Below are 144,179 nucleotides of genomic sequence, written 5' to 3'. Positions count from 1 at the left end.
GAGCAACAATAGTTCCATCAATATAATGACTTTGTCCTTTTTCCATAAGTTTATTCCATGCATCAATTCTCCAAGTAGTATAACTATGAGGAGTTAAGAGAGGAAACTTAGAAGAGCCCATAGCAGAAAAAAGGAAAGAACACAAGAGCACAAAAGCACAAGAGACACCCCCCCAAATTCAATCAATCAAAGAACCCCCCAAAAAATGATGATTTTGGCAATTTATAAATAGTGCGTGTACAATAGGCCACTTGCAAACAATGGAAAGGTGGACTTCTAATTTTGTTTTACAACTGCCCCAATAGGCTAAGAACTACAATGCAAAAGACCAGCAAGATAGATCTATGGAAGACAAGTACCAAATTGGCCAAAAAGGACCATATGCTTAAAGTAAAATTTCTACACAAAATCACTACAAATTGATAGCATATTATGAGATTAGACAAGAAATCATGCACTTTAAAAAAAAACAGCACCTGAAAAGGAGTTCGTATGAGCCCAAATGGAGTCCCGAAAGTTGCAGAAATGAGGATTGGACAGGTATAGTCACCAAAAACTAAGACTTTTGAAAAATATGTCCATCGAAATCAGAAAATAATTCCACCACGAGAAAGTACACAAAATTCTAGCCCATTTCAAAAAATATTGAACCAAAAAAGGAGCAAAAATGAGCAAGATATGGTCATTTGAAGTTGAACTGCAAAATCAAAAAGCTTAATGGAGGGGGCCTACAAAATTTTCAAAAAATTGACGACGTCAACAAGTCACGAGCCTAAATTTGACGATCATCTAGCCATCGCAAAAACTTTGCCTCCCCTACTAATTGGGCGTCTGTATCATACGAACTACTAACGTGGCACAATCAAAAAAATGCCAAGTGTCATTTGGCGATGATGTGGCAAGTACAATCAGGCTGATATGGTGTAATGACTATGCATACAAAATTGCAAATCTCTTGACACGTGGTAGTTGATGCGGAGGTCCACATGGTGCCTGAGGTCCGCGTGGCTGCTCGGGGTCCGCATGGCAGGTAGAGAAGTCGCATGGGGCCGGGAGGAAACTGAGTGGCGGGCAGAGCCGGGTGGGGTCAGTTGCACGACAGGCACGGGTGGAAGGGTCGGCACACGCCATCGCTGGGCTGGAAGTTGTCGGTGTTGAGCGGAAGGGTCGACACACGTTGTCGGGAAGACAGACGGAGGCGATGAGGAGGTTGGTTGGGCAGTGAGGAGGGTCGCCGGTGTCGGGAGCGAGGTCGGCCAGGGAATTGAGGTTGTCGCTAGTGGAACCGAAGGTGGTGACGGTGGTGGGGACCACGATGGTCGGCCCTGCAAGATTTTCTCCAAGCCCAAAATTTGACTTTCACCAAAATAGGCTGAATTTATACTCAAAATTCATGGAAACGGCCACCTGGACGCATTGGCGAGGTCGGATCTGGTCTAGGACGCCTCCAAAATATGCTTCTCCTCAGATCTGCCTCTTGACATCGCAATAATGCTTCTCAAGGATGAATCAATGACGCTCTAATAGCTCTGATACCATGTGAGATTTTGCCAAGATCAAGAGCTCAATAAAATGTACAAAATAGAGAGACAAAATATAGGAAAAGAATAAACTGTATTCTCATCAATAGATAGATAATCAAAAGATCAATAGTTGTTTGTACAATGAATATGAGCCTACATATGTAGGCAAGGCTATATGGATATGTGAGCACACAAACATGACATGTGGCTCAATAAGCAACAAGGGTAGGTAGGAAATAGGTGTGGTAGGTAGGAGAAACAATAAAATATTCCACATGAGGTGGATCACTCACCGAAGGTAGAATTATCACTCCACAATAAGTGGATATGATAGAGTAGTAACAAGATCAGCACCATAAAAGGTGGAAATTCTCCTACACACACTATCCCAATGTGGCACAAACACCCAAGTGTCTCATACCCAAACTACTATGAAATACATTATCCTAAGCAAACTTAAGTAATAAAATAATATCCAACATGAATAATTAATTACACCAATAATATGCATGTGCTAACTTCTTTATGAATGCTAAATTACAGATCAAATTTGTACAATTTGATAAGAAGCATGATACCACATCAGAGTAGTAGATTGTGCTAGAACTATTCTTAAGAAATTCTTCACCTAATATGAATTTAAAGGATTATTCAGCATATGAAGAATCAATAGATAAAATATGTGCTAGTGTGGTAGAACCAATTGGCCCTAGAATGGGACAATCACATATTGGTGGTGGAATGTAGATATGTTTATTTGTTGCCATCTTGCACATTCTGACTTGACATTGAGATTAAAATGTGATAAACAAGAAACACAACAAGTAATTAAGTAAAAGAATAGATATGAAATTAATAACAAGCATGCAAGAAAATGAATTGAAGACCTAATTATCAAATTCTATAGATTTGTTTCATCCATATATTTGTAAATAGCCTCCCGCCAGTAGGTCATCTTAAACTCAACTTTGATGGAGCATCCAGAGGTAATCTTGGACTGTCGGGTGTCAAATTTGTGATTAGAAATGATAGAGGAGAATTAGTGTGGGGAGGCTCATTCAAACTCTTGAACAACACTAATAACGATGCTGAGTATGCGGCTCTTCTTGGCAACCTAAAGCTATGTGCAAAACAATGTCATCCGAGTGGTCATCTCGAATTCCATTCCCAGTTGGAAATCAGAAATGTGGTTTGGGGGAATTCGTGAGTTGCTAATTAATATGGATTTTTCTATAAGGCATGTATATCGGGAGGCCAATAGAGATGTAGATCTCTTTTCAAATTATTCCATTGAACAGGAGGATTCGGTGATCATTTCAAATATTGATAAGAGATGGGCGGGCTTGTCCTTGATAGCAATCGATTCAAGGTCACGTGAGTTCTCCATTCAACAAGTATGAGATTATAGGGACAGATGACAAGAAAAGGGCATGTTGCAGTTTGGATTTCCTGCAATGGAGGATTTGGTAATCTTTTCGATGGGATAGATATCTAGATTTCCTAGATTCGGTGAGCCCGTGATCATCCTCTCCATGGCTATTTATGCATACCCGATAAACCAATAAGTAGAAATGGAAGACAATGGTGGGATTATTGGGTTCGACGTAATTCATCTCTATCCCTTAGTGTGGGTGTGACTGTGATTCAGGATCTAAAGCAGAGCAGTTGAGAGGAATCTTTGTGCTAAGTGGGGACGTTGAAGAGGAGGTAGTTAGCAAGATCATTGGGATGAAGATGTTGTCTGGGGATCACACTCACAATGGAGCCATTTTGGAACAATTTGTTTATGTTGTAGTATGAACCACCAAGAGTTTTGATGTCGTGGAGAAAGCAATAAGGAGAATGGTGGTTTGTGGCCTCCAAGATTGCAATAGAAGCTTTGAAGGATTTGGATGCTACAATAAACACTGGTTTGATTGCAAATGCCTTCCTTGTGGTAGACTTATTGGATGATGAAAATAAGGTTGATTCTATCAAAGTCCTTAGAGAAGGCATTTGCAGCAATACTCTTGAGGTTTATATGAATACATGATATTTGTAAATGGGAGCCTATTCCCATCTGAACAGATTGAGAGAGCACAAGAGGTGGTGCAGGCCATCCAAACTCTATTGTTATCTCTCTATGGTTGAATTGTAACCTTTTCTTTGGAATGAATAGAATGGTAGCTACCCCTAGGTAGAATGTATATATTAAAAATTGTTGCAAAAAAAAATCTTTTTACATATAACTAAGGTAAAGATTGAAATGAGTAACTATAAAGATAAAAACAATACAATATTGTAGAATGGCATTTTGGTTGATGTAATTTATACTGCTTAGTGAAGAAAACAAATAATGTTATTTCAAGTAATTGAAATTCTTGAAACAAAATATCAATTAGTTTTGCAATTGTTTCTAAATGGTATTGCACAATAAATTTGACAAGAATTGTGAACTGCTTCAAATGCATCCATTACTAATGATCAAAATTCATAGATTTGTCAATTATCTAGATTGAACATACTTAGATCATCAATGTCTAAATCAAAAGTAACAACATTAGCAACATATTTGAAAGTAGTACTGGGCACATGTGGAATAGAAAAGTCATAATTGATGTCATTCACGTTGTTTATGCCCATATTTTGAAGCTCAATGACATGACTATTGGAATGTGTGGGGATCCTGGGTCTGAAAGTTATTTGCATATTCTTGTTTAGTAGACTCCATAATGGAAATTCTATCAATGTTGGTATTGTTAACAAGAACAAGTTTATCAATTGAGCTAAGGGAGGACTCAAAGAATGCAGATGTGGGTGAGGTAATGAGATTGATGTAAGGAGGTTAAGTAGAAGAACAACTTCCTACACTAACCTTGAGAGGAGGGTAATGCAAAAAAATTTTACAGATCATCACAATAGTTACAAAAAATAGAAATAGATATAATAACATTCAAACCATAACACAATGATTTACGTGGGGAAAACCCTTTCGGGAAAAAAAACCTCACACTCCAAAAGCCACCCAGTATATTATTCAGCAATAAAAAATAGATTACAATATACTTGCAGAGAAAGATCTTGGTAGGAGTACCACTAATCAAATATTTAGAGGTAACTCAATAGCCATAAGAATTTTACACACAACCTCAATCTCATGCACCTCATAAATAGGAAATAGAATACAAGATACCGTCAAACGGTATTACAAAACCATGGGCTAAAACCACCCAATAAGGTGTAGCCAACCTTATCTCCCTTCTAGATGCCCTATGACATGTCCCTCCCTTTTTACAACTCATTTATGTGTCTAATGTATTTTATATTTCCTAATTCAGGAGTACAAACTTCCAGACACCATAACTTGAGAAACGTGTGTCCTATTGACGAACCGTTTGAAGTGACAGAAAGCTCGCGAAGTGCTCTATTACCTCGTAAGCTGCTACACCATTTCTGCCCACTTTTCAGGTTACTTTGGGGCCTCTAAAGTCCTCAAAATCAAATGTAAACCTTTCATTAGACCCCTCCAAAATGGAAAATTTATTATCTTCAAAACTAGTTGTGATCTTGCGACGTAACTTTACCAGAATGCTTATTTAGCCAACCAGAAGCTTCAAGGAGAATTTTGTACCATCTAATGCTCAAACTCAAATGAAAACTTACTATAAATAGCAACCTCATGTAAATGCAAGGTTTAGACACCATTTTCCCAACAAATCACCCACTTTTCAAACACCTTGCAAGAGAAAAGGGAGTATCAACACAATGAGTCAATTGCTAGGGGCCATGAGGCCCATAGACTTTGAGCACCATCTGAACTTCTCTGTGCTCACAGCCTTAGTTAAAGAATCTGCAACATTCATCAAAGTTTCTACCTTAACCAGCTTCACCCTACCATCTTCGACCATATCTCTGACAAAATGATATTGAACATCAATGTGCTTGGTTTGGGCATGAAATGTTGAGTTCTTAGCTAGACAGATCACACTCTGAATATCACAATAAATTATCATGGCTCCTTTTTTTATTCCAATGTCTGAATATAGTCTCTTAAGCCAAATGGCCTCTTTACAAGCATGAGTAGCTGCCATATACTCTGCTTCAGTAATAGACAAAGAAACCACATCCTGTCGCTTACTCATCCAACTAATTGCACCACCAAATAAAGTAACACATAAGCACTGGTGGGTCTTCTACTATCAATATAACCTACCCAGTCTAAATCCACATAACCATAAATATCAAGGGAAATCATGTCTCCAAGTAAATTACCATGATAACACAAAGAATACTCTGAGGTACCCTTCAAATATTTAAAGACTCTTTTGATTGCATCCCAATGAACTCTACCAGGATTAGACATATATCTGGATAGAACTCCCACTGCTTGGGCAATGTCTAGTCTAGTATAGACCATATCATACATCAAACTTCCAACTGCACTTTGGTAAGGCACTCTGCTCATGTCTTCAATCTCTGATGGGGATGTAGGACAATCTGCAGCAGATAATTTCATTCCAACTATAAAAGAAACACACAATGGTCTACAATCCTGCATGTTGAACCTCTGTAACACTGAATTCACATACTTTGGCCTAGCCATAGCTTTCTATTCACTCTATCTCTTCTAATTTCCATCCCAAGAATGTGTTTTTCTACACGAAGATCTTTCATTTCAAATCTAGTAGCGAGTTGAGACTTTAGTTCTGAAATCATACCTTTCCCTTTACCAATGAATAACATATCATCAACATACAATGCAATGTATAGGAAATGATCATCATCAGCTTAATAATAAACACAATGATCTGATTTAGAATGCTCAAATCCCAAACTCAACACATATGTATCAAATTTCTGGTACCACATCCTAGGAATCTGTTTGAGGTCATACAAAGATTTCTTTAATTTACAGACCAAATTACTTTTACCTTTCACCACATAGTTCTTCGGCTGTGTCATATAAATATCCTCCTCCAAATCACCATGAAGGAAAGCAACTTTCACATCCATTTGCTCAACCTCTAAATCATAAGCATCAACAATAGAAAGCAAAAATCTAATGGATGTCATTTTGGCAACAAGAGAAAATATCTCACCATAATCAACACCCTCAACCTGAGAGTAGCCTTTTGTAAATAATCTTTCATTATACTTCTCAATGCTTCCATCTAAACCAATCTTTTCCTTGAACACCCATTTGCAACCAACAAGCTTTCATTCTTTAGGCAATGGTACAAGATCCCATGTATCATTCTTTTTCAAAGCTGCCATTTCTTCTTCCATAACAATCTTCTAGGAATTTGCATCATTCATACCTAATGCCTCTTCTACAGATTTCGGTTCATCCACATTAGTATTCAAAGAAAAAATACCTCCAATCATCAGGTGAATACCTTTTAGGTGGTTGTCTATGTCTTGTAGATCTTCGAACAAGCTGAGTTGGAGGTTCTTCCTCCTCTTTTGAAGATTTAGAGCTAGACGAGCTCTCCTCAACTTCTTGCCTATCTAGGGATCTCAATTCAACTCTTTTAGGTGTAGAAGGGAATTAAATCACATCTTCATTTTTATTATGTTCTAGCTGCAATGTAACAAAAGGAGACTTAATTTCTCTAAAAATAACATTTCTACTATGAATTACCTTTTGTGCAACAGGATCCCAAAGCTTGTATCCTTTCACACCATAACTATACTCGATGAAGAAACATTTCACAACCTTGTTCTCCAACTTTGTTTGCTTCTCCTTTGGCACATGTGCATATGCCTCACAACCAAAAACTCTAAGATATCTCAATGAAGACTTGTGACCCGACCATGCTTCCATAGGCATTTTATCAACAAGGGCTGATGTAGGAGACCTGTTAATCAGGTAGCAAGTAGTGGTGACAACTTCAGCCCAAAACTTTTGTTCTAGACCAACACCTCTCAGCATACTCCTAGCCTTCTCCATCAGTGTCCTGTTCATTCTTTCTACAACTCCATTCTGTTGTGGAGAATACAGAGTTGTCTTTTGTCTGTTAATGCCACAGTCTTTACAGAATCTATCAAAATCATTAGAGTAAAATTCACCACCATTATTAGTCCTCAAACTTTTAATTTTCTTTCTAGTCTGCAACTCAACCATTGCTTTAAATTCTCTAAATCGACTGAAAACTTCAGATTTACTCTTTAGAAAATATACCCATATCCTTCTACTAAAAACATTAATAAATGAAACATAATATGTGGATTTTCCAATCGAAGGAACATCTACAGGACCAAACACATCAGAATGAATAAGATACAAAACACCACAAGTTTTATGTAAACTAGAGTAAAACTGAATAGGGTTTTGTTTTCCATAAATGCAATGCTCACAGAAGTCAAGTCAATATTACAATCATTCAAACCTTCAACAAGGTTTTTTATTTTTCAAGGTCCTTAGACCCTTTTCTTCAATGTAGCCAAGCCTCTAGTGCCATAACATAGTCCTCTCTGCAGGTAACTTTGCTTCAGAAGAAAGACCACCCTTAGGTACCCAAAATCCATTTCCATTTGTTGAAGGTGAAACCCTCAAATCTTCCACAGATTAGTTTTTACATAAGTGCTATTACACTCAATAGTGTATGCGTCTAGCTTATATAAAGTGTCGAACCTGACACCTCTAGCAATTACCATAGCACCCTTAATCATCTTACATCCTGCTTAAGAAAAGACTACTTGCACACCCGCATCTATCAGTTTGCTCATAGATAACAAATTTCATTTTAATACAAGGATATGCAACACACCATTAATCCTTTTTATTCTACCATCAGAAAACTTGATTCTAACTTTACCTTGACCAACAATGTCTAATGTGAATCATCACCCAAGTACACCTTACCTCCATTAAATTCTTCATATTCAGAAAACCAATCTCTATTGGTAGTCATATGAAAAGATGCACCTGAGTCAATTAACCAAGCATCATTACCTACATGAGTCGCCAAAGCTGAAATAAATGCATCACCATCTTCCTTCTTGGACTCAAAATCAGAATCAATCTTCTTCTTTTTCTTCTTCTTTGCAGTCCTTACGGATGTGACCTGGTTTACTACAATTCTAGCAAATGACTTTGGACTTTCCAGAAGATTGCAATCTCCCTCTCGATTTGGACTTATTGCGCTTTTCATTCTTCTTGTCTTTCTCCTTAGGTCTTCCATGAACAGGTAGAGCTTCCTTCAAATTGTGGGATACCTTCCTGCGCATCTCTTCACCAAGTAAGGCACCCACCACATCTTTAGACTTAAAAACAACATAAGTACTACCGATAGCCATAACAAAAGAATCCCACGAATCAGACAAAGAACAAAGCAAGATCTGACATTTCTTCTCTTCGTTCATCTTAACACCAACATATACTAATTGAGACACCAACATATTGAATGCTTCCAGGTGGTCTGCAACTCATCCACCCTCATCCATCTTCAAGGAGTACAATTTCTTCCTCAAGAAAATTTGATTTATTAAAGATTTCACTTGATACATTTCACCAAGTTTTCTTCATGGACATTGACCAAAATAGATTCTACCAAGCACAGTCTGATTAGACCCTTGGCTTTTTGGTCTATAACTTCATACTAAGCCACCACAACTGAGGGCCTTTGGACATTTGCATCAACAGCATCCCATAAATCTCGATCTATTAGCAGATCTTCCATATTTAGCTTCCACATCTCAAAATTTGTTCCATTAAATTTTTCCACCTCTATTTTCCCTGACGAACTTGCCATCTGAAAATTCCTACAACAAGATTAAAAAGTGTCTTTTGCAAAAGATCCCACTCAAATCTGGATTAGTTCAAAAATTCCAACAACCCACAACTGAAACCAAAAGTAATCAAGCTTTGACACCACTTGTATGTAAAGTAGCCGAACAACTTCCTACACTAACCTTGAGAGGAGGGTAATGCAAAAAACTTTTACAGATCATCACAACAGTTACAGAAAACATAAATAGATATAATAACATTCAAACCATAACACAGTGATTTACGTGGGGAAAACCCTTTCGGGAAAAAAAACCCAAACTCCAAAAGCCGCCCAATATATATTTCAACAATCAAAAACATATTAAAATATACTTGCAGAGCAAGCTCTTCACAGGAGTACCACTAATAAGAGATTCAGAGGTAACTCAATAGCCGTAAGACTCTTACACACAACCTCTATCTCACTCACCTCATATATAGGAGATACAATACAAGAAACCGTCAAACGGTATTACAAAACCATGGGCTAAAACCACCCAATAAGGTGTAGCTGACCTTATCTCCCTTCCCTTTTTACAACTCATTTATGTGTTTGATGTATTTTATATTTCCTATTTCAGGAGTACAAACTTCCGAAGGCCATAACTTGAGAACTATGTGTCCTATTGCCGAACCATTTGAAGCGTCGAAAATATCGCAAAGTGCTTTATTGTCTCGTGCTACGCTGTTTACACCCACTTTTCAAGGAATTTTGGGGCCTATAAAGTCCTCAAAATCAAATTTAAACCTTTCATTGGACCCCTCCAAAACTAAAAATTTAATATCTTCAAAACTAGCGGTGATCTTGTGATGTAACTTTACCAGAATGCTTATCTAGCCAACCAAAAGCTTCGGGGAGAATTTCACACTATTTCATGCTCAAATGAAAACTTACTATAAATAGTAACCTCATGTAAATGCAAGGTTGAGACACCATTTTCTCAACAATTGATAGGATTCATAGTTTGAGAAATGGTTTCAAAATTGAACAATTTGTATTTAGTTGGATGGTGCATATCATCTATTCTAGTATCACATGGCCCATCATTGTGTAAGGACTTTGTAGTGTGGATATTGTTACTAGAGGTTATATTGCTATGTTTATGAATAATGGAAGGTTCTCCTAGATTGGTCAATTCACCTCCAAGTAACTGTAGACTTTTGTCCATCATATTTGACAAAGATTGCCTCTCATCAGTCATGAGTATGTAAAGAAAGTTGATATCACTTGTAGTGATTGAAACAAAACCTTCCTTTTTTTATAAGTTGTACTATTATCAGGTACAAAACCTTGCAATATGTTTCTTGATTCAAGGCATATTTTGTTTACTTGAGAAATACATTCTAAGTTAGACAATCGATTTGTAGATTTCTTGTTGGAATATTTGTGCGACTTTGAATTGGTGTGCATGAAATTTGTAATTTCCTTGCTCCCATTGATTGATATTGTATCCATATTAGAGGCAACAACAATTTCCTTTGATGTGTCAAAACTTCCCTGCAGTGCCCTCTTTTTTGGCTTGTCAGACTTTGCGGTTTTGAGTTTTGTGTGGCTTCGAACCTTTTGGTATTGGTCAATTTTGATTTGGTTATGATGTCTAACTATGCCTTTTGGATTCATATGTGATATCCATACTCTTCTCTCTATGGTTCGTTGCAATAATGATGAATTTCATGACGATGTTATGATTGTAAATGATGATTTATATGCTGATGTCTATGATGGAATTATATGATGATGTTTAGGATGTGCTTATAAGATGTTACTCATATTTAGTTAGTTAGATTATTGTGATAGATTATTTATGAGCTTCATTGCTTTTAATGCATATTGACTTGATGTACTTTGTTTTTATCCTTGATGTGCTTGGGTGAAAGGGAAAAGCGCCACACTACTCTTTGCGAGCAAGCTTTGTCACTTCCATTCTCTTTTCACGGTATGATATTATGTGTCTTATATGTACATGCTCGAAAATTTGTTTATGCAATTGCAGGTACTGAGCATCGACTCCACCTGAATCTTCAGGTCTGAGCGTGCTCTATGACCCAATGGTAATGTAGAAAATGCAGTTATCAGTCAAACCCCTTGTCATACCATCATTCATACGAGAACAAGTCCCCAATCAGGTATCCTTGTATCTTGTTTGTCTGGTCATGTTAGTCGTTAGCTCTATTGGTTCTCCGTGTTTTGGTTTGTCGCAATTCGTAACTCCTTCTCTTTTCTTTTCTTTTTAAATAGATATCCTCTCTCTCGAATGTCACTCCCCTTGCATGATACATGCAAAATATTTTTCCATTAATTAAATTCGTAACCCCTTTTCTTTCTTTCTTTTTTTAAACAAATTTAAATTTCAAGGCCCAAAATATTAATTATATTTAAATGAATTTCCCATAATCATAATAAGATGCCAAAATAAATATCTTACTCCCCCCTTAAAATGATCATTTTCTAATTAGTTAAATAATTTGGATTATTTAGCTCTACAAATTAAATAACTATAGAATTGCAACTAATTCAATTTTATTAACTAATTAATTAATCACATTCAAATACCATTAAAACATAGTATTAATCTCTTTCACAAAATAATAGATAATTATTAAACTATACACAGGAGCAACGAATTGTGACAAACCAAAACACAGAGGACCAACAGAGCTAACAACTGACATGACTGGACAAATAAAATACAAGGATACCTGACTAGGGACTTGTTCTCGTAGGAATAATGGTATGACAAGGGGTTTGGCTGATAACTCCATTTTCCACATTACCATTGGGTCATAGAGAACACTCAGACCTGAAGATTCAGGTGGAGTCAATGCTCGGTACCTACAGCTGCATAAACATATTGTCGTACATGTACATATAAGCCACATAATATCATACCGTTAAAAGAGAATGGAAGCGACACAACTTGCTCATAGAGAGAAGTGTGGTGCTTTTCCCTTTCACCCAAGCATATCAAGGATAAAATAAAATTACATCAAGTCAGTATACATTAAAAGCAATGAAGCTCATAAATTATTTATCACGAAATAATAGATAATTATTAAACTATATGTAGAAGCAATGAATTGCGACAAACCAAAACACAAAGGACCAACAGAGCTAACGACTGACATGACCAAACAAACAAGATACAAGGATAACTTACTGTGGAATCATTCTCGTAGGAAAGATGGTACGACAAGGGGTTTGACTAATAACGCCATTTTCCATATTACCATTGGGTCATAGAGCACACTTAGACCTGAAGATTCAGGTGGAGTCGATGTTCGGTATGTGCAGCTGCATAAACAAATTGTCAAACATGTACATATAAGACACATAATATCATACCGTGAAAAGAGAATGGAAGCAACGTTGCTTACTTGTAGAGAGCAATGTGACACTTTTCCCTTTCACCCAAGCACATCAAGGATAAAAGCAAAGTACATCAAGTCAGTATGAGACCCCACAAACATTTCCTAACACCTTTGTATGACCTATCTTTTGTAGAATGTTTAAACTTATCGGAAGTAAATGGTGATTCCTTGTTTACTTCATTATTTTTTGTGGATTGTTGAAATGTAGATTGCTTTAGCAATTTATCCTTTTTTTTTCAACATACTTTCAAAGAACATAATGAAATATAAGGCATCTTGCACAATTAATTATGTGATTTAGAGTTGACATACACAAAGTTTGTGTATGCATTATTGTCTCTAATTGATATAGCAGCCATGTGATAGGCATAGGTTGCTTCTTCTGTTATATCGAACGTTTTAAGCCACTTGTATTTCTTCAACTTTGGGTCCGTGATCTCGGCACCATAACTACTTGATTCACGTTTTCAAACACCTATATATCTCTTCTCAATTGCTTATCTTACTCTTCTAAAGCACAATTGCAAATTTTTTAAAACATTTTGCACTTGGTACTACTAAATATTAGATTCTCTATGAATGGTCATCACAAATTTCAAATTCATTTTTATAAAAAAGGAAGTAGAGATACAAATCAATGTAAATGAATGAGATAGAATAAAACTATAAGTAAGAATAAATAATACAATAGATTATAGTATGTTAGGTTTTTTATAAATTTGTTTTACAATTGTCATTGTTGAAAGTATCATCTTCATAGTACTTATATCATTGTCATGTTTACATAGAAAATAGTCAAACGAACAAATATAAAATTACTATTATGCTAGTTATGACTAGTATTATAAAATGGGAGGTCTTCTTGACCAGTATGAGCAATGTAATAATTATAATCATTTCAAGTATGACTATTGCAAATCCCATGTGGTCATACACACTAGGAAAATTTGACACTTATACAATTGCATAATTTGCTCATCTTGATGTATTGATCTGCTCCAAAACATATGCTAGATAAGTCATCAATATAAGAATACATCTAAAAATACTTCACTTACTAAGAACTTAGTAATTGTCAAGTGCTATATTATGTGGACTTTCTAATTAATGACTATTGACCACTAAAATGCATTGATTTGATAATGGTTAAAATTTCCTTGAACAAGAAGATAAGAGTTTGTAGAAGCTAAATATTGGATCATTGAACAAAGGAATCAAATTAAATATGTACGCAAGAAACTTGAAATAGAAGTAAATATTGAAAAATATTTTGGCCTTCTCAATGTAGCTATGCAAACTTGATGCAAACTATAGAGTGCTTAATGACAAACTTATACATATTCTCAAAATTTCCTAGATTACTAATGCTTTTCACATATCTCTTTATCTTAACACCTTAGAGAATCAACAGGATGGTCTGAAACTTCTGCATAACTTGGGATTGCGCTTCATTGCAAGCTCTATACTTTGTGCTATTTTATGCAGTCTAGTCTTCAATTTTTGTACCTTAATAGCTAGAATCTAGGAACAAATTTTATAGTGTGGTTCTATGATAGCCCCACTAGGTGCTTTCTGGTAAAAATATTATGGCGACTAGAGTTGTTTTCAGTGGAATCTTTAGTATCTAGATGGTGACTAGTAGATATGTGGTTTATCTTTGAATTAAAAACAAGTGTGTTCATCATGTTGAAGAATATGTCATCTTTAGAGCACACAAGAGGAGGTAGAACAAAAATGTCAACATGTTTTGCATTCTCTACAATACATTGTCAAAGGAAGTTATTAGTAAATTAGTTATTTTTGTAACAATGCCAATGAAAGCTAAATATTTAGTTTCATAATCTATTGGTTTGTCCTCTTAATATGGTTGATCGCTATATATAAAGATGCAAACATGAGATGGCTTTTAAGTTCATATCAATGATTTGTTCATGGATACATAATCAGAGTGTGTGTCTACCAAGTTCTATATAATTGCATTTGAAAGTTTAGATGCAACAAAATTAGCATTGTTTGAAGAAGTAGTTGCATTGAGCATACATTGAGAGATAATATGAGTTGCATTGTTCTTTACAATTTCTTCATCAGGATAACTGAGTTGTGAAATTGGAAAGTATTGTTGGACTATTTGATCCAATAAATTTGTACCTTGATAAGTAACCTTTGTAGAAACTTCTTTGATTTTGGGTATAAATTCATCTGATACAAGTGGATCATAAGTAGCAGTTGGCATTGCACAAGTAGGATTGTCAAATAATTGAGTAGGACAATCACTTTCAATGTGATTAGGCAAAGTGCCTTGGAAAGATGGAAATTAGGATTTATGTCATTATTGTCGGTGAACATAGAAGATGTTTGATGATTAAATTACATGAGGGATGCCAACATGAAATAGAGCCTACATTAATGTAGTTGTTGAAACTAGTGTTTGCAAAAAGAGTCTTGAGAATGAATATACTTGGAAGCAAGTGAAGGTGTAAAATAACTCTCCAACTTAGAATTTTCCAAGTACTAGTTTTGCTAGGTACTTGTAGTTTCAACACCACTTCTGTTTTTGTTGTTGGATGTTGCCTAAAAAATGACATCTTGTAAATATTTGCAATTACCTTCGACATAATGGTTATTCTCCTCTAATACACATCTTGAATTTGTCAATATATAATTAGAGGATGGATCTTCCATTATCTTGCTAGCTTGAACTAGGAATGGGTCTACTTTGGAACTAGATTCATGTTTGCAAGGTGACAAATATTTCATTTAAATAGAGTGCATGACAATGAATAACTATCATCAACATTTGTGATTGCTCTAACTTTTTTCATTGATCTAACAACTATGTCATAAGCATTAGTTGCTTCTTTAGTTGTATCAAATGTGCCAAGTCACCAGCATTGCTTAGATTCAAGGTCTCTAATTTCTACAACATATCGACCCCATTGACGTTTCTTGACACCTCTATATCTATTTTGCTTTCCACAATATTTGTATTTCTTTGAATTCAATTGTAGAAGCTCATTTAGTTGATTTTCTTCTGCAAACTCTTTAGAACTTGACTGCATTAGCAATTTGTCCATTTTCTTTTTGGATTCCCTAGTTTAGATAGACATTTTTATCAGGATGTGTATTGAGGTTACTATGGCTTTGTTTATTAAATTTGAGTTGTCAACTAGTAAAATTTCAACTCCTATGCTAAGTTATTTTTTTGAAATAAAATTGTAGCTACAATTTGATTTTATGGTACATCCTGATATGTAGCTATGAAAATGTATTGTAATGTTATGTATTTCAATAAGTTAATCAAATTTATTAAGCATGTTTAAGAAAATGAGAGCAAAAAATTGGATGTGCTACATACTTGAATTATACTTCTTAGTACATTGTTGGCAGATACGAGTCCACTTTCAACACCTTTTTGAGTAGAAGCAATGCAAGTTCAGTATTTCAGATATGTATACCAATAAATAACATGTTAGACCATCATTTGTATGCACAAAGAGATTGATTTTGTATAAATAATTGATTTCAAGGTAGTCAACCTACATTGGAATAAGCTATATATTAGATAAATTTAAGAGCTTAGAGACTAAGTAAATAGTTCAAAAAAATTTAAAAGCATTGTTAATAGAAATAGGGAAAAACGATTATAAATTAGGGAATAGTCAATTCAAAACATTTGTTCTCATGAAATTCTACATGATAATCCTGTCTCAAAAAAGAAAAATGTCATTCATGAAACCCTAAGCATAATAATTTCTAGTATACGCTTATATTGTTTAATTTATTTTGATTTTACCAAGAACATATTACTAAAAGAGCATAGTAGATGTAGAAAAAAGTAAGAAAATGTTACTAAAAGAGCACAATACATCTATAACATATTAGTGAGAGAGCACAATAGCTCTAGCTTACATAAACAATATCTAGCACGATATCTAGCTTTTTCATGTTATTGTTCATTTTATGGGTTTAGTTTGCATGCAAAAACTTTTTGATACCAAAATGCATGACATAAGTATGGCATAACTCAGTGAAGAAGCTCTTTATGGGAATATGGCTTACATCCACATGGAAATAAGTTGTCACACAGAGGGACTCTTCTGAAATAATTAATCTCACAACTTGGAAAGGTATTAGTCATTGTAAACATGATTCTCATCACAACCAACATGAGAATTATCCGTAGTAGATATTGAAATAATGGACGTTGATGGGAGAGATAGATCCCTAGGTTTAGAGTTGACGATATCAAACCAGTAAAGCCTTTGAAAGATTCACTACTACAAGTGCCAAGTGTTTGTATCTTGGTGCCATCATGGATGGAATTCACAAATATTTTGTGTCCAAGTCAGAATTTGTTCCCGGGCAATTTTGGGTATTCTCTCATGAAAGGGCAGAGTGAGGAAAACCCTTTGTGGTCCCCAATGGTCTACAATTTGTCTATTCCATTTAGTGTTTGATTAAGAAGCAAATTTAATTCTGAACAACTATCCATGGTAGTGGAGTTGTGGTAAATTTTCTTTTCCTGACTATGGCCCTTTGAACATAGTGCTTAGCTAGAGTTGTCCATTTTGTTTCAAAAGGGTTACATGTAATCTATAAAAGAGGGAATTGAGGCTGGTGGCATCCAAAATTTGATAGGCACATGATACCATTTCTGATTATTGGAAAGGGTGTATCCAATTAATTCAATGGTCTTTGGATCCCTATAGAGATTATTTAAATTTCTAAGACTTGATGGCCTAAAGGTTCGAATACCTCTTTCTTGCACAAGCCTTTTGCAAGAGAGGTATGTTGTTCAACCATCCTCATAAAATTTTTCAACATTGTTATGCTCAATCTTGTGGTCAACAACAATTGTCTTTGATATGATCATATTGCTTGTGCTGGTTTTTCTATAGAGGCAGTCTACAAATAAATTCTTTCATCCTTTGAGATTGTCTACTTCAAAACAAAAGGGAGTGAGAGATTATGCCCACTGGTGAATATAATTCTTTATATCACCTTGTGTGTAGCTTGTAGTTTGAGAAATCCTTGAGCATTCCGCAACTCACACCTACCAAGAAAACATTTATAGTAAATAGAAAAAATTGAAACATTTTATGTTCAACGTAAGATGTGCAATGACACTTGGACTTGTTGTTGTTCTAACAAGATTTCGTGTAAGAAGAGATTTTCTTCCTTGGAGACCATAACCTTGTGTTGGTTCAGGACTAGGCCATTTTCAGAACATGACTTATGTAAGAAATTAAAATTCTTGTTACATATTTGAAGTAAAGGTTTATGAGCAGCTAGAATGTGTAAGTGTTTCTAGTGAATAGGAGATGTGTTGCCACTATGTACTAAAAATTTGAAAATGTTAACTGAAATGGTGTAAATAGAAATAACCTTGGTTATACTCTTAAAGGTACTGAGAATTATAAACTAATATAAAAAAAAATAGCGAGGTCAAAGCTTTACTCAAAGGTCTTATTTTCTATGGCATAATATCTATAGAGTAAAAACATTCTTTTGGTTGGACTATCTTTGAAATATTATAACATGGGGTTAGATTTAAAAAAAAGGTTTTACCGGATTAGGTAGATGCTCTTTGTTTAATAATCTAGGAATCAAAATATTCATCTTCTTTTGTTATGTGATTAGGTTACATTAACTTGGAATCTTTTCCTTGAGTTTCTTCTAATTCTCTATTGTACAATATGATAAACTAGGATTTTCTTATGAATATTAATTATTATTTTATTCTAATAGATGAATATCAGTATCATAGTTTTAAGTTGTATGAGAAGGGAAGTTGAATATTCAAGGAAATTCCCATTAGTTTTCTTGGCAATCTGAGAAGTACAAAAATAAGTTCTAGTTTGATACATTGAGTAGAAGATAATCATTTCAAGTATGACTATTGAAAATCCCATTTGGATCACATGGTCATACATCACTTGGATTTAGGGTTGCTAATTTATGCAACATATTGACCCCGTGGATGTTTCTTGACACCTTTGTATCTGTTTCCCTTTGTACAATATTTTAATTTCTTCAAGTTCAATTTTAGAAGATGACTTAGTTCATTTCCCCTCACAAAATATTCAAAACTTGATTGCTTTAGCAATTTGTCCATTTCCTTTTTGGATTGCCTAGTTTAGGTAGACATTTTCATTACAATAGGTGTTGAGGTTACTGTTGTCACATGGATTTGCACCTGATGCAAGCTTGAAATTCCTGCAATCCAGTGACACATTGGACTACTCTCAAGCTGTGGGTATCCTATTATGAGAGAAGACCTCTGGATTATAGGTTGACTTCCTATTTGATCACCTAAAGAACTTACTTGAAATTCTAAGAAAAGGGAAGAGGGATATGCATAGAACTGAAAAATAACTACTGCTAGGTGATCCACCAATGATAAAAGACCTGCAAACTGCTTACAAATCCACAAGATAACCAACAAATGAAACTGCTTAAACTCACAACTCAAACATACATGTTTGCATAAACGATTCTCTTGAAAGGATAGCTTACTGATGTTCACAAAAAGGAGAATAATAATGTTCTCACAATTTTGATGCAACAGAATGACATACACAATCAAAGACCTGCACTATAACATGTACCTTAGCCCTAAGCATCTGAAGAAACTAAGATAAAATGAAGGATTCTACAAAAGAATCACAAAATTTTAATCAAAATGCTTACAATCATAACACTTAGACCAAATAATTTAAGGAGGAACTCAGCTTCTTTATTGAAAACAAGGAATTTTCTGCATTACAAATCTGGAAAAAAAATCCTAAAAAATGAGGTACAGGAGCCTGAATATCTGATGCCACACAAGTACAAAAACTCCCCCCCCTCTCCAATTTCATAACCTCTTTTTAGAGTGAAAATAAATCACTTATAAAAAAGTTTTCGAAATTAAAATTTTGAATCTTTTTGGCTCCAAGATGGATCAACTGTCATTAATTCTAGGCTTCCCCTCAAAATCAGGGGCTTAGCTGAGAGAGAAACTCTTTCAAAACTGCAACCTACTACCTGATGACTTCTCCTTTCTTCCTCGTTGATTCCACCTGGACGATACCGGACTTGGCTCGCTTTTAAGTCATTTGTCCACAGAGAGTTTACAACTGGCGCACCTTCTTATCGGGTTGTCAGGCATAGCTTCTAAACATGTTGTACTGATAGTCGATGGTACGCTCCAAAACAACATGCTTTCCTATCAGGTCATCGGGTTGGCATCGAAATACTTACCCCTATGCTCGATGATATTTTTGCATTTCACCTGTTTTTCTATTGGGTCACCGGAATAGCACTGAAACACCTATTCCGATGGCCGATGTCTTTTTCCAAACTGTGTACTCCCTCAATGGTTTCCATCGGGTCATCGGGTTGGCATTAAAATACTTATTCTGATGGTTGATGGCGCGCTCCACATCCTTAGTTGCTGGGTCACGATGGAAATCCTAATGAGCACCTTTCCACTGTGACTTAGCGACCACCATCGGATCTTCTCTGATTACCGTTGATCTGCTCAAATTGAACGACCCTTATCTCACCTGGGTCACTCTCTCCTCTATTGGATCTACCACATGGCACCCCCTAACTAGCTTGCAGATCCATCAGGATGACACCTCATTAGCCACTGGGCTGCCACCTTATCAGTCGCCAAGTCGCAAGGAATACAGGTCGAGCACTTCTGTATTGTGGCATAGTGACCGCCGTTAGATCTTCTCTTATCACCATTGATATTCCCAAACCTGCATGCCCATTAACCTCTCCCCGAGCGGCTCTCTCTTATGCCACAGTGTCGCCACGTGTCAGCCACTGGTTCGTTCATGAGATCTGCTTGTCTCGCCACTTGGACCTGCCACCTATCGTGAGGGTATTCATTCCAGGCACTTCACAACCATGGTAGAACGACAATCATGGATAGCCCCAAAATATCACTCCATCATCCGATCTTTCCTTGACCTGTCGTTGGATCTTAGGGATCTGCTCAATCTTTACCTTGTCCATTTTCTGCACGTGCTTTGTCGCCAAGTTGCAGAAATAACTTGGTGATCATCTTTACATCATGACATAGAGACAATCGTCGGATTATCTTGATCACCATTGATATTCCCAAACCTATATGCTCGTTAACCTCTCCCCGAGCGGCTTTCTCTTATGACACGGTGTCACCATGTGTCAGCCTCTGTTTTGCTACACGATCCACCCGGGTGCCACTTCACCAGTCACTAAGTCGCGGAGATTAACAGTCAAGCACTTTCACATAGCGGTATAGTGATGGCCATCGGATCCTTTGCAACTTGCTCACCTGTTAATTTGCCCTTTCACTGCAAAAATTGGCCGCTTTGAGATGCGCGTGCATGCGGGAGGCCACCAACACTGAACTGCTCCTTGTCAAAAGCTCGTAAGATTTGACACTAAGGATATATGCAACCTTGCATATAAATGCGATAAATTTCCTCCGCGTGGCCAATGTGGGATAAATGGTCCTTCTTGGGCCTTTCCTCTATCACATGACCCCTGCAGTTTGCTTTTACCTGAAGGTTTCTGAGCTTCTCCAAATTAAAAAAAAAATGAATTTCGCAATGGAGCATGAACATTTATGTGATCTATTTATCCTTGTAACATTCATCTCCCTCAACATGTTGGGCTCAACCCTCGTGGGAGCCACATTTTAACCCACATGCTATATTTTTCCATGAACAAAAAGATACTTACCATGTGTCTACACGTGAAGCAAACAAGTTAGACAAAAAATGTGTATTCTTTTCATACTTAGCACTTGTTTCTCCTTCTAAGGCATATTGAGCTTGTAGCGAAAAATAGGTAACAGTTACTATGCCTTCCATTTCTTGAATTTCCAATTACAGGTTGATTATTCATATTCTAGGATAGTGGATACAGTTAAAATGACCTATTGAAAGAAGTAGAAGAACATCACTACATGTAGGAGCTAAGGAGTATCTTTCAGTAACATGAATAATAAATTAAGGATGCACATTTCAATGAATACAATGATAGACCCAAATACTATCATATCATCATAAAAAGGAGTAGCCATTGTTTGATAAAAATCCATTCTATTATTATGCATTTGAGAAAGGTAATCAAATTTAGTGAGCATAGTTAATTAAATAAATAAGAGTGGAAAAGTAGATGTAGCACATACTTTAATGATGCTACTTAGTACTCTTGTTTGTTGATGAAAGTCAACTTTGAACACTTGTTCAAATAGGAGCAATGGAACCTTAGTGTTATATATATATATATATATATAACACGACTCTCGCAATTCCAATAACAGTAATAAACAATGACCTATACAAAGAAGTAGAAGAACATAAGTACATTACATACCAATAATGAAGGAATTGAGGAGCCTCTATCACTAAGATAATATCTCGTATGCTAATTTAACTTTAAAAATAAAAGTGTAGGCAAATTTAATTCTATAGTACATCCTAGTATGTAGTTATAAAAATCTAATCTGCTATTATGTATTTGATTAGGTTATAAAATTTAGTAAACATAGTTAATTAGATAAATGAGAGAAGGAAAGAAGATGTGCTACATACATTAATTATGATGCTTAGTAGTCATGTTCATTGATGCAAGTCAACTTTCAAAACATGTTAACAAGAACAACAATATTCAAACTATCTCAAGTGGAAGACGAACCCTTAGAAGATATCTAAGGCATGGATGTTAAATTATTTTAGGGTAAATAATAATTGTTACAAGTTATAATGAAATTTTTAATATTTCAATTGAAATTTGCTTTAAGAATAATTAAAAAATAATATTTTATACAAGATATTAAAATTTTATTATGCAATGTTTGATTTGAAACACATAATATAAATGAAAAATAGATTAAATAAATTATATAATAATGTAAACAAGTAGTTAACTATTAATGATATACTAAAAAATAAACTAAACTATATTTTATAATTTGAATTAATGGATGAACTATAGAATAATAAAATAATATTAACAATAAGGAAATTTAATTCTACATCCGTTGTTTCATATTGGTGGGACATATTTTCCATTCAATGCCATTATTTTACTATCACAACCACTTACATCTAATTTAAATCTATCTTTAGATTTTAGATTTTGCAGTCAATTAAATTTGAAGTGCTTTGTATGACTATATGCAATGTAGTTTGAAGTGTTTAAAACAATCAATAGTTATGTTTCGATTAGTTGCAAAAAATAATTCAACTATATCAATCAAGGATAAAGGAGCTTCATATGTAATTTTTTTTAGAAAAGTGAACTTTGGTGTTGTTTTTTGTACATCAATTTATAATTTGTTTATTTAGAATTTGCCTATGTTGGCTTGATGACGATTTTTGTAATAAATGACTTCATGTATTGTCATTGATGGCACATGTATACACACACATATGTTCACATTGTCATAGTCATCTTAGTTATGACAAACTAGTTCTACTCCTAAGTCTTTGTATTGCAAAACCGATATTATATGTATAGTGAAGTTCAATCAATTTTGAGGGTGTCTAACCGATATATGTAGACAACTGGTATATGCAGGAATGGCCTGAAACCAACTTGGAGATTCAGCGGAGATCAACAAGGAAGAAAATGGAGGACAATTGATCTATGAGTTGGAAGAGGTTAACTCTTAACCGGTATCGATGTTCCAATCAGTTTCACTGATTTTGTGATGAGTTATCCCTAATCGACAAATTTGGCTGCAATTTGTGATGTGTTATGTTAGATTGTCGAGATACACTGCACCTAGGAAGTTGCGATGAAGTTCCTAAGCCAACATGAAATCTAATGTCTATATAATGACATTATGATGAACTATTTTTATGATGCAAGATAGAAGTGTTAAGTTGTTGCGATTTACTGAAGGCGTTGCAGAGTATGTCAGTGATGCAGTTTTGAGTGAGTAGAAGAGGATCTATTCAAGAAAGATGTGCTACTTCTATATCACACCACCTGTTGTTTTCTAATCACTACAACAGTCAAATCCCCTAACCGGGTAATCTCTAACAAGCTTCATTGTATAAATCCTTTAACCAGGTGATCCATTAGTTTGGGTTTGAAATCCTCTACCGAGGTTACTCCTAATAGGGTACTACCTTTAATAGGGTATAGCTCCTAACAGGGCTTTGGGATATTTAATAGGATTCGCTCCTAACAGAGCACTTTTGTAGACCTTAACCGATCAGTTACCTATTACTATAGATAGTTAACTTGTGAGTCCCATCTCACCGTGGTTTTTCCCAGTTGGGTTTTCCACATATAAACACGTGTTGTGGTAGATGTTTTACTTGTTGTGGATGCTTTAATATCATTTTGGTAAGTTCTGAAAATTTGAGGCAGAATGGAGCGCAGACGGTTCCAGAATTCAAATTTGAGCAGGAATTTTGGATCGGCGTCGAGGCAGCATGAGGCAAATGACTCAGAGATTCCTGCAGATGGAGGGGGTTCAGATACTAAGGATCCCGATGATCCCTTGGATTTGGGGGACCCAAGGGGAGGACCAACACCACGTGAAGAGCGACTAGCAGATGAGAGCGGGAAAGGGCAGGTTCAAACTTCAAAAATAGAAGACGACAACTCGGAAGGAGCCCAAGGACAGCAAGCGACTAATGGTTCAGAGAAGACGGTGGAAGGAAAAGATCATCCGGAAAAGGCTATTTCATCAATGGATCTTAAGGGGAACCCATTTTGAATGGCCAGACACGTAAGTGGACCTCTCTGTTTGGGGTTAAACCCAAAGGTAAGTCCTCATCGCCTCCTGTTAAAAACACCTCAAATATGTCTCGGGGCAAGTTTGCTATTGTTGTTCCAGATAAAGTCATAGACCAAAACATTGCTAGAATGGAAAATACAGTGATCGGTAATTTTTTTGGGTCTAGACCTAATATAGAAATAGTTCGTGGATTTGTCAAAAGAAAGTGGTACCTGAAAGGTCAGGTTGAGGTGGTAGCAATGAACAAGGGTTGTCTATCCTTTTCTTTTTCTTGCGATGAGGATAGAAGAAACATTCTCTGTAGTGGGTCTTGGGCAATAGGCAAATACATCATGTACATCCAGAAGTGGCACCCTTATGTGGCAAAAGGGGAGAATTTTTTGGTCCAAGTCCTGGTGTGGGTCAAGCTCCCTGGGCTTCCAATAGAATTCTAGGAGGAAGATGTTTTTGCAGGAATAGCCAATACCTTTGGGGAGCTTATCGCTATTGAACAGATCACCGCATCTAGAAGAAGGCTTATTTATGCTAGGATTTGTGTTGGAGTTGGACCTGACACAAATATGCCAGAAGAAATGGAGATAGAATCTAAACTAGGGAAGTGGAAGCAGAATATTGTTTTTGAAACTATCCCCTTTGCTTGTTTTCATTGTAAAAAAGTTGGACATTGGGCTAAAAAAATGTCCAAGTATCGAGGGTAAACCCTACCTCCAAACTAAGGTTTGGAAAAAAGTGGATAAGCCTCTAAAAGCCTTGGAGTCCAATGACCCAGATCAGGAGAAATAGTCTCAAATTGGACGGGTGGAGGAAGAACTCACCAGTGAAGTGGGGAATGAACTAAAGATTCAGATGTTGGAACCAAGTGATAAGGACTCGGAGCATAAAGAAAGAGACAACATTCAACAAGAGGATCTGGAAGAGGATAAGACAAAGTTAGTCTTAGATAAAAGTGAGAGTAAAGTAGATCAAAAGCCCTGAGATAACAAAGAGGAAGGAGATAACTTTAACCTTGTTACAAAATCTCATGATCCAGATAAAGAATTAGACTGGCTCCAGGAGGCTCAACCTGATAACATCCTAGGCCAAGGACTATCGAAAATCTCATTAGCCACCCCGACAAAAGTAAAGCTGGCCTTTTCAGAGGAACAAGATCCAAAATGGGAAGATGAGGAAGACATCAAAAAGGCACTAGGGAAGAATGAAACAAAGCAGGAGGATGAAGAAGCAGTAGAGGACAAAAGAAAGAATAAGCAAAAAAAAAGAATAACAATAACCTAATCAATAGTACGCTGACTAGAAACACCAAGAGTAGGCTTGGGGATATGGGAGCGCAACACACTTCTTTAGGAAGACATTCAAATGCCAAGAAAAGATCAATGGAAACAAGCAGGAATATAGCAGATGGAACCCAAAGAACCATCTTTGAGGCAGGTATTTCCAAAAACCCATGAAAATCATCTCCTGGAATATTTGGGGACTGAACAACCCTCACAAATATGATTTAGTTAAAAGTATGATTAGAGATAAAAATCCTGATATTTTTTTGATTCAAGAAACTAAGATGGCAAAAGATAAAGTTGAAAGTCTGAATATGTTCAAAAATGGAGGAGTCAGTGGAGGTAGTTTAGAGGTGCATCGGGAGGAATTGTTACCTTCTAGAACAAAAACAATGTAGAAGGTGAGGTGTTGATTCAGGACAACAACCTGACTTGCATAAGATATAAGCACCTCAAGAATTGCACTACTTGGGTCCTAACTAATTTATACGTGCCTAACACTAAGACTGGTAGAAGTGAGATGTGGAGAAATCTTACTGGGTTGAGAAGTAGGTTTGCTGAGGACAACTCGTTAATCATGGGAGATTTCAATACACCCTTGAAGGAAAATGAGAAAAAGGGAGGGAGTCAAGCTAATCTGGACAATAGATTAAACTTGATGGATTTCATAAACAATAATGTCATTCATGATCTGGAGCTACAAGGAGTCAAATACACTTGGACTAATAGAAGAAGTGGTGAGAATTTGATTCAGGTTAGACTTGATAGAGCTCTCCTTTCCTTAGATTGGTTTAACCTTCATGACTGCTCTTTATCTTCTCATATAAGGGCAAGATCAGATCGTTACCCTATAACCTTCACGGCTAAAGTAAAGAATAGAAGGAGACATTTCCCTTATAGATTTGAAAAAATGTGGACTAGACACTCGGATCTGGAAAGTAAGATTAAGGACTAGTGGCAGGTTAGTATTGAAGGAAACACCATGTACAAAGTGGTCAAAAAGATGAAGATTGTTAAAGATAATGTTAAGAAGTGGAATAAGGAATGCTTTGGGAATATCTTTACCTCAAAAGCTACAATCCTCTTAGAGCTCAAGGAAATCCAGGATGAGATACAGAACAATGGTTATACTAATACGTCTAGAGACATTGAAGATGCTATTCTTATGAGATATCATGATATTATAGCTAAAGAGGAAACCTACTGGAAACAAAGATCAAGAAATGTCTGGTTGAAGGAGGGGGATAGGAATACTAAATACTTCCATATGTCCACCTTGAGACATAAGGCCATTAATAGAATTGTTCAGATTAAAGTGAATGGCAAATGTGTAGTAGATGATGATTCCATGAGCAAGGCTGCTATGGATTTTTTCTCCAATTTACTTGCTAAGGATCAGAATTTGGATAAACAAGCCCAAAGGGACCTCCTGGACAGTATACCTACCATTTAGGGGATGATCAAAATTATCACTTGACTGCCATCCCTTCCCATGATGAAATTTAGATGGCTGTAAACTCCTTTGAGGGTAACAAGGTCCCGGGTCCAGACGACTTTCCCATTTTCTTCTTCCAAATGTACTGCATATTATTGGAGATGATGTTACCAGAGCAGTGAAAGAATTTTTTGGTGCTAGAATTTTTTTGAAAGAAGTTAATGGTACTTTTATTGCTTTTAAACCCAAAAAGATGGGGGCTGACTCAGTGGATCTTTTTAGACCTATTAGTCTATGCAACTCTCTTTATAAGATTATCTCCAAGGTTCTAACCTCTAGAATTCTTAAGTTGCTCCCCTCCATCATTTCACCTCAACAAAGCAACTTTGTCTCGGGTAGACAAATTTTGGATTCAATCATTGTTGTCCATGAAAATATCCACTCTTTGTCTTTTTCTAAAAGAGAAGGTTTTTTTCTGAAGCTTGATCTCTCTAAAGCTTATGATAGAGTGGATTGGTATTTTATGATGGATGTTCTCTCTGCTTTTGGCTTTAGCTTTAGAAGTGTTAGCCTTATCAGGAAACTTGTCTCTTCAGCTTCTTTCTCTGTTTTAATGAATGAATCTCCCTCTCCTTTCTTTAAAGCTTCTAGAGGTCTCAAACAGGGGGACCCTCTATCCCAGTTATCTTTATCATTATGGCCGAATGTCTGGGGAGAGGTATTGGAAAGCTGGTTGAGAAAAGGGAGTTTTGTGGTTTGAATCCTTCTTTGGTGGATCAAATATGTTCCTATCAGTAGTTTGTTGATGATTCTATAATAATGGGGAAAGCTACAGTGAAGGATTCTAGAAGATTAAAAAAGGCTTTGGATAACTATGGAAATGCCACTGGTCAACTTATAAACTGGTCTAAAAGCTTTGTTTATTTTATCAATACCCCGGAGAGAAGGAAGATTAAAATTAGTAATATTCTGGGTGGTCAAATTGGTAGTCTGTCTGCTTCTTACTTGGGGCTCCCCTTATGCCATGATCCTCCAGATACCTTTTGGGGAGCTTTGGTGGATAAATTCCACAAAAATTTGTCTGGCTGGAAGGGTGCTCTTCTTAGTCAAGTAGGTAAGGTTCAATTGCTGAGATCCACTCTTCAAAGTATTCCTCTCGATGTTATCAGTTTGTTTAGGATTCTTGCTAAGTATGCTGAGGCCATTGAAAAGATTCAGAGATCCTTTTTATGGACAGGGGTTGAGGAGAAGAAGAGAATGAACTTGATTGCATGGGAGAAGGTCTGCAAGCCTATAAAGAAAGGAGGTCTAGGCCTTAGAAGAATAAGAGACATGAATAATTACCTTATGGCCAAGCAGATTTGGAGAGGTTACAGAAATCAAGGAGGGTGGAAAATGATATGGGATAACAAATATAAAAGTCAATGTTCGAACCTTCAAAGCTTCCTCAAAGTGGAGATTATCCCAATTTGATCCAACATTTGGAAAAATGTATCTAGGACAAGAGAATCAATTGCCAAAGGTACAAAATGGAAATTGGGAAAAGGGAATCTTATCCAATTATGGGAAGACCCTTGGCTTCTAGAGACCCCTTTGAATGAAAATTCTGAGTGGAATAGATTTCAGAATCAATGAAAGGAAAGATTTGGAACCAAGGTGGAGGATTACTGGAAAGATGGACAGTGGAAGGACTTATCTCAGGTGGACTAGTCTTTGGGTAGTTTGAATAAAGTCATGAACTCTATGGTGAGGATTGAAGAAGAAGACCATTTAATTTGGAAACTCACAGCTAGTGGTACTTTTACAACTGCCTCTCTGTATCATCAACAATTCAACAACATGGAAAGCCCATGCTGGGCTAAAGCATGGGTGAAAGGCCTCACCCCTAAGATAAACATTTTCTTTTTGATAGCCCTTCAAGATAAAATTCTTACTACTGAGAATATCAGAAAAAGAGGTATTAGCATGCCTAGTTTCTGTATTCTTTGTAAGCAGGATGAGGAGACTATAAACCATATGCTCTTTCATTGCCCTTTCTCTGCTGATGTTTGGGGTAGTTGTCTGGATCACTTCAAAGTTAGTTTGGGCTTCCCCAACTCAATTCAGAAGATTTTCAATTCATGGCATCATCCTTCAAAAAATTAAACCACTACCTTATTATGGAAAATTGTTTTACCTCACATGTTTTGGGGCATATGGAAAGAGAGAAATGATAGAGTTTTAAGAGAAAAGACTACTAAGGCTAAAATTGTGTTTGAAAAAATAAGAAGAAGTATAGTGGAAAATATGAACAACATAGGCGGTATGGAAAATCCTCACGATATGGATGATCAATTTATCTACAAAAAGTGGAGATTAAAGGTTCAAGAGTGCTTTCAGAGCAACCCTGGAGAGGGAGTGATATGGATCAGCCCACCTAGGGGATGGATGAAAATCAATTTTGATGGGGCTTCAAAGGGTAACCCGGGTGTTGCAGGATGTGGTGTGGTCCTAAGGGATGAATGGGGAATATGCAAAATCATAAAATGTATTCCCATAGGAAATCAGACTAATCATGTTGTCGAAGCCATGGTGGCTTACCATGGGATGATCCTTGCCAAGGAAGCCAAATGCACTAAATTTTGGTGTGAAGGAGACTCCTTAAACATAATCAATTGTTTAAATATGAAATTCCCGCCTTCTTGGTCAATTAGTAATGCTATTAAAGAAACTAGGAAAATCAGCGAAGAATTTGAAATGTGTGTTTTTACACGTGTATAGGGAAGCCAACTCTTGCATTGACTGGGCAGCCAACCTAGCTTGCCAATCCGGAGACATCGTTACTAGTTATGGTGAAATGGAGATTGCAAGTGAAATGAAATCCTTGCTCAATCAGGACCGAAGCTAGACAAGGCAATGTGGTACTTTAAATCATTATTTCTAATGATCTTTCCGCCTTTTTCGATGTAGGATTTTCTCGAAGATAATGAGCATTTATATAGGTGTCTTATCATTATTATTTGGCATGGATTCTGGGAGTTATCACTGAATAACCATAGAAACTAGAGGAGAGGCTATCAAATTAAGAGAAGGAATTGCAAGGAAGGTGTTGGAAAAATGGGAGGTAATAAGAAAATATTTGAACCTACTTCAAGCTCTGAATGGAGAAAGAACAAAGAAGTTTGGGATATCCTTCAACAGGGGGGTCTGAATGTTTTCATGGAACGACTAAGTGGGAAAGATCCCACAATCACTAGCTATTTCATCAAGAACTGGAAAAACGGCAAAATTTTTATCAGATCCCAGATGATGAATGTTGATGAAGAGGTCATCGTTGAGGCCACGGGGATGATGACCAAGGGAATGAAATTTTACAAGGACATAGGCATATCAGATAAAGCAATAGACAAGTTTCCTGTTATGGATGAAGAGAGGAGAAAGATGATTAAAATCGACAACTCCTACCATGCCCCGAAGAGAATTTGCAGGGCATGGAGGTTTGTCTTATTCACTTCTATTGAATACATTACCTTAGATGGTAGGTTTACCAGAGCCTACGAGCATCACTTCGTTTTACTCAACCATTTCCATCATGGGGAAAAGGTTAGCCTACCCTATTACGTTGCATGCTCAATGGATCATACTATAAAGAAGATCCAAAAGGACCCTAAGGGTGATCATGCCCTCCATCAGGGGCTTATGGTCCTAGTTTATAAAATGCTCAAGGGGAAGTGCATTGAAAAGCCTATTAAGGGCAAAAATGCAAGAGATGTGACAACGAAGAGTGAAGCTAGCAGTTTTAACTTTGAATCAGAAACTGAGGGAGAATCAGAAGAAACTAGCAAAAAAGGGAGGAATAGGGCCAAGAAGAGAAGGATTATTGTGGAATCAGGTATGTCAAATTCTGAAACCGACTCCTTTGAGAAAAAAATTGTTAAAAAAAGAAAGGGAAAGCTACTGGAAAACAGGTTCAGAGAAAGAATACTAAAAAGGGTAATAATTCTGATATCAACCATATTCTAGTTGATTCTGAGGAGGAGGCTAAAGAAAACAAGAAGGTTGAGAGTCAGGATAAAGAAGGGGAGGACAACCCGGTTATGGACAACATTGAGGCTGTGAATACCACAAGTCTGCATAAGGAGGATAAAGGGGATATAAGTGGCAATGGTGATAATGATACTGTTTAGGCCTTCTATGAGACCATCGCGACCATGGTGAAGGATATCAACAGTCTGAAAACAGACACACAGGCTATTGCTAGAGTTACGGTTGGTGACAAGCCCTTGGCTGAACATGTTAAAGAATTGGTTGTTGTTCTACATAATGCAGAAGCTATTGAATGTATGGTTGGAAAAATCATAGCTACGGAAAAAAAGGTCAATGAGATGGGAGATAGAAAGGAAATGGAAATCAAAATGAATGATTTCGACAACAAAATTGATAGGTTGGAAAACAATGTCAAGAAGATTGCTGACCAAAATTTCCAAATTCTCAAATCATCGGTGGACAACATGAACATCCTTATCAACAAGTTCGAGAACAATGCCGAGAAGGATGGTGATAAAGAGTAGCTGGACAAGAAGGGTCATGAAAGGAGGACCAAAGCCAACACAAAGATTAAGGGCGACATCAAAGGTCATGAGCTTGAGGATTTGAAGACCTCAGTGAACAACATGAATCAAATGGTTGTTCACGCTAAGGAAATTATGAATAGTATTTAGATTTTTGTTTGTGTCCTAGGTTCTATCTTTTTGCTATCTACGTGCTTTCCTTTTGCTGTCTGCTCAGGGTTTTTAATGTTAAGTTATGTTAGCTGATCCCTGTCGATGGGTCATTTTGTCTTTTTGAAGTGATCAGGCACTTTTTATAGTTGATCTATTTTCTTGGTTTGTACAAGGTTCAGGTACCTTTCAAATACTTGCTTTTACTTAATCAAAACATTAAGTAAGCCGGTTAACTGTCTTTACCGGTTAGTGATTGAAGTGGTATTGTTTTTGTTGTCACTGATTCACCCCCCCCCCCTCTCAATGCTTTATAAATCTATCAATTGGTATCAGAGCCAAACTTCTTTAAGGCTTAATCACTTGGAAGGAAACCCTAAAGCCACCATGGGGGATATGAGTTATTTAGAAATGGCTAGAGTGCTTGATGCAACCAAGGAAGAGCTTGAAACCCTAAGGGTCATATTTAAAGCTTCACAAGTCAAAAGGAGAGAGCCGACTGAGCAACTATTGGAGATATCTGACAATAGATCTCCAAATGAAGCCAACATTGATGCATTGGCTGAATAAGTTGAAAAACTGAACGATGAAAAGCTAAATCGAAGGACAGAGCTAAAAGCCCTAACAATCCATATGAGCCAAGATCTTGAAGCAAGAAGGGTAGTTGAAGACCTAATCAAAGAAAGAGATCATGAGATTTCTAAGATCAAACAAGAGAATGCAACTTTGCATGAGCATTGATGAAGAGAAGGAAGAGAAGAAGCACTGCAGCTAGATCTTGAAATGGAAACATCTCTAAGAGAGACTCTGACTAAACATAATGAAGATCTTGCCAGAGAGCTCACTGAGGCTAATGGGAAGCTTGAAAATTTCAATAAGAGTTCTTCTATGCTGGATGAGCAGATCCGATCTTAGAGGATGAAAGGTGACACATCTGGACTAGGTTTCAATACATATGAGAAAGGAGAATCTTCCGGTAACAAGAGAAAAATACACAAAGGTAAAACTGCTCCTAACGCTAACAAGCCTACCGGTAAGAAAGCTTTTAAACCCGTTTGCTTTATCTGTCAGAAACCTGGATATACTGCTAATGTGTGTAGAAACAAACCTAATGAGAATATAGGCTATAATGAAAATGCTAGGTATGTGTCTAGAAGATTTGAAGGTCATTGTTTCACATGCAACATGTATGGACATAGATCAGTTGAATGCAGATATGGAGAAAACAATTTGGCACCTCACATGAATCCAAGACCTAACAGTGACTAAAGAAGAACCTATGACAACTGGGGAAACATGAACTGGCAAAAACCCTATGTCAACCGGTTTAGTCCATTTGAAATGGAAAAGGTAACATATGTGATTTGCACCATTTGTAATAATTATGGACATGTGGATATGAACTGCAGAAGGAGAACTAGAAGAGGTAATGTAGGACCTTGGAGATCATCTGGGATGGCTTGCTATCATGGTCACAAATTGGGACACATGGCAAAGTTCTATAGAACCAGGAAGAACAAACCAGTTAACCACTTTGAATATCAGAAAGGTAAGTAGAAGTTCAATGTTGAGGAAACCAGAGAGGATATGAACAAAATATTGAAAAAGAAGAGTGAGGACAAGCCTGCAGAAGAATCTATCCCTTCACCTGGTGTGGAGAATCTTGCACTGATGAATTAAGCTTTTCAAACAGGCCTAAGGGGAGAATAGTGGTAAATCTACTTCCAGACCCCTTGAAGAATGTGTGGTAAGAGAGTTTTGCATTTTGAGTTATTTTGTGAGAATTCTTGATATCATTGTCTATCGGTTTTTCAAAATATTGTCAACTGGTTATATACCTATCAGTATTGGGAGCTTTGTTAAGCAGTATATTAGGGTTTGTTACCCTATCGGTTTAGTAATTAATGTAGTGTGTAAGTTTATAAAAGCAAGTTTCACTATTTTATTTTTACCCTAATTGAATTCGAAGGAGAGTTTTTGAGCACTTGCAGAGCGAAAAAGAGAATTCCTAGGTGATTGTAGAAGGATTTGTGTTGCGGATCGAAAGATTGAATCGGATTTGAAGATCAGTAAAGGAAAAACAGGTGTACATTCGAGAGATCAACCATAAACCTTTCCAGTACGAAGGAATTAAGGTATTTTTTTGTTAATCTCCCTCAAATCAAGTTTATCCAGAATGGCATCATCGTCTAAGCAAGCAGAGAGACTTATGATTACTGTTGAACCTATGGAGTCTATGGAATCAGATAAAATAATATCATATAATGCATTGTCTCAAGTTCCTAATGGTGTTATGATCAAAGGTGATTTATCCAGTTATATTGACTATAAAATTGAGGATTTAGGATCACTATCAATTTATTCTCAACTCAAATCTTTATGTGATAAAAGCAGGAAAATCAAACCCGAGTTCATTAGGGTTTATGAAAAGGGTTTTCACAATGCGGCATATTTCCTTGAAGATTTTGAAGAAGAGCATGTTAAGATAATTCTTAGTTGTGTGCATGAAGAAAATATGTATCTTGACAGATCGCACACAATCACGAAGGAAGCAATTCATGAAGTGACTGGTTTTTGGCAAACCGGTGAAGTTCCAAAGTTGAGGAAAATTTCAAAAGAGACTGTGATTGCGCTAACTCAGACCACCTCTGACGGTCGTGCGTTTTCAGTCAACAATATTAAAGACCCAACGGTTAGACTTGCAACTATGGTCATTGGTTATAGGATGTTTTATTCCAGTAGGATGAACAATGTGCCATCTGTTGTTGTGCATGCAACTTACAAGATGATTGCTGAGAATGTAGATTATGACTTATGCGAGGCAATAAGGAGCCAACTGATGTTGAACCTACAATCGATTAAGAAAGACAGTAGTCAAAAGTTCAAATATGGTCAACTGTTGATTGGTCTATTCTTCTATTTTCAGAATTTCCTACCAGGAATTGGTGACATTCAATGGTCAAAGGACATATCAGTAACAACTCAAATCAAGAACAACATTAAGGTTGTGAAGAGCACATTTTCTGCTACTATGAACAAATATTTTAATGAGTTCCAAAAGCTGATGAGCATGAGGTTAAGGCTACCTGAAGATGTGGTGAAACACTTTGCAAAAGATATCCGTTTCATAGTTACCACAGACTTTTGTCTTATGGAGGCCGTAGAACCCAGGGAAGATGAGATGGAAGAAATGAGTTATCAAGTCAACTATGACTTATTAATTAGATATGCCAACAACCTTTTGACATCTCCCAAGGATAAGAAGAAGAAAATAATAGGAACTTACGAGGAAATAAATGCACCTGCCAAAGAGAAGAAGAAGAAAGTTGAGCAAGAACCTTCAGTGACCACCGGTACAAGGGTGACAAGAAGTGTTCAAGTCAAAAAGGAACTGACACGCAAAGTATATGCTAAGAAGCAAACTACAACGAAGAAGAGAGGCAGGCAACTCATTCTTCAAGCAGAATCTGAGGATACCGACACTGAAGAGGAACAAAAGAAGATGAAAGCAACTGGTAAGAAAGCCAAACCAGTAGGAGACACGTCAAAGCAAAGTATACCTATTAATGCTTTATCTTACAAACCTATGACTGATTTTGAGAGAACTGTAAAAACATTAGGGAGGAATAGGTTTGATAATGTGAAAGAATGTTTTGATTCATTTGATGATGATCAGAAGCAACAAATTGTTCAAGAGGCAATCAACCACTTGTGTGAATACAATCGGTTACCTCAAGATATTGAAAAGGATATTTCTGATTCTTTGTATTCTATTCTTGTAAATAAGTGGAAAATGGTTGTTGAACAAGATCAAGAAATTATTGATAGAATTTTCATTCAATATTTTCATGAATTACCTAGAGATAAATTATTAGCATTGCTTGATAATTTCAAAGGACAATTTCATTCTAAGGCAAGAAGATTGAAGTTATTGAGTGGAAAGGTTCAATCTGTTGAAGTTGAAACTAATTAGATAGCTAGAAATATTCAAAGGATGCATGAGAAAAGGAAGTCTCATAAAACTGATCAAACAGAGACTGGCGCTCAGCCGGAGTTAGATGAAGAATAAATTATTGCACCAGATATTGTCTATCCTATCAAGCATAAGGATGACACTACTTCTCTATCGGTTATCTTTTTAGATGATACTAATGAAATTTAGGACACTATTGATACAACTGGTAATATCATTGAACCAGTTATGGAACCTTTACAACAACCGGTCATTACTGTTACATAGGAAGCAGCTGAAACACCGGTCATCGAACCTAGTGTGGATATTCAACCGCCACCTGAAAAAGAACACCAAGTGGAAAATCAACTGCCACTGATTACAATAGATACATAGGAGAAAGAAACAAAGGCAGAAATAGAGAAAGAGAAACTTGAGAAAGAGGTTGAAGTGAAGGAAACTGAACAGAAAAAGGAGGAAGTGAAAGAGAAATCAGAGGAGAAGATAGCAGATGAAAAGGAAAAAGCAAAGGTAAAGAAACAAATTGATGATGAGGATGAATCAATAGGCATCAAAGGTCCTATAGATGTAGATAATATGAGTGCATCCAAACTCATGGAGATTGCAATAATGATGCAATCTAGAGCTCAAAAGAAAAGATTGAAAGAGTAGAGGAAAGAAGCAGAAACAATTCAAACTGTTTGTTGAGATTCTGTCAAGTCTCCTACTAGAGACTGACACTGGGAATTTGTCAACTCCTATCGATAAGCTTGGCCAGTTGGTTGTTGATGCTTCTGACCAAATGAAGTTCCTTGAAGAAGCTTCTCAGACTTTAGCTGAGAAGAATTACTGAAAGAAGAGAGGAGAGAAAATAATGAAAGATATTGATACAGGGAAGATTGCCTTATCCCCGAATAAAGATCTTTTGAAGACTGCTATTGAAACTAGAGGAAGGATACTGGCCTATACATCTAACGTTTCATTTTTCTATACTGATTTAAAGAAGAGGCGAGAAGAGACAAAATGGGAACTGGAAAGGATATGTACTGCCTACATACCTTTACAGGACTCAGCCTTAGCATTTGACAAATCAGTTGATGATTTAAAAACATTAGTTAGATGTATATGATTGTGAATAGGCTAAGAGACTCTGATCCTTGAAAGAGCTCAAGAACTAGTTGATAGCTAAAGTGGACATCTTACAACAGGCATACAGGGAAGCAGAAGCGGTTTTGGCAACTCCAGAGATGAGCACAGTAGATGCCATGAAAGAATTCGCTGCACAAGTTATGACAACCATTGAGATCACAAAAACATTATTGGAAACATGGGATAATGATTTTACTTAGATGAAGATTACTTTTAGTGACATTTTCTTGAAAATTTCAGTGAACACTCCTTGATAAAACTCCTATATTTTTGTATATGTAGTTTTTGATGAAAATTTTGATATAATATATATGTATTTTACTTTTCAATTTGGCATTGTTGTCAAAGGGGAAGTAGAAATATGTATGTGTTGTGAAAATTTTGTATGGATTGTTAAGGGGGAGTAGAAATATGTTTGTACAATTTTTGTAAGCACACTTAGTTGTAAAGTTGTAAATTTTTGTAAGTGTTGCCACCAATGCCAAAGGGGGAGATTGTTGGCTTGATGATGATTTTTGTAATAAATGACTTCATGTGTTGTCATTGATGGCACATGTATACACACACATATGTTCACATTGTCATAGTCATCTTAGTTATGACAAACCGGTTCTACTCCTAAGTCTTTGTATTGCAAAACCGGTCTTATATGTATAGTGAAGTTCAATTGGTTTTGAGGGTGTATAACCGGTATATGTAGACAACCGGTATATGTAGGAATGGAATGACACCAGCTTGGAGATTCAACGAAGATCAACAAGGAAGCAAATGGAGGACAATCGATCTATGAGTTGGAAGAGGTTAACTCTTAATCGGTATCAGTGTTCCAATCGGTTTCACTCATTGTGTGATGAGTTATCACCGATCGCGATGAGTTATCCCTAACTGACATATTTGGCGGCAATCTGTGATGTGTTATGTTAGATTGTCCAGATACACTGCACCTAGGAAATTGTGATGAAGTTCCTAAGCCGACATGAAATCTAATGTCTATATAATGACATTATGATGAACTATTTTTATGATGCGAGATAGAAGTGTTAAGTTGTTGCGATTTACTGAAGGCGTTGTCTAATCACTACAACAGTCAAATCCCCTAATCGGGTAAGCTCTAACAAGATTCATTGTATAAATCCTCTAACCATGTGATCCATTAGTTTGGATTTGAAATCCTCTACCGATGTTACTCCTAACAGGGTACTACCTTTTATAGGGTATAACTCCTAACAGGGCTTTGGGATCTTTAACATGATTCACTCCTAGCAAAGCACTTTTGTAGACCTTAACCGGTCAGTTACCTATTATTGCAGATAGTTAACTTGTGAGTCCCATCTTACCATCGTTTTTCCCAGTTGGGTTTTCCACGTATAAACACTTGTGTTATGGTGGATGTTTTACTTGTTGTGGATGCTTTAATATCATTTTGGATTGCATGCATATTATTAAGTAAGTTGGCTAACTGTCTTTACCAGTTAGTGATTGAAGTGGTATTGTTTTTGTTGTCACTGATTCACCTCCCCCTCTCAGTGCTTTATAAGTCTATCAGCTTACTTGTCAAAGGGTCCACGAAAAGTTAAAAATAACAATTGCACTTGAAGAAGTAGTGGGCATGTTGATGAATCTAACAACATTTGTACATTACAAATGTAGTAGCTGTAAGATGCTTCATTTTACTACGGTGTAATTGAAGTATTAAGGGGACATGATTTTTTCAAGTGTAATGGAAAGTGGGCCATCGAAAGATTGTGTCATTACAAAACATGAAATGTCAAAGATGAATTTGACATCTATTTTTTTTTCATGCCTTGTAGATGATGTGAATGAACATTTTCATTTCTAACATACATGTCTAAAGTTTTAAACTACTAATTTATGGATTGTTTGTAAGAACATCAAAAGGCCTTGTTTCATCGTCCAGTTGCTGAGATGAGCCATTTGAATACTTTTTGTTGTGGATTATTTTGTGGTTTTTGATGGGAGAGAAGGCTTCAGAGAATAGTTTAGTCACTTTATCAAATAAAACATCTAACTCTACTTTTTTGTGTTGTTGGTATGATTTCTTAAAAAAAAAACTGGTATGTATGCACCCTCTAATTTTAATAAAATTTTCATTCTTTTGTATTTTTGGTGACTTCATTGGTATCTCTTCTCTTTATATTCAACTACTTCTACAAAGCTCACAATGTAAACAAATTGCATAAGCATTTTCTTTTATCAAATTGAACTAGTTGTAAAAATATTTAGTATTTTGTTATTTGCCTTGTGAGAAATGTCATGTTTTGCTGTTTCCTTGATCTTTTGTTTACAATCACTTTGTCAATATGAAATGTCCTCGTTTTCAAATCCACTTCCTTGTACAATCCTTTTGCAGTTTATTTTGCATCTTCATTAGGAAGTACCTTTCTTAGATCTTTGATTTTACATTGTCAAGTGCTCTACATGTAGAAACATTACTTGAATTTAAGTTGCATTTGGTCAAAAACAAAGTATTGAGTGAAAAATTGAAGTTGAGAAGTCAGTTTAAACTTTAACTTGATACTTTAGAAATATTCAGGGAAACTCTGAAATGATCAAGTTAGTATATTGATGTTTTGAATGTTTTATTAATTTGTTTTACCATTAAGTTACAAGAAATTTATCTTGAGCTTGATTTGTCTCTTGATTTTGACTTATAATGTTTTGAGTTGGAATCATGTGACTATGCACTGGCACTGTGTTTTGTCATGTCTTGACTTTTTTATTAAATGTGGATCTATCTTCAAGAGATTTGATAATTGATCAATTTGATTATGTACATGCAAATTTTACTTATTATTTTTGGACAATTGTTAGCCTCGAGGATCTGTAAGGCTACAAATAGTTTTATTACAATGTTCATATAGACATTTAGCACAAACAAATCTAAAACTATTTGGCACAATTCAATTTTAGGTTAAATATGATACACCCAACCATATTCTCCTCATAAAAGCTAATGTAAACCAAATAAAGTCACTAAAATTTTTCCCAATATATTTTGTTGATGGCGGTGAATAACCAGGTTTATTATTCTTGAAAACAATTGGGATGCTTGGACTTATGGGATAGTAAATCCTAATAGCGATACACCTGCACTTTTGGAGGTCAAAACTATACAAATGTATTTTGTTTTCTATAATGTTTTACTAGTTGAAATGTTTGGTGTTTCTCATCTAGTTTTTCTATGAATATTCTTACAGATAGCTAGAAAATTTGATGCTCTACTCAGAAAGGGATGGCAACCAAGAATAAGTGTAGTCCTCTATAGTTGTAATGCAAAAGAATATGGAATAGTAATATGTATTAAATTCTTTTGTATTTTATCTATCTATAGTATTAAGCCCAAACATAAGTGAGATATTTATGAGATTACATGCAATACTATATGCAAGCTTCTGGTTTGTGAGATTACATGCAATAGTGTGTGCAAGATTCTAGTTTGTGAGATTACATGCAAAATAAAAATGTCAATTTTCTAGCCCCATGGGGTAGCATGGTTGGTTAAGGGTTTTGGGTTCTTCCCATATAGGTCTTGAGGTCGACTCATGCTACTTTGGTGTTAACTGGTAGTCGAGGCGTTGGGGCCAAATTGGTCACCTCCTTTGGACTATTCTCACCTCAACTTGCCTCTTCAAAGACCCCAACTTGGCAAAAAAAAAGACCAAGGTAAGGACCGGGGAGATGCTAGGTTGAGTAACGCGGTGGGTGAATAAAGAGATCCTAGTAGGGGATACCACAAGGTTAACAAAAAGAAAAAAATGTCACTTTTCTATTATTTTGCCATAATCATGCTATCATTGTGTTGCAAATGTAGATAGGATTGTCCAAGTGGTCCAAGCAATATTTCGACAACCTATATGCAAAAGCGGTTGCTTACTTGAATGTTTATTGTGATGTTTAAGGGCCTAGATACTTTGCAGGGGCTATGCCTCAACCCAAAAATCTACTAATTCAAGTCACTAAATAGGTGCATACAAGGTTCTACACCGGAATCAGGATGTTGGGTCTCAACTTATCGAGACTCAACAAAATATATATTTAAGTATTAGATACATGGTAATGTCTAGATACCACTATGCAATAGTTTTTAATTCCAACGTTTCTAGTCCCTTTGAAGTCCCTCCTTAGGGAACTAGCAGATCATTATATTTAACATTATATAATTTATATTCATTGTCAAGATCATATCACACGTAATAGTTAACATAAAATTAAATTCTATTTAAGAAGATCCTAATCAATGCAAATGATCCTCTACTAGAGTTATTTATGTAGGAGCTCTAATCTACATTTATAGACCATCACTTGTTTCACTGAAGATCCCAAACACCTCTTCAAAACAAAAAACAAAATAAAATCATACTACGGTTGAAAACAACTCTACTATTATTTGAAAACAAAAATATCATTCTGGCATAAGAGAAAGATACAAAGTTGAAGACAATAAAAATAAAACCAAAAAATAAAACTAGGGTTTCTACCATATAACCATAACACAAATTCTAACATAATGAAAATATAAGAAAGTATAAATAGGATTTGCTGCTACTCACCTCCCCACTGTAGACAAAACAAAAGCTCTAGTGATCTGCTCACACCACTTGGCTGAGAAAAGATGTATTAGGCACAATAATACAACACGAGAATTGGTAGCAAGTGTCACAACTATGCACCAAAGTGACTTAAAGAGTTGCATGCATGACCACAATAATGCACTAAAACTGATTTAAATAATTGAATGGAAGATTTGAGTTAGAGAATTAAAAAAATCTTCTAATTGGACAACAAAGTTCCTATTTGATTGCCCATTTGAAATGGGCGAATTATTCACATTATTTGTATAACAGTCAAAAAAAGATTACAAACATCTTTCTTTATGTCAAATTTGTCTACTCAAATTTAATTGAATTAGACGCGAACAATTATCCTCCCATGTGTATAGTATCAATTTTTCACGCCACCCTCCTCCCATGTGCATAGCATCAAATTTTCATGCTACCTTTCAAAAGATGATTCTAGAGATATTATAAGACATCTCATCTTTTTTGTTTGGATTTTCACTTTGGACTAGTATTTCAAATAAAACACTATGCTTTATTCAATGCACATCTGAAAACGATTGGTAGCAATGCTATCAAATCACCAACTTTAATAAATGTCTATTAATAAATGTAATAAACCATTTATGTTGCATCAATATAAATCAACCTATTAGTAGAATAGTGTAGATATATTATAACCTTTTATGTACTTGGCTTTTCCACCTCTATTTGAGAATTGTAAAACAATTGATTAAATATTAATATAATTATTGGCATTGATATGATAGGCAATCACTGTCTAATAAAATTAGGACATTGGAAAAATGCATAACGTCTATATAAGTCATTTTTATTGGATGAGTAAATATTATCAGATTATTAAAATCTAATATGAAATTAGATTATTCAACTACTATATTAAATATTAATATTAATTTATATACGTAAAAATGACTTTCAACAAAAAAAGTTTCATAATAAGATAATAAAAAATTTAACTAAATTGTAAAATATAATATTAGTAAAATTCATTATTGTAAAGGTAATTACAAATTGATCTAGACTTCATTATTACAAGTAACTGACATTTGAATTGAAAAGAACAATTTTTTGTCATTAGAATCTTAGTTTTAAGATATTAAAACCATACCATAGATTTCTTTATAACTAAACTATATTAACATTATATTTATTATATTGCAAGAAAGCTAAGTTCTCTAAGCCCTTTTTTGACATGACTCTCCAATCCCATAAGAGCAACTCTAAATGTAAATCTTGATGGTGCTTGGTTGGGGGCTGATTTTAGGCTAGCTGCTGGCTATTCTTTTGACAACTTTATTTTAGGTTGTGGGGGCCTATCTTTAAAAAACCTGTGCTTTTGGTTATGGGTGTCCTTTTTACCCCTGGTTGTCTAATGCTTTCATGTTCCTTTTGTTAGGACAACTTTTTGGTTGAGGGTTTGATGTTTTGATTCTAAACCTTTTAAAATCTTCTTTGTAAAGGGTTTCAAGGCCCCTTCAAAATCTGTTTTTACCTTAATCCAAAACATTATATTTATTATATTTAATGGTTGTTTTATTTAAAATTCATTACTTTTTGACCTCACAGAGCATGTAGACATATTATAGAATAGTTTAGAGTATGTGAATTATTGTTACTATTGAACAATAGCAACACCATCTTAATATAATTGCAATAGTAATATGAGGATGCATAAAAAATTGGACAAAATAAGATTGACATCATTAAGATATGATTCTTCATCACTATTGTCCAGTTAAATTAGAGATAAATAAAATTAGTATAAATTTCATAAATATAAAAGAATCAAAACTTTACCAAAAAAATAGTAGATTTTAATTGTGAATGTCTATTGGTTCATATGATTAGAAGTAAGAAAACAAGGTGAATGCAGCATTCTCCCCAGAAGGAACTAATAAGATTAATATTTTTTTTAATTGAACAAAAGATGACAGATATATATATACATATTTAGCCAATCCACCACGTTAAAACAGAGAAACGAAAAAGTTGGCCACACACCATTTAAAAAGCTCGGCAAAAGTTGATTAACAGAGACGGACGGGAGGGGCTGGTAGAGTTAAATTTTCTCTGTATTCTGTAGACAAACAATAATATAAAATCTTGTTTGTTTACAAGAATGAGATGCGAGAAAAGGAAAAAATGGCCCAGTTTCGATTCCCCTGGAATCTCCCTCCGTATAGCAGTCATGGTGGCTATAGTAGTTGCCAGCACTCTCGTCCTCCGTTTTTGCGGGCATTTGCTGATAAGGGCAAATGAGCTGGGAAGGAATTGTTTTCAGTTACCTCCGTATGATTGCAAACGTAGGCATTTCAAGATTGCAATGGTGACTTTATCGGATGACGCGGAGAGCATCCCGGACAGATCTTTTGAGGGTATTATGAAAATGGTCGAGCCCAACAAGAGAAATTATGCTTACAAGCATGGCTATGATTTCATTGATGCCACCATTGTGTTGGACATGCAGAGGCCTCCCAGCTGGAGCAAGGTTTTGGCCGTTCGTGCTTTTTTGCCTCATTATGACTGGGTTTTCTGGAATGACGCGGTATGTTAAGCTCTGTTATGCTGTACTTTTGCCCTCGTTTTCTTTATTGTCTTTTCAAGGTCAAATCTGCGTGCTGTTTTTGTCCATTTTTGTTTGGGTTATGGATTTAGAGGGTCTTTGTGGAATTGTTTATTCTCATTTTAACACCTCGCTTTCCACCTGATATTTAAGTGCTCATTTATGACCTGCTTTAGAGCAATTGTTTGATTAACATGTTATCTAAAATTTGCATCTTTATTTTAAGTTGATAGCATTGACCAGATCTGGGTAATCAGAAGAAATGTCATATTGTTAGAATATGAAAGTCGTAAAGTAAAGAGAATCACTAGCAGAACACTGCATTAAGCCCTTAAATTACTACTACTGTTCTAAACCTGAACGGAGAGTCAAACAAAGTTTATAAGGCTTTCATAATTGACAGATTGAATTATCATGATCTGCGGACAGCTTTGACAACAGTTTTAGTATTTGCAAATATGAAGTGGTGGACAATATTTTAACTTCGTATTTCAGAAGTTAGGGGTTATAAGAGTTTATAAGATGTGGGTTAAGCTTGAACAATATCCTTCAATGTCCCCCAGGAGCTATGGGTTGCTTTACGTAGTGGTTCCATGGAGGGGATAATTTGAAACTTCATTTACAATTACTTGCTCACGAAAATTTGGAACTGTGTTTACAGTTTCTGATTACAGATTTTTTTTAACTGTCTGAACTACATTATTTTCAAAGATCCTCTATGTCAAGTCAATAGAAAATCTTTAAGAGCAACTATAAACCATAAGAAAATTGCCATTTGATCCAAATCCTTTTTACGATTTCTCTGCATCACTTGCAAACTTTTAGCCCCCAGTCTCCAGCATCATCTGAAATTTTCTTCTTTCAAATAAGTTTTTTTATTAACTCCATGGGGCCACCTGCAGCATCAAAGTAGGAGATGCAGCACCCACCACAGAACCCTACTATTATTGCCTGGGGATATTTAAACTTGGATAGCATCCTTAGCATTTGTAAACATGGGCCAGATTACAATGCACGATGGAGGTTACAAGCTTTTTACTCACCATAGAGAATTTTGAACCCAGGTTACACTTTAGGCATGGTAGCATTCCATTTTGAAGAGCACACGATTTTACTGAGAGAGTGGAGGGGGGGTGTGGTGAATCAATATATCAACAACCTGTTACTTTTCAAAATTTGATTAAATGCAATAGCAATACTTCAAAAAGCTTAATCAACCATGCATGTAAGATCTAGCAAGTAAGAACACACGATTTGCATGGAAACCCTTTGTGGGAGAAAATTACTGTAAAATATTGCTTTTGTATTGAGAACTTCTTACAAATTTTGTAGGCACCAACCCACAGGAGACACCAATCCTCTTTAGATGATTTCATAGGCACCAACCCATTGGAGACACCAATCCCCACAACTTAGCACAAACTCAGTAAGAGAAACCAATCTCATTGGAAATGAGGCACTGACTGACCTCCAAAAGAATGAAATGATGAATATTTGACCTTTTTCTAATAAAATCTGAATCCCTTCACAATTCTGCTCATAGGTCTGCAGTATTCGTCCTTAAGGTCTGCAATAAAATCGTCCTCATATCTGCAATAATTAACCCTTGAAGATCTGCACTTAAGTCTGCTACAATTCTCTCTTTAGGTCTGCAAAAATTCGCCTCAAGGTCTGCTCCTAGGTCTGCTAGAAATTGCTCTTTAGGTCTGCAAAAATTTGCCTGCAAGACTGCTCATAAAATCACCTTAGATCTGCTACTAAGGTCTGCTTCAAATCTGCTATTGATGGAATGATATTCAATGAATTTCTTAAATGAATGGCCTGAAATGATCTTATATTTATACCAACCCATGCACCACTTTACCAATGGTTGCACCTCTTCTTTCTAGGTCGGCCAAGGCAGTTTGCATTTACTTTTTATTCTTTAATCACATTGCCCAAATTGGGCGCACACATAAGCCAATGAGGTTGGCCCAATGGAAATATTATATTTATTTTGAAATTTAACTCCCCAAAGTGCAGGTCTGTCAAGAACAAAATACTAATTTAAATCTTGTCCAGGGCGTCAAAAATGGGAGGCTGGCTAGCATTATAAGTCTGTCTTGATACCAATGTGGAGGAGGTTGGCCATCGTAAATAAACAATTTATTTGGACAATGTAAACTCTGATTTTCTTTAGCAGACCTTTGACATCAATGACAACTGTTTCCAACAATCCCCCCCTTTTCATTGATGGCAACCCTTTAAAGAATTAATCTTGGGATGCAATAGGACCATACATCACTATACACCTCCCTCTGATTGAATGATCCCCCTTACTCTATTTTTCCCCCTTTGACATCAATGGTAAAGGCTTTCCGGGGTCAATAGATAAGACAATGAATAGCTCCCTCTGAACATGTGCTTCCCTTGAAGAACTTCTGAATAGATGAGAGTGATACCACTCCCAATTTCTCCCTTAGATACTGAAAAGTCTCTTTTGGAAGAGGCTTCGTGAAAATGTTTGCGATTGGTTCCTTTGTAGCAATATACTCCAACTTTACTTACTAATCAAGTATTTGTTCTCACAAAGTGATATTTAATAGGAATGTGCTTCGTCTTGAGTGCATAACTGGGCTCTTTGAGATGTTGATGGCACTCGTATTGTCATAGAATATGGAGTTAGGATGCTCATACTCAACCTAAATATTTTTCAAAGTCTGTTTCATCCATAGAACTTGTGTGTAACAAGCCGCTGCTACAATATATTCCTTCCTCTGTTATAGATAGAGAAATTGAAGCCTGTTTCTTACTCAACGAAGATACAAGATTGTCACCAAGGAAAAATGCTCCTCCACTTGTGCTCTTTCTGCCATCAATACTGCCGGTCCAATCTACATCTGTATATGTTGTAAGAGTGAAATCTCCACCTCTTGAATACCACAACACAAAATTTATCGTGCCCTTTAGATATTTGAATATTCTTTTGACAACGTGCACATGAGTTTCCTTTGGAGCTGCCTGAAAGCATGTCACTGGTCGTATTGCTTGCCTAATTTTAGGTCTTGTAGTTTTCACATATAATAAACTTCTAGTTATGGACTTGTATAAAGTTTGGTTAGCCTCAGGAGATTCATCATCCTTACTTAATTTGCAACTTGTAACCATGGGAGTGCTCATTGGATTGTAGTTTTCAATCTTGATTTTTTTCAACATCTCCTTAATGTACTTGGTTTATGAAATAAATATGCCCCTATCTAATTGGGAAATTTGCAGGCCAAGGAAGAAAGGCAACTCACCAAGCATTGACATTTTGAACTCCTTTTGCATATTTGTGGCAAAATCTTGGTACATCTTGTCACTGCTACCACCAAAAATAATGTCATCCACATAGGCCACACAATCAGCAAATCATCTCCTTCATTTTTGGATATAAAGATTGCTATCCGTAACTCCCCATTTGAAGCCTTGCCCTTGATGTAAAGTCCCTTTTTAGTAAAAACCCTAATTTTTGCCCTAAATCACCATTTCCATGTAAAACAATAAATGGAACAGGATGCATACCTGATTGAGATCCTGCAATAGGTTAGGAAACCATTGAAATGCATATAATTAATAATATGAATCTTCATGCTTAGGGTTAGGATCATTAACTTAACCATAGTTTTTGTCTAATTCCTTATCGAAAGTCAACCATAAGAAAGTGGGAGTAAGGAGGAACATTAAGGTGTCCAAGAGACCCTCTACCCTAGGCCCAAGAGTGGAGTGTGAGCTAGAGCTTCCTTGGCCTCATGAGACCATCGGTCAACTACCATGAGGTGGTCTACCTAATGAGGTATCCTATCACCGTTCCCTTTCTTCACTTCCATCCTTATCCTTCTCTCGTGGTTAGAATTCCGTTAATTCAATAATCAACCATGATAGTGTTTGGAAAGATACAAGAGGGTGTCCTAAACGTCCTTCCCCTCTAAGTCCAAGAGCGGTGGACTCTGTCTACACCCCCTTGGCCTCATGGGTGTTAATTTTAGGACAAGAGAATCAAATCATTGAACACAAAGAACACCAAAATACCCTGGGAAAACCTCCCTCTTGGAGATGAAAAACCCAGCCAACTAAATCTAGATCTTTATTAGACAAATCAGTATGAGACTTTACAACTGTACTTCAACACTTGAAGTATTCAGAACAACAGGGTAAGCACAGTAGCATAACACAATAAGAACTTATCTGGAACACAACTTGCAGATCAAGGAGAATATTCGCTGTCTTTCAAGTTCGCTGACCCTAGAGTGAAGTCGCTGTCATTAGGAATGACTTTGCTGTTCTTAATAGTATCTTTGCTGTCCTTAAGTATATCTTCACTGACCTTGGAGTGATGTTCTCTGACCTTAGGAGAAGGTTGCTGCTGATAGGAATATAATCTTCGCTGACCTTGGAATGATGTTTGATGTGTTAGATTTAGGCAATCAGATGTTAATCTAACTAATTAAATTATAATCAGACTGTGAATAAGCAGAAATAACAATAAAGCACATGACACAAGACACAAATACCTTGGGAAAACCTCCCTCTTGGAGGAAAAACCCAGCATCAAAGATTCAGATCAGATCCTTTATTTATAAGCACATTACATGAACATTATATATCAGATTACTTATCTGATTGTAGTGTCAATCTAGGGCAGATTCAAACCAAGTATATGCAGCTGTAGTATATCTTTAGAGAGAGCAGAATATCGACATCACTTGGAGAAGGAGATCGCCGAAGTATAGGACACCACTTTGCCCAGCAAGCTGCCCAATGAATTCGCTCAATGATCAGATAGACTTGCAGCAGTATGAAGACTTAGATCGCTTTCTATCCTTCCAAGTTTGCTGACTAAATTCGCATAAGGTTAACGGCTTATGGTATGTTTTTTTGATGAAGATAATATTGTGTTTGAAGTGTGAAATGAATCTTGTTTATATACAAGATTCATGTTCAAGTTTTCCCCAAGTCGGCTTTAACAAAATTGCCGCCATTTTACATATTTTAAGTTTGCCCTTTTTGGCACCCAATTTGGGGCCTACATAAATTGCAAGTTATACCACGTTTCATTTTGGGCCCAACCCTATTAGACATGTAATTGCTTAACCTTATTACAATATGATTAATATTTTAATTGCCACTAGGCATCATTAAAATATAATCCGAACTTAGCTATCTATTTTCAACACTCCCTCTTAGCTAGAGAGGATTATAACAAGCTATCACATATTGTAATAATACATCATAAACCTCTTCATCTTACATTACCCACAGAGGATGAAGGGTGACCTGCTAGAAACCAACAAAACTTCCCATCTTACATTGCCCGCAGAGGATGGATCCACCTTGCATTGCCCGAGAGGGTGGAAGAGGTCTTTCACCTCAACCTTCTCCCAGAGAAGGAAATATTGTCACCTCGCATTGCCTGCAGAGGGTGACTCCACCTTGCATTGCCCGCAGAGGGTGGAGGATGCAAACGAAATTGCATTACTGAGATTGAGATTCCCTCTCAATCAATGTTGTGTTCCCCACAATTCCAAGCTTCTCTCTGAAGTACTCAAACTTCACTCGAGCTAGAGGCTTGGTGAGAACATCTGAAACTTGTTCATCAGTGCTGATATATTTCAGCTGGATGGCACCTCTTTGTGCCATATCACGAACATAGTGATAATGAGTTTCCACATGTTTTGACCTGTTATGAAACACGAGATTTTTAGACATTTTAATACAACTCTGATTATCACAATAAATAACAGTGGATTCCCAAGGTTGTCCAAACAACCCAACAAGAAGCTTGCGAAGCCAAACTGCTTCTCTAGTTGCCACACTTGAAGCAATGTATTCAACTTCTGCAGTACTTAATGCAACTGAGGATTGTTTCCTACTGGCCCAAGAGATCATGGCGGAACCCAAGCTGAGACCGATTCCTGAAGTGCTTTTTCTGTTAGTAACACTTCCAGCCCAATCAGAATTAGAGTAGCCTTCCAAATTGATTATTGTGTTGGTTGGATACTTCAGCCCATAGCCAATTGTTCTACACAAGTATCTCAGGATGTGCTTGGCTGCCACTAAGTGAACTTGCTTTGGCTGGTTCATGAATTGGCTAAGTGCACTCATTGCATAGCAAATATCTGGTCTAGTATTGACTAGATACATCAAGGATCCAATCAACTGCCTGTACTCTGAAGGATCTGCAAAATCAGAGTTAGCTGCAGAAATACTCAACTTCTTCAAGTTAGTTTCCATAGGAGTAGATATAGGTTTACAATCCATCATACCAAATCTTTTCAATATATCAATAGTATATTTGCTTTGACTTAGAATAATTTCATTAGGTCTTTGCCACACTTCTAACCCTAAAAAGTAATGCATTAGACCTAGATTCTTCATTTCAAATTCAATAGCTAATTCTTTCTTACACCTAATGATGAGACTATCTTCACCAGTTAGAAATAAATCATCAACATATAGAACCAGAATTAACATTTCACCATTAAATACTTTAAAGTAAATGTTAGGGTCAGCATCATTCTTATAAAATCCAAAACTGACCAAGTACTTATCAATTCTTTCATACCAAGCTCTAGCGGCTTGCTTGAGACCGTAGAGAGCTTTCTTCAATCTGCACACATGAGTCTCTCTATTATGAATCTCATAACCTTCAGGTTGTTCAATACAAACTTCTTCCTCAATAACACCATTAAGGAAGGTAGTCTTTACATCCATTTGATGTAATTTCCAACCTTTGGCTGCAGCAATAGCTATAATAATTCTAATAGAAGTATATCTAGCAACATGAGCAAATGTTTCTTCATAATCTATGCCTTCCTTTTGAGAAAAACCACGAGCTACAAATCTAGCTTTATATTTCTCTATACTACCATCAGCAACATGTTTAATTTTAAACAACCATTTGGAAGAAACAATAGACTTACCTCTAGGTCTAGGCACAACATCCCAGACATCATTCTTGATGATGGATTGATACTCTTCGTCCATAGCTAACTTCCATGCTTGCTGGTTCATAGCTTCTTCTATGCTGGATGGTTCAGCGTCAATGATGTTGCACATCATTGCAACATAGTTAGGGAGCTTTTGAGGTCTCTTACTTTTTCTCTTACTTTTTCTGAAAGTGCCACTAGGAGCTGCAAACTTTTCTGCATCTTGAATTGTGCTTCTAACCCAAAGTGGTCTTTTCTTGCTAATTGCAATATCTCTAGGTCCATCAGTTGGAACCAGAGGCTCAGGAGGATCACCATGCTCAATAGGTTCAGGAGGCTCAATAGGCTCCCTCTGAATCTTAGGGTTAGTATCAATATCCATATTTTGATTATCATTAACTTTTTATCATTATCAATAAGAGAACCTTTAGATTTCTTTAAAGCAATACTTTTTTCAAAGGTGACATCCCTACTTACCTTAATGTACCTTTGACCAGGAATGTAGATGCGAATTGCCTTGGAAGATTCACTATACCCAACAAGGATACCCTTCTTCACGGAAGGCTCTAACTTAGTCCTCTTTTCTTTTGGCACATGAACATAGACATGACTCCCAAAGATCCTTAGGTGGCTGATATTTGGTTTGACTCCTGTGAAAGCTTCCTTGGGAGTTATGTTCTTCAGGACACGGTGAGGACATCTATTCTGAATGTACACATCAGTCTTGGATGCTTCAACCCATAAGAAGGTCTGTAGGTCTTGATCGTGAATCATGGCTTTAGCAGCTTCAACAATGGTTCTATTCTTTCGTTCAGCTACACCATTTTTTTGAGGATTGTAGGGAACGTAGAATTCTCTCTTAATTCCTGTTTCTACACAAAAGTCATTGAAGCTCTAGAGGTGTATTCACCTCCATTATCAGATCTTAACACTTTAATTCTTTTACCAGACATATTTTCAGCTAGAGCTTTAAATTCTTTAAACCTACTTAACACTTCATCAGATTCTTTAGATTTTAAAAAGTAAATCCAAGTCTTTCTAAAAAAAATCATCTATGAATGTAACATAGTATAGAAATCCGCTAGGTGAAGGAACAAACATAGGTCCACATAGATCAGAATGAACAAGTGCTAATTTTTCTTTAGCTCTACTTTCACTTTTATGAAATGGACTTTTAGTGTTCTTACCTAATGCACAACCTTTGCAAGCATCATCATGAGATTGATTAAGTTTAGGCATATCTTTAACCATCTTTTCAAGTGAAGGAAGTGCTTGATAGTGAAGATGACCGAGTGTTCTATGCCATAACTCTCTAGATTTAGGAGTTTCATGAATGAGTGCTCGAATGGGTTTAGCTGAAAGCTTATACAAACTATCATATCTATTTCCAATAACACGAGCAAATTTAATACTAGATTTCTTAGGCCATGCAAGTACTTTGCCCTCAAAAAATGCTATTTGATAACCTTTATCTTCTAGAGCAGAAATAGAAATTAAATTCCTCTTAATTCCAGGTACAAATAAGATATCACTAAGATGCAAAGACATACCGGATTCTAAATTTTTAGAAGTGCTACCAAAGCCTCTTACCGAATATTGAGCGTTGTCACCAATTACCACATGAAGGTTGGACTCTTTCTCATCAAGTCTGAGAGATGCTCTCGATATCTTGTGATGTGTCTAGATGCACCACTGTCGATTAACCAAGTGTTGCTATCGGTTGGCACATTGCGGGACAAGGCAGAAATGAAGAGGTAGTCTTCATTGTCCTCTGAGTTTGCAACTTCATTCAGGTTGGCCTCTCCTTGCATGGGCGGATTCTGACATTCTTTGGCATAATGTCCAAACTTGTCGCATCTGAAGCAACGGACACAAGAGAGATCCCTTGGCTTCTTCCTTGAATTGAAAGCTGGAGGTTTGAAGTCTCTATCTCTTTTGAAGTTGTTCTTCTTCCAATGGCCTCCCTTTCTTCTGACATGTTGAGATGCAAGCACATGTTGATCTCCTCCATGAGAACCTTTATGCATTTCTTTGGCAGCTAGGCGTGACTCCTCTTGAATGCAATCTGACCGGAGGCGATCGAAGGAAGGAAATTCATCTCTTCCACTTATGCTTTGAATGAAGGGATCCCAAGAGTCGGGAAGACCATTCAACGCAATCATGACAATATCCTTGTCCACAACCTCGCTTCCAATGGCGCTAAGTTGGTCCTTCAATTCTGAAATCTTCATGAAGAAGGACATGACTGAATCTCCCTTGCACATTTTGACTTGAAGAAGTTGCTGCCTCAGTGTGAGTGTCTGGTTGATATTGTTGACTCATATATCCCTTCTAGATGTTTGAACATCTCTCGGGTTGTCTTCAATTTGGAGATGACTGGAACAAGATGATCCTTCACGGAATCAATAAGGAACTTCTTTGTTTTGAGGGCATTCTTCTTAAATTGCTTTAGCTCTTCCGGATCCGAAGGTTCAGTCAGATCCATATCTTCCACAAACTGTAACAGCTCTAATTCTTCAAGAGCAAGGAGGACACGAACCTTCCATGATGTGAAATTGAGGGCACCTTGAAGTCTATCCTCTACTTTCAGACCTGTAACCATCTTGCAAAACTAAAACAACAAATTGAAATTGAAGGGCAACTAATAATCTGATTATTTGAATGAACCTAAAGCTCTTATACCATGTTAGATTTAGGCAATCAGATGTTAATCTAACTAATTAAATTATAATCAGACCGAGAATAAGCAAAAATAACAATAAAGCACACGACGCAAGACACAAATACCTTGGGAAAACCTCCCTCTTGGAGGAAAAACCCAACATCAAAGATTCAGATTAGATCCTTTATTTATAAGCAGATTACATGAACAATATATATTAGATTACTTATCTGATTGTAGTGCCAATCTAGGGCAGATTCAAACCAAGTATATGCAGCTGTAGTATATCTTTAGAGAGAGCAGAATATCGACATCACTTGGAGAAGGAGATCGCCGAAGTATAGGACACCACTTTGCCCAGCAAGCTGCCCAATGAATTTGCTCAATGATCAGATAGACTTGCAGCAGTATGAAGACTTAGATCGCTTTCTATCCTTCCAAGTTTGCTGACTAAATTCGCATAAGGTTAACGGCTTATGGTATGTTTTCTTGATGAAGATAATATTGTGTTTGAAGTGTGAAATGAATCTTGTTTATATACAAGATTCATGTTCAAGTTTTCCCCAAGTCGGCTTTAACAAAATTGCCGCCATTTTACATATTTTAAGTTTGCCCTTTTTGGCACCCAATTTGGGGCCTACATAAATTGCAAGTTATACCACGTTTCATTTTGGGCCCAGCCCTATTAGACATGTAATCGCTTAACCTTATTACAATATGATTAATATTTTAATTGCCACTAGGCATCATTAAAATATAATCCGAACTTAGCTATCCATTTTCAACATGCTGACCTTAGGAGAAGATTGCTGCTGAATGAAGAGTGTATTCACTAAGTGTATATAGATACAATGACTAAGCCTTTGTATATAGTGTGACTCAGCCTCCCAATTCACTCTAGGTCGGCCCTTTCAACTTGGCAACAAAACATAGGGTTAAAATTACAAGATACATAAGATAGGGCCTGCCCTATTCACAAGTTACAAGTTACATTCAATATAGGATCACAAGTTACATCACTCAATTAGGGTCAGACCAAATTACAAGTTACATTTATATAGGGCCTGTCCTATCCTCAAGTTACATTATATATAGGTCTTGTTCGATATTCATAGCAAGATATAATTACAAGTTACATGTATTTGGGCCCAACCCTAAGTGGTTCGAATTGCATGAGAGGTAATACATAGGAATTTTAATTGTCATTGACAACATTAAAATTCAATAGTCAGGTATCCGAGCTAGCTACAATTTTCAACACTCCCTCTTAGCTAGGGAGAATAGCTGCCACTTGCCATGATCCATTCTTGACCTTCATCTTGCATTGCTCACAAGGATGAATGTATAAGCTCCATAGAGTATACCTGCAATAAAACACATAAATATCATGAACTCATTTCATGATGTCCATCTTGCATTGCCTGCAGAGGATGGATCCACCTTGCATTGCCCGCAGAGGGTGGAAGAGGTCTTACACCTCAACCTTCTCCCAGAGAAGGATACAATGTCACCTTGCATTGCCCGCAGAGGGTGAAAGAAGGTCTTACACCTCAGCCTTCTCCCAGAGAAGGATACAATGTCACCTTTCATTTCCTGCAAAGGGTGGAAGATGCAAACTAAATTGCATCACTAGGATTGAGACTCCCTCTCAATCAATGCTCTGTTCCCCCCAATTCCAAGCTTCTCTCTGAAGTACTCAAACTTCACTTGAGCTAGAGACTTGGTGAGAACATCTGAAGCCTGTTCATTAGTGCTGATGTATTTCAGCTGGATGGCACCTCTTTGTGCCATATCACGAACCTAGTGATAATAAGTTTCCACGTGTTTTGACCTATCATGAAACACAGGATTATTACACATTTTAATAAATAACAGTGGATTCCCAAGGTTTTCCAAACAACCCAGCAGGAAGTTTGCAAAGCCAAACCTCTTCTCTAGTTGCCACACTTGAAGCAATGTATTCAGCTTCTGCAGTACTCAATGCAACTGAGGACTGTTTCCTATTGGCCCAAGAGATCATAGCGAAACCCAAGCTGAAACAAATTCTTGAAGTGTTTTTCCTGTCAATAACACTTCCAGCCCAATCAGAATCAGAGTAGCCTTCCAAATTGATCATTGTGTTGATTGGATACTTCAGCCAATAGCCAACTGTTTCACGCAAGTATCTCAGGATGTGCTTGGCTGCCACCAAGTGAACATGCTTTGGCTGGTTCATGAATTGGCTAAGTGCACTCACTGCATTGCAAATATCTGGTCTAATGTTAACTAGATACATCAAGGATCCAATCAACTGTCTGTACTCTGAAGGATCTGCAAAATCAGAATTAGCTTCAGAAATACTCAACTTCTTTAAGTTAGTTTCCATAGGAGTAGACATAGATTTACAATCCATCATATCATATTTTCTTGACTAAGGATAAGATCTTTGCCATACTTTTAGTCCTAGACAGTAATGCATTAGGTCTAGATCCTTCATTCTAAATTTAGTGGCTAATTCTTTCTAATGATGAGACTATCTCCAACAGTTAGAAATAAATCATTCACATATATATAAGTGTTGGTATTTTGGAGATTGTTGGTATTTTGCATAGAGATTGCATTAATGATATGTTGTCATTGATGTCAATTGAATTGGTAATGGTATTTATGTTATTGCTGATATTGTTGTTTTTGATATTGGCTAGTAATCGGTAAAGAGAGCTTTGTGGAAGATGTTGTAAACCTGTATGATAAGTTTGTGTGATAAACTGGTGAACCAGTGTAAAAGGTTAAACCTTTCTATGCATTGTAACCGGTAAACCTTATCAGCTGTTAAACCCTAACTGATCAAGTTTGTTGGTTTATTATCTCATGAGCGGTAATGATGGAGACACGTGTGATCATTGAATGAGGATATGTTCAAATTGTTTTGGTGCGTTTGTTCTTGTCTAGGGAAGGAGCAAAGTGGATTGCATTTAATGCACAACATGTGATGAGTTACAAAGTTCTATGGAGCGGTGATCATGGAGCGGTTGAAATTGTCTTGAAGAATGTGAAGAGATCGTCATGATTTCTAACGGTCAAGATTGTACCGACTTGTTTGTAATCTCGATGATGAGAATTAGGTTTTTGCCGTGTTACCGACCTAATTGATTTCTATTTAAGGTCGATGAAGTTGTTGTAAAGGTTGTTGGCAAGATTGGTTGAAAACCTGTTGAGTGTGTAGTTGCCTAACCGGGGAATGGATCTGCACTTTGAGTGAAGGCAGATTGAAGGTTATAGAAGGATTTGATCAAGCAAATGTAGTGCTACTCAGACAGATCAAGAAAACCTGTTGTTTTCTAACAATTACAGCAGAAGTAAAATCCCTTAACTGGGTAAGCTCTAACAAGCTTGGTTACTCATTAAATCCTCTAACAAGGTGGTCCATTAGCTTGGATTCTTAAATCCTCTAGCGAGGTTACTCCTAACAAGGTATTGTGCTTTTAATCAAGGCATATTTGTAAATCCCTTAACCGGGCGATTCCTAACCGGAATAGTTCTTAACAGGACTTATTGTAAAGCTTTAACATGCTTGGCTCCTAACAGGGCGAACTTCGAAAGAGTTCAGATAGCTATCCTTGTGAGTTTCATCTCATCGTGGTTTTTACCTATTTGGGTTTTCCACGTATAAACATTTGTGTCAAGTGGTGAATGCTTTTGTGGATGTGATCTTATTTGTTGATATGGTTCATTTCTGATAAGGCATGTTATGCAGAAGCATTGAGAGATGAATATGTTGAGATATGATTAAGCATTGTTGATATTCACAAGATTGAAGTTGTTTACTGTTAAAGTTGTCATAACAGTTAAACCGGTTGATGTCAAGTATTCCTATGAATATTGATCTTGATTGAGATATGTTTACTTTGTTTGACTGAGTTTTAGTTTGGGAACTTTGTTTCAGTTTTTCAACATACTGATTCACCCCCCCCTTTCAGTATTCTACCGGATACTTATTCTTTCATCATACCACCAATAAGGAACATAATTAGCAGTTTACTATTGAATACTTTTAAAGTGAAGATTAGAATCAGCATCATTCTTGCAAGATCCTAAGCTAATCAAATACTTGTCAATCTTCTCATACCAAGCTCAAGAAGCTTGCTTGAGGCCATAAAGAGCTTTTTTTTAATCTGCACACATGAGATTCTCTATCTTGATTCTTATAACCTTCTAGTTATTCAATAGAGACAACATTAAGAAAACAATCTTTATATCTAACTTCCAGCCTGCAGCATTAGCTATAATGGTTCTAATATTAGTGTATCTAGCAGCAAGAGCAAATGTTTCCTTCTAACTATGAGCTACACATCTAGCTTCATATTTTCAAAAACTTCCATATGGAACTCCCTCTTGATTCTTAATATAAAATTTTGGTAATCAAGTCTCATGAAGATTGCGTAATATAAGAATCAATCAAGGAAGGCAGCCATAAATCAAAGATGAGAAATGCCAATCTTTTCCTTACTTCAATTTTACAAAATGGACCCATAGTACAACCATTATGATCAAGGCATACCTTCAATTGAAGAAACCAAACTGCCTCTTAAGCTTGTAGGCATGGTAATTCAAGAATTTCTTGAAGAGAAGTATCGACATGATTAAATATCCCAATAGAATGAATTAACATGTAAAGTAACTTATCTCTTTATTGACTAGACTTCCACCATTGACAACATATGCCAAGATTGCTCAAAAGGATATTGCCAGTCTATGATCAACTTCAACCATAGTGTAAAGCTACACAACATTCTAAAATTGTTTTCCATAGTTGAATAACAAAGAGTTAGCTATATCAGAAAACGAAGGCAAGTGTATGACTTCAGAAAACATTTTACAAAATCCATAAGCAAGGTATATAAGCCAAATTGTCTTTCCAGCCAATGTGTAAAATCAGATATGAGTATCAACCACTCAAAAGGAAACACATTGTAGTTGAGCACAAGCATATGATCAAAAGCCAACTTCAATAAGTTAGATACCTCATTCATCTTAGGTTTCATCATCAAGGGAATACTTACTTCAAAGAATGTAATAGGCAGTATGCTCAAATTGAAGAGATAATATCACAATGAATGTTATGTGAGGATGGTGAAAGCCATGATAGAAAATGCATTAGAGCTAAGGGCAATCCTCTACACAAGAGGAGCAAAGCAAGGTTATAATAAAAGGATAACAAGGATCATGAGAGCTTTGCGAAGAGCTGATGAGAACCAAGAGTTGCACAGTCACAACCTTACATGACAACCTTATCCAAACATAAAACACTCATACAACAAAAGATACAACCCATAAAAGATTTGATGCAAGTATATAATTTCAGAGCAGCAAGACTATCGAGCATTTTAAGATTTAGATAGAATACGGTGCATCGGAACTATGCAGCAAGTATCATAAAGGATCAGATCATAATATGAAGATAGTAAGGTCATCATTGGGCATAGATACTAAATAGGATGACTAAGACATGTTACCTTTACATACCTACCACGCCAATGACTAGGTTCCATGTTTCTGAATCTCCTATAAATTTATTCATTTTCCTATTTGTGCTTGTTGTTATATCCATCATAATACTCCTAGATTTATATGTGAATACACATGCTGAAGTCTTAAGTGCCAAGGATGTAATTCAGATCATTAAAAACCACATCAAATAGGTTGAGAGATAAACATACTCAAAATAGAGAGTAGGGCATAACTAACTTCAATAATTCAAACTGGATTAGAACAAATTCTTAACACAAGAACAAAGCTCGAACTAGGGTGATTGTTACAAACCCTAGGAAGATAGTTATGCAACCTTTAAAGGAATACTGAGATATGAAAACAAGTGCACAAACCGACATATGAAAGCACCCTCAGATGAAGTAGTTAACAAGCAAGAGAACTTTGTGCACTAGATAAGGCACCAATAACAATAAGGCAATCAGATGCAAATCTCCAAACCAAGTGGACCCTACAATTGAGAATAGAGGAATGAGAACATCTGAAATCTTATTCTTGCTATCATCCCATCGATGCCCTCAATTTGCTAGCAAGTATATTGTTCAGATTTTGTAATGTCCCCTTTTTAGTGCAACATGATATGGGGTGTCGTTAGCCTATTCTGACACGGTCCCGAAGGCTAACAAGGACATTGGTGGGATCCCGAGGTGTTTTGGCCTAGGTGTTTTCAGTTTCAGGCCAATCGGTGCTGCTTTGACAGGGTTTCTAGACACTTACTATTTATAGTAAGTTAGTCTCCAAGCAGTGACTTGGAATTTTTAGTGTTTCCCTGGTTGGCATAATTATCAGTAGAAAATATTTGAAGGCGACAATGATTTAAAGGGATTATCAACAAGGTTTTAATATTTAACGATAAAGTGTAAAGTTAAATTAAATATTTAACTTTATCGTTATATTATAAGGTTGGGAATATAAAGTAATGTTTAAAATATTAAAAGTTCCCTTTAATGTGTACATTGTGGGAAATAATATTTTATTCTAAAATGTATTATCCCACATTGAGGAAATGAAGTGTTTGCATCCAGGAAGAAGATATAAATGGAGGTTGAGAGCTCTCTTTTGGGATATGTTGGGGGATGAGATTAATGTTATGCTGTTGGATTTCGTAGAGATCTGATTATTGGGCTTGGAGGACGGAATCCCTCTTTGCTAGCATTCTCTTCGCTGTTGAAAGACACAGTCAGGAGGATTAATGGTGTTTTCATTCAGGAAACACATTGGGCTTCATCTGGTGCTTTTGCATGAAGTTTTTACAGGGGTTGGAAAGTGCAGATTTGAAAATAGTGTTTTTGCTACAGTACCGCGTGAATAGTGTTTTTGCTACAGTACCGCGTGAATAGTGTTTTTGCTACAGTACTGCGTGAATAGTGTTTTGCTACAGTACCGCGTGAATAGTGTTTTGCTACAGTGCCACGTGAATAGTAAAAATGCTACAGTGCCGTGAAAAGTGCAGCTACAGTGCGTGAACAGTGTTTTCAGCAGGTTCTATACTTGTGGAGTTCAGGTTTGAATTTGTTTTTTATCATATGGTCTGTAATATTCTTCAAATCTGATTTGTATGCTTGGAGTTGGAATTAAATAAATACCATCAGCATTAATCTTCTTGTTTTTGGTATTTGATATGTCTGGTTGTTATTATATTGAGTAAACTTTGAAAGCTTTACAATAAATATCAGTTTATCCAATTTATCCTATTGCAAATCAAGAACCAAAAATCCAGTAGTCAGCTTGCAAGCCAACTGTTTGACAAAATTACACTAAGTAAAAAGGACAGATTTAGTGCCGAACTGGGGGTGCCCATTACAGATTTGTTGCTGATTCATGCTAGCCCTAGTCCTGCAAAAGAAGTAATACAAGATCTACCTTCAAGCTGTTAGGCTTTATAGAAGGAACCTGCTTTGATACCATGTTAATTTTAGGATCAGACTGATAAATATAGATAGCAAAATCAGAGAATCAAATCATTGAACACAAAGAACACCAAAATACCCTCGGAAAACCTCCCTCTTGGAGATGAAAAACCCAGCCAACTAAATCCAGATCTTTATTAGACAAATCAGTATGAGACTTTACAACTGTACTTCAACACTTGAAGTATTCAGAACAGCAGGGTAAGCACAGTAGCATAACACAAGAAGAACTTATTTGGAACACAACTTGCAAATCAAGGAGAATATTCGCTGTCTTTCAAGTTCGCTGACCCTAGAATGAAGTCGCTGTTATTAGGAATGACTTCACTGTTCTTGATAGTATCTTTGCTGTCCTTAAGTATATCTTCTCTGACCTTGGAGTGATGTTCACTGACCTTAGGAGAAGGTTGCTGCTGATAGGAATATAATCTTCGTTGACCTTGGAATGATGTTCGCTGACCTTAGGAGAAGGTTGCTGCTGAATGAAGAGTGTATTCGCTAAGTGTATATAGATACAATGACTAAGCCTTTGTATATATATGTGACTCAGCCTCCCAACTCACTCTAGGTCGGCCCTTTCAACTTGGCACCAAAACATAGGGTTAAAATTACAAGATACATAAGATAGGGCCCGCCCTATTCACAAGTTACAAGTTACATTCAATATAGGACCACAAGTTACATCGCTCAATTAGGGTCAGACCAAATTACAAGTTACATTTATATAGGGCTTGTCCTATCCACAAGTTACATTATATATAGGTCTTGCCCAATATTCATAGCAAGATATAATTACAAGTTACATGTATTTGGGCCCAGCCCTAAGTGGTTCGAATTGCATGAGAGGTAATACATAGGAATTTTAATTGTCATTGACAACATTAAAGTTCAATAGTCAGGTATCCGAGCTAGCTACAATTTTCAACAGGGACCATCGGTCAACTACCATGAGGTGGTCTACCTAGAGGAGGACCTCATCACTGTTCTCCCTCCCTGTACTTCCTTGTATTACTATCATGGTAGTTTACTCAATATATATAATTGTCCATTATTGATTGTTCCTTATGCCATATATAAAAAGAATTACATATATCATTCATAATTTTGTAATTATAAATAAATTCTTATTGCATTGTTTATTACCAAGAATGATACGCTCAATATAATTGGCTGCTAGGTATTGTATAATCTTAATAGACATTCGGTCTGCAATTATAGTCTATTATGCTATAAAGTCATGAATAGGGAAGATCATACCAGATCTGCATAAACTGATAATATGGTTGTAATTCTGGCTGGTCCTTTATATTTCTTATTTCTCACAGTTTGCCTAATGTAGCAGTCTGTTTTATATTTATTTCTTGGTATTCCGCTGTTCTTGATCCCTTCAGTTTGCTGATTATTGAAGATGCTTCTCCTTTATCTGAAGGTTGTTATTTATATTTATCCTGTGATTTGATAATCTCTGCTGTGTATGCTTCTTCCTTTCTTTCCCATAATCTTCATGCGTACTACCAAGAATAAGGATGCTACTGCCTGTAACTAAATAACAGTTCTGATCTGATCTGATTGATGGTGCTGTCATTGGAGGCTTTTGATTCCTTTCATTTATATCTCTTAATGTGAGGGAGAGGTTACACCTCTTTATCATGTACGCCCTTTGACGAGAGACATACCCTTTCACCATTAGCACCCTTTGAAAGAGTGCAACTCTTCATTATTTCTGCCCTTTGAAAGGGACAGAACCTTTCACAATCAGATTTGCACTTCTTATTTAAATAAGATCTGCAGTTCTTATTTAAATTAGGCTTTTGATTCCTTTCATTTATATCTCTCAATGTGAGGGAGACGTTACACCTCTTTATCATGTATGCCCTTTGGCAAGAGACATACCCTTTCACCATCAACACCCTTTGAAAGAGTGCAACTCTTCATTATTTCTGCCCTTTGAAAGGGACAAAACCTTTCACAATCAGATTTGCACTTCTTATTTAAATAAGATCTGCAGTTCTAATTCCCCAAATTATCCCCCTCAAATAAGGTTCTCTTCTCCCTTTTATATCTCATGTTTGAGGGAGTCACAACTTTTCATTTTATGTCTTTTGACCATTCATTAACTTAATTAAATTTTAATTATATTTAATTATATTCTTTAATATTTTAATATTTTAATTTTATTATTATTATTTATTATTAAATTCTAAGTTTTAGTCTATAAAGTGCCTTTTAGTCCTCATTCTCTAATAAGAGATATGCTTCTGGTTGTTCAATATATTCCTCTTCCTCCAAATTCCCATTTAGGAAGGCTGATTACACATCCATCTGGTAGACTTTGAAGTTCTTAAGACTGGCAAGGGCTAAAAACATCCTTATAGCTTCCATATAAGCAACAAGAGCAAAGGTTTCTACGAAGTTAGATCCTTCAACTTGAGCATATCCTTTGCACACACACCTTGCTTTCTTCCTTATAACTTGGCCATCCTTATTCAATTTGTTTTTGAAAACCCATTTAGTGCCAATGAAATTCTTGTCCTTAGGTTTTGGGACATGTTCCTGTTGACGTGTTTTTTATGACAACGCCTAACACAGAATAAAGTTGTCTAACGGTCACTTCACTCTCTCTTGATCAAAGTACGATTGCATGCTAAGATTGCAGAAATTTCAAACAATCGACTCCAAGGTTCCTTTATGCAACGGACATGACTCAGTTGGCTGATGCGATTGCTGGTGATCCAAGGGGACTTACGTTTAAATCATTCTTTCACTTCTTTGCTGTGGTTGGAACTTCATCATCGGATATAGCAATTTTGTGATGCTTCTGCTTCGAACGAACTAAATTGGAATGAATTGAAATTAAAGGGGACTGGGATAGAGGATCTAAATCTACTCCTAAGGGCAGTGATATCAATGGACAGTGCTTTGGTGGACAAATTCCAAATAAACCAAGCTCTACTTCGCCAATATTAACTACAACTCCGCAAGAACCGGTGCAATCTTCTGAAGATGTTGAAGGATTTCCACATTGAGAAAGTGCATTTGAATACCCAACACGACACAATCCAAACGACTATTCACAATCGAACTTAGCACAAATTTGGGGGTTTAGACTAACTTTACACTACAACTTATAATTAACAAGATGCAAAAAGTATGAACCATGGAAATTCATCAAACACCATTACATTCTCCATTGAAATCAAAGTACTACTCTACTTCTACTCTAAGTGAGGAAGGTGAAACCATGCAAGCTTTGAAAAATAACTTAAGTGGACACCATCAGAGAACAATGTTTCACTGTTATTATCTCAAAACTTATCGCAACAATTTCATATGTCTCCCAGCTTTACAAATGAGGGGGTCACCCCTTTATATAGGCTTCAAGCCTTGGCTATATGCAAAACCCTAATTAGGGTTTTCCCCTGAAAGATTCCCCACACATGATGCAACAAGGTGGGAATCAACAATAAATGCCCATTATGCCCATATACAATTAATTCCAACCCATTACAATTGGTATTGAAAATGCATTAAATGCACCATTCTTTACTAAATTCGCTCAACATGCACTGAATATTCCTCCATGCACAAATCACCCCATCATGCCATAAATGCACCATCATCTCCACATGCGACGTTGCATGCAAAAAGAATCTACCATAATGCCTTAAATGTGATGGCTGCATGCGAAAGATGCTCCATTAATTCTTCATGCGTTGACCCTGTTGCCACTTGGTGAGAAACCCTTGGACAGAGAAAATCCTTGGAGAGAGAAAACTTTATCTGGGAAGAATTTTCTTGAGATTTTGAATTTTCCTTGCCTTGAAGAAGATTTTTCATCAATTCTGCACATTTCCTAGTTTTTAGGAAAATTTTCAAATTAGGGTTCCAGGGTCCAGGAGGGAAAATTCTGTCACGAATCCAAATCTATCATCATTTTGAAATTCAGATGATTTTTGATGCCCGAAAAGGGATTTTCAAAATTTTTCATAGGGGGAAATTTCTTGTTCAGTCTATCCTTGATTCCTTCCTTGCCTTAGAAATTTTATCTTCAATTCATCCTTGGGTGTGATTTCTTCTCGCTTGGAATTCTGTCTTGAAGGAAAGAATTTCCAACACTTAGTCAATTTTTCACCTTTCTTGGAATTCTGTCTTGAAGGAAGGAATTTCCATCACTTAGCCAAATTTTCACCTTTCCTGGTATCCTGTCCTGAGGGAAGGAATTTCCGTCACTTAGCCGAATTTCCATCACTTAGCCAAATTTTAACCTTTCCTGGAACTTTGTCTCGAGGGAAGGAATTTCCAACACTTAGTCAATTTTTCACCTTTCCTATTTTTTAGGAAATTTTCCATTTTTAGCTTTGGGATTCAGGTTAGAGAAAACTTCTCTCACTTGGGCAATTTTTCTTCTCGTCTTGAAATTTCTTTGTTCTTTGGCGAATTCCATGTATGGGAGGGGAATTTTGAATTCTTTCCCGAGGGGATTTTCCTTTTCTCAATTTCTTCCTTGCTCCTTAGTTTTCTTTGCCTTGGAAAATTTCTTCAATCTTTGACTTGGGCTTGGAATCCATACTCTGAAGGAAATTTCACCTTTTCATGTTTTTCCTTGATACCTTCATTTAGTGCTCTACAACTGTCTTGGGTGCTGATCCATGTAAGGGAGGATTTTTTTTCATTTTCACACTTTTCCATGGCATCCTTCCCTGACCTTGGGCACTGATTCACCACTATGGAGGAATTTTGAGTTTTGCTATCTTTCCCTGCCTCCTTGATTTTGGCACTTCTCTTGACTAGGGTGCCATTTTGCCTTAAGGAATTTGGAATTTTCAAATTTTCCACAGTGCCTTGGTTTTGGTGCCCCTTAAGCAAACTGGGCGCTAAATTGCTATGTAGGAGGAATTTTGGTTTTTTAACATTTTCCATGGCAACCTTAATTTGGCGCCCTCAACCTGACTTGGGCGCCAAAATGCCATGATAAAGGAATTTTCAACATTTTGGATTTTCCTTGACACATTGATTTTGGCGCCTAACACCTTGACTTGGGCGCCATTTTGCTCTGAGCAAGGAATTCTGGAATTTCACCTTTTCCTTGGCCACCTTAATTCAATGCCCTGACTTGATCTTGGGCGCTAATTTTCCTACATGGAGGAATTTGACCTGCTTCTATCCAGACTTAGTCAATTTTGGCCATTTTGGGGAGTTGAAGTGATTTCCATGTGCCTGACTTAGAAGATTTTTCTTGTTTTCCACTTTTGGAAGGGGCACCCATACTTAGCCAATTTTTTATCCATTTAACCCACTTTTTGACTTTTCTAGATTTAGGATTGTTCAGGAATGCTTCGTCTCAGTGTTTGCCTGTGGAGAACCTGCTGCAAATAGACTTTCCAAAAATAGAAAGTGTTTCAAGATGTCAAAGTTAGGGCAAAACAGGACGTAGAGACACTAAAAATAGAAATTACCAAAATAGTAAGTTTGATTTTTGGCAAAATTAGACCAATCTGGGAGGCAGTGAAATCCCTAAAAAATAGGAACTTTCTAAAAATAGAATGTTGCTCAGAATTCGCTCAAATTTCATGCCCAAGATCCTTAGAGGGTCTTGATTCCAATGCAACGCTCAGTTTTTGCAAAACCCTGAAGGCAAGTGTTGATGTGGCTAAAATCGTATTACTACAACTCTCTCCCGCCAACGTAGAATAGAATATTCTCGCTGAGTATCCTATTCTCTCTTGTGTAAGGAATCCCTAATGTTGTTTTTAATTGATCAATGGGGACAACCTCAAGGTTTCAAATGTCAGTTCATGACTGCGGGATAACTCAACGATTGATGTGTTTTGCTGGGAGCACAAGGGGCCTTACGTTTGCAACAAGCTGGTCTGTGCTGTTTTTAATTGATCAATGGGGACAACCTCAAGGTTCCAAATGTCAGTTCATGATTGCGGGATAGCTCAACGGTTGATGTGTTTTGCTGGGAGCACAAGGGGCCTTACGTTTGCAACAAGCTGGTCTAATGCGATTTTTGAACTGGGAAATTAAAGCAAAGGAGAAGGGTTTAGGAGACCTAAAATTAACAAGATTGGTGTGTGAGTAGAGGGATTCAACATAACCAATCCCTGCTTGGCCAGAATAACTCACAACCTCACAAGAACGGTGCAATCTTCAAGGGAGACTTAGAAGATTTTCAGACTGCAGGTGCATGCCCAAACACCCAATTCTGGCGCAGCTCGGACGAATGCCTGGAATTGAACTAAACACGATTTTAAAGGCTTAGACTAACCATACACATGGATACACAGTCAGTATATCCCCAATAGTATGAACTTGAATCCATTAGATACCTGCCCACCAGGAATGATCTATCTAAACTTGCTGAAAGAAACCATGCAAACAGAATAAAACCAAGATGATAAACACAAAATCAATGTCCATATATTGATTTCAGCTACTATTACAACAATTTCTGCAGCAGTTCTACTCTATTCCTAACTACTAAAATCTAACTTTCTACAAACTATCTAATTGTCTAACCCCAAAAATCTAACTAGAATCTAACCCTTTATAAGAGAAAGGCTTCTGCCTTTTATAGATTTTACAAATTGAACCAGAGGCCAGGATTTACTGCATCCAACAGTCCTGATCTGCCTTCGAGAAGCCTGGCAGCTTTAACCCATGCCCATTTAATCCTCAGTTATCCTCCCAACCACATTCTCAACTACCTACAACTATTTGACATCAATTCAGGTCTATTCGGTAGTTGGAAACAACTGACCTATGTCCCCTTGTTTTAAAATATCTTGAACGGGACCCATAGGTAGTTCTTTTTACAATAAAGCATTTCAGTTTTAAGCTGATTTTTTGGAATTTCTTCCTATTGTGCATTTCTGAGAATGCATGCACTCGTTGCATTCCGAATATTCTTCGTCTTTGATCTTGAGGGTGGATCTCAACTTGTCGTTTAGGTGATGACGCACTTCTCCGTACTTTATTGCTTCGATCCCGCATTCCGCAATGCGTTCTTCATTGGTAGCGCTCTGGATTGTCGTTTTTAATCTTGCGCTTTGCATTTTTCGCTTCTCGGCGTCGATCACGATCAAGTCTTCACTTTGCGCTTCAGGTTACCGTCAATCTGTAAACAATCAATTTCGACTTGAATCAATCAATTTGAAAAATTAAATAAATTAATTTAACAAACATTAAATTTGTTAAGGCAAATATCGGGCTTCGTCTTGTCAAAGACGAAAGATGTTTGCATTTAAAATCTCCCCCTGCAAAATTACGGTTTTAAGTTCAATCGCTCAATATAATAGTTCGGTTAATTTAGTGGTTAAGTGAAAAACGTTATGTCTAACTTCACACTTTCAACTCCCTTGGGCGATATTTTGCTAAGTCACCTCGCTTTAGAACTTCGTACATTTTAATATAAATGCGCGACCTTCTACAATGCCTCATCTCTCTTCATTTTTGGGTCTTTGATTTAAAATGTGAGATGACTTACCCTTTTAGTTGAAATGTTTTGTTTTACAAACTTCGGACCTTACACTTTATTTGTGTGATTTTATTTCAAGTCAACAGGGGCCTCTAAAACTTGTGCATTTCACTTAAAAGAACCAATTTTTCTTTAAGACCTCTAAATTTCGGCCATTTGGGCCAAAATGCGAGATTTTGATCATGTTTTAAGTTGAAAAGCTTTCTTCAGCGATTTTCGGCCAAATAGGGGGTAAGAGTGCGATTTTTATTAAAACGCTCTTCATCTTGCAAATTCGGGCCCTCAAGTCTTTTTGCACGACTCTCACTTAGAATGATTTTCAGCTAAATGAAGTAGATTGTGCGAATTTGGAGATTTTCGGTTGAATGGTACTATTTGTCATTTTCGACCAAATGATGGTTTTTGCGAGATTTTGAAGCTCCTATCATTTTCGGCCAAATGAGTGAGATTGCGTGACTTTAACTTAGCTTTATTTTTCGGCTAATTTGGTTGAAATGCGCGATTCTAAACCTCTGTGATTTTTGGCTAAATGAAGTAGATTGTGCAAATTTAACATCCTTTGTCATCTTCGGCTTACAACTTTGAAACTTGGTCTCATTTTTGGCCCAAACGGTCATTTTCGCGATTTCAAACTTGCTTCTTATTATTTCGGTTAAATGAGCCCGAAATGTGCGACTTAGATGTTTTCAAAATGTCTCCCGAATATTTTCGTATGTTTGCGTTTTGGTCTCGTGAGCTGAATTTGGTGATTTTTAATTGGCACTTTCAGAGGGTCTGAGAGGCGCGATTTTAGACTTCTTCTCAGAACTTGCAGGGCGACAAGGGTTATTTCGGATTTGATTTGATTATTTGGACCCCTCATCGCGTGAACTTAAATTCAGGATTCTATTGGCTTTAGGTTGCTCGGTCTAACACGAAGCACTTACCTTCTTTCTTCAATGCAGAGCAACGGGCAAAGCGAAAATCGGGGGTCCCTGTCTGGGACAGGTGTGTGTGCGACACACACAACAAATGGCGACTCGGCTGGGAAATGTTCCTGAACATTTCAAGGATGACTATCCAGATCGAACCCCAAAATCTCTGGTATATACCCCACAAAACAACCGAAATGACAAAAGACAGATTCAAAATAAAAATGAGGTCGCAAACTGAATCTAGTCACCAACCTTGAAAATCAAGTGTGTGCAGTGGAGTTTATTCCAGCTTAGAGAAAGTTGAAACATCATTGTTCAATCAAGACAAGTTATGTAGAGCGATTCTAACTTCAAAAGCAACTTGGATATTGCCTCGTTGCCAGCGAGCGTTTATAGCGCCGACGAGGTTATCACCTGTAAGCTTGCAAAGATTGCTCTGTTTCTGGTAGATTTCTTTTTTGAATACCAGCAGAGGTGTCTACACTCCCAAAGCCAAGCAATTTGATATTTCTTTGCTTTTCAATTTCTTTCCTTTTGATTTTTTTCTTTTATTTTCACTTTTTCACATTAGCTGGTAAGCAATGAAGCCTATGTGGGATTGAGTGTTACAGTGGTCGCTGAAGCAGAGCTTCAGATTTTTCACTTGCAATGACTTCTCTTTGACAAGACAACTGACTTAAGCGATTTTAAGCGTTTAAATGTGCAGTGATTGCAATTTTGGTGACAAAACGCAGTAAGCAACTAAATTTTTAGGATGACTAAGCCTTAAACCAAAGAAGCTAACTACGGGGGCAACCGTCAATTAGGCGCTCTACCAAAGTCGGCATCCAAGAAACAGACCATAAAACATCCTGACTTAGCACACGAATGCTGGGAAAAGCAAACATACCCCTTCAAAACACGACGAGGAGACAACCCCTTCCGAAAGGGCACCTACACTATGGAAAGCAAACTAGACTAAAGCAGAAAACAAGAAATCTAAACTAAAAAAAAAGAAAACAAACTACTCGAAAAACAGAAAACAAAACCTAAACTAACTATGTACAAGAAGAAACCGACTGTACAAAATGTGGACCATATGCATGTGTTCTCGACCCAGGATGATTTCTTAGTATGTGCAGTAGTAACAGGGCAACAAGAACAGTTCTCTGTTTGGCTAGTTTGTCTTTGAATTTTGAAAAGAGAATTTTTAGTTGGCCCCTCTCAAGTTTAACCAGGACATCAGGCAAAATTATCAGTTGGGGAAGTTCATTAGGTCCGTGGTTAATCCATTTACAGGTTGCTTTCCCAAAATATTCAAAATTAAACGGAAATTTTTCAGAATTAACAACAGATAGGAAAGAAGCAACCTGGTGTGTTCTTGAGTCATGCAGGGTGAAAGATCCAACAGCCTCAGGAGGTCGCAACTGGTGGTGCAGCATCTCGCTTGCGTCCGGTTCGTGTAAATCAGCATCGAATTCATCAATAGGTTGCATAGGCTGAAAAGAAGTCTCGAATTCGGACTCAAGAAAGTGGAATGCGTCCTCCATTGGTGCATCTTCAGGTTGCATGAACCATGTGGCTTTATGCACTTCTGTCAGCATATCCTCAAATAGCAGGGACTCTTCGATTGATTGGTCCTCAAAAACATCCTTGACGGACTCTTGGACTACATCTTGCATTGGTGGGGCTGCTGTAAATTGCTCTTTAGCTTAGGGCTGATCTTCAGAGCTCACTTGATCATCATCTTCAGCCCTGGCTTCATCAAGTACAGGGACAACACAGTAATCTTCTGGTTCATCTTCCTTTGGCATAAGGACAACAAAATCATTTGTTGCCACAGTGTGACTGACTGGTTCATATTGCTCAGCACTTGGCAATTCCATCTTCTCCATCGGAGAGTGTGACGCTGCATTGATTTTGCGATCTTTTGTACTCGTCTGCAGCAAGGTAGGCACTCCACACTTTGCTGGTGATGGGCTCCTCTGACTCCGCCGACAGTTCGTATTGGGCTTTGACTTGATTAACTGCCTCCATGCACAACGAGCAAGTGAATTCCGAATGTGGAGTGCGATGAATTCTACACCACCAAGGTGATAGCATGCTCTCCAAGCACAACTCTTCATTGAGACCAAACTGGTTCAAAATCCGGTCCTTAAATCGTGTAAACTCCTCGATGCTTGATAGAGGATTGGAGATATTTGGTTGTATGAATTCCTCTGGTTTGGGGATATCCTAGAAAAATATTTGCCCTTGTAGCACTAGCTCGACCCTTGACAGAATTGTCAAGCAGTTTAATTCTTCGTGCTCTGTTGTGCCATGAATTCTGCAGTGACCTGCAGATGCGAATTCCAACAGCTATCTGGGATACAACTACACGGCTAGTTGGACTGAGGACATTCTCTAGGAAGCGGTTGCTCCCACATCTTGACTCAGAATTTTTTGGCTTTTTAGATTTTTAGATTTTTTTTTTTAATTTAATTTTTTTTTGGTTTAACAGGGATCTAGCATATCCCAAATATAACATTTAAAAGGTCTATTAGACTCAACTTGCTGTAAGGAACCTAATAGGGGCCCTCCTTCTAGTGCCAATTCTGTTGACGTGGCTAAAATCGTATCGCTACAACTCTACCCGGCCAACACATAATAGAATGCTGAGAATCCTATCCTCTCTTGAAATAAGGATCCCTAATGCTGTTTTAAATTGATCAATGGGGATGACCTCAATGTTTCGACTGTCAGATCATGACTGCAGGATAGCTCAACGGTTTGATGTGTTTTGCTGGAAACACAAAGGGGACTTACGGTTAGGTAGAATCGGTTCTGCTTGCACGGGTTCCCTAAGACTTTACAGTCTTAATTCCATCAGATTTTATCTTTGACATGACGTTGTTTAGGTTTCAACTTTGATTAAAAAAGTAAAAAAAGGACGGGGAAAGAGATAGAAAATATCTAATTAATCTATCTAAGATAACATGTTCAGGAAAATAGACAAAAACCTTAAAAAAAAACCAGATTTAACATTATCAGCTAATAAAGCACAATGTTGTAAAACCTAGTGCAATTTTCCAAGCTAGTTACTTCTTTTCAACTACCCAAAGTCATTGTAGTTTTTGAGCTCCGTGCAAGTGCACTTTTTGGGGAGCAACTTTATGTGGGGTAGTTATTAGTTAGTTGGTAGTTGGTGGGGGATATTTTGTTCCTTATTAATAGGTATGGGCACCCATACTTTGTAGGATGAATCTGGGCCACTTGTTTTGTTTTAATCTTGGCCACTCATTCATGTTTTGAAACTCTATTTAAAGGGGCTGGTTTCCCCTTATTTTTGTAAGAAGTCTAAGATTGTTGTTGAAACTCTGACGAAATTTATGTAAAATTAATGGAAATTAAAACTGTCTTATTTCTTTGTGAGTGGATGGTCTCCTTCACCATTTAATTTTCTTGTTATGTATTTTGCTTTCAGATAGAATTTCTGGGATAATATTTGATAGAAACCTTGGCGTTCATACCATTAAGGATTGGCTGATTGCCATTCCCCTTGCATGGTTAGTCTGAACCCATTTATATGCTTAGTTCGGTTGTTAAACATTAAATGAATGGATGTCAAATTTTGCATTTATGTTTAGTAGCATGAAAATCCAACTCCCTTCGAAGATTACACTAGATTTTACAACATTGTGCTTTATTAGCTGATAATGTTAAATCTGGTTTTTTTAAAGGTTTCTGTCTATTTTCTTGAATACGCTATCTTAGATAGATTAATTAGATATTTTCTATCTCTTTCCCTTTCCTTTTTTACTTTTTTTTATCAAAGTTGAAATCTAAACATCATCATGTCAAAGATAAAATCTGATGGAATTAAGACCCTAAAGTCTTAGGGAACCCGTGCGAGCATAACTGATTCTACCTAACTGTAAGTCCCCTTTGTGTTTCCAGCAAAACACATCAAATCGTTGAGCTATCCTGCAGTCATGATCTGACAGTCAAAACATTGAGGTCATCCCCATTGATCAATTTAAAATAGCATTAGGGATTTCCTTATTTCAAGAGAGGATAGGATTCTCAGCATTCTATTCTGGTGTTGGCCGGATAGAGTTGTAGCGATACAATTTTAGCCACGCCAACAACTAGGCCTCAAATTCAAGTCTAAAGGTGAAAACCCTAAAATAGACAAAACAGGCTGCAGACTTGGCCAAATTTGCTCAAACGAGCTGCAGACTTGATCAAACTGACCCCAAACACTTGCAAACTTAGAGGACTGATGAAACGGCTGCGAAAAGACCCAAAAACCAAAATCAAAAGACCGGGAGGGCCTAAAAGTAGGGGGGGGTCCCCATTTGGAATGGGGCGATGTGTGAAAACATCACAACAGTTCCCAAGTTTCATTCTTCTTGATTTGATCTCCACAACCTTTATCCAATGCTCGTCTTCACTTACTTCTGTAAAGCCCTTTGGTTCTATTTTGGAGAGCAAGCAAAAATGTGTATGTTCTATTGTGTTAGCAAATCTCCTTCTTGTTTGAATCTTTGTATCTTTGTTGTATCTTTGTCTCCAATGATCAAGTCTTCTAGACGATTCTTCTGGACAAATTTAGATGGAGTCTTAGGTTGTTCTCTTGATAATGTCTTTGGATTCTCTTGCTCAACCGTCTCTTTCGCAGTTTCCTCCTCTTTTTCTTCTTCTTTGCAAACTTATTTATTTTGAGAATCATCTTCTTGAACTTCTTTATAGTGTCTTCCTTCATCAACTTTCACATTTGTACTTCTAATGATCTTGTGTAGCCTCTTGTTATAGCATTTGTAAGCTTTACTTCTTGTGGAGTAGCCAAGGAATATTCCTTCATCAACTCTACCATCAAATTTACGTAGATTTTCTTCATATCTCCTTATGTAACATGTGCTTCCAAAAACTTTGAAATACTTAACTATTGCAGGTCTCCCTTTTCATAACGCATATGGTGTTTTTGTTATCATTTACTCAGATTTGTGCACGATTCAAATTGTAGACTGCTGTGTGAACTGCATCTCTCCAAAAAGTATCAGCTAACTTTGATTTATTTACATATCACTAGCCATTTCTTGGACTGTTCTATTCTTTATTTTTACAACTCCATTTTGTTGTGGAGTTCTTGCAACTAAACACTGCCTTCTTATCCCACACTTTTCATAAAAATCTTCAAATTCATTGGAAGTGAAATCTCCTCTTCTATTTGATCTAAGACATTTGATCTTCATACCCGATTCATTCTCTACTAATGCTTTGAACTTATCAAGAGCTTCAGATTTTTCTTTCAAAAAGGAACCCAAGTCATTCTAGAGTAATCATTTTTTTTAATTAAGGGGTAAATGCTTTTAACCCGGAGCTATGAACTGGTGGGGCTTGAACCTTGATGGCAAGAACAACAACACAACAACTTAACCATCACAACATGCCACTATTGGCTCATTCTAGAGTAATCATTAATTAATAGCATAAAATTCTTTTCTCCTTGCATGCTTCTTGTTGTGGTTGGACCACAAAGATCTGTATGTATGAGCTTCAATGGTTTCAATGCCATTTGTTCCTTTGATTTATGACTGACTCTAGTTTGCTTTCCAAGTTGACATTGCTTACAAATGATATTTGCAGGCTTTGAAATCTCTGGCATGTCTCTCATTGCTTCCTTACAGCTGATCTTGACAAGATTATCAAAATTTAAGTGCCCCAATTTTCTATGCCATAATCATTCTTTGGTTGTTGATTTCATTTAGGATGTAGAGATTATTGGATGTTTTGTATGCATTTGCTATCGATTTTCCACCTTTCTTGATTTCACATTCTCCAGAATGAAATGTAACAATGTGCCCTTGATCACATAGCTGACTTGCACTTATGAGATTCTGTTTCAAACCTTTAACATATAAAACATTCATAGTTTTGGTTTTTCCATTGTTTAGATTGAGAGTCTCTTTTCCTTTTATATTCTTTTAGTGTTGTCTCCAAATTTTATTGTCCCTTCATTTGTTTGTTCAAGAGGAAGAAATTTGCTTCTGTCACCTGTCATGTGCCTTGAACAATCGCTGCCAACATACCATCTATCTCTTTTGTTTCATGCATGTAGAGCTGTTTGGACAAACATGGATTCTTCTTTCTTTTCTTTCTCCTACTTCTTCTTCTTCCAAACCTTAGTTGACTCATCCTTACCTTTGTTAGGAAAATCCTCTTTGTTTTGTTTTGGATGCTCAGTAAAAACATTTCTGCAGAAGTGTGCTTTGTGTCCAAAATTGTTGCACTTGTAGCATATAATGTTATAATCCATTAAAGGAGCAAATGAATTAGAATTCCTTTTGGTGAAACTAGGATTATCCCTTTCACGAATTTAACAATCTATTGCTTTGTAACCAAAACGATTGCATGAAAAATGATAGCCATTAAAGGATTGATGGAACTTGGTTATATGTGTCTACCTTTGACGAAAGGGCCTTCTAAGTTGTCATTGTTTTCCTTTGGAGGTGGATTATTCTTTTGTGGGATTTTATTCTCCTCCTTGATCTTCTCCTTCTTGTTGTCATCTTTTGGTGGAATTTTTGGGAGCCTTGATGTAGCTTTTTGGCTTTTCTTCATTTTCCTTTAGTGGTGGATCCGCAGCCTTAGAACTTGTAGCCTCCTTTGACTCCTTATGATCTTTAACAAAACCAAGACCATTCTTAATAAATGGCAATCTTTGCGAATTGATGATTTTATCCAATCTTTTAGTGCTTTTGTCAAACTTTAAGCTTCTATTCAATAGTTCAATGGATTTCTTCAATTCCTTTCTTAAGGAGACAATTTTAAGCTCCAATTAATCACAATCGGATTCCTTGGCTTTAAGTTGATCTCTTATAACCTCCTCAATATGTTTTACCTCTTCTAATTGAACTTTCATATCTTTAATCATTTTATCCAATTTTTCTTGAGCTTCACAAACTTCTTGAATTTGTACCTTTTGTTTTGAAATTCTTTTCTTGAGCTTCTCATTTTCACAGTAAGCATAGTGGAGTTCTTCCTTGAGATCTAATTCCTCTTCTTCATTGCACGCCTCCTTTTCTCCTTCCTCTTCATTTTTATCATTTTCTACTTCCATTTCCATGAAGAATATTTCTTCTCCATCACTGCTTGAACTTTCTTCACTGCTATCTTCCGATGAGCTATCATTCTTCTTTGAATAGAAACTTTTCTTGTATTTTCAAGAGTTATTCCTCTTATTTTGATATTGACTATGCTTGTGGCTTTTCTTTTGATGATGCTTTCTTCCTTTATTTATGTATTGGTCCTCTTCATCCTTGCTACTTTGAATTTTATCCTATGGACATTTAGAAGCAAAGTGCCCAATTTTACCATAGTTGAAGCATTTAAATGGTAACTTACCTTGATATTTCCCAGATCCTTTCTTTAGCTTTCTTATGAAAAGAGCTTCTTCTTCATTTGTGTCATTGCATGAACTTTTGCTTGGTTCACATACTTTGTTCTTTCCCTTTCTTGATGCTTTAAAGGATGCCTCCTTTTGTGATGGTTTGTCTTCAATACTCATTTCATAGGCAGTGAGGATCCCATGCAACTCATCCTTTGTCAATGTATCTAGATCTTTCATTTATTCAATTACCGAAACTTCAGAGTCAAATCTTAAGGGCAAAGACCTTAGTACCTTTTGAACAAGTACGGCCTCATCAACATCTTTACCAAGCCCTTTGATTGTATTCACAATCTCATCAACACAAAGCAAATAGGAAGCTATGTTTTCTTCTTCTTTCATTTTCAGGCTTTCGAATCATTTTTGATGAGTTTGAAACTTCGCCTTATTCTCCTTAGCATCTCCTTCATAGATGTTCTTCAGCTTATCCCACATTTCCTTAGCTGATTTGTAGTGCATAATTTTCGCGAACTTGGATTCGGATAATCCACACAAAATTGCATGCTTGGCTCTTGCATTGTTCTCACTTTCTTTCTTCTAAAGTTGATCTATTGGGGGAGTTGACGGGGGTGTGTAGCCATTTATCACTGATTGCCAAACATCATATCCTAGGGCATTCAAGTAGGTCTCCATCCTTATGCTTCAAAAAACATAGTTTGTTCCATCAAAGAATGGTGTTTGTTTGATGAGAATCAGTGTCCTTGACCAGCCATTAATGCTCTTATATATTTACCTGTTGGTAAATAGATTTGTCTTTAATACTTTATGAAAACTAGTTGATTTTTAACTCTATTTGCCTGATTGATAAAAACAAATGCCACCAAGATTTGGAGAGATCACCATTTCACTAGTAATCTTCCTCTGGATTTGAGAGGGGCAGCTTCCTCGTATGATATAATTTGGGTTTTTGGGGTATGCTTATTACCAGTGAGTAGGAAAGGAAACCTAACATCTATGCATAGCCATGACACAAATGTGATTATAAACTTAGGATAAAGGGAGCAGAGACAAACGATGCACAGATCGTTCACTCCATACCCACTAATGATAATTATAAGAATGAACAACAATTCCTTCCAGATATATATTTTGAACTCTCAGATTCTATAATAAATGTAATAATAACCAGATACAACAGAGGAAGCATCAAAGAAAGATTGAGAATTTGCACAGGAAAACTTGCAATAAAGAAGAGAACAAATAAACACAGATTAAAAGGTATCTTTCCTCTTTTGATATAAGAAGAGCTCACAGACCCTATATTCCCTATACAAATGGCCACGCTGGGAGAAAAATATTGCTGTTGAAACAGAAATATCCTGTCAGTATCCTCCTCACAAGTTCGCTCAGGACCTTTTCTGGAAACAGCAATCAGAACCCCTTCCTCTTTGAAAACCCTGCAATAAATAACCTCTGGAGGCTTTTCAGTTTCTCATAACTGCTTCTTTAAAATGGGGAGTTTTATAAAAATCCTTTCTAAAGAACTCCTGTAAATATCTTTTGACTCATTATGATAAATTAAAATATTACAACCACAACTTTATAATAAATGATACTCCTTAATTTTAAATCGACAGGTAGGGAATGTTGGGTGAAAGATTGCTGCAATGGAAAACATGTCAACTCTGTTCCCCTTCTAACCGCATTTGCTCTGTTTGGCATAGTGGGTTCACCTAAAGATGCCTTTGCATCCCAAATGGAATTTTTTTGAAAGAATGTTTATGATGCTCATCTAATCCAATAGACTGTGCAACTTGTTCCAAACAAAAACTCTTCATCACAAGGCTCCTCAATGGCATCCAAAACTGACTCAAATCACTGGGATCGTAAAAAAAGAAGGTTCTTCTTGCATTGTTCTTGAAGAGAAAATCTCCTCTGCCAAACTAACCAGAATTCCCAATATATGTTTATGAGATTCTATGCTTTGTGCATTTGGGCCTGATAGTTTGAAATAAGGCCACAGTTTATAGTGACCGAGTTCAAATTGACATCTAAATCAGATTGACCAGAACATCCAATTGCATCATCTTCGAGCTGGTTCTTACCATTCGACTCCTGTTGAAAATTTCAGCCATGGGAATTGTTGCCTGATGCACATTAACTTGAATCACATGAAACTACCTTCCTGATGTGTAAAAAGTTCCCTTTCTCTTACCCATGGCAGCTTTGGTTTTGCAGACTCCAGGTCTTTGAATGTCTTTCTCTTTATCGGTTTTGTGCTTCAAGTCTTTGAGATCATCAACATCCTCAATCTCTTTGCTGGGCAGATTAGTTCCAGAAGATAGATCAAAAAAAAGGAAAATACCACCACAATTAAGTTCAGATGGAAGGCATATCCAATCCTCTTTAATAATCATTTTGCAAACTTGGAAGCCTTTTCCCAACCATTTGCTTTCATAATCCCAAAGAGAATTATTACAGTCACAACTGTCTGCTGTCATGAGAAAAAGCAATGACGTATGATCAATATTGCAAGGTCAGTCTCCTTAAAAAAAATATAATTTAACAAAATTCATTGTCAGTGTTCGGCTCATTTTGTTCACATCACATGCATGTGACTGATATGAATCATGCGTTCCTGCAAAAGTCAAGCCTGCCGCATTGCAAATAATTTGTATCATCATCAAAGTTGGACTTTGTCACTAAGGCTTTTCAGTAGGGATGGTCCGATCCTCCACTCCTCTAACTTGTGTTGTGGCCTCGCATTTTGTGCGCCTACCTACCAGATTCGTTGCACCTGCAACATCTAATAAAATCTCGCTATCTTCTATGCTTTGATTGGATGTTCATTCACTTCAGCATTTTCCATTATTGCGTAGTGTAATGTCCCCTAACGGAAATGCCTTAAAATATCCAAGTTATGGATCTCAGTTTTTAGTGTAGGGGTTAAGAGAGAGTACCTTGGCCTCTGCTGTGGTTACAACCTGTAGAAACAAAGTCAGAAGATACTACAAATTACATTAAGGAATGATCATATAAGCAACTATACATATAGAATTAGCTATGTATAACATAAAGAGGGATTCTTGTAATATAAATAGAGTAAAAAATCATGAATTTTGGTAGTGAGCTATAGTGCAATAGTTGGTAGGGTGTCTTGATTACAGTTCCCCCTACCCAATGTATCCATGTAGGGTGCCCTTGTACAGCAGTTTTCCCTCTAGAGATGGTGTTCAGCAGTATCATAGATCAGATTCATAAACATGAATATATTGCCAACCAAATATGCAGAATGTTATCAGCATCAGTCATAAATATGCAAGGTATTAATACTGTGAATATACAGATACTTTCATGCAAAAATTACCGTGTAATACATCTATAGTTTGCTATATGTAATTCCTGGAATTCATACCAGTTCGGATATATGGCTGAGTATATTTGTGGCAGGTATTAGGCTTTTGTCTTATTACTTCTTCCTTTATTTCCCTTGATTACCTCTTCTATCATGGTGGTAAGACCACCATAAATGGTCACGTCCTTTAGAGGCAGCAACCCCTTTGAAAGGTCGCTGCCTTTCCTTAATCGCTTTTCTTAACCATGGCAACCCCGGCTGTGCACTCCAATCAATGCTCCATTGATCGATACTAGAATAATCAGCATATATGCTCCATCTAATCCCCCTTTGCTGGAATGATGTCAAACCCTATCCTATACCTTGCTGATCGAAGGGATTGGTTGTGTTCAAAGGAACATGTCTTATGCCTTTTCCCAAATCGCATCTCTTACCATATGCAAATCGTGCCATTTCATAACAAACCAATTTGTTATTCAAATCATGTCTTTCATAATGAACGGTTTTCTTGTAATTGCTGTTGTTCTTACAGTAATGACTAGTCATCTAATTTTAACGGTATTTTATATATACATATATATAAAGTATGACTGTGATACATATTGCAGTCTATATTAATATTACTATTAAATTCTGCATAAGAACATTATCAGACTTCATATATTAAACATACATATTAAGCACATCCTCATGCATACCACCAAGAACAAGAATGTTACTTCCTGTAATTTAATAACAGTTCTGATCTGATCTGATCTGATTGATGGTGATGTCACTAATTGCTTTTGATTTCTCTCCTTAATATATTTCCATGTGAGGGAGGGGTCACACCTCTTCATCATGTATGCCCTTTAGCAAGAGACACACCCTTTCACCATTAGCACCCTTTGAAAGAGTGCAACCCTTCATTATTCTTGCCCTTTGAAAGGGACACAACCTTTCACAATCGGGTCTGCCCCTCCTATTCAAATCAGATCTGCACTTCTGATTTCCAAATTATCCCCCCTTCAAATGAGTTCTCATCTCCCTTTTATACTTCATATTTGGGAGAGTCACAACTTATCATTTCATGCCTTTTGACCATTCGTTAACTTAATTAAATTTTAATTATATTTAGTTATATTCTTTTATATTTTTAATTTTATTTTTTATTATTTTTTATTCTTTTTAATTTTATTATTATCATTGAATATTAAATTCTATTCCAGAATGGGGACATTACACATAGGTTTTGGCTGTGAATTACATTTTCTTGGAAGTTTCTAAAGCCTTTTCAACCAGTATATCTTGTGTCTCTGCTGCAAACAACGTTGGATATTGAGGTCGCACCATGTTGAGACATGCTGAATCCATTATCTAAGATGTTGGCGGAGAGGAATAGTTTGAAAACTCTTTTTGGCATCCAAAACATGTTTCACAACCTCTGAAGATTGCCCATAACGTTTTAAAAAAATTGCCTGCAAAATTACTTTGGCCATGGTTGAGAGAAAAACATCGGACCAAGGAGCAGTTCTTTGGATCACTTTCCTTGGTAGTTTTTAATTAATTATGCAATTATATTATTAAATTTCAACTTGAAGATAAGTTTGTTCTTATTGCTATTCCAAGGTGACTATAAGTTTAAATTGAAGAAGCTTTTAAAGCTTATTTTTGTTTCTTTTTTTCTTTTTAAATTGTGTCTCATAGACTTATTTATAAGGACACGAGCTTTTTGGTTTTGATTAAGCAAATTAGTGAGATGGATTGAGCTTCTTGGTTTTGATTAAGCAAATTAGTGAGATGGATTGTATTACTTTGATTTAGACTTATACTGCAATCATTTTTAGATTGATTTCTCAGGGTTATATCAAAGGTCCTTCTTCCCCAACACAAAGATTACTGTCATATGCCAACACACTGTCAACTACCCAGTTAGTAAAAGACAAAATCCCAAAAATACCTTAAATATTTCATAGCTAACTCAATACGAGTCTTAACTCATGTTTGTCCCAGTGAATAATATTTGCCTTTCTCTAAGTACTTTGCTTAAGAAAACAGTAAACTGCCATAGAATTATGATGCTTAAGTGCTGAAAATGTTGCTGGCAGTTGCATATGTGAAGTGAAAGCAAGTAGAAAATGAAAACATGCAAAAACAATGGAGCCAACAAGAAGAACCATGAAGAAACCTTGTGATTTTTTTTTTCAAAAGAAGAGCTTTGCCTCTTCATGTGAGTATCTCCGTGCAGGATTTACAAGCCATTTTATCTCCTTGAGGCTTCCAAGAAGATTGTTAGACTTGGCAATAGTGCTACTATACTGTTCTATTCTTGTGTTGTTCTGCAACTTGCTTCTACATATTCTCTTCTATTCTGCTGTATGTACATGCTACTACTCAAGAAAAGAAGAAGAATTACATGATCCCTAAGGGGTGTGTACATGTACACAAATTCAGTAATTGTACCATATAGGGGTTTTCAATTTAAAAGAGCCTTGTAAAAGACAAAATTCCAATTCTTTGAGCTTCCTTGGGTTCTTTCAAGTTTACTATTTTGTCTTGTATCCTTGGGTTTGGCTGGGTGTGAACCTGTTTTTATTTTTTGTTCTATTCAGTATGGTTTTGTCTCAATCCAAATCAGGTTTTTTAGTTCATTTTGAGCTGAATCAAGTATCAACTATCTTTATCTACTTGTGTCTCCAAGGTGTCTGCATTACCTTGGAACCCTCTGCATCTTCTTCATTCTTTTCCTGCATTGTTCAGCAATTCTATTTTTATTGAATTGTGTCATAGGAGTTAGTGGGAGCGTCTTAGTTTACCTTACCTGGTCGTACAAACTAGTAAGTAAGTTTACTTAGTGGCATTGTTTGAACTGAATTTAACATGTTTTATGATCCAAGATCGCAGCCACAGGCCAACAAAATTACCCATCATCATAAACTATAGAAGGGTGTAGCAACAAGGGACCATGCTCTAGAATACACAAGGCATGCAGACCTAAAATACAAAATAGAGCTTTGCCCTAATGTCAAACCACAATAGTACTTAATACCAACCTTGAAGGGAACTTAATTAGGAGGTGGACATGCATGTAACATGGCACACCACCAACTAGCAAAGGATAGCCTGTTTTTATGGGGACCAAAGATTAAACCATTGTAATCTCATTGGTTTTTCCTCCCACATTCATCAATGCTCTTTTACATAGGAACTGTGGCAAGATGCTAGTCAAATAAGGGGGCATATTATTATATTATTATTTAATATTTGTAATCTGAGATATGTAAATTTTGGATCTTTCTTCTTCTGGTAACCCCTGTAACCTCACTTAGTCATTTTAAAGAGTACTATATATAAGACCAAGTGGTCTTTATCAATCCTTGCATTAGCAAACAAACCGGAAACTTTGATTTTTCATCCAAATATATGAAAAAAAGTCATTTTCGAAATGATTTATTGATCAATATAGCCCCTTGACATTATCTAGTATCCAATTCTATAGACCTTTTCACATCCCTTAATAATTAGGGAAGCACCCACCTTCCACCTCCAATCTTTGATGTCAAATTCCTTGGCCAATTGTGGACTTTCCACGAAGTCTCTGATTTCCATTGCATTGAAAACTATACTATATTTGTTATTATGTGAACGTGGTCTAGTAGGTTGCACAGTCCCAACATGGTATTGTAGCATTTTTTATTTTAGCATAGATTGAATGGATTTACCCTACCTCAAGGGTTTATTTATTTTGGCATATTTTGGATATTAGGGTATCTTGGCCCATAAACATTGATTGTGTTGTGGTGACATTTCTTCTACATTATCTTATTTGCAATTATTATCTACGATGATAATAATAGCAGATAATCCATTTATGAACCAAGTTGGATAGGAACTTCCGCATAGGTTTAGTGTGAATTTGTGGAAAGAGTTCAAGTGATTCAAGTTATTCTATTTTGCATTTTACTTTTGGTATAAAAGTGTCTTTTATTTAGCTAAATAAGTCTAAAAAAGTGTAGATAAACATTGACTTATCTTCCATCTTGTCCTTATAAGTGATAAGTATGCTTTTTGCTAGTAAAGCTGATTTTTGGAAGATTAGATTTTTAGTTGAATTAGTATAAAAATAGGAGCAAGATAGAAAGATTGTAACATATTGAGTGTAGTGAATTCTGTGCAGCCGTGGGTTGCATCAGTTGTGGAGGTTGCGTTGTAACTTTTTTGAATGAATGAAAGATTGATTTGAAGGTTTAACTGTTTGTGTCTGCTTCTGTATTTTGAAGTTTTCATTATTGTGTGATTTACATGATGTTATTTAGCATTAGGACATAATCAACAAGTATTTTGAAAATTCTTCATTGGATCAAAGCTCAAGGTTTGAAAACCAGAAGGGCAAGAAAATCACAGCCTGAAATCGCTTAATTTTTGAGAAAAATGCCACAGATATTTTAAAATTAAAATTGAGGCCTAAGTAAAAATTTTCGATTTAGGTTTGTGGAATTGCAGGTTGTTTTTTAACAACAGAAATCACAGGATTTTACTTAATAAAATTGTTTTTTTTTTCTGTGAATGAATTGCAACTCAGGCGATTTTTTAAATCATGCCCATTTATGTGGAAATTGCAGGCTTATTTGTAGGTGTAAAAAGGTGGCAGATTTTTTAAATAAATTTGGGGTTTTTCAAAAACTAGATTTTGTAGTTTTTCTAAGTCGTGTTTTGCTGTTTCAAATGACGGCTAGGGCAAAGGAATCTCACGGCTAGGGGCATGTCCCTGGGCTAAAATCACCTGTCCCCATATTGGGGACATTTCAGGGACTTGGGGACGTCCACTTGGGGATGGCTAGGGGACATCCCCCGCTGTCCCCAAAATTGCAAAATTTGTGGGAAACGTCCTGGAAACTTGGGGATGACAATGATTCTCAAAGGGGAACATCCCCCCGTCCCCAATATGGTTGGGGGATGTCCCCCGTCCCCTAACCATCCCGGAGACAGCAAGCCGTCCTCCTTTTCCCAGCACATTTAGAAACAAAAAAAGACTCAATGCATAAAAAAAACATTTTTTAATTTTATTATAGGTCTGTAAAACTGGATTTTCACTAATATGATGGGTAAACAAGTCTGAATCACTTCCAAAAGCACTTAGAAATAATGAGCAGCAGCCTTGTAATAAATTTAACAAACACGTAGAACTCGGTAGTGCATATAAAAGTGGTTGCAGGTCTGCAATATTGGGCTTTTAACAATTATGAAAGGTAAATAGGTCTGAATCATAGCCAAAAGCACTCAGAAATATGAATAACAGCTTGGTATAGAATTTCACCAACACCCAAAACTTTGTAGTGCATAAAGAAGCAGTTGTAGGTCATAATAGAAATGGAAGACTACCAAAATATCCTCCAACCAGAAAGAAACAATGAACTACATGCAAACAAGTGTTGGCATATTGACAATGTATTTTCAATTATGAATGCATATTGAGTATTGACAATGAATTCTGAATTATGAATGTATATTGAGTATTGACAATGAATTTTGAACACAAATGTGGTACGTTAAGGTTCTATAATGTACATATGCCTTCTTTATCCATGTTTTCATATGAATATAATGTATATATACATGCTTTATCTATATTTCATATGAACATTTAAAATTCCCCTATATATTTTAAATTTTCCCTATATTTTATAACACCGTCCCCTTTGCCGTCCCCCTGCCATCCCCAAAATTGGCAAAAAAATTTGCGGTCCCGGAAACTCGTCCCGCCATCCTCTGCCATCCCCGTCCCAGAAACTCAGGGTAACATAGCAAATTTCTACATAGGCCTCAAGAAACACCAAATGATAGGTTACATCAGTGGAGCAGTTTTTTTGCAGTTCTAACTTCTAACATCATGCCTTTGCACCTGCGACAACTGCCATTTGAAATGGTGAATGCCTCCAACACATTCAATTCCATTAAAAACACATTCTAATTTGTTGGAAATTATACAAGGGTTTGCAATAAAGTCTACAAGATGCACAAAAGTATCAACAGTTCAACAGTTTCCTTCTTAGATATCTATTGTTACATCTTCTACATTATTGATTATACCATCTATTCTCTACACACATTTCTGTGTATTCCTCTTTGGGCATCACTAAGTTGATGTGATTTACTAACCACCTTTACTCTCCAACTTCTTTGTTTACCGATTCTCTGGTTAGAATTTACCCTTGAATCAAGGGTTACGATCTGTCCTGACTTGCTTGGCCTGGTGTTGATGCTCCTTGTTCTTTGATAACTGTCCTGCTACATTGTCTGCCCTGTCACCCACATCTAGACTATTTTACTTTCCTTTCCAGAGGCCTTCGTCTTTTCTCGGGTGGTCAACACCTTTCTTCTATGTCTGTCTCCTTCATGTCCTTCTTTTTGTAAACCCACTTTCCTTCTGCCAATAGTCCAGGTCAACAAATATTATTATAACTGACTCCTTACCATTTTGGTAAAACAGTCTAATGTCCTACAGTTGGCATCCCAAAGGATACAACAATAGTGAACTTGGTCCAAATTATCTCTGAACATTCTATTCCATCTGCAATAATATTAACATGTCTCAGGATGTTTTTGTCATTATCCTCTTCTGATGTAGTGTCTGGTCAGCTGCCCCCCTAATGGTTGGATTCTTCCTAATCCTAATTACTCATGATGCCTTGTAACTCGGTTACAATTACATTCCAAAAATTAATATTAATCTTTGAATTTTTTGACCTAAAAAATAAAAAAATAGAATTTATTAGTCAAGCTGATTTATTTTTGATGAGCTATAGGATACTGTAATAAATAGAAACATACTAATTCCTCTTGCAAAGCTTTATACCTGGTCTTTCAAATGGAAAATTACTTTTTGTTGAAATACCTTGTGTTGAGCAGTTTTACCGAAGACCTCGAGTTTACCTTCCTTGGTCAATCTCCAGATGGTTGACTGAGCATGTGAGATGAATTTGAGTAGTAACAAATAAGAATGCTATTTCAAAGATGTATCTATTGAAGATAGTCACTGCTAATGATTAGTTATTTAGGCTCTTTATGTTAAAAGTCAACATTCTTAAATAGCCCTTGAATGATGATTATCAGGATTACATTATTCTTGAGGTTTATCTTAACATGAATACGGATGGGTTATAGAATTTATGTATTTATGCTCTTAGATGTTGAGTGCAGGCAAATGTGGTTTTGTTATATTTCAAGTTGATAATTCTGCTTTCTGTGCAGGATTCTCTTGTGACAAATCCAGACATTGCTTTAGAAGATATTTTATATTCCATTGCAGGAAACATGGAGTATGAGAGGATGCCCAATTTCATTCTCACTAAGGATGTTACTGGTGTAAATGCTGGTATAAGTTTTTATTTTATGTGGAGAAAATTATGATTTGTAGAGACAAAATGAATTTTGTTAGCCTGAAACAGCTATCAAGTATTGAGCAGAGTGTGGAATTTTGTGAATTTTATTTCAATTTTTTTTTTTTTTATCATCTTATGCTGGAACTGTTTGCTGGTTTTCAGATTTTGGAGGCTTGAAATAATAACATTCTTCATTTCCTTTACAAGATTTGGGTACATTCCACATTTACTCATGATAACAAAATTAGTTTGGTTAAGCAAAAGATAATGAAATTCTCACTAAATTTTTGTAATGAAGAAATAATAGCTTTTGTTATGCAATCATCATTTGAGCTTTTTCGGGAATGAAATTGAGTTTATAATGGGTTTTGCTGCTGTGATTTAAATTAACATGCCATCTATTTTTTTGTGTCAAGGCTTTTACACATGTGGGCCTGGTGGAAGCTTTGTTTAATGCTTTCTATTTTTTTCAGTTTGACATAATTTGTCATTCCTATCTATCATGTTGTGGTTTCCATTAATAGATAGTTCAAAACCACTCTTTAATTTGTGTGCAATTTCAAATTCAGAAGCAAGTAGTCTTTATGTTGGTGATGAAAAGTGATGAAGGTGGATTGACTTTTCAGTTTGCTTTGTATTTTTTGTCCAGAAAATGATAACTTACCAATTTTTATGTTTTTCTTCGAGTGTTGTCAAAGCATACTTTGTTGTTTGTATCCTTTGGAAACTAAATAAATTTGACTAGTTCTTTGTCATGTCCATGTCAAGATGTGCCTCTTGAAATTATCAAACTTCTCATGCAAATTCCTACTGCTCACCCCCTCAGTGACTCCCAAAGAATGCAACCTTCAAGACCAAGGAACACATCTTTGGGAAGAGCTTTGGTGAATATACCTGCTAGCTGGGACTGTGATGGAACATGCAACAAATCAACCTTCCCTTCTAGAAAGAGCTGCTTGGCATAATGCATGTGAACCTCAATGTTCTTTCTGCATTAATCATGAATAAAGATTCGAATCATTTGGATGGCACGTATACCATCATTGTGGATGATATGAGGGCCCCCTTGAGGAATTCAAAGTTGGAGAAGAAGAGACTGCATCAACTTGAGCCGACAATGCTGCATTGTTTGCCTTCTAATAATTAACTTTTTCTGTAGAGAGAGGTTGATTACTGTACTTGTCTTCAAGCAAACAGGTCCTTATGCAAGGCAGAAGATCTATTTTGGTGTAGTCTTCTGGCTATTAAAAACACTGGCATGATTGACATTACAGTAACTAATTAAAGTGGCGCTGCTAGCTGCTGTGTAATGAATGCCAAACTGAAGGGTACACATGAGATGTTGATGGTTATGCTTGACAGCTTGTAGGTGCCATGTGTGAGATGTTTGCCTCAATCTAGATACAAGACCCATAACAATAGGAATACTGGTTTGAATGTTAAGGAGATAAATAAGACTACCTACCAAAGATTAGTAGAGAGTAGGATCCATCAAGACGAATTCAGGGGTCAGATTAACCTGAAGTTGAGTGCTTGTAGAAAAAGGAGTAAGAGTCACATTGCAGTCCTAAGGACGAATCATCTAAGAAGATCCAAACATATGGTAGCTGTGAGAGTGTGATATTGTTCAGAGTTAGAGATAATATAGAGGGTCTATATCTATTATCTTAAAGGAACCTTGAGTTGATTTTTATCTCATAATTCTGATGAGTTAAGATGTAGTAATGATTATATCGTCAACATAGAATACAATAATGAGGATATGGCCATCCTTGTGGTGTACATAAAGAGGTTAATCTTGCTTCCAACAAAAAAAGGTCCTGAGAAATGAAAAATTTATGGTTTTTGCTTACCATGCTTGAGGGGCTTGCTTGAGCTCACATAAAGATTTTTTCAATTTGCAACTAAGGGGAGTGTTGGGAGGCTGCTCCATGTAAATTACCATGAAGAAACACACTCTTCAGATCCATCTAAAGAATCTCTCACTTGAAGGAGGTAGCAAGATGAAGTATTGTGTAGATAGTATCAATCTAAGCAATTGGAGAAAATGATACATTGTAGTCAATTCCATCCTTTTGTGAAAAAAGTCAAGCAGCTAGGCATGCCTTGTCGTTTGTTAACAACACAATCACCATTGTATCTTGTTTGCAAACCCATTCACATCATATAATGTTCATGTGCTTGGGATGAGTAGTGAGCTGTCTCAAGTAGTATTTTGCATAAGGTCTAAACTCTGTTTGCATACCATCTTCCCAATGGGGTTGGTGTTTGACTTATTTGTGTTAAGTCATAAGAGCATGACGCACTTGTGATCATGTCCTGCCATGATTCTGTCCAAGTTTCTAGAGCATCGGGGTAGCATCCTTTAGCATAACAGCACACCATTAAGTGTTTTGATGGGAACAATAGTTGGAGGCTTATCATTCATTTGGTCTTTTATGCATGAGGAACTGTGGTCTCATTTGGCTGATCAAAGAACCACGCCTCACTACAGAAAGCATCTTAATGGAATGTAATTGAAGAAGTGAAGATTTCCTTTGTACAATTTGGAGTAGAGCACAAGACAACCATAGGTAGAGTAGTAAGAGTCTCTTCTTCAGAAGCAAGAGCTGAAATAGAGACAAAAGAGTGTGAATCCTTATGGGAAAGAAAATTTAGAAGCAGCTTAGGGGATGGAAAAGAGATTTCTTCATGAAAGACATCTTTCTCTACAAAGAAATCCTTAGATGAAGGATCATATATATGAGGGGCCTTGGCCTGCTCACCATATTTGACTAGAACACACTTGCAGCTCTTAGGTTCTATCTTGTGATGAATTTTACTTGTAATTTGAGCCTAGGTATTAGATCCAAAGATTTGGAAATGAGAAATGTCTACTTTCTCCATGTCAAACCTTCATATTGACTACACCCTTGAGAGCTCAAGCAGGCATAGACCATTCTTTCTATCAAAGATTTAAAATCCATGTGCTTGGTGTGAAGCATGCATTTAGCCATTTCCATAATGACATGATTCTATCATTTTGCAACTCCATTCTGATGTGGAGTGTAGTGAAATATGTTGACATGTGATTGATTAGTAAGAGATCACTTAGATTACCTACCGACATACTCAACCCTTGGACCTCTGAAGACATTTGATATATCTCTCAAGCTAATTCTGCATAGGAACTATGAAATTTTTGAATGTGGAGAATGTGTCATCCTTGCTATTTATGCAATAGATCCAATGGAATTGAGAGTAATCATCAATGAAGGTGAGGGATTTTGCATGGTCACATAGATGTCACTAATTATGAGCTCTAGATGCTGAGAAGTTCTATGTACTTTGAAAATAAATCTTGATGTATACTTCACAAATTCTGTTTAGAGGATGATGGAAGAGGGTCCTCTAACCATGTTGTTAGAGCTTATGTGACCCATAAATCTGTAGTTATGAGCTCTAGATGCTGAGAAGTTCTATGTACTTTGAAAATAAATCTTGATGTATACTTCACAAATTCTGTTTAGAGGATGATGGAAGAGGGTCCTCTAACCATGTTGTGAGTGCTTATGTGACCCATAAATCTGTAGTTGTTGTGACCCAATCGATGATGCCAAACAGGGCTTTTGTCATCCACCATTGGGACCATAGTCTCAAACTTTGATGTCTTGCACGATGGATTCTCGAAGCAATTGCCTTGTAGCCATAATCCATGTCTTTCAGGACTGATTTGTTTGGTTAGAATTCAGCTTTTTTGTTGGCATTAGTGATTACTAGACAAAAAGAATGTTGAGATCCATGTCTTGTACATGTGGCATTTCTTTGAAACTTGGATTGTTTATAGAGATATCATCGCTTCTAGTTATAAAGAGGGAAGAATCATCTTCAATTGTTACTTATTCTCCTTGATATAGTGTCGAGTAATTTTAAAATCATACTCCTATGACCATTCACATGATGATTTGCTCTTGAATAACTAGTCACATAATGATTGGCTCTTGAATAACAATTCATTTAGTACATATTTTGGAATGTGAAGAGGCAAGTTTGGTGGTGTGTGATTTGAGCAATTTTTTTCCTCAAATTGTCTACTTAGCATGCTCCTTGACATCTCAAACATGATTTTGACATTCTTTCTTATCATGATTTAGCTTTATGCAGTAGCCACATTTGTGCTGTCTCCTAAAATTATCTCTACTAGAGCCTTGAATTCTAGCTTGTGAAACCTCAAATGTTTTGATTGCATGAGCTAATTTGTGATAGAAAATGTTCCAAAGTTTTGGAAGGAGGCTTGAAACTAGGTGAGTGTTTTACATACTTCCTTAAGTGATGGAGCCTTGGATTTTAAATGAAGGAATGAGACATGATATTTGCATACAAAACTTTCAATGAAAGATTAGTATGAAGAATACTATCATATTCTAAATCTTTCTTGTCTCATCTTATTGTTGTCCTAATCAAAATCAATTGATTTGAGAAGTGTAATTGATATGGAGCAAGTTCTTGAACATGTCCCATAGCTTAGTTGGATCATTCTCTTGAATGCAATGGTTGTGAAATCTGTCATCCACAACTAGTGTGATAATGCCTCATCCACAACAAGTGTGATAATTCCATGGATTCTTCCCTTACATTTCCTTCTTTTGATCTTGTTGGTAAACATATTTGTCACTGCGGTTGTTTCTAAAAAACTGACCTTGTTTGCCCAAAGAGCAATGACAACTGTGCCAACAATTGGAGAGATTGTGGCAAAACTACAATCTTCCTCTATGTTTGAGAGGGGCAGCTCTCTCATATGATTGGGGTTTTTTAGGATTTTTTGTGTACTTTTAACCTAAAAGTACAAAAAGGAGGAAAGACAAAACTAAGGAAAATGGATAACAAAAACCCCAATAGTAGACATATGAATATGATTTGAGATTTCACAATGGATGATAGATTACAAGGAGGTTTTACAAATTATGTTTTGATATGCAACAATGATGAAAGAAAGAAAACATATTTTGACATACGAAGAATCAAGTTGCCTTAGCACTTTTAAACCAAGATACTAGGGTATGATTGTGTTTCATCAATTACATATATCATTTGAATGAAAGACCAATGGATTACACAAATACACAAAGGGATTATCAATTTAACATACAAGAAATTGATAATAATAACTGAAAAACATTCAAGACGTACAAATCAAATGTATTCTCTATTATCTTTCTAAAAAATATACAAGTTCAAAAACCCTTAGGTACAAAGTGTGAACACAAAAGTTTTCCAAAAGTTCCTCTAGAAAATTCTCTAGAGTTTCCCCTCTATAAGAGTCCCTTCTACATTACAAGTAGCTTTGTATTTATAGGCTATCATGGAATAACCAACTAGTAACCACTTGGTAACCACTTAGCTTAGCTACTTGTAATCACTTGGCATAACCACCTAGGTAATCACTTCTAATAACTACCCGAGTAATTAGTTTTAGTAACTACCTTTTTGGGAACAAGTTAGGATTTACCTAAATTTTACAGAAATTAAGTCCAAATTCTAACTTTTAGTTACAATAAGTGACATAAGTCACTTTTACAAAATGATAATTTAAAGTTCTCTAGAGTTTTTCCTTTGTAAGAGTCCCCTTTACTTTACAAATAGCCTTGTATTTATAGGCTATCTAGAATAACCAACTAGTACCCACTTGGTAATCACTTAGCATAACTACTTAGATAATCACCTGGCATAACCACCTAGGTAATCACTTCTAATAATTACCCGAGTAACTAATTTTAGTAACAACCTTTTTGGGAACAAGTTAGGATTTACCTAACTTTTATAGAAATTAAGCCCAAATTCTAACTTTTAGTTACAATAAGTGACATAAGTCACTTTTACAAAATGATAATTTAATATTTGTAAGTAAAGAAAAACAAGTCATTGGTTTTACTAGGGTGAGCTCCGTGTCTTCTTTTGATCCACAAGTTACGTATACATCAACAATTTAGCTTTCAAGGAAATGTATTCCAACCACATTTGATAGGTATTCTTTTCTTTCCATAAATTTATGGCCTTCCCAAGTGTTTGCAAAAGTTTGTCTTGTCCATCTTGGTCAGCTGCATTTGTTCTTTGTAATGACAATTATTTTCTTTCATGAAACTGGCTTTCTCTTGAATTGGTAGAGGCTTGTATAATGCATGATCAATCCTTGTGCACTCATCTTCATTGTTATTTTGTCTTTGAGACTCATCTTCATTGTTATTTTGTCTTTGTGACCTTCTCACCATCAACTCTTTGTTTATGCTATAGAGTGTAGCTATATAGTAAAACATCCATGCCTTTGGAACCAATGCATTTATGAACTTTAGTCATCTTTGCTTATAACTAATGTTATGGATCCGAACATGCTTTGAATTGAGCTCACCGACACAATCTCCCGAATAATCATTAGGTGTCACAACTTCCACTTACATTGTAGGTTTTGGCAACTTTGAGCTTTTATTTCTCATTCTTTTCTTGAAAGCACCACGATTTACAAGTTGGAATGCTAGTACATTAGAGTTCGTTACTTGAGATGATCTTTTGTAAAGATAGTCTTTGACCACCATAAATTTTCTCACATTTGCACCTTTGAATAGTGAATTTTAGTCCATCAAGCTTGTTAAGCCTTCTATGGACAAATACAAAGTAATATTCAGTTGACCCAAATGAAGCTGTCATTTACAAAATTACCACTAACCCATTCAACATCTCCACCTATAACCTGTTACCATTCTTACGTGTTTCCTTCTCTATTTCTGTCATGGTTAGTTTCACTTGTTGGTATATTGCCATGTATTGTGTCACTCATTTTATATCATCTTCTTCTCCAACATTCTTCATTTCTATTGGTGCTTTCTTAGCAATAACCCACCATGTAACCTTGGCAGTAGCTTTAGGATGCATTATAAAACAATTTTTGATCATCTTATCCGGAGTAGGTTATGCATTTTCACATAACATATCTAGAAGAACACAAGATAAGCTTATGGAGTAGATTCATACTTCAGAACATCTACACACATAATGTTTGCAAATTAACATATAAGATATCCCAAAGCACTTATTTGTGCATCTCACTTCAGAAGATGCTAGAAGGGACAACATCACCTATGTAACATGTCTCATGACCTGATCATGCATTGACTCCTTTATTTCTGATAGGTCAACCTTCAAAGAATACTACAAAATTGTGCATATCTATCTCTTCATTGAGATGATCTTTAAGAACATATGTCAAAGCCAAAAATCTAACTATTCCTACAACTTTGAGCATTGCCTATCTTGTCACCTTTGAAGCAACATACCAAGAATTGGTGCAAGAATAAGATGTCCAAAATCCAATCCTCTTTAGTGAAATTTTTATTAGCTCACTAATCCACATATTGAAGTTCCAAATTAGGTGATCTTTCAAATGAAAGTGAATCCTTTAAAATCACTAGAAACTTGTCCTCCAATTTAGGATTTTGTTTACCTCATTTGACATTTCATCATATTCAAGGAACCCACTTTCAAGTGACCGCTTATTGCATTTACTTGACAAATGAACTTTTATAAGGAATCTTCACTCCAAAAGATAATTGATCACAATCCTTTTAAGAATGGAGTAAAATGTTAAAAGCAATATGTTATAAGTGGGACTTCTTATTCAAATGACCAACTCACAAAGAATATACATTTTCATCTCAATTTTACATCTGTGCCATTAAAAGTTGATTCCTTTGTGTGCGCTTGAAACATTTGAATTTTTTTTTAACATATCAATTTTGTGTATGTTGTGGGACATTTTAGTGTGCCTTTGACCAGTGTTCATTTGCTCCGATGTTCCTTCATATTCTGTTCCGAGGGCCCCCATACTATCGCAGATTGGAATTTATGTTTGTCAATTGCATTTTCTTGAAGGATTCTAGAGCCTTTTTATCACATCCATTTTTTGCGCAAGTTGAGTGTTGGCAAACATAGTAGAATTTAGTTTTATCCTCGCCAAATGCATTTGCTTGGAAATTTGTGAAGCCTTTTCAACAAATCTATTTTACGCATATCCTGTGATATGGTGGCCATGAGATGGCATCTCTGTGAAGCATTTGATAAATGATTCCAATGCCTTATATCTTCTTGTGCATTTGCATGCATGTCTATTAGGGCATTCATGACCATTACATCTGATAACATTTCTTTGTCCTCTATGTGTCTTTATTGGCACAACCTCTCATGCTTTGAATGTATTTCTTTGAGTTATTCTGCCAAACAGCAGATGTGTCTCTGCCTTTGAAGCAGTTATGTACCTTGCCTTGCTTCATGTTTTGCTTGCAAGTCTATCAAATATGTTCCAATGCTTTATTTATTTTCCGATGGATGTCCATACACTGTTCTAAAGTTGCTTTGAATGTGCTTCCCATGCAACAGTCATGGCCTCACAACTGCATACTACATTTGGTTCCACTTCATGCATATGCTGCAATTATTGTGTTGCATGGGATGACATCCCTTTGAGGCATTCCATTGAAAAGTTAATTTTCTTTGTTTATGCTTTCTTGTTGCATTTGTATTTGATCTATGCACCAAGAAAAGATGTATACACAACTACTGCAGGCTTAACTGGCATCTTAATAATAAGGTTTAGAGCGTCCTTAAGATAGCCACCACAGGCATGAAGGTCTACCATGGGCACCGAACAAAGCTTACAATGATTAGGATGTGTTCAAGAGTGCATTATTAATCCAAACATTCTGAGGGCTTCCTTGCAAAATCCATTTTGTGCACATTCTGTGGTCAGTTTATTTCATTCCTTGCGATGACATCTCTTGAGGCTGGCTGGTAAACAGCTTGGGTTCGTTTTCTATGATTCCACATTTTGCATGCACATTTGCTGTGGCAATTGCAACTATAATATCTGACATAAATCCCTCATCCACTATGCTTTGATGCATGTTCATTCCCTATTTCAAAGCTTCCACTTTGCACAGGTAGCGGGGATGTTGACAAAGGTGGTGAATCTGGTTTTGTTGCTGCCAATTACATTTGCTAGAGTCTCTAAAGCCTTGTCAATGAAACTAGTTTTATGCATAACCTTACATCATTGCGCTATGAAATGGATCTGTTTGAGGCGCTATTGCAAAACAGTTCATGTATTTTCTCTATGTTTCCACGTTTTGCATTTATGTCAACTACAATGGTTGTAACTATATCATCTAACATATATCCACCTTGATGGATGTCCATGCCCTATTCGGAAGCTTTGAGGGAAGTTGGCATGGATTGTTGAATTGGCTTCACTTGCAAATTCTGTTTTCTTGAAAGTTTCTAAAGTAGCTTCAACAAATCTATTTTGTGCATATAATGCTATTATTTCAATCCATCTTTGTAACACTTTTAAGTTAGTTACAATAACTAACTTCATCATCGGCTTCTTCACAAAATCCACGAACTTGCCAGTAATACCTTTATTGTTGAAGATTCTAATAATCTTTCACGTCCTTGTCTTTAATTTCATCGGCACTTTCAGTTGCTTCGGTAATATAGCCAAAAGACCGATACAAAATATATTCACTGGTGTTTTTAGAATGTTTACCAAACTATTTAGAAGACATTGGCTTTAAAGGATGCTTGTGAAACTGTTTGAAGTTACTCATAAATGTAAATCCCGATTGAACATAACTGTCCAACTCAATTGGCATGTTAGCCAACCACTTGAGCTATGTAGCAATTGATTTTTATGGGAGTTCGCTTCTCTCAACAATCTAGTATAAGAATATTTATTGAATTTTGTGTAAGTAGAGTCACTGTAATTTTGGAATTGTGCCAACGTCTTCAAAGTGCATGCTCAGTTATTTTAAATGAACTTTATTTCTCAATCAATTAAGTATTTTACACACCACACTCATATTTGTGCTGATAGGAAAGGATGGTTGCAATGTGTCATCTCTGCACTCTTAAACCTGAAAAAGATTTCCAGGGACTAGATTTGAATCACATCCCACGAGAGTAGTTGTGACTACAATATCTGACAATATTATGTATAAATTCTTATTTAGGCACACAGGAAAGATGCAGCAAGGTTATGGAGTTTGGCTTGACGTCTGCCAAATACATTTGCTTTAAAAAACAAATCGGATTTGCGAACACCAATAGTCACTGCACATTACCTTCAGTGGTAGCATCTTATGAGATGACATATCTTTGAGGCAAACTGTGAAACAATTCACATAACTTATCTATATTTCACATTTACTTCTTGGTGCATGTTTATTAGGGCAGCTGCAACTGCATCTTTGGAATTTTATAAAGCTTTTCTAACAGATCTATTTTATGTGTATACTGCAACAACTTGCTTTCCATGAGGTGATGTCTCTTTGAGAAATACTTGTCATACTGCTCACATGCCTTGTTTAAGATATCGCGCACAGGGAGAATTGATTTGTCTGCACTTTAAAATTTTGCAACTAAAACCTCAAGAGCTTACAGGAGAAAAACACTGATAACTTTTGACCAGTTTTACCTTTTGCTGCAAAAGTTTGCCAAGATGACCAGAATACTATCATGAGAAGAACCTAGAAAAATGAGCATGTCTTGAATTGACAAATCTTGATTTTAATGATTTTCAGGACGAGGTCAGGAAAAATAGAAGCTTTAAAATCTCATAATCCGTGAATTGGGTCAACTCAAAAATTGGCCACATTGCTTGGAATGGCATCAAGAACATTTCTATTAAAGGATTTTGCACTATCTTGCACACATTTTGAGATTAAATTGTTCTAGTAAATTTTGGTGAACTAGAGGATCACTCCTAGGGTTTTGACTGAGATCACAGATGTTTCTACTTTGAAATGACAAAAGACTCAGCATTTGAGGGTTCTCAGGGAGTTCTTCGACTAGGAATTACTCAAAGCAATAATTTTGATGCAAAATTTTTAAAATTTGATGAGTTTAAAATGGGGGCTATGCTAACAGATCTTCAACTCAATTGTATCCTTTGGGGTTGTATTATCTAGATGCTTGATGATGCGTAATTCAACTCACATAGCTTAGCTAGGCTGAAGTTAGATTCCATTGATTCTATTGTTTTTGATGCAGATTGAGCTATAAAACATTCACCAATGTGTAGGAGATGACAAATTATACACAATTAAAAATCATGCTCAAAACAATTTTGTATGGCAAAGTTATGATAAAAGAAAAATCGTATTGGCTTGACCTTTAACAAAAATGATGTTACCTACATGCTAACATGACTCTTGTAGTGATGCGACCTTTGTGTCAAATTTTCTAATGTGGTGAGCTCCAATTTGTTTGTTAATTGTTGTTGTATTTGCTAATGGGATAAGCTTATCCAACTGTGTGATGAAAATTGTATTGAGTTGGCTGAGGTAGATTGTTCTAAGATTTGGATAGCTTGCTTGCAATTGATGCATTCTACTAGATGAGATTGCAGTATTGAATTGTGCTTGGGATTGTGGCGATTGTAAGGAATGACGAGGGGAAACCAAGTCTAAGGATGGATTGGATGGAATGGTTGAGGGATTATAAATAATGGATGGAATGGATGTAGGATAGAATGGTTGAGGGATTATAAGTAATGGATGGAATGGATGCAGGATGGATGGTTGAATAATTCTAGATGGAATGGATGAGGGATGAATAGATGGAGGATTCAAGATGTGATCTCCAAAGACTATGTCACATAGGAATACAAAGCACCATTTTATATGTTTCATTCACAATGTTATGGTGAAATGTTTCCTGACGCCAAGATGTGGCTAAACAGCTTGTTGCAAAACTTGTGTCAAAATCTTTGATAGTTTACTAGAAAACCTTTGAAAGTATACTAGAATGGAAGTTGTGATAAAATCTTGGAATACTTGCTAATACTAGATATGCCAAGATAGTTCCAAAACATGTTTCAACTTTCAACACTTTGCCCCTATCCTTGCCTAGATCAGAAAAGGGTAATGGGGGATGGGTATGACGGGATATATATGTAGAATGGAATAGGTAGGTACAATAAAACATATAGGTATGATGGAATAGATAGTTATGATGGAGAGACCTAACCCCAAGTACACATCTATTTATGCATGATGCTTGAGAATGGGTTTTCATTAGGGTACTTGCCAAAGGTGCCATAAGAATGGTTTTAGCCATTGAATGATTTTTCTCTGTACTTTTTCTTTATTTTTGATAATTGCAATTTTTTTTTCTTTCCTATGGTAGAGTTTTGTTGCCAAGATATGACAGATTTGTGATTTTTGGATTTAAGTTTTGATTGGAGGTTTTGGTTTGGGGATTAGGATGTTTGGACTCAGATTTGGAGCTAAAATCAGGTTTTTGATATTTTGATTTTGATTTTGGATTACTAGGTGTAGGATGTTTGGCTATCTATATTGGGAGGTTACTTGTTGAGATTTGAATTTGGAATGCTGGTCACCATGTGGGATCTTGGAACCTCATGTGCCAAAGTCATTAATGGTTGTAAAGCTGGTGCACACCTTTTGTATGCTAAGTATGTCTTGACTCTTTTGACTGTCTACCAGAATTTGAATTATTTGTTCCATATTGATGTCCTATTTTATTTGGAATTTCGTTTCATTTAGATCACTTGCCTTGGTTTGATTTGAATCTTCTTTTAGATTTTTTTACTTCATTTTGCTGTGGGATCCACCTTGCTTATTTTTTTGTTTCCTTTTTTATTTGTAGGCTTATGTTTCCCTTTGGATTCATTTTGATTTTTTGCTTGATGTTGATTTGGTGCTTCATGGTGATTCTTGGATTCTTTTAGGTTCTTTGCTTCATATGCTAGGGCATCTAGATGAATTTCAAAACCTTTGTGATGATCCCTTAGTGGGATGTTATCGTGAAGTCCCATGATTTTTGTAATTGATTTGTCATTTTGGAATAAGTAAAATGATGCACGATCTTGTTGGTCCCAATCAATGGGTGTAGGATGTTGGACATCAAGTTTGATGGCGTGGTTAGTGGTATTGATGAAAGGATTGATGTCAACAAGATTTTCATAGGTGTTATGGATGGACTCTCTTTCAATGTTGACATTGGATGAAGTTACCTTAGATATCATCGAAGTGTCTCAAACAATGTTAGATTGTTTTGTAGAAGATTTGTATCCAATGCCTTGATGTTAATGATTTGCATAAACCGATATAAGTTCTAGGATTCCTTGCTCATGAAGGCCCAAACCCTTCCCTTTGTAGCTTATGATTTGACGTATTTTCTTTGTGATAGGATTCTTGTTGCTATGGAAACATGATACTAGTCCATTAATATGCTGCCAAGAACTATTAGAATTCACAATTTTCTCAATTACAAGGAAACTAGGTTTGATAGAGGTGATGAGACTGGCTTGATTGGATGTTGGTGCTTGCTCCTTGTTAATGATTTTTGTAACTTGATGATGTGTATGCTTCTTGGGATCAAGTGTGACTTTCTTAAACCATATGTTTAGTGTGATCAATAGCAAGTACAACTTGATTGTCACTATGCTCAATGTGATCAATTTCAACTACAATTTGATTGTCAATATGTTGGATGTGGTCAATTTGCTTATTTATGTGCACAATGAGAGCAATAGTCTCACCATGGGAAGAGGGAGCTATTGGATGATGGATAGGATTGGTTTGGTCTCTTGATCTTTGAGTTTTGTTATACAATGAATGGAATTAGCTTTGATGTTTTGGCCTTGACTTAGTTGTGAGAAAGGTTGGTCATGTTTGGAACGAGTTCTTGACATATCATTAATTGCTTTTTTGACAAGATGGATGTATATAATTTTACTTGAACATCCCCTTGTTCAATAAGATCTTGAATTTAGTCCTTTAATCTCCTATGTTAATTAGTGGAATATCAATTGATCTTATAGTCTTATAGATATTAGGGATCTCAAATCTTATGGATAGTATGGATCTCATGAAATGTAGTTGTTTAGCTTCCTGCATTGGTTGATTTTTGGAGATGTGAATGTTAAGAGGGACTTGAACAATCTAAATATGGTTTGATGAAGTAACTTCATTGCTAACAACATGCTTATAATTGCTAAAGGATGATGGCAATTGAGAAAGAGTAAGACACAACTTCTCAACTTTATCCTTTTATATTTATTCCTTGCTAATAATTGTTGAAGAAAATCCTTTGGAGACTGTTTGGATAAGGTAGGATTAGATGGTTGATTTGATAGGTTATAGAATTGTTGATTGGATAATGGGTTACATTGTGATGGTTTAGACGATGAAGGACTTGAATAGGAGGCTAATGTATCTAGTTTCTTATTAATAGGGAATTTAGACAAGTGGTGCAAAGTTTCTTGTGCTACAATGGCATTTCCCTTGTCAAGGTTGGCATGAGGATGACAAATAGATGATTGATTGTGGCCTAAGGGATAGCTTGTCATATGGTGTAACTTCCCTTAAGGCATGGGGGGAGAGCATATGTGGACTATTATCCCATTTTCAAAGTACAGTGTGAGTAATTTTCCAAGGCTAATTGCTTATCAATACATCACAAAGACCAAACAACTGAAAGGCTCATAAGCTAAGCTTGAATTGGATTATCTAGGGGAATCCTTGATATGCCTCACATACTCAAGGCCCAAGTCTTTGAAATTAGGGAGGAGCTTGTTGAAGGCATGTGATTGGGGTCAAAGTGCTCTCTTCACTTGAGCCTCTTGTTGGAGCCACACCAAAAATAATAATTTCTTCCTTGAGATGTACCTTGAATTCACATGCCCTGCCAAAACATGGGGTTTGGGCCAACAGTTGGTGATGAAATTCAAGTTGCTAAACCCTCTAAAAAGAGAAAAAAGGAATAGTTGCTTTTGATCTTTTAGATCACACAAAGTGCAAGAGGAGAGCTTACATGAACTACCCTTGGGATACACAAGTGAAGAGATTGTTTTTCATCTTTAAGATTGCATTCAGGTGCAAAAGGAGAACATGGTCAAATCACAATAAAATCAAATAAAATCTTGGAAAAGCAATCTTACACACAAATAGTAGTATTTTGAAAATCAAGTCTTTGTTATGTGATAGTGGTTGCATGCAAAAGTAAGTAGCAATAAGAAAGTTTTTGCAATGTTTATGGTCTTGAGAACAAACAAGCTATATCATTATGAAGAGCAGGAAATTTCACCTTTTGTAAAAAAATGCTTGAAAAAATGCCTTTGTATGGCTGTTTGAAAATGACCCTCATCATTTAAAAGTGCATTGGAGATAGGGGTGATGGGCCTGGCCATTGGTTGGTGGCTTGTGTGTGGTTTCGCTTATAGATGTGGTGGTTGGTGGCAAGTAGGTAGCAAGGCGAGTGTTGGAGGTAGTAGAATGGTGAGTAATGGTGGGCAAGTTTACCCCTTGTTGGCTAGTGTATAAATTGGCAAGGCATGGGCCATCAGGATTGACCACCCTATCATTGCCATATGGTGGTGACAAGGGGTTGGTACTATGCGGTACCACCCTATCAAGATGAAGTGCATGAAACACCCCAAAAATTTGCTCAAATTTGAGCCACATAGCCCTAGCAGTGGTGTAGGAATCAATATGTTACTGGAGACTGTCTGAAACATGTAGGCCAATCAAACCCATAGCCTGATCTGTCTTGTCTGTATGCTAAATGTTCTCAAACTCACTAGTCAAGTTGTACTGGGTCTAATCTAAACAACACCATAAACCCTTGGGCCGAAGCAAACTGATCATTGAAGTCTTCTAGCTATGATAGTTGTGAGGGGTGAGTTTCTCAATAGAAGGATCCACCATTAGGCTAGAGTTAGAGCAATATAGGAATCTAAAAGATGATGATTCTACCCCCACATAGCAAGAAAAATGAATCCTTTTGCACTTGTATAAGCTGAGAAATCACAAAATTGAGAAATGACAAAAACTGAGATCATTGAGTACCCTGTGAATATTCTGGAAAAATTAATTGCAGATCTGAATAGAAGACTTTCAGAGCTTTCTAATGATGTGCGGAAGTCGAAAAACGGAGTCTATTTGCAATTTTGCTCAAGTAATGGCCCTGGAAGTGAAAAAATGAAGTCCGACTTTGGAGGCCTGGTACGAAAAATTGGTGCAGAATCTGATCAAACCACTTGCAAAATCAGATCGGTGCTTGAATTAGCTTTTCAATGATATCTCGTTTGCTCGATTTCGATTTTGTGTGATGAAATTATCGCCAAAGAACCAACTACTGCTCTTTAGGGTTTGGAAGCCAAAAATAGAAGAGGTTTGTTAAATTTAGAATGGCGCTAAATTTAGTGGGGCCTGCCAAATTTAGGGCTGGCCATGTGATTTTCTGATGCCAGCATTGTCAATGTCTATGCAGGCCTATAAGATGGTACTAATGTACCCTTTGTTTACTTTTTAAGGTTCTAAACCCCCCGTTGGCCTCTTAAATTTGATTTTTTTGATATAAGTTTCAATGAAATTTAAAAAAAAAATGCTTGCGTTAAAATTTTGTTGACTTGCCTTTTTGGAATCCGTACCTCTACAGATCTGTATGGATCCACACATGTGCAGAATTTCATAGCATGTAGTCAAACCACAAAAATTTGGTCAAAATTTCTTCCAGCTCAGATTTTAGTGTTTGGATAGGCAATTTATAGGTTTTTGGGCCATTTGAGCGCGATGGTGATCTCCGTTTCACCCCTAGGTGCCTAGATTTGACAGCTACCTTGTATCTTGCCTCGATTTTTGTGCCCTTAGCTAGTTTGTCACAACATTTCAAGTGCTCCAATTTTGATAAAACAAAAGTCGATATTAGGGTTTTTTGACACTATAGATGTGATGGCGATATTCGTTTGAGCCCAAAGTGCATAGAAAATCTACCCCAGGTTGGATCCCTTAGGCATGCAGATAGGAACTTGATAGAAAAGCTCTGATACCATGTAGAAGTTGATGATCAACCACAGGGGTCAAGAATCATCTGCAAACAAAACACCTATCACACCAAAGAGATTAAGCAAAGATTGTATACTTTATAACAACCGAAGGATTCTGTATTATTGCACAAAACAATATTGGAGATACAATTACAATGAATGCATGAATCTTTATAAAGGATGAATGAAATCCTAGGTGCAAACCCTAATGCTAAAATTAGGAGAACTAAATCAATGCAAAGTAGGAGCTAAATTAAGCTCAATTACAGTTAGAAAAGCAAAATAGAAAACTCTAGATAAAAAAGCACCTAAGTTTAGCTTAAGTGAAAAAGCAATTAAAGGACCTAATTAATAAATAATTAGATAAATGTCCTAATTACTCCAACAACTTGTAATTATTCAATCAAACCCTACTTGCAGAGCCTGTCAAATCAAGATAACAAGCTTTCAAAGTTAAGATTAGATCAGAATCAATGGGTCCCATAGGCATGCCAAAATGTGAGCAAGAATTTAGAGCAATAATAAATGAAATCAAAACTTAATCAAAATCAAACTTTAAATGCTGTGCAAACTTTCAATTGAGTTAACAAGTGAATTTGTTTGTGTTGTAATGTAGTGTGGATGCTCGAACGATCATGCAAGATTTTCGCAACGTATATTTGTGATTGATGGATGCAAGATGATTCAGAGATAAAGACTCCTTTGATGGATCTCTGAAAGGAGAGGTAGATTTATAGGTTTTTGAATGAGGAGATGAATGGTTAAGACTAATTCACTGATTTGTATGAGTTTTGGTTTATTTGATTTGTTCTATTTAGGAATATGCAAGCAAAATTTAGAGAATTAAAAACTTGCATGATTGAATGAGTAGAAGAGATTGACTTTTAAAAATGGCATGTTGAGAGGATAACTAATTAATTTTTTATATAATTAAATGCAATTATTTAGAAATTAATTAATTAATAATGATAAATTATAAAGTAATTATGAAGTGATGTGAGTAGATAAAGAGGGGAATTATATCATTAAGACAGAATTAACTAAATGATTAATTAGCTAATGAAATGTGATGATATGGTGCAATTAACTCATTAATCAATGTGATGTTAGAGAATTAGTTAGGATGAATTAATGTGTACCATTAATAATAGATAGTGGTGAATTTAGTTGTCTACAAGGATAACACAACAGTATAATATGTTAAAGATAACCCTTTCTTTAAATTAGAATGGGAAGCTCACATGGAAAACAGGCACTAAAATAAACCTAGAACATATGGAGATGAACTTTAGAGTTTTAAAATATGCACAAGATAATTCTAGGGTTTTGAGTGAGAAAGACAAACTAACTAAAGAAAGCTGTTGTCTTTTGGCTCGCAGGTTTGGACACAAGGCTAATCAACACTTCTACATAAGACAAAAGATTTTTTGATAGTCTTTTGACTTTAAAAGAAATGACTTACAACAGCTACCAAATGCTCACTCTTTCTAGCTAAAAGATAAGACTAGAAAAAATAAGTACAACACAAGAATCAAACTAGATTGAACATATTCCCATACAATTTTTTTTGTATCATGCCAAATTACAAGCTAAACCCTCATCCCTTTGTTGAATCAAGAGGCTGCGTTTTTGTACTGTTTGTTTATGTTGTTTTGTTGTCTTGCATTTGGATCTTTGTAGGGTCAATGATTAAAGCTTTTGAAGCACTTGACATGGTGAAGAATGGAGGGAAATCAATGAAAAAGTAACTTAAAATGTATCCTAAGGAATGAGAATGTGATATCCATGAACTGGGTACTCCTTAAGTAGAGTAGGTTTTAGACAAAAGGCACACATTGGCATATATGGGTGTGTGCCATATAGTGGAGATGGAAAGTTTTTGAAGTTTGAAAAGTTTCAGTTCTTTAATTGGCATGTACCATATACTGTAGATTCATTTTTCATAATTAGTGATATTTGCAGTTGTCTATGTTAATGTGCTCCAATAAGGGTTATCATAGACTTTTAAGTTAAAAAATTTGTAGAGGTATACCAAAACCATGTGTCATTCCATATAGAAACATGTTTTTCAAGAAAAATGCAAAGCTATAAGCTTGTTGTATGTTGTGGACCATATAAAGGGGTGATTCAGAATTTGTTCAAAATCAAAACAATGCAACCGCATGAGTAATGGTGCACCTATAAACACAAGGAATGTTTCAAAGTTTCAAAATACTAACAGTGTTGAATATGAAGTTATTAGGCCTATAGTTTCTTTTGAGCCCTTATTTGATAGCATCCCAAGAAATGTTGTGAATGGCAAGCAGCATCAACTTTGGTGTAACCTTGCCATGCCATGTCCACCATCCACAAGGTTCAGTTTGAGCTAATGTAAGAAGATCTTTGCCTTTGGTTTGTTGAATGTTGAATTGTGAAGATAGTAAAGGCAAGCCATTGAGAGTAAAGTCTAGTCAACTCCTCACTTGAATACATCTTTCATTGGGCTTTCACTAACCCTTCTTTGACTTCTTTTTCATCAGATGTAGGCAACTCCTAGCCTTTGGTGCATACCATTTGGGATTAGAGCAAAGGCTACCATATGAAGCAAGGTGTTCATAGTGTTCCACCCTCACATCACAATGGGCTTAATATGCTAAGTATATAATCCTAAAATTTGGATCCCAATTACAAATTGCTTGCTTCATCCACCCAAGCATGCTGTCAAATGTCTCATATACCTCTCAAAGACTAGGAGAGTTTGTATCAGCATATCTAATGACATCTACAATTGGTGAGATAAGGATCAAACATATTTGCAAACAAAATTTAAAAAAAAGAATAAAGTTCAAAATCAAATGACAAGTTAGAAAATTAAAAATGATAATGTCAGAAATTTAATAATAAGTTAACAATTTATTAAAATCAGCAATTCCTTACCTTACAGTAGATTACCAAGCATCATCAATGATCTTTTGTTTGATATGCTTTCCTTTAGTAGTGTTTGTAGTAGGCCATCTGCTTCACTTTGATTTAATCATCAACTATAGAGGCTCTTGCAACTTAAGTATCTTCTCTAACATAATGAAATAATTGGCATACCTAGTCTCCATAGGTTTGAGGATTTTTTTTGAAAAATTCTTGAAGAGAGTAAAGTGTGAGAGTTGCAAAAATGCAAATAAACATTTGAATGTCTTTACGTTTTGCCATCACTTGTTGAACCCAATCTTATCTCACTTGTGTCTTTCAATTCATTGTTCAATGCACAAGTACAACTCAAGATCCAAAAGATGTGCCCGTAAGCACTCTCCATCGTTGTGCCAAGTAATTTGTATACACGTGTTCAATTAGTGACCACCTGTACAACATTTGAGGTCCCAACTTTCTCTATGGCCTCTCTCAAAATATGAAATTAGAAGTTCTCATCCTTGTTTATCTTTAAACAATCAATAGCTCGAAGAAAATTAGCTGTACATGTGACTATGATGTTGATGAGTGGCTGTTGTCTAATATTGGTCCTCCATCCATGTAAATAGAGCAACCTGTCTCAATTTGAGTTTGCTTCATGTTCTCCATGATCAAACTCACCTTAGAATATTCTTTGTGAAAGAGGGGAGTGTGTTGTTTATGTTCTGGAAGGGTGGGGGATTAAATGAGAGGGACCGGTAAAAGCTACATTTTGAACATTTGTTTGAGGTAAAGAGAACGTGCTACATGAAATGGGATGGCATGTGCATAGAAAAATTAGGCAATGGAGGACTCTGCTACATACCATGCTTGCATACTGAACATTTTTGCAGCTATCCCCGACCTTTCAGGGCAACTAGTCCCTCTTTCCTCTTGTGAAAATATCACCACTACCACTACCACAGCTCCCTTTCAAAGATCACCGCTGAAGAATATCTAAACTGTTGGGAGAGTTTTTTGAATTCCCTGGTTTCAAACACATGGCAATCGTGCATCAGTTACGTGATTTGTTGATTTCCAGTCCTCTCAGTCATTTGATCAACCAGATTTCCACATTAGGTGATTACTGACTTATCATTCTGCCATGGTAAAATAACTACCAACTGGATCTATCCATTTGTGCAGTAAATCTAATCAAAATAATTGTATGTTCTGCTGGATTGGAGGACAGATTTGAGAGTAGGACACATCACCACGGACTGCAAAATTGAACCAGCAACAAATCCTAAGTGCAGCATAGTCCACTGTAATTATATTGGAAGCACCACTCCTAATTAGGATCCAGAACAATTAGTTGGGTGGAATTGACAGCACCACATATTGGGTTACCATTGATTATACACAGGTAGAAATCGCCAGTCCTGCTGGCTGCATCCTCGCTGCTGTTTGGATCAAAGATCTGAACATTTACTTGCATTCTATTAGACTCTGAGCCATCACAGGAGAGGGGGATCACAGCAGCAGTTCTACCAAGCAGATTACATAAAAAATAAAACTACATAATTACAGCTAAGTTCAGATTTGCAAATTGACAGTATTGATTGCATGATCTGCTGTTCATTACTATCAATAAGTAGACACTCTTTGATCTGAATATGATGGAAATTAAATGTTGAAGTGGCTGTAACGTATTGCATCAATACTGCAACTCCAGTTTGTTACACCTTCAGTAGACATACTCTCTCAGTCACTGTGTTTTAACCAAATCAGGTTCCATATTTTATATTTTCCACATTGATTGCTGTTATAGACTGTGTTGATGAAATTGCAATTCATACTGTGCGTAATCAGAAATATAGTAGTATCTCAACACTCAAAATTTACTGGGAACATTACAATGTTCACCATTAGAAGATTCAAAGAACTCTCCCAGTTTTTGCATGCAACTTAAACAGGGCTTCCTTATATTCTAACAATAGATATGTTTTTCTTATAGATCTTTGTAGTATTGTTTAGGATGTATTTTAAAGCTGCTTCTATAGCTTTGCATAGTTGCATTGGATATCTTGAACTTTGTAGTGCTGCTAGCTAATTGAATTCTCAAAGAAATACTTTTTGATTTGGTTGATAGACAGCTCAAATTTTGCAATTGTAATTGAGTTGCCCCTTATTTGCAACTTATTTGTTCTGTTCTTTTTGATTTTTAAATATAATGCCCTTACACATTAAAAAAAAGGTAACTTTTTAAGTAGTCAAAGAAATGTAAGTGCTACTAGAACAAACTTGCTTGACAGCGGTAAGGTTTAAAACATGTTACATGAGAAGCACTCAATGTCTTTATCATTTCTTCATTTCTTTGGAGGAATTGTCCTCAGTTTCCCTTCCTTAAGGTGGGGAAAAAGTGACTTCAATATTTTAACTGGTTTTGGTCCAATTTACTAAAATTTTCATATCTTAGTAGGGGCTTCTGAAAGTCTTGGATGTTGTGTATGGAAGGATGTATTGTTGTGAAGTAATAATATGAGTGAAGAAATATACCGTCTTACTTGACTATTATTAAATAAGTGAAAACTAAGATCACCACAACTATTCAAGACTGAAAAATTCACCAGACATGACTAAAGGTTTACAACATACTCTATAAGAAAACCTTAACGTGTTTGTTATTTCCTCCTTTCTTAGGAGGAATTGAACCTAATTTCCTTGATTTCAGATGAGAAGCATGTGGCTCAAGTATTTTATTGGTTTTGGTCCAATTAGTTATTAATTTATCTTCTGGTAGAGGCAGTTGAAATTCATCTAAGGTGTATGTGGAATGATATATTTTTATGGAATAACACTACAATAGAATTAATATTTGCCACATCCTAGACAAGGACACGGAATCCATAAAGTTATTGACTAAGATTTAACATTAAGGTCAATGTAACAACTACAAACTTTCATGCAAGAAATATAATTTGAGATTGAAATTTAAGATCAAACTGTTATTTATCAGAACAATATGTGACAGATCAAATTCATGATATATTAAATCTGTGTGAAAATATGATAACATTTTTTTTCTCCTAGTATGTAACATGTCTTGATGGCCTCATTAATACAGAATTTGATATTAGTGCAGGCATGTTCTTTTTCCGCAACTCTGAATGGAGCATGGAATTTTTGGATTTGTGGTGGAATCAAACTAGCTTTATTCGCCCCTTTGGGGAAAGTAAAAGTGGAGATAATGATGCTTTGAAACACTTAATCAAAAACATGCCTGTTGATGAAATGAAGCAGAATGTTTACATACCAGAAATGCAATGTATTTTCAATTCTTACCTTTGGACACCTTCATGGAAAAGTAGCCACCGGTTAATGACCTTGACAAGAACTGTTTGGAAAGGTGAGATGTATTGTGCAATTACACATCTAAATCTTTTCAAAATTTGTCTCTGGTGTCTTTTCTTTTGAGTTGGAATCACAAATTCAAATATCATATATGTTGTTTTCATTTGGTTTACCTATCGATCATTTTCTTTTTGGAAGGCATGCCCTTGATGTGGTCTTGAGCTATGTGATCTCCATATTGTTCCTATGCTGATCTTTCTTGCCATGTTAGAACTCTCAATTTAGAATGTTTTGGGGGCTCAAATGTGTTTTTATAGGGAAAATATAGAAATTATTTTAATATATGAAAATTGTACAAAATAGCAAACCTTTTCAGAGACTGCTAAAACCCCAGCTAAGAAGGGCTTACATGAAAAAAGTTTTCTTTGAATAAGTCACTAGTGAATATAATCAAACACACGCACACGCTTGGTAACTGGAGAATCAGTAGCAAACTCTATTGCACGAAGCCAATCAACTACTCATCCACTATAACTCTCAAGCAAGAGGCTAGCCCTACCCTGAGTGGTATTGCAGGGTTTGACTTTGAACACACAACCAATATTTGTGTCTTTCAATAACTTACAAATTGATCTAGACCCTGGGGGTCAATAGTGAACACATTAATTCAATAGGATTATGAACATAACCAAAATTGAACATTAACAAAACTTGACAAAAAATTTGACAGCAGTAGTCTAGTATCCCAACTCCTAAGCTTCAGCATATGCTATACTGAATATTTGAATACAAGATGATTAACAAAATAGCACACAAAACTATTTGTTTCCAGCTAGCCACTAGATCTGACTTAAGGGAATGTTGTCTTGAATAAATTGTAGAAGAGCATCCATTTCTAGATATTGATCTTGATTCAGCTGCTGACTTATATCAGATTAGAGAGCTATGAGAATGTGGAGTTTACAACAACCATTTTCACAGAAACACTTGAGGAGGGCATATGGAATAGTAGTTTAGACAAGGCAGGTGATTTGAGATTTGGCTTAGGTGCTTGTAAAGCCTGAACACTAATCTGGGCATTTGTTTGATGAAACTACTCTATCATGGAAGCCTCTAAGACCTTTATGTCAGCCATGGATGTCAAAGATAACACAAATCAGAATAGATTTTGTCATATATCCTTCAGCTGCAAAATCATCTGCTGAAGCTGCCTGCACATTTTCCCTGTTTCTTTCTTTCTCCAATGTTCCCATATAAATATTTGATGGTAGAAGTAAAACCCTTCAGAGAGCTGCATGATGATGTTCCACCAAGTTTCCAGAATGGGGATTACAGGAAACAGGGGAATGTGTTTCTGGGATGGTAGGGGATAGGATGTCTTCTTTAGGGGATGGCGATAAAATAAAGAAAATTTCAAAGTACAGAAAATTTTCAAATTTATATGATAAGGCATTCATCATATTAAGAAACATTAGAGCTAAATTGAGGTATGACATGAGTTGACATACAAATTACCAATAGATTTATTTAATAATCATAGTTTGAGCACTTGGTCCATGACAATTGTACCTATTATCTTGGACATAATTCTAAAATTACAGAAAAGTCAATTTTCACTCATCGTTGCTCAATTCCTTATTTCAAACAGTGCCTTTATTTTTAACTTTTAAGAGTAACAGATAAAGTGTAATTGACAGTTTTTCATGTTAAACTAATGCCATTATCCATTGCAATTGTTAAATCTATTGTCATGGAGCGCAGCCTACTTTTTTAAGAGCAGTTAAATCTTCTACTGGTACTATTGTCCTGAATCCTAAGTATCAGTATTAGGCTATTAGCAGCAGCTCTTATAAGATCAGATTGCTTGTCTGCCTAATGATTGCTCCATGTTCACTGTGCTGAACAAAATTCTAGATTTAAACAGGTGATTCTATCCTTTTCAAAACAGGAGAGGATCTGGGCTCGGTTTCAACATTACTTGGAAGATTCTTGGCAGAAAACTAAGGTTCAATATTTGACCCAGATTTTAGGACAATCGGGTGAAGGATACCTCAGATAACTAGATCTAATGTGCTTTATAAAAATAATGTTGAGAGCATCAAAAGGGACATGGAAACATTCCACTCATAGAAAGAGTACTATTGATGTCAAAAGACTGAACCAGCGTTTTTCTTTATATGATGGTCATATGGAATACTAGACATATCTGATTAGATATGTAAAGCTAAAATGATCTTTCTGGTTTTGCCTCGAACATCATCTTTTTACAATTATGAACAATAGAGAACAAAGAGATGCTGATGGAAGATGGAATCATTCTTCCAGTAGTTGGTGAAAGTTTGGCACCATTCACCACATTCCAAATCATCATGTTGTTTTGTTTCATTAATATACCTTTAAATCTAAATATATGATTTCACTATCCTAATTAATCACACAGTTGTTTTGGTATTTAGTATACTCTCTGCAAGGAAAAATAGCCATTTTTTAACACAAATTCTTTCATTGCGTTTTCCTAAATGGAAGCATTGTTTTGATAAAGGATAAATAGGGTTTTGTTTTGAAAGGGCCTCAACCCTTTTACAAAGAACAAGGCAAACGTAACAAAGAATTCCAACAAGAATCAAAATGGCAAAAAGAGATAAACAGCAACAAGGCTTTAATCTTACAACTAACAAACAACACCTCAGAAGGTAGATTGGAACCAACGGACAGATGGCAAAACATCCACCAATGAAAATTAAGGACTGACAAGTTCAAGGTGACATGAAGTTAAAGTTTTTTAGGGTTCTCTAGATCCTTATCATATCCCCATGCATTGACCTGATACACATTTTCTTCTTGGTGGAATTCCCATTCTTTGCAGCAAAACATGAATTAGGAGGAAATAAGGGGCATGATGAGGGCCTTTCCTTTGATCCCAACCTCTTGCTTGAGTCAAGACCAACTGTAACAGACTGCTTGCAAGCCTTCTCCAAACAGGCAGCTTCAGGAAAGTATCAAAGCTCGAATGCCACTTCTTGAGGAACAACCTAGCTTTGCCAAGGAACCATGGTCTAGATAAGACAGTTGGAGCACAATCTTCATGATTGGCGAAAGAAATCAACAAGAAACTTGTGGGCATAGCTAAGATATCAATCTGTCCATTAAGCCTCCATTTTCTTTGAGTCCAATTCCCCAAAAACTTCCTAACGAGGGCATTTCTTAGCTTGGATGAAGATGTTTCCACAACATAATCAAGGATATTGATCACAATTGGCTTACAAACCCCGTCCAAAACCAAGGGAAGAGAACTTTTCCTCTATAGCATCCCCTCAAGACTTCCTAGCAACAACATTGGCACCAAGTCACAAGTCCAAAACTATAATAGACACCAGCTTCTTACACTTAGGACTAGGCATCAAATTTGTGTTATCGTTACAAGGTGACACTTGCAAATCCCCACCTTAAATAGGGAACTCCCCCCACTAAGACAATGCGTATTAGGATCACCAACATTGCCCTCCTCATAGCCAAAAAGGATTAAACTAATCCCTTTAGACAATTACCAAACTATTGTACATGACTTAGGAGGTAGAGCTTGCACAAGAACAATGTTGGAGCACCCTCTTGCACACAAAGGACCAAGGGAATGAAGAATATCCTTGCTTGAGCTAGAGGAGGCAGAAGTCCATCTCTCCTTAGCTGAAGCAATACCTTCCTTGGACACAACAGCAGGATTAGACAATAAACCTTGTCACTTGCATGCCAAGTGTCGGGCTTAAAACTAGAGATGTGGGGGAAACTTGCCCCGTCCTCTTCACCCCAATTGTTGTTCTTTTCATCCTTTGTATCATATTTGCTCTCTTCATCTATGTCCTTTCCATCTTCCTACCTGTCCGTTGAATCCAGCTCTCTCACTTGACCCTTATTCAAACAACTTTTTTCCACTCAATGACATGTCTGCTCTTGGGGGATTAATTTTTTTTTTATACCAAATCTCGAACTTAATATATGGAAGCATATATTTGGAATCTCAATCTCGAATTTGATTACATTTTAAATGTTGTTATTGTACTTGCTATGATCATCAATGCCTTATTTATGCCTTTTTGTTAGGATTATTTTTTAATTGATCGATTGGTGTACAAATATTCTTCTAAACATTCTATTTCTTCCTTGACCTACTTGCCTACAATTGAAGCAATTTAATAATATTTTGTAGGTACCTACTCGAAAGGGGACTTTATGGTTCATTTAGCAGGTTTGGATGACAAGAAGAAGTGGATAAAGAAAATTCTTAGAGATCTTGAGGTTGAGAATGCCTTAGTCAAGGACAAAATGATGTAGGCATATGCAATTGTTTTCTGCTTCCTTTTTAAATTACTTAAGCATATATATTTTTGATTGGATGTAAATCCAACAAAATGTAATCATTTTTCTTACTGCTGTTGTTGAGGGAAGCATAATGCTGTGAGCTTCCATATCAAGATGTATGATTAGTCATTTTGATGAAGGTTCTTTATTATTTATAAAAGAGCATATGAGGGTTACTTTGGGAAAAAAGGCATCCTAAAGGAATTTGTTTCTAGTTAGGAAAGATGCAACAATTTTAGGAAATACAAGATTCGGCCTCTTCTCAACCATTATGATTATTTTTACACACTTGTAAGTTTGAACACGATTCCTCAATAATTTCTCTACTTGATTAGAATGTCACATTTTTATTGTAAAACTTTGATGTTAGGGTCAAACTAAATTATTACAAGTCTATCTTGCATTAGGATCTGTTGAATATTTGACAGTCACAATCCTTGGTGGATATTTTGTTGTCAAAAACTTCTTACACCAAGTTGCACATTGCTAGCTCATCTTGGGTTCCTTGGAAATTGTTCAACATTTGACAAGCAAGCCATGTTTGGTTGTAAAATGGTGACTACAGTAGAAGGTAAGCATAGGCCATTATCAAAAGTCTCTGTTTCCTCATATCTCGTAAATAACATTATTTTGAATTGTGCTCAACTATTAGTTCTCATTTCTGATTTTTTTTTTTGGAAGTAGTTGATCAGTCGTGGGAAATGTAACCGTTTGTTAATCTGAAAGTTTTTGAAGTCCATAAAAAAATAGCTGTATGTTGGCGAGTTCACTTTAACATGTTCGACTCTAAACTTAAAATTATGCATGTTCTTGCATTTATAAACAAATGATCCCCTTTCATTTGCTTGCTTGATTTGAAAATATGGCTTATATTTTTATTGAGGCTGAAGATCTGAATATACGTACAATATAAAGAATTTATCTCCTCAATGGATGAACACAATCGACTCAATTTTGGATAGAATGTGAATGAACAGAAAGGAATGTTATCGTATTATTTTTTGTTTTTGTTTTGGAACTCCACAACGTGTTTATAGCTCAAACTCACATAGTTTTCGATTTTGCTTTGGGGAAGCCTTGCATGGATCTGATAGAAGATATGCAAGGAATTTCTAATTCAAAGTTCAAGGCATTCATCATTGCACTTTTTGTCAACTATATAGCTTTATTCTCTTCTTGAATATATTGGTCAACCAAAACTAATTTTAGTTGTATTGTTTGTCCTCAAGTTCCTCTTTATTGTGTGTAAAGCTTGGATACATAAATGCAATTTAAAATTAAACAAAATCTTAGAGGTAGAGGGTGTACACATTTTTGACATTTTACTTTATATATATATATATATATATATATACCTAAAAAAACTTTATTAAAGGTAAAACAATATATATATATATATATATATATACCTAAAAAAACTTTATTAAAGGTAAAACAATAGCCTACAACGAGCCACCAAAAAGGCTATAATGTCAAGGACATAAACATAATGGAATTGACCTTAAGACAATAGAGACCGCAACAAAACTAAACAACATAATGACAAGAAGCTACAATAGTCAAGAGGTTTAGAGCCGAGCCCAACCATTGAGTTCTAAAATGAAGCTTGACCCAAATGGGCCATCCTAATATTATTAAAAGAATCAATCTCATCCACCAAATTTGGAATATTTTTATCTTGTTCCTCAACATCCAAACCATTACCATGAGTTAGAGGAATCATGAACTACAACATCTTGCTTGTCCCTAGGGAAGACCGCTTAGAATTATCTACAAAGCTTACATCAGAGAAGCCTAAACCATTCCCTTTCAAAACGTCTTTCCAAAAGGAAGGGAATCTTTGTAAACTTGACATGAGAGGGAAATTTTCAACTCCATTGTAGTGAGAGTACACCGAAGAGGAAGATTCAAAGTGAACAATTTGCTCCCAAACACCTAGAGTGGAATGTAACTTAATCGTGTTTGGTAGAAGCTTACCAAACTCAACATAGACACAAAATTTGGCAAAAACTAAGCATTTCATGTCCTTCGTAACCTTATCTAGGGTTAAAAAAGAACCAAGAGCATTAGCAATACCTTAAGCATCTTTTTATGCTAGTATTCTAGAGGAAGCATTGGGAGCCTTACCTAAATAGGGACACTGTTGAACTTTTCCCTAGATGCATCAAATCCAATAGTCTATTTTCTTAAAAAGGATGGATTTGCTAAAGAACCAATGCCCACTATACATAACACCCTTGCTCTCTTCAAGGTTCTAGAATGAGAAAAGGAAGAACTCATTAGGCATAACATCCACCTATAATTGACCAACAACCTCCCATTGCTTCGAAGTCTACATACAAACTAAGTCTATATTTAGACGTGAGCCTTAAAACCTCCCAATGAGAGCATTCTCCATGTAAGCAACAATTTTGTTGACCAAGGCATCTCCAATTTGAAGCAAGAACCAACAAGGGCATCTTGGTTAGGAAGAACCACCCTAGCCAAATACTCCACATAAAGAAAACCATCCATCTAGGATCAACCAAATGATCCTTGAATGACCCAAATAATTATGAGGCAACAACATCTTGCAAAAACAACAAGACAAGAGGAGAGCTAGGAGATGCAATAAAGAGCCCCTTTGTAGAGGCAAAATGCACGACAACATTGAGAGATACGTCCTAAAAAATTTGTCTATTAGAAACAAGGCCCCTACCACATGCAACTTTCTTGAAATCTTAATCAGGGGATTCAAAGCCTAGGAGAGGAAACCCTTTCATAGGCCAAGCACTGAATGCCCCTTCAAAGAATCACTACAAATATCAGAGACACAACAAGCACTAAAAATATTAGAGACACAACAAGAAGATGAATCTTACAACTTGGCTTTTAGTAGGATGTTTAGAAGTAGTTCATCGTTGTCCTTCCCCATGCCCTAAAAATCCTCCCATTCTTTGTTGCCCTCAAAATCCTCGCCATTGCATCATCATCATCATCTTTTGAATCCTTGCTCTTGCTTACAGATGTTTCAAAATCTTCGCTCCCTCTTTTGCTCCCATTCTTGCTCCTCTTGCTTGCCATTTGTTATATTCAAATCATGTAAAACACCTAATTCATTAGATTATAAATGATTTTTTTATCAAAATACTATTTATGTATATTTATTTATGTACTTTTTTCTTTTTGTTAGATTATGATTATATATATATAATTTTGTTATATACTATTTAAAAGAGAACTTGATCTTCTATTTAGAAAGCTCATGTGGGGTTAAGAAAGCTTTTGTGCCAACCCAACTTAAGGTAATGTGGACATATGCAATTATTTTCTACTCTCTTTAAGTGCATGTAATATTAAGGTGGGACCAAATATTTAGATTGGAGTTTAATTCATAATATAATGTAATGATTGTTATAATTCTAAAGCATTAGGTTCTCACATTTAAATGTATGCTTACAATTATTTTGAATTCATTATTTAAGCTAAATAGACAAGCCATGATTATAGTTCCATTAAACCACCTCCATAATACTTATCTACTTCTATAGGAGTAATGAGGTTGGCATTCAATGTTGTAATTACTAACCTAGAATGCTCCTTCCCATGTTCATACTTTAATTTCTTAATATTCTCTCATTTCATTTTTAAGGTTCTAATTTGATTGAAGTTTTTTGATCAAATGAATAAGATAGGTTTTGAAGGGGCTCTAGAACTCTATACAACACATGCCAACCAACATAAAAGTTAGATAATAGCTAATTTGTAGTAAAGATGTCACAACAATAAAAAGAGACTCAAAACCCAAAAATAATGAAAAAGTAGTAGAAAATTGGTTGACCCATGCCACAATATAGACATTTTTTCCTTCTTCGAACAATCATTCTAGATACATAATTTTCAAACTTAATTGATCATGGAAAGGACATTTTCAAAAAGGTTTATATGAGGAAGTTGAATGCAACACAAAATTAGCTAACTTATAGCGACAATAGTTTTACACCCCTTGTCCCCATGCCCATTGCTTGGGTAAAGAGGCCAAAAGATGCAACTTGCATTGATCTCAAAGTTCTTTGAGGGGTTGAGGAAATAGCTAAAGCTACTTCATCCCTTGGGAAATTACAATAGTAGGAGTGTACATAACAACATGGTCCACTAATGGGGATGTAGGGGCCTCATGCTAGCAAGTAGTAGAACTCATAGTGTGACTCAAGGTAAGACATATTCAAAAGTCCTATAGTTATACATAACAAACTTTTTGAGATGGCATAACAGTTAATATAGATATTTTAAATACATCTTTAAAAAAAAATTGAACTATTTTATTTACTACATAAATGTGTTTGTGCTCACACGCATGTACACAGTGTTATTTTTTGTAGATACATACATACATACATAATTGACAAGTACATTTGTATTTGAAAGAGTTATTTTACTTCTCTATTCAATTTTTAATCTCTTAGAAAAATCACCAACAATTTTTTATAAAATATATATTCGTTTTGTTTTAGATTTATATATTTTATTTTTATATTTGATTAGGTTAGCTATATTTTTAATTTGATAATTATAGTTTAAAAAAATCTATATGTCATTGTATTTTTTGTTTGTACGTGAACATACATAAAAGTTGTACCTTTCTCTATATTTGAATGCCTCTTAATACAATTACACAATTTATTTATTTTAACGCTACTTGAAATTTTGGTGTCTTAATATTTAACTATAATAATTTATCATAAATACATCCATCTAAAATGCATATTAATCTTGAGTTTTTTTTTGAGTTTTCTTATAATTATAATTTTTTTCTTTTAAATATATATACACAATCACGATGTCACTATTAAATGTCTTCGGACATTAAATATTAATATGCTTCTATACAATTTTTCTTAGCATGCAAGTAAACTTCACTCCTATTAGTAATCATTACACTCCACCCTTATCAATCTATTAAACACTCCAAGACTTTCTAAACTAACTAACAACTTATATGGACATTTTAAATACATGTACTCTAAAAAAATCTAGAAATATTACTATTAAATTATTATATGTAAATTGGATTATTTCATTTTTTTATTTACTTATTTTATTTACCATAAAATTATTTTATTCTATTTTATCTTTATTAAAAATATATTTTTTAAAAATATATACAAGATCAAGTGTCTTGGTTGAGTCTCCCCTTGTCTTGAACACTTATACACCCATATTCACCTTAACAAAATATAGTGAGCTTAAAAAAGGAGTCTTTGAATGTCAAGTTCCTCCTTGCTCCTTGCTAGTTGTAATAGTTGCAACCTTTCTCACTATATTTAACAACTTGCTTTTCAAAAGATTTTGACTAAATCTCTTCATTGTACTTTTTTACTACACACACGTACACGTACACACACACGCACACACACACATGTACATACATGCATACACATATACATACATGCATACACATATACATACATACATACATACATATACATATACATACATATACATACATACATATATTTACATACATATATTTACTTGATTTTTTTCAAGTCTCTAAACTACTCCAAATCTTCTCTAGTGTAATGCCTGCCAAAATAACCTAGAGTAATAAATATAATCTAACCACAAACAAAGATATATTTTTTTTAAATCATCTGCTAAATCAACATATGCAACTAAGATCAACTACCATATACATATCAATTGCATCATTTGCCTTCTACAAGAATGTGTAGAACATCTTGAACATGATCATAGCAACATATAACACAAGTAGAATTAATGTTAACATCTAACATCTTGTTACACATTTAATTCATACATCCATTCCCTAGGGTATCCTAACATCACTACTTACTAACAACATCTTAATAACATATCCATATCATGAAAACAATAACATTTAGTACATTTAAGTTCTACTCATTACTTACCACGAGATCATGAACTAACAAGCATATTCTTATAACCCCTTTAACTATCTAAGTTCATTTTAAAGTTCCAACTCAAATGTTCCTAATTCCCATATCTTACCATTTCCATAAGCAAGATTATAACAACCAATACTATTATGCTTTCTAATTAGAAACTGATACCATTAACCAAATAAGAATCATGTGAGATAACAAGAATTAACATAATCCAAACATACAATTCCTTGATCCATCATAAGATCTCAATCCTATACATAATGCACATTTCTTCAATATGAATCATATGAAAATACATCATCTTATTTCATTACAAGATCTTGGTCTTTACTTCATCATATCCTATTACATAAGAGATCATGATACAAGTACTTAATCTTCTTACATTTACGATACCATCATGAATACCTTATACAATCTCGATACATAGAAATGAGCTGCACATCCATTTGCATAATGAAAAATCATAGAATCCATAGCCACGCATGCAAGCACCAATGAAGAACATCATAATGGAAGAAGGCATCAAACCACTTCACCATGTGGAATCAAATAGGAACCACCCCCCATGCTAGGAGATGACATGGGGTTCCAACTCACATTTAAGACCTAGGTTGACACCTAACAATCAATGAACTCAACATAACATCACAAGACATCAACGAGAATACAATCAACCCAAAACACATCACAAGGCTGAATCAAAAGCAATAAACTTCCAGAGGCATGGACAACAAATCAAGGCATAAGGATCATGGTCACATGTAGGAATGGAGTGTCATCACATGCTATATACATCAAACATCTCGGTGTTATGTGTGTTATTGATGTGGTGCTGATTTATGCTTTCATTATCAGATTTGAAGTTTTGTAATAACAGATTCACCCCCCTCTCAGTTTTCTACCTTGTTTCCAACACTTAGTGGGTTATAAAAGGGGGTGGGAGGGTGAAAAGAGCTCATTTTCACTCTCTCATTTGGAAGAATTGGAGTTGTGAAGAAAGGAAGGCTTAGCAAGGATGGTGGAAATTTTGAGGGAGAGCCATCTTGGTGAGCATATGCAGAGCTAATGATGACTGGAGGGCATAGGACTAGAGGTATGTACCTCAATGCCCACTTGTCAATTTTTTATTTGAGCACCCTTTCTAGGTTAGATTTCCTCATAATTTGATGCATGTCGAGGGGTCAACTGTAAAGTTGCGCAGTTTCTTGCATTTTCTGTGTAGTTGACTAAAGTCTTGCATAATTGAAGGTTGAAGTTGCACAATTGGAGCCTGAAACTACACAGTGACAATATTAATTAAATTCAATTACTGGACTATAGTGACAATATTAATTAAATTCAATTAATATTGAGAAAGAGTAGGGATCAACATAATTAATAAATAAATAAATTAAAAATAGTTAATTTAAGTGTCTACATTTTGCCTCTCTTTTACGCAATGACATAATTTGGCGATGGGTAAAAGATAGAAGAAGAAGGATGCCCTAGCGCAAAGCACGAGTGGTGTATGCCCCCTCGAGAATTTTTTGGAATTTTTGAAAAAAAATGACAGAAAATTCTCGGAAAGGAGAAGTGATAAGTGAATGTGAAAGAAAGATAGAGACAATTGAGAAAATAGGAGAGGAGATAGAAGAAGGGAGAAAACGAAGGGAGTGGGCCCACGAGAGGGCTCATAGAAGCCACACTGGGCCTAGTGAAGGGTCATTGTCACACATTGGAATTGGAGCATTTCAGAGCTTATAAGAAGAGAAGAGATGGATCACATTCCCACACATGAGCACTGTGCCGAGAGGGTTCGTCGCTATGGGAGACCTGCCCACTATGGACCACAGATACATACCGTTAACCTCCTTAGTGATTTGATAGATTCAGGGTAGATCTAGGCCTAGAAAAAGACTTAGAAGTCTAACGGGGCGGACGCGCTGATCACCGTTTCAGCGTGCGTGCCCCTAGGGTAGCGCAAGTGCTCGCGGGTCAGAAGGGATAATGGGGGGTTTCAGGGCAAGAAAATGCACTTGGTGCGAGCGCTCGCGCTAGGATAGGTTAGGGTTAGGTCGAGGGGGAGAAAGGGCTCGTGGTGCGAGTGCCTGCGCTGATCAAGGTCAAGATCCAAGGCCAGGGGGAGGTTCAATGCTTCAGATTGTGGCATAGCGTGAGCGGCATGGGTTTGGCACGAGCGCTGAATGGATTAGCGTGAGCACTAGGATAAGAGGAAAATGAAAGGTGTGGAAATGAAAAATGGTTTAGGAGAGATCATGAATGTCCTAGGAATAGGATAGGGTCCATAATGCTATGAGATGACAAAGTGTTTGCTTGGATGTAGGCGGACTTGGGGCCATTGGCGTCGAGGGAGCACTGGCCGACGACCATGAGACTCTATACGAAGCTGAGGGTAGATAAGTTAGAGATTCTAGCTACGGTAGGTTTGCATTTCGTTGGTCGATGGTCGAGGATCCGAGCTCATACTGCTATGATGACAATACTAGTAGAGAGGTGGGACAACAGGACCTGTACCTTTCACCTACCTACTGAAGAGGCGACAATGACTTTGTTAGATGTATGGAGGATCCTGAAGATACCCATTCATGGTGTCATCCCTGACTACCGATTAGATGCAGCATACTTCTACCTTTGGGAGATTTATGAGTATGACGCACTGCTAATGCTGGACAAGAGCAGGATGTACCTAGGGCAAGGCGATGGAGATCCAACACATCCCTCGACTGGTACTTGTGATTTGTGGGTTCCTGAGCGGATGGATCATGCTTGATCTATGAGGGCATGTATTTCCTATTGGATGGAGCCTCTATGTAAACTACATGGTTTAGGACTGTGCAAAGTATGCTTGGGGAGCCACGATGTTGGCTCAACTTTATCATGACAAGCATCTTGTAGTGTACAGGGACTATGCTAATCTGTCAGTCGGGGTCACTCTTCTACACATATGGGCTTGGGAGCATATGATGGTGATGCAACCATTGGGTGTACAGGATAGGCGAGCCAGACACCCTTATATTGACAGGTACAGGGGCCTCTTACATTATACATGGATAGGAGCTATTTGGTTCTGGCATCACATTTTTGACAAGCTCATGGAGTTCACATGGCGACCATTTTTGGATAGTGAGAGATGGAGAGGGGATTGGCAATTGCACTGGGCTGGCGTGGAGATGTGGTTATTTGGATGATCGGTATATGTTGTGAATTATTATGCTCCTTACAAGTTAGCCTGACAGTTCGAAAAAGTTCAGGATATAGTGGGAGACATACCGCTATATCCTCAGACAACACGGGAGGTTGGTAGGTGGGGGCAGACGGTGAGTCTGCTGGAGGGGACGACCAACTTCCAGACATCAACATATTTGGTTTGGGATGAGCAGAGGGAAGAAATAGAGGATCCAAGGACAACCAGAGGGTATAGGAGCTGGTGAGAGTCACACCTACCAGTGCGTCTTACCATTCCCAAACTTTTGGAGGAGGATGAGATACATCCGACAGTCGATGAGGTGGTCGGCAGGGAGGAGGATGCACCTAGTGAGGGGGGGGGGTGAATAATGCTAAGAGGGGGGGGTGAATTAGTATACCCAATAACCTTATCAAACACTTAAGCAATTTTACTGTAGACCGGTATAGCCCTTTAAACAACAAATTGATTAATATGCAAACAATCCAAATAGAAAATAAAGCATTCACCCACAATAACACAATCACCATAACACAAGATATTTTGATGTGGAAACCCAAATGGGAAAAACCACGGTGAGTAAAACTCACAAGTCTACTACCTGCAGAATAGCAACCAGATTGGTTAAGGTCAGACCGGTTAAGGCCTTACAATGTTCTTCACCAGAACAGATCTTGTTAGGAATCCTGATCTCTATTAGGAGATAAGTCCTATTAAAGACTACCCTATTAAAGGATTTCAGATCCACAACTGGGTGAACTCACAAAGCTGGTTCCCACTTTTTGGTACGTCCTAATTTTTGCTAAAATTGTACATTTTTTAGAAAATATAATGATTTAAGCTTTAAGAGGTCCCATTTGAAGTAATTAATTGAAGAGAGTTAAATCAAAGGCTCTTAGATCAAAATTTCTTGGATAGAACCTCTCTACTTCTAAATCATACTTGCAATGGAGTCTCCTTTGCATCTATCAAATGCTGATAAAAAACCAATTTTACATTAGCTTTTGGGGGTTCAAATTAATTCATTTAAAAGTTTTTTTTAGGTATTTAGTCCTTATTATAAGCTTTCCAAATAGTATAACTTTTAATATATTTAATTTCATTAATATATTTTTATTTTATTTCTTATGAATGTAGGTTTTTCACCAAACATGAACTTCTTTGTTCAATGCATTGGGAAAAATAGTAAACTAATTCAAATTTTTTTTGAAAAATATCTATACACTAGGAATTGGTGTTTTCTTTCTAAAAAAAAAAGAAAAATGAATTTTGATATATATAGAACAAGTTATGTGTTCAAACGTACACCTATATCTTAATTATAATTAGTCAAACTTCAAAAATTAATAAAATGAAAAATATTCAACATATCACTATCAAACCAACTGCATGTCCTGGGTATTGATGTTACAAACGAAAATTCAAAAGAATTAAGTTTTTATCATTTATAGAAAAAAAATTATGCGTTTCAGGATACACATCACTCTTAAAAAATGTTGTTTGCTGTTAAAAACTACTTTTTAAGGGAGATGGAAAAATCAATAAAATTTTATTCAAACAAATTTTAAAAAAACCTATTTAGAATCTACAAATAAGATGCTAAAAATCACTAGTTTATATCATCTTCAAATTCTTAATGGTTTAAAAGTTATAGGTGTCGGAAGTGAAGGTTTTTTTCAAAATATTCATCTAAGTGTCAAAGTTGGTAAAAAAGTGGGAACCAGTATTGTGAATTCACCCAACTGTGAACCACCTTGTTAGAGGATTTAGAACAGGCTTAACTGAGCCTACTCGGTCAAGGGTTTTTGACTTGTCGAAGAGATTAGTAATCAAGAAGTAAGTGATCTAGAAAGTAGCACAAAATGCTTAGTTAGATCCTTGATTGCTCTCTGTTAATGCATTGCAACATTACTTTAGTCTTCTATCCTTCGTACGTTCAATCTCTGTCACAAGATAATTTTTGCAAAGACCTAATCTTCTGACACAACACACTCAAAACCCTAGACATGATGTCCTCATATAGGAATCTGATTTCATGTCGGTCCAATGAGATTAGATTACAATTTCCTAGGTACAGTGAATCTAGACACAATTTGTAACACGACACAGAATCACCGCATTGGTGTCGATGGATGATAACTCATCACACTCTACAAGTTTGCCGGTTAACAAAACAAGGTATACTGATTACTGGTTTACAAACAAAGACTGGTAAACTGGAACAAAGTGTTCCAATCTTAAATATTTTGGCTACTTCTTGGGGTCCTCGTACCACTTGAGGTCCTTGGTCATGCTTTGACTGGTAAGCTCCTTTTGCAAACACCGATAGTCTTCTACAAAGAAAGACTATGCATATATTGGCATATAATACGAGTTAGAACAATACATCACATACTACCTGTTGAGAATAGCTTATACAGTAAATAAGTGTGTGTCCATCAATGACAATCACAACTAAGTACAAACATCATCAAAATACCAACAATCTCCCCCTTTGGCATTGATGGCAACACTTAGAAAAATTTAACATCTAAGTGCTTATAAAACAAAAATGATGCTATAATCGAAATTACTCCCCCTAAGCATATACACTACTCCCTTTGCCAAAATTACAAGCATGTACTACTTCCATTTGCATAAAATTTTCGAATACCACTCCCCCTTGGCCAACAATGACAAATTAATGCAAACATACCGCAGAGATTTACCAAAATCATGTTGCATAACATGAAAACAGAGTATATGTTTATGACAATAATGAGTAAAACTTTTCAAAAATGAATTTAAAGTTTTTCTGTAATTCTTTCATGTTTGTAGACCAAGTATCTAGGAGTGAGGCAAAAATTGCACTCCAAGTCTTCATTTGGAATGCTAACTCCTTCATGGCATCCATAGTGCTCATTTCCCGAGTGACAATAATGGCTTCCATGTTCAGAAAGCACTTCTGAAGAATCTGCAACTTAGGTAATAAAAGCAACTGAAGCTTCTACAGATCTTGAGTCTGCTTGCAGATCTCTGAATCAATTCTGGCAATCTATTACCTGTGAGTCTGTACAATTTGGCCATATACTGTGAAGGAATCATATGGCACTTTGAAGGTCTCCATATACTGCTTTAATTCCAATTGGAGTTGACCTTTCTTCTTCAGAGCATCATCACAAAATAGATCGGGCTGACAGATTTTGCTCAAAAGTTTATGTCCTTCAGCCATTGACAGACTGATATCATCTCTTTGATGGGTCAGCTTGGCTCTGTCTTCATCAATTTGCTTCACAAATGCAACTTTTAGTGCTTTTTCATGATTTTTCTCTGCAGTATCCAGAGCAACATCTTCCAATGATTGCACTTGATCACCCACTACTATGCATAGAAGCTTCAACTGGGATAGTGAGGAATCGGTACCAGAAAGATCAGTATTGGGGACTAAGTTTGAAAGAGTATCAACAACAAATCGAATAACATCTTTTTCTTTCTTCTTTGTTAGTTCCTCCAATCTTTCTTGAGCAAGTTGAATACTTCTAAGTAGCTCATTTTTGTCTACAAATTTGGTAAGACAGGCAAGAGTCATTTCACTGTGACCGGTGGGATCAACCTGTTTAGCTTGAACTTGATCTCTGGTTGCCTTGGGAGTCTTGAAAGTCTGTCCACCTTCCTTTTCTTTGATCTCCTCTTGTCTCTTCTTCTCCTGCTCTTCTTTCTCCTTGGCCTCCTTGTCGGCCTTCTCTTTCTCCTCTTTTTACGCTTTCTGCTTTTCTGCTTTCTCCTTCTCCTTCTCCGCTTTCTCCTTCTCCATTTTCTCCTTCTTCACTTTCTCTTTCTCCTCTTTCTCCTTCTCCACTTTCTCCTTCTCTGCTTTCTCCTTCTCCTCTTTCTCCTTCTCCACTTTCTCTTTCTCCGCTTTCTCTTTCTCTGCTTTCTCTTTTTCCTCTTTCTCCTTCTCCACTTTTTCCTTCTCCGCTTTCTCCTTTTCAACTTTCTCCTTATCTTCTTTCTCCTTCTCAGCTACCTTCGGTTTAGTACCTTCAACATATAATGCATCCACATCGATAGGGTCATTTTTCTCAGTTACTCTTTCTCCCTGATCATTGAAGACTTCATCCAGTTTTGATTGTGCAAACACTTGCTTAGCCTGTAGATTTGCTTCAGATACCTTTTGCATCTTGGCAACTTTTTGAGCCTGCAGATGAGTGTCCTTTTCTACTTCAGAGATTTTACCTCCAAGTAACTGAAGTCTTCTCTTTCTAATGAAAAAGATCCCTTTGTACTGATCAAGAATCTCAAATAATTCAGAATTGGAAGCATCTGGGAAATATTGAGCAAGAATTCACTCCCTAATTGTTTGCTCCTTTTCAATGGCAATGCACCATTTATTGTCCAAAGAATCATACAAAGAATTATAAACTATATGTTTAATGTCGATTGGAGACCGATCATTATCACATAAATACTTAATGAGTTCTTGCTCTACCTCCTGCTTTTCAGTATCGTTAAGATCATCAAAATAATCTCTTAGATCATCAAGAATTTTCATTCTAATATTCTTTATAATCCTTTGATAATGTGTCATAGGCTTGTAAGAGGCAACGTGTATATTTACCGGTGCAGAGGTTGCACGTACATTACTGGTTAGCTCGGTCCTCTTACCCGATTGCCTCATCTTCTTCGTTTCAGCTTCTTGTTCAGTGTCTTCTGAATCATGTGCTTTGTTCTTGGTTTTCCTCTTCCTCTCAAATACCTTTGGCGGAATAGCCTCCGGTTTCTTCTTGGCTGGTGACGTCTTGGTCACTTTTGGACTGGCAACAGATGTAACCAGTGCCGATGCCGATGGCACACCTTTCTTCTTCCTCTTCTTCGGTACTTCAGTAGGATTAACCCTCTTAGAGTAGGTATCGGTCCTCTTCTTCTTTGGATCAAGCGGTGAAGCAAGTAGGGTAGAGGCATACCCAGTGAGTATATTGTTCACCACTTCATAGCCCATAGGCTCAACTTCATATTTTCTTGGCTCAACCGCTTCCATTATGCAATGATCCACTTTGATCATGAAACAAATATCATCTTCATACTTCTTAACTAGGTCACCTGATAGCCTTGTTCTCTGGTTCATCTTTAATCTGAACTCATCAAAATACCTGTTCAGAGTCTCTGGATAAGTAGATCCTATTGCTTGTAGACTCTCCTTGATTTGTCTTGTAACCGGTAGGTCACTTGACCATTGAACATCACCAACTCCCGGAAAATACCCTTGAAAGTAGAAAAACAACCTGATAAGTAGTTGACCGAACTTGAACCTTAGTGCCTTGTCCTCTTTGATGGATTTCAAATTCTCCATGAGTTGTTTTTCCATGCAGGTACACAAGTCGCACTCTGCATCTTCCTTGATCATTTGATAAGCGACATGCACTGGAGCTGTAGGAACATAATTCATCCCGCCGACATAGAATACTCTATACCCGATCACCATGCATGCATACTTCACCAAGTCATCTCTTATGGTGTTGACAGTCATTGCCCGCTTGTCGGTCACAAAACTAGTGAGTTCTTCCACTTTAGATTTTGTGATCTTACGAAGAACAGGGACTTCTCCAATATTGCAGAAACCGGTCACGACATGGATTGCCTTTGGTGTGATATCATGGGTTCGCTCAAGATACATCTTGTCACCATGAACCCTACTAAGAATAATTCTTCAATGATCTTCTGTGAATTCCTCGAGAAAGTATACTGCATTGTGGAATTTCTTCTTCTCGATCACGCTGTACTCTGGTTTAATCTTCTTATCTTTTCCACAGAACAAACTCAACGGGGAGTGAATCACTAGAGATCCTAGGTCTTCCAGTCTGCAATCAATGTAACCAGAAATATCCCCTTCGACAACGAATCCAATGGGAATTTGAGATAGGGCATTTTACTTCAACTTCTTCCTAAGAGATTTGGATGACTCCTCAGGTGCGGAAGAACTAGAAGAGACTTTGGATGTAGAAACCATGTCTAAATAATTCTGAATGATAAGAGTGATTCGACGAAAAATACCTTTTCACTCCGAACTAGGGTTCGCTGATGTCGAGCACAACACACTTCTCCAAAAGCTTTCTTTACCACTATGACCTCCACTCTGGATAACTTGAAATGCTTGCTGGGTCTTGCACAAGATTTCTTTCTAGATTTCTTCGAATGCAAGATTGATCGCTTTTGTTGTGCTACTCAAGTTAGACAAATGCTTCTTCAAAAATAGGTAAGTAAAGATGACTACAAGCGTCGCCTTTATACATGCTCCTACCTACCATAATAAATACATCACCATTAGGGTACAAACCCTAATTTTACCTTTTACCAGATTATTTCTTCTGTCAGTCAACAGGTAACCAATACTGATAAAATCACTTTACTGATATACTCCGGGGATCCAAAGCATTGTTACCAATATGTTCCCCCTTAAGCTTTTCGAAGCTCAATTTTCTGATTTAGGGGTCTCCACACTAGGTGCAGAAACTGGTACATCTTGTGGCTTCTCTTCAGACTTCTATTTCCAAGTTTTATTCATATCTGCCTGAACGGTTTCAACATCGACCTTTCCTTTACCTTCTGGGTAGACCAGTTTGTCTCCCGATGGATTCTGTCTCAGTTTGCATGCTCTGGAAAGATGTCCCAGTTTGTGACAATGACAACATAACATACCAGGTGCTCTCCATGGTCCGGTGTTCACGTTTCCATTCTTTCTCCTACATGTTGCAGCAGTGTGACCGCTACCACAACAAATCACACAGGTTGCATGCCAACCATTTGTCGCTCCATAACCATTTGACCATTGTGTAGCGTCCTAAAATTGTGACACTTGCAATTTCGACCGCATTTGGGTCTTCACGATGGCGACGCAACACTAAACCTGAATGGAGACCCCGAAACTTGCTCATGACACCAAAAACTGCATTTTTTCCAGCGCCCTGGTCCCCCAGGACCATGGCGCCCAGCGCCCTGGTCCCTGGCCCTATTTTGGGCCCGGTCTCCTATGGGACTTCGAGCCTTTTTGTTTGCAAATTGGAAAACAACATTTCCTGGTCAGCCTAAGGTCGGGAAAATCAGTCTTTTAACCCTAATTGGCAAGTATAAAAACTACATTTCCTCTCCCATTTGAGGGAGAAGGACATATGTGTACAAGACGTGAAAACGATATTCAAACATTCAAGCATTCAAGCATTCAAGCATTCCTTCAAGCAATTGATCATTCTAAGTCTCCATTCAAGGCTAAGTGTTGCATTCAAGACAAGGATTCAACCATTGAAGAGGAGATCACTTACAACACATTACATGCTACAACATACAACATACAACAAACAACAACATCTATACCTTCGCATATAAGGATACAAACATCCTTACAACAAGGTATTAGTACTTGTTTTACATTACATTTACAACATTTCTCATTTCTTGGTTAATTCCAAAAGCGGGGTTTGACCTAAGGGCAAACCCCTAATCCCTAACCCCCCAATCGTCTTCGCTTTTCTGTGTGTAGGTTGCAGGTACACGACTGAAATTGAAGATCTGGAATCCTTGTGCAGAGACGAACAGATCCCCCTTCGTTTCGCGGATTTTTCGGAGGACCGTGTGCACGCCGGGCGCCATCGTCCCGTCAACTTTTGCTCAAATTTGCAGGACAACGCCGTCTCGACATTTTACTGCTAATTCTAGGTCCGCAGCTTCATCCTATATCCCTAACTCAGTTTATAAGTGAATCTTTCTCACTTTCTATGCATTCCTAGTTCAATCTTTCCATCTACATTCTTTACAAAAGAGGGTATCCTTGCTATCACAACCCTTGAAACTCATATAGAATCCAATCTTGCATTGCGTGGGATTGGATCTTGTGGGTTTCAACCCCTCTTTTGAATGTAAAGTCCCTCCTAAGTGAAAACCATCAACCCTAGTGACTTTCCCTTCTCCCTCCTCGGAGTTGGGGAGGGGAGAACGACTAGGGTTCGATTTTTCCGCTTTACACATTGGTCATAGGTTCTATACCGGTTTGGGTTCCAGTTCATAAGATGTTCTTGGACAACTCCTTTTGATCTTGGTGTATAACCTCTAGGGTTGTTCATAACCGATCTGCACTCAAAAGATCTATGCCCAAACTTGTTGCATGCATAACAATGACCATTAAATCTACTAGCTCTAGCCTTGTGGTTATACACATTGTTTTGCATGTAAGGGAAATTATTATAAGTCTTGCTCCTACATACATTGGCAGTATGTTCTTCCTTATGACAGTTAAAGCATACAGGTTTGGACTTTGACTTACCTTTGGTTTGCTGCTGTTCTCATGTACCGATTGCTCTTTTGGTCCATCAATCTTGGTTCTAGAGGATTCACGTTCCTCATGTGCAGAGAAACCAAGTCCAGTGGTATTCCTTGATGGCTTCATTGATTCCAGTTGTTGGTCCAGTTTTGTAGAGCTCAGGTTGAACTTTGCAAGTATCTCCTTCATCTCAACAAGTTCTTTAAAAATAGCTTCATTGGTCTTCATTAGGGTTTCATTTTGAGAGATGGCTGCATTGTGTTCTGCTTGCATTTCTTCTTTCTCTTCCTTACCTTCTCGTAGATAAGCGGTAATGGTACCAATTTCTTGATTCAATTTAAAGATCTCGTGCTCTTTGTCTTTCACTAGATCCTCAGCTTTTCTTCAGTTTTCCAGTTCCTAACTCATCCTAATGGTCAGTCCTTTTAGCTCCCTCCTCAGGTTAGTTTTGGACTCATTCAGTTTCTCCACTTCTTCGACTAGGGTATCCATGTCTTCTTCATCAGAAGAGCCGTTTTCATTAATTTCCAGCATTTGCTCAACAAGTTCTCTTCTTTTGGCTAAAGAGGCTTTATACTTGACCTTAAGTTCATCATAGGCTCTCTCAGATTCAGCCAGACGGTGAGTGAGTTCCCTCATGCTATATTCCCCCATATCTCCTTTCAAGCGGTTAGACTTAAAGAAAGGCTGGCTCTGATACCAATTGATTAATACTAAGAGCGGGGGGGGGGGGGGGGTGAATTAGTATACCCAATAACCTTATCAAACACTTAAGCAATTTTACTGAAGACCGGTATAGCCCTTTAAATAATAAACCAGTTAATATGCAAACAAGCCAAATAGAAAATAAAACATTCACCCACAATAACACAATCACCATAACACAAGATATTTTGACGTGGAAACCCAAATGGGAAAAACCACGATGAGTAAAACTCACAAGTCTACTATCTATAGAATAGCAACCAGACCGCTTAAGGTCAGACCGGTTAAGGCCTTGCAATGTTCTTCACTAGAACATATCCTGTTAGGAATCCTGACCTCTGTTAGGAGATAGTCCTGTTAAAGACTACCCTATTAAAGGATTTCAGATCCACAACTGTGAACCACCTTGTTAGAGGATTTAGAACAAGCTTAATTGAGCCTACACGGTTAAGGGTTTCTGACTTGTCGAAGAGATTAGTAATCAACAAGTAAGTGATCTAGAATGTAGCACAAAATGCTTAGTTAGATCCTTGATTGCTCTCTGCTAATGCATTGTAGCATTACTTCAGTCTTCTGTCCTTCGCACATTCTATCTCTGTCGCAAGATACTTTTTGCAAAGACCTAATCTTCTAACACAACACACTCAAAACCCTAGACATGATGTCCTCATATAGGAATCTGATTTCATGTCGGTCCAATGAGATTAGATTACAATTTCCTAGGTACAGTGCATCTAGACACAATTTGTAACACGACACGGAATCACCGCATCGGTGTTGGTGGATGATAACTCATCACACTTTACAAGTTTGCCAGTTAATAAAACAAGGTATACTGATTACCAGTTTACAAACAAAGACTAGTAAACTGGAACATAGTGTTCTGATCTTAAAAATTTTGGCTCCCGCTTGGGGTCCTCATACCGCTTGAGGTCCTCATACCGCTTGAGGTCCTTGGTCATGCTTTGACCGGTAAGCTCCTTCTACAAACACCGATAGTCTTCTACAAACAAAGACTATGCATACATTGGCATATAATACCAGTTTGAACAATACATCACATACTACCGGTTGAGAATAACTCATACAGTAAATAAGTGTGTGTCCATCAATGAAAATCACAAATAAGTACAAACATCATAAAAATGCCAACAGAGGATGAGATACATCTGACACTTGATGAGGTGGTCTACAGGGAGGAGGATGCACCTCGTGAGAGGGTTTTGGCTAGGGTAGGCAGGGGTGCTAGCAGATAGCGAAGGGGAGTGGTGGTGGGGAGAGAGGCTGTGGTGGCATAGATACATGCAACAATACTAGTGATAGGAGAGGTAGCTGAGGGAGGAGAGGGTGGTATAAATGAGGCCGTACCCATGTATATATCAGAGGTACAGGTACAAGGTGCAGGGGCGGAGGTTGGAGGAGGGGTAGCATAGGTAGATTTTGACAGACTCCTGTAGCAGAGAGATGCCACCAGGGTGAGGCTACACTCACTTGAGGATGAGGTGTAGATCGAGAGGGAGAGGAGGGAGATCCTGGAGGCATTGGTTGAGAGGCTACAACAAGAGATTGGGGATTTGACAGAGAGCCTCTAGACTACGAGGATGGAGGTTGATGACCTACGGAGGGATAGGGAGGAGTCTGAGAGGATGCTGGAGGAGGCTAGGACAAGGACTTCCATTGGGGGATTGTAGGATGCCTTACGACAATAGGATGAGGAGTTGGAGGGGCTGCAGGCCATAGTACCAAGGGCAGAGGCAGATGCCACATACCTGTGGGGGGAGAGAGATGCAACATGACAAATGTTGGTCCTCGAAGGGCTTGGGCAGATGTACTCTGACATGATGCAACAGAGGGAGAGGGAAGAGAGGGCAGGTCGAGAGGCAGCCTACTACAAGGGACTGTACCACGGGGTGGTACCGACAGAGCAAAGACACAAAGAGTGTACACTCCCATAGGACTCACAACCAGCAGATGGGTGGATTAGTAGGCTTTAGGCCACTTAGGGAAGAGGGAGCAGGAGGATCTAGAGGAGGAGGTGATGAGGAGGGGACTAGGGAGACCAACAGAGAGAGCTAGCTCCATTTTGACTCATGTGCCATTTTTTGACCTTTCGGGGCGATAATTGTATTATGACAGACATATTTATTTTTGAGATATATATATGATTTTGGCAGCGATTATACATGTATCTTATTTTGGACATTATGATGAACTTTATTTTTTTATTATTTAATGATGTGATGCATGGGTGATGATTATGGATGTATTGTGCTGACCTATTTGTGATGTAGGATGGATGCTTATATATGTCGATACTTATGATGTGCTACTGACATGTTAATGGATGCACGATGGATACATGTGCATGTGTTTATGATAAGTGTTGAAGAACACTGATACAAATTTGTGGGTACGTGTAAGGAAACCCTCAAACACATCGATATCTCTTGTACACAACAAGGTAAGTGTTGCTAGCACTAGTACCAGGTCGCCAGTTTGTACAAGAGAGATCCAAAACACACCATGCCATGGGAACATGCCCCGGTATACACCCATCATAAACATACCAAGATATGAAAGATCTGGGCAGTCGTAGATAGGAGTTGTCGTAGGACAAAAGATGCAAGTGAAAAATGAAAATCCAAAAATCAAACAAGTCACTCATACATGACCAACTGACGTCTCTTTCCAAGAGTAGGATTAGGATAAAATATTAAGCTTCAAGGTGAGGGAATGATTCATCCCAAGGGAAAAGGATAAGGTGGATATGATTGACTAGGCATTTGACCAGATGGCCATGAGGACCAACCTCCAGATGTAGGACTAACATCTAGACATGATGAATCTCACATAGCGGCACAGTCTCAGTATATGGGGGACAAAAGCTCAGTTTGACTGGGTAATCCTTATTCATGATTTGGGCAAAGACTCATCATCATACGAGTGATTAAGCTGCCAAAAGTGTGGGTGAGTAGGCGGGTGATGAATGCTTTTGTAGAAGGATTGGATAGAAATGGACATGGATATTTGGTGGATAAGCGGTGGGAGGAAGTCTGTCCTGATAGACGATGGATCCTGATTATTTACCTTGGCACCTGCATGCAGGTTTTCACCAAGGTACTTGCCCATAGCACCACAAAGTGGTTTTCACTAATGGACGAATTGATTTTTCTTTGCTTTTTCATCATCATTTTTTTTTGTGACAAGGCGCCTCTTTACCGGATTTTCACCAGAGTGACGATATTTTTTTAGGATCTTTTTCTCTTTTTTTTTGTATTTTTCTTGATTTTTTGATTTTTTAAATTTTTTTTTGATTTTTTGAGATTTTAAGACAATTGGTGACCTTCTGAGCACTAGGCATATAATCTCTTCAGGTGCATGATGTTCATTGGCTCATCCAAGGGATCTCCTTTAGGAGTGGCCAACTGATATGCCCCTAATCCATATTTTGCTGTGATCACAAATGGTCCAAGCCAATTAGGCTCGAACTTCCCTTTCTTTTATCTTTCTTTAAGGTTTCTCTGGTTCTCCATGAGGACAATATCATCGACTTCAAATTCGCGAGCTCTGACTTTCTTGTGGTAACTCAAGCATAGGCGATTTTGATATACCTAGAGATGGTTTAAGGTTTTGAGGCCCCTTTCGTCCAACAGTTCCAGCTCTTGCAATCTGGCAACTCTGTATTCTTCATCTGGGAGGATATTTTGCAGTGACACCCTTAGGGAGGGGATCTCGATCTCAAGAGGGAGGAAAAATTCAGAGCCAAAGACGAGGGAATATGGGGTGACACCTGTGGGTGTGCGGATGGAGGTACGGTAATCCCACAAAGTAGGATGGAGTTGGAGGTTCCAGTCACGGCTATCTTCATTGATTGTCTTTTTAAGAATTTTGATTAAGGTTTTGTTAGAAGCCTCAACTTGACCATTACCTTATGGGTAATAGGGAGTGGAGAAGCAGTGTTGGATATCAAATTTCTGATAGAGTTCTTTAACATGCTGATTTTTGAATGGTCTGTCGTTATCTGTGATGATAAATTTGGGGATTCCATATCGACAGATCAAGTAGTTCAAAATAAATTTATAGATATGTTTACTAGTGGTGAAGGTAAGAGGGATGGCCTCTACCCACTTGGTGAAGTATTGAATGGCAGTGATAATGAATTTATGACCGTTGGAGGATATAGGGTGGATTTTCCCAATGAGATCGAGCCCCCACTGTGAGAAGGGCAAGGGTGTAATAAAAGGTTGCAGCTCTTGTGATGGAGCATGGATCTTGTCACCATGCTTCTGGAAAGGAATACATTTTTTTACATAATTGTATGCATCTACTTCCATTGTAGGCCAATATTATCCTGTTCGCAAGAGATTTTTAGCCAAAGTGAGACCATTTGAGTGTGCCCCACAGATACCTTCGTGCACTTCACATAGTGCCCATTCAGCCTCTTGTTTGTCTGTTGTTTGTGCATGAAATTTGATCAAATTTGATTGTTGTGAAATTTTGCTTGAGATCTTCAACCATATTGCGATAGGGAAGAATCTTGTCATCTTTTGTTTGATACTCATCATTGACTTATTTAATGACAAGTTGGGAATCACGATAGACATGTAATTCCAATATCTTCCATTGGATAGACAGACGTAGGCCAGTAATCAATGCTACATATTCTGCGATGTTGTTGGTGCATGAAAAGGATATACTATATGATTTTGGGATGCAATCTCCTTGAGGTGTGATCAACAATATTCCTGCCCTCGATCCATTTTGGGTGCAAGAACCATCAAAGTACAACTGCCATGTGGAGGATGTGGTGACAGTCATTATGGATTCGTTAATTAGTGCTACATATTCTGCGATGTTGTTGGTGCATGAAAAGGATATCCTATATGATTTTGGGATGCAATCTCCTTGAGGTGTGATCAACAGTATTCCTGCCCCGATCCATTTTGGGTGCAAGAACCATCAAAGTACAACTGCCATGTGGAGGATGTGGTGACACTCATTATGGATTCGTCTGGAAATTCTGTCAGGATTAGATGGTCACTCGGAAGTGGAGCATCGACCAACTGGTCTGCTATTACCTATCCTTTGATTTCTTTTATATCCACATATTCGATGTCGAATTCACTTAACAACATGACCCATTTAGCAGTTCTGCCAGTGAGAGCAACCTTTGACAAGAGGTATTTGAGAGGGTCAATCTTAGCAATCAATTTTGTTTTGTTGTTAAGCATGTAGTGTTGGATAATTTGTGTGCTAAAGATAAGTGCTAGGCATGCTCTTTTGATAGGGGTATAATTGAGATCATACCCTACTAGTGTGCGACTGATGTAGTATATAGCATGCTCCTTTCCCTTATCATCTATCTGTGCAAATAATGCCCCCAATGCCACTGCAGTAGCATATATGTACAAAAGAAGTGGCTTCCCTGAAACAAGAGGCATAAGAACTGGAGGTGATGAAGATATTCCTTAAGCTTAGCAAAAGCCTTTTGACACAAGCAATCCCATTTGAATTTGGTATCCTTGTGTAATAAGTGAGCAAATGGGTGACATTTGTCTGCAAGTTGTGAAATGAAGTGTATGATATATTGGATCTTTCCTTGGAGACTGTGCAATTGTCTAAGGGCCTTTGGGGGAGGCATTTACATGATAGCTTTCACCTTTGTAGGATCAACTTCTATTCCTTTACGCGAAACAATGAAGCCTAACAGTTTCCCTGATGTGACACCAAAGACACATTTCTTGGGATTGGAGTGCAGTTTGTATTTTTCCAATCTCTCAAAGATTTGCCTTAGGATAGGGATGTGCTCATGTCTTATCTTGGAATTTCCTAGAAGATCATCCACAAAATCCTCCATGATTTTGTGCAAAAGGTCATGGAAAATTATTGTTATTTCTCGTTGATATGTAGCTTCGGTGTTCTTGAGACCAAAAGGCATGACTCGGTAAAAAAAGGTGCCCCATGGTGTTGTGAATGCTATTTTATGTTGGTCTTCTTCTACTATCCTGATCTAATTGTATTCGTAAAATCCATCCATAAGTGATAACATTTCATGTCCTAGTGTGAGGTCTACAATCATGTCTATGTTGGGGAGCGGGGAATCATCCCGAGGGCAGGCTTTATTCAAGTCCCATAAATATATGCAAACACGGATGCCCCCAGTAGCTTTGCCGATAGGTACAATGTTGGATACCCACTCAGGACAGTCTATTGGTTTTATGAATCCAACATCCAACATATTTTGGAGTTCTGCTTTGATGAGGAGTGCAATGTGTGGATGCATTTTGAATAACTTTTGCTTTACTGGTTTTGCATCTGGACGAACAACAAGATTGTGAAATACCAAGTTGGGATCTAGGCCTGACATGTTAGCATATGACCAGGCAAAATTGATCTTTGTTTCTATGAGAAAATTGATAAAGTCGTCTTTCTTGATCTGTCAAGGACTTGGCAATGAGCACGTTCTTTGGACTGTCTTCAACACTGATATTGATAGTGTTTGTTTCCTCTATTATCAAAGTTGAACTATCCTGCTAAAGAGGAACAATGGTAGGGAGGTCAAGTCCCTCATCCCCAAGTTCCTGATCTGGGTTGTCACTTTTGGATACGCCCATTGTTTTTACTTTTTCATCATTTAAAGGTGCCTCACATAGGTTTTCACCTACAAAATCATGATTTTTCTTTTTATTATCTTTTTTGTGACTAAGGGACCTGACTACCAAAGTATCCTTTTCAAGTAATTGAATCCCATGAACCATGTTGCAGTCTTCCAAATTGCACATAGTCAGGAGAGTCATGAGAGCATTGTCATCAGCGCACATGTCTAAAGCGAGTTTGTCTTACTGGCCCTAGTCTATAAGTTTGGGATGGACAAGTTGTAGCTCATGCGGGATGGGAGGGGTTATGGGAGTGATGGTATTGACGTGTGTATCAAAGAAGATGTCATCTTTGCATTCAAAAGGTATTTCATGGAACTCCTCTTCATTAGAGTCTTCGACATCCAAAGGAGGATTTGAAGGGGCACCAATGATAGTGATATTAGGTAATGGAGTATAACCCAAGCCCCTATTATACTTGTATGAGATGGGATTTATTGGTGCTTTTATTCCTTTCTCTTCCGGCCCCACGCCCTATCCTTTGTAACCCATCTTCTCTACTATGGATGATGCTTTTGGATACATTTTCTTGGGTATTTTTGCTGGATCTTCATCTTCTTCTAGGTACAACCATGAAGACACATCTATCTCAAGACTCTCCTCATCAAGTGGACCCCATTATTTGAAGGTGGTATCCTTACATTGTATAACAGGTTTTTCATCTTTTTTTATTTCTTTTGGCTTGCCAAATGACTTGGGAGACAAGGAGAGATTGCCTATTAATAATACATCCTCGAGTTTTTATTCTCCGCAACCATTATCCAGGATCTTGACTTTGGGATCTTCTTGGGATGAGGTGGAGGCAATGTTTGATGTGTCAGATGGAGGAGTGGGAGCGGGTTTGTTCAATGAGTAATGATATGGATGCTTCCCTTCTAAGAATTTGCATTATTGAAAGGGTTGTGGGTCACCTTTGATAGTGATCTTTCTTCCATTGAAGGGGAATTTGATGCATTGATGGTAAGTGGAAGGGACGGCTTGAAGAGAATGGATCCACTGGTGTCCGAGGATGATGTTATAGGGGAGATCAAGACCCAAGACTTGGCAAGGGGTCTCAATTGTAATAGGGCCCACTTGAAGAGGCAAAGTGATCACTCCTTTAAAAAATCTTTCTGCATCATCATAAGCTTTGATTGTGATTCTTTCTGACGTATCTATTTGGTCCTCAGAAAGCCCCAATTTCTTTATTAACTTGTATGTACAGAGATTGAGTCTAGATCCACCGTTGATCAAGATGCATTTAGCCTTGTGTTTCTGGATAAGGGCTTCAATATTCAATGGTTTGTTATGGTCTTCGTCTGCAGGAGCGTCATTGGAGGTGAACACAAGGTGTTTCTAGGCAGCAAAGTTTCCAATGAGATCTTGGAATTGGGCAACATTGATGTTGTTAGGGACACACGACTCGAGAAGGGCTTGTTCCAAAACATCCTTGTGGATGGGGGAAGTTTTGAGGAGCTCTAGGATGGAGATTTGTGTAGGGGTCTTCCTAAGATGGTGAAGGAGGTCATTTCGATGGGTGGAGGACATGGGGGGAGGGTTGGGTGGTGGAGGTTCTCCTTGGACAGTTACTCTCCCTCGACGGGTAGTGACATTGCAGTCGTTCTAAGAGTGGGAAGCAGAAGGTGCGACACCTTGAATGACTATCTTAGCAGGGTTAGGTCTACTTATTGGTTGAGATGAGGTAGGATTACCTTGGATAGTGATCCTAGATCTACTTTGGGAAGGGGGAGAGTTATCTCCTTGGATAGTTATGACATTGACATGGTTATCTGCAGGCTCAATGCGACCCACTAAAAAGTCAAAGCCTGTTATATGATTGGTGTAATCGTTGTTCATGGTATTAGATGATGAGCCCTTGCCTTTGTCATGCTTCAAGAAAGGTTCCTAGTACATCTTAATTTTGTCATTGTTATTACCAGGTTTGGTTGTTGCTACTTCAATATCACCCTTATCAATGAGCTCTTGTATGTAGATTTTCAGCTTCATACACTTTCGTGTATTGTGCCCATTGATACGATGATATTCACAATACTCATTCTCATTGTACCACCTAGGTTTTGGTTGGTTAGGATGAAATGGGTGAGTTATCGGAAAGAATACCGCTCCTGCTTGGACAAGATTTTGGAACACAACCTCAATGGGCTTGATAAGGCGAGTAAAGTCTCTTGGAGTCTTGTTGTTAGATTGGGGTGGTCACCCCTAAACTGAGACATTGTTATGAGGCTTTTGAGATTGATTTTGATTGTTTTGATTATTGAATTGGTGATTAGTGCTGGTGGGATTTGGAGGAGTAGCCACGGTCTAGTTTCATTTTGCATCAGTCACACCGTCGTTGACTACATTCTTGTTCTTAGATGAAAATTTTGGTTTGTCATTATGATAAGAGGAAGAATTTTGACTTGATTTTTGATAATTCTTTAGGGTACCTTCCTCTAAAAAGACACGCTCAAGGGCTAAGCCCTTGTCAGTCAACTTCTGGAAAGACTTGATGCATTGAGATGTCAAGGTTCTTGATAGTTCGGGCACTAGATTTTTCTGAAATATTTCAATTTGATGTTGTTCTGGCATGTCCCACTAGAATTTCTTGATAAAGTGTCGCCACCTTTGCAAGAAGTTAGAGAAAGTTTCTCCAGGCCTTTGTTTTGTGTTACAAAGGTCCATCATGGAAACATCATTGACAATGTTATAAGCATAGTGGGCCACAAACTTTTCCGCTAAGTCTGGGAAGGAGGCGATAGAACCTTGAGGCAAGGACAAGAACCACGCAAGAGTGTCTCTCGTAAGACTCTAAGGGAAGAGCCTTCGAAGATATAAATCACTATAGGAGACTTCTTGACATAAGATATGGAACTCCCGGACATGGTCTTGGGGGTCCCCTTTGCCCTCATACTTCGTGAACTTGGGCATCTCAAACTTTGGTGGGTATGGTGCAACTGATATGGATGGGTCATAAGGACAAGGACAAAATTCCTCAAATGAGTAAGGTTTCCTCATGTTAGTCCCTTCATGTTTTTGATGATGTTTTTCATGTCTTGGATTTCTTTGATGATATCTTGTTGTGGATTTTGGACATGATGGATTGTGCTTGCCCCTAGAATCAGATGAGTCATGGAAGGTGTACCACCACTACTAATGTATTGATATGATGAGGAAACGGGGATGTGAGATGTGATGACCGATGCCACGGGGACTTGAGTGACAATTGGTTGTGACCCACAAATTGTTGTGATAGGAGGAAGTGAAGCTCGAATGAAGTTAGCGACATTACTGAGAGGAATGGAGGATTGTGGAATAGAAACATATGATTAGGTAGAAGAAGATGGCATAGAAGCGTGTTGGAGAATAGACGAGATCAGATTGGATATTGGCATAGATGATAACAAAGAAGAAGGTGGAATGGAGACCATAGGGATGGATGCCATGAGCGCTATTTATTGGGGTTGGATGATGGGCGGGGGTACGATTGGTTGAGGTTGAAGAATAGGTGTGACGATATTAGCAGAAGAAAGGTCCCCTTGTGGTTGTTGATCAAGAATGGATCTATCAAAATCAGGGGGAAGGCAAGCTCCATTTTCAATGAGAGCCTTTAAAAGACTGCTAGGATTATGTCAGATGAATTTCTCCATCATTTCTTGGTTGTAAGAGTCTTCTAGGAATGTTCACACTTCCAGGGAGAGCTCATCTTGATCGACCATGTTAGGGTCCCCTCGTGGTTGGGGATATTGGATGTCGGGTTGCACACTTTGTGTAAGATCTTGTGTAGAGTCTTGATATAGGACACTAATGTTTGACATGCCATATTATTGTTCGGCCATCTTTTTATTTTGGGATTGAGTTGTGACCATACAAGAATAACCTTAGAAAGATTGATTGGAAGAAAAGAGACTTGATGAAAGGACGTAGCAAACAAAAAATTGGATTCTAGATTTGATTTGGATTTGATAAAATTGGATAGATTGATTGATGGGGTCCTTGGATTAGGACATGAGTTTGATTAAGATTGCACCTTAGTCCTTGGATGAGTACTTTAGGTGGGAGATGTTGATGAAACCACAAGCAAGGTAATGACCAAGTTGGGTAAAATTTAGACCTTAGGATAATGATCAAAGTCTCTTTCCTACTAACGATTGATTAATGATCCAAAGAAAAATAAAGACGTAGGATAAGAATCTTGATCGACTCAAAGGATGAGGCAAAGGTACTTGGGTGGGATTCTTCCCCAAGTACAAAGACCAAATGTTTAATTGATTAGAGATGAGGTCTAAATGAAAATTCACAAGACATAAAACCTTAACGTGAGGTTGAATTGATTGAAGGATGACTGATTGAGAATTGATTTAATCAAAGATGATTGATTGAGGATTGATTAATGTGCTAAGTCCTTGGAAAAGGTTGATGATGAAAGATCAAAGAAGGGCGATAGTG

At 36.7% G+C, this 144,179-nt stretch overlaps 1 protein-coding gene across 3 annotated transcripts; it reads left to right on the top strand.

Annotated features, from left to right (window-relative positions):
* Nucleotides 1-43,454: 43,454 nt before the first annotated feature.
* On the top strand, nt 43,455-115,667 carry LOC131068322 (galactomannan galactosyltransferase 1). 3 transcript variants are annotated; one of them, XM_058003496.2, is made up of 4 exons: nt 43,455-44,035; nt 87,429-87,552; nt 110,443-110,706; nt 114,856-115,667. In XM_058003496.2, the coding sequence occupies exons 1-4, from the start codon at nt 43,610-43,612 to the stop codon at nt 114,978-114,980; spliced, it is 939 nt and encodes a 312-aa protein (XP_057859479.2). In that variant the 5' UTR covers nt 43,455-43,609; the 3' UTR covers nt 114,981-115,667. The 3 variants fall into 3 exon arrangements, with proteins under 3 accessions (XP_057859479.2, XP_057859480.2, XP_057859481.2); XM_058003497.2 differs by lacking the exon at nt 114,856-115,667 and adding an exon at nt 87,722-87,772 and having other exon boundaries at nt 110,443-110,579; XM_058003498.2 differs by lacking the exons at nt 110,443-110,706; nt 114,856-115,667 and adding exons at nt 87,722-87,772; nt 105,815-106,291.
* Nucleotides 115,668-144,179: the final 28,512 nt, after the last annotated feature.

Source organism: Cryptomeria japonica, chromosome 11 (assembly GCF_030272615.1).
Source record: "Cryptomeria japonica chromosome 11, Sugi_1.0, whole genome shotgun sequence".
Classification (NCBI taxonomy): domain Eukaryota; kingdom Viridiplantae; phylum Streptophyta; class Pinopsida; order Cupressales; family Cupressaceae; genus Cryptomeria; species Cryptomeria japonica.
The sequence above is the reverse complement of the archived record's forward strand: the minus strand, read 5'-3'. Positions and strand labels throughout refer to the sequence as shown.

What these genes read in the sequence shown, in the direction of transcription:
- LOC131068322 (XM_058003496.2), top strand. Translation starts at nt 43,610, where the DNA reads ATGAGATGCGAGAAAAGGAAAAAATGGCCCAGTTTCGATTCCCCTGGA. An exon ending in GGGTTTTCTGGAATGACGCG is followed by an intron (nt 44,036 to 87,428) that starts GTATGTTAAGCT and finishes CTTTCTGTGCAG; the next exon opens with GATTCTCTTGTGACAAATCC. An exon ending in TGTTACTGGTGTAAATGCTG is followed by an intron (nt 87,553 to 110,442) that starts GTATAAGTTTTT and finishes ATATTAGTGCAG; the next exon opens with GCATGTTCTTTTTCCGCAAC.